Source organism: Musa acuminata, chromosome BXJ1-3 (genome assembly GCF_036884655.1).
Source record: "Musa acuminata AAA Group cultivar baxijiao chromosome BXJ1-3, Cavendish_Baxijiao_AAA, whole genome shotgun sequence".
In the NCBI taxonomy this organism is placed as follows: Eukaryota; Viridiplantae; Streptophyta; class Magnoliopsida; order Zingiberales; family Musaceae; genus Musa; species Musa acuminata.
In genome coordinates this window covers 16,498,001-16,642,179 of record NC_088329.1, presented here as the reverse complement: position 1 = coordinate 16,642,179, position 144,179 = coordinate 16,498,001, and the positions used below count along the sequence as shown (strand labels likewise).

At 38.4% G+C, this 144,179-nt stretch overlaps 6 protein-coding genes and 1 pseudogene across 9 annotated transcripts; 3 read left to right on the top strand and 4 right to left on the bottom strand.

Moving 5' to 3' along the window:
- Positions 1–55,234: 55,234 nt before the first annotated feature.
- Positions 55,235–60,941, bottom strand: LOC135623646 (uncharacterized). 2 transcript variants are annotated; one of them, XM_065126844.1, is made up of 13 exons: positions 60,730–60,941; positions 59,664–59,833; positions 59,184–59,419; positions 59,051–59,108; positions 58,541–58,668; positions 58,280–58,439; positions 57,868–58,165; positions 57,695–57,764; positions 57,532–57,622; positions 57,299–57,408; positions 56,521–56,850; positions 56,240–56,437; positions 55,235–56,000 (listed from the first exon to the last, which is right to left on the bottom strand). In XM_065126844.1, the coding sequence occupies exons 2-13, from the start codon at positions 59,776–59,778 to the stop codon at positions 55,635–55,637; spliced, it is 2,160 nt and encodes a 719-aa protein (XP_064982916.1). In that variant the 5' UTR covers positions 59,779–59,833; positions 60,730–60,941; the 3' UTR covers positions 55,235–55,634. The 2 variants fall into 2 exon arrangements, with proteins under 2 accessions (XP_064982916.1, XP_064982922.1); XM_065126850.1 differs by lacking the exon at positions 60,730–60,941 and having other exon boundaries at positions 59,273–59,419; positions 59,664–59,803.
- An 8,262-nt stretch (positions 60,942–69,203) lies between these two features.
- Positions 69,204–72,065, bottom strand: LOC135638539 (uncharacterized; annotated as a pseudogene).
- A 986-nt stretch (positions 72,066–73,051) lies between these two features.
- Positions 73,052–77,085, top strand: LOC135623642 (endoglucanase 24-like). The gene is made up of 6 exons (XM_065126834.1): positions 73,052–73,565; positions 73,799–74,082; positions 74,750–75,187; positions 75,545–75,692; positions 76,032–76,198; positions 76,424–77,085. Exons 1-6 carry the CDS (start codon positions 73,361–73,363, stop codon positions 76,751–76,753), a joined length of 1,572 nt encoding a protein of 523 aa, XP_064982906.1. The 5' UTR covers positions 73,052–73,360; the 3' UTR covers positions 76,754–77,085.
- A 2,181-nt stretch (positions 77,086–79,266) lies between these two features.
- On the top strand, positions 79,267–84,832 carry LOC103973559 (probable serine/threonine-protein kinase PBL19). Its single transcript, XM_009388167.3, has 4 exons — positions 79,267–80,164; positions 81,873–82,133; positions 83,172–83,294; positions 84,153–84,832. Exons 1-4 carry the CDS (start codon positions 79,790–79,792, stop codon positions 84,585–84,587), a joined length of 1,194 nt encoding a protein of 397 aa, XP_009386442.2. The 5' UTR covers positions 79,267–79,789; the 3' UTR covers positions 84,588–84,832.
- A 30,763-nt stretch (positions 84,833–115,595) lies between these two features.
- Positions 115,596–120,227, top strand: LOC103973564 (pentatricopeptide repeat-containing protein At1g02060, chloroplastic). Its single transcript, XM_009388172.3, has 2 exons — positions 115,596–118,013; positions 118,659–120,227. Exon 1 carries the CDS (start codon positions 115,634–115,636, stop codon positions 117,749–117,751), a length of 2,118 nt encoding a protein of 705 aa, XP_009386447.2. The 5' UTR covers positions 115,596–115,633; the 3' UTR covers positions 117,752–118,013; positions 118,659–120,227.
- On the bottom strand, positions 118,390–120,026 carry LOC135623631 (PTI1-like tyrosine-protein kinase At3g15890). Its single transcript, XM_065126818.1, has 4 exons — positions 119,893–120,026; positions 119,658–119,811; positions 119,330–119,592; positions 118,390–119,255 (listed from the first exon to the last, which is right to left on the bottom strand). The coding sequence occupies exons 1-4, from the start codon at positions 119,949–119,951 to the stop codon at positions 118,634–118,636; spliced, it is 1,098 nt and encodes a 365-aa protein (XP_064982890.1). The 5' UTR covers positions 119,952–120,026; the 3' UTR covers positions 118,390–118,633.
- Positions 120,228–121,494: 1,267 nt separating the features above from the next.
- LOC103973562 (uncharacterized) lies at positions 121,495–130,606 on the bottom strand. 3 transcript variants are annotated; one of them, XM_065126793.1, is made up of 4 exons: positions 130,164–130,606; positions 125,677–125,744; positions 125,367–125,536; positions 121,495–122,061 (listed from the first exon to the last, which is right to left on the bottom strand). In XM_065126793.1, the coding sequence occupies exons 1-4, from the start codon at positions 130,591–130,593 to the stop codon at positions 121,998–122,000; spliced, it is 732 nt and encodes a 243-aa protein (XP_064982865.1). In that variant the 5' UTR covers positions 130,594–130,606; the 3' UTR covers positions 121,495–121,997. The 3 variants fall into 3 exon arrangements, with proteins under 3 accessions (XP_064982865.1, XP_009386445.2, XP_064982861.1); XM_009388170.3 differs by lacking the exon at positions 125,677–125,744 and adding an exon at positions 124,583–124,643; XM_065126789.1 differs by lacking the exon at positions 125,677–125,744 and having other exon boundaries at positions 121,495–121,911; positions 121,997–122,061.
- Between the last annotated feature and the right edge of the window lie 13,573 nt (positions 130,607–144,179).

Sequence of the window (144,179 nt, the reverse complement as noted above, 5' to 3'; positions counted from 1 at the left end):
TTGGATCCAAGAACTATTTCAGGATATTTTATTGGTTATCCAGAAAAATCCAAGGGATACAGATTTTATTGCCCTAATCATAGTATGAGAATAGTAGAATCTGGTAATGCAAAATTCCTAGAAAATGGCGAAATCAGTGGGAGTGAAAAATCTCGAAGGATTAATTTTGATATTAAGGAGATTCAGGTTAATTCTCCTATATCATCTCCTGTCCGAGAGATTGTTGTTCCTCAAATCAATGAGAGTATTGATGGGGGTGAACAATAAAATAACATCCAAGAACTCTCACATGATGTTGATGTCGCCGCTGATGATCTTGTAGAACAATCACAATTGGCAGATTTGAGAAGATCTCAAAGGAAAAGGAAACATGCCATTTTTTATGATTATGTTGTATATCTACAAGAATCAGATTATGATATAGGAATAAAAAGAGACCCCTTATCGTTTTCACAAGCCATAGAAAGTAACGATTCTGAAAAATGGTATGATGCAATGAAAGAATAGTTAAAATCAATGGTACAGAATGATGTCTGGGATCTCGTTGAATTTCCCAATGATTGTAAAAGAATCGATTGTAAATGGGTCTTTAAGACAACGCGACTCAACAGGCAATATCGAACGATATAAAGCCAGACTTGTGGCCAAAGGTTTTTCTCAGAAGGAAGGCATCGACTATAATGAGACTTTTTCTCTTGTTTCTAAAAAGGACTCATTGAGAATCGTTATGGCATTAGTAGCTCATTATGATCTTGAGTTGCATCAGATGGATGTGAAAACAGCATTTCTGAATGAGGATCTAGATGAGGAAATCTATATGGAACAACCCGAAGGATTCATAGAAAAGGGAAAAGAAAGTTGGGCTTGTAAACTTAAGAAATTCATTTATGGCCTTAAACAAGCTTCCAGACAATGGTATATAAAGTTTCATAATACCATTACTTCCTTCGGATTTAAGGAAAACACTATTGATCAGTGTATATACCTGAAGGTAAGTGGGAGCAAGTTTATTATATTGGTCTTATATGTGCATGATATTTTACTTGCCAGTAGTGATCTTGGTTTATTGCACGAAACCAAGATATTTCTCAACAAGAACTTTAAGATGGTTGATATGAATGAGGCATCCTATGTTATTGGCATTGAGATATTCAGAGATAGATCTCAAGGATTATTAGGATTGTCTCAGAGAGGATATATTGATCGTATCTTGGAGAGATTTAATATGCAGCTTTGCTCAACTAATGATGTACCTATTACTAAAGGTGAAAAATTCAGTCAAAACCAGTGCCCAAGAAATGACTTAGAAAAGAATCAAATGAAGAATATTCCTTATGGATGCGCAGTTGGAAGTCTACTATATGCTCAAACCTATACAAGGCCAGATATCAGTTTTGCAGTTGCAATGCTGGGAAGATATCAAAGCAACCCAGGAATGGAACATTGGAAAGCTGCAAAGTAATGAGATATCTACAAGGGACAAAAGATTATATGCTCACATACAGGAGATCTGATCAGCTTGAAGTAACTGGATATTCAGATGCTGATTTTGCAAATTGCCTCGACAGTAGGAAGTCCACTTCAGGATTTGTATTTATGTTAGCTGGTGGGGCAATTTCTTGGAAAAGTGTAAAGCAATCGCTTATTGCATCATCAACAATGGAAGCTGAATTTGTGGCATGCTTTGAGGCCACAAATCAAGCTTTATGGCTGCGAAATTTTATCTCAGGACTTGGCGTGGTCGACTCAATTGCCAAGCCGCTGAAGATATTTTGTGATAACACCGCAGCAGTTTTCTTCTCTAAGAATGGCAAGTACTCAAGTGGTTCCAAGCACATTGAGTTAAAGTACTTGGTGGTTAGAGAAAGAGTCCAGAAACAGCAAGTGTCAATTGAGAACTTGAGCACCACTATGATGATTGTTGATCCATTGACAAAAGCCTTACAGTGCAAAATATTCAAAGAACATGTTCTTAGAATGGGGCTTGTGAGCAAGTCATAAAAGATATGGTGATGCATGTTTATGTGGATGCTATTATTGACATTTTACTTAATTAAAGTTATCTGTTTCTGCTATCCTGTTTACATTTATGTTTATGCATATTATGGTTGAATGTAATAACAGGATTGTCTTGACAAGACAAATTACAGGGGTCATTATGGACTATGTTAGGAAAGACTAACAATGTTGTGATACATAGAAGGGAGTATGACATTGATGAAATACAACCGCTATGACTCGCATTGATAGTTGGACTTAATATAGTATTATTGTGTTTATTGGATTTATTGGCTTATTTTTTAAAACATGGCCATGTATAAAATGCTTTTCAAAATTTCTTGGAATCTAATTAGGTAAAATTGTTTTCAAACAAATTTTGTTTTGTTTGTTTTGATTTTGTATCTCTTTTATATCTTATCAATTAATGGGCCAAGTGGGAGAATGTTAGAATATGTGGCCCTTTTATAATTGAATAAGATATATAATAGAATAACTAATTGGGTTTCGTTGCGATATTTTAGTCAATATAGACTAAGTCCACTACGGAACGATTCCTCGGAGATATTCTTGATGGGAGGAAATCTTCTGAGATCTCATCGTAGACCCTCTGCTCTCGCCTATAAAAGGACAGGATCTCTAGGGGTTGAGGGTGTGTTAATGTGTTAGAGCGTCATAACGTTGACACGTATAGACGCACCTCTCCGTTGAGGGATTCAGTTATTCTCCTCGACTCTCTCCCCAAAACCTTCTCCCCAAATCCATCAATCTGTGTGATCCTGTGAAAGGATAGGAAGAGAGGAGAAAGGGTCTACTCTTCGCACTCCCTGCAGATTCCGTAGCGCGATCGGATTAAAGACGGAGCCCTGCAGCAATCTTGGATCACGGTGCTGAGCAGATCAAACAAGATCTTTGAACGGATGGCATCAAAAGGTACGCATCGTATAATTAGATTTATGTATTGATTTCAATCCTGGCATGTAGGTTAATTCCGCATTATTGGCTTAGCATAATTATAGATTTTTATGCTTACAGCTTGCGCTTTTGATCGATTTTAATATTTCGTCACTTCTTGTTCTCTGTTGCATATTATTATTATTTTCTTTGGTTTTCACCTATTCTTTCATTTTGAGGATGTCTTCTAAGATTTTGGCATGCTTTTTTGCTAGATTAATGAGTTTCTTCCTATTCGTGGGTTCGGTTTCACGAGTTCTTCCTATTTCGTGGGTGTGGTATTTTATTGCTCATGTCTTGTTGATTTTCTATTGGATTTTGTTATCTATTCTAGAATTTCTAGCTTATTATCAATCGCTTGTTCTTGGTTTTTTAGTGCGTTTCTGCTTGATTCTTATGCCTCTTCATCAATGTTGACCATTGACGTCTATGCTTTATTATTGGTGTGGGACTCTTACTGATTGATTGATTGCTACAAAAAATAATAATGGTGGATAAAAAAAAACAGGGACCAATGTCCTAAGTATTACATCTCTTAAAAGTCCTAAATACTAAGTGTTCGAATCATCGATGAATTTGTCTTCGTAGCCAAAGATAAGAGAACATAAGAAATGGTGGCTCTGAAGATGATAAATCTACCTAAATGGGGAAAAAATGAATGACGAAAAAGTGAGATCAATTGTCTCGTGTCATTTCACCATTCATCGATCATGGAGCTAAAGGATGTGATCCATTGCGATTGTAGCCATGATATTATTTTGCTCTATCATGGAATATGTCAAACATGACCTCGTATATCACATAGAATTCAAGAGGGAACTTGATTTATGAGAGCAGAGTCAGGTCAAGCTTCTTACATGTTAGCCCTTGCAAGATGTCAAGTATCTTCGTTACCATGAGATGATTCATACAGGCAAAGACAAAAAAACATCCTATTGAATGAACTTGAAAATTAAAGATGTATGATTTTGAAATGTGTCATAAATTTGGATCCTCATCCTACACTAGGGGGTGGGGAGCTTTTGGTACCAAGCGCAAGAAGTTCTATTGGGATTAAATAATTATTCTATCACTATTGATATATAGTCCATTTGTTGCGTCATGACACAGCTCGTCTGCCGACGTAATTATTCAAGGGAAGCTTGAAGTTGGATCAACTATAGAAAATTATTAAAATTATTGAGACACCTAATAAAATTATTTGGCTTGAATTTCCTTGTCCGCTGGTCTCCTTAGTTATGTCAAGCAACCACATAATAACCGAGAGATGTTTTCATTGACAGTCATACTTGGATATCCCACTTTCCTAGAAATTAGTTTTGAAAATTTGAGATAATTTTTAACCTATGACCCCAAGCAAAGAATAACTACCAATGTTGCTCTTAGACATCCATGGTTCAGAGTCATGACATCTCATCTAATATGTAATCACAACTAGAACATATGCCTAAGATTAGAATTTCAATTGGACTTAAGATCTTACCTATCATATGGGAACCAAGATTTATATTGGAGTCCAATTTATATTTTTATTCACATTTGGTCATTTAGCTTTCTGCTTTTTTTTATATCATTCTTTGCTTCACCTTTTCTTTCAATTTGTTATATAGGGTAGGGAAGGTAGATTCGCGATACAAAATGGCTTAGCACTAGTGGCACATGGTTTTGGTAAACTAATTATTTTAAATATTACAATTTCATCCAATATGGTATGGTACATCTTGTATATACCGATTCGCCCACTAATTGACATATTATCATGGACTTAATTGGTTTGTCTAAATCGTGCGATACCTTTGCCTGTTTGTCTGCAAAGGATTAACCTCCCTGAAATCTTTTACGGTCTCTTAAAAACCTATAAAAGAGAAAATAGGTTAGAGAAGGTATTTAACTCGAAATATACAAATAACTATTTCAACAAACACTTGATAGACAATGCAAATTACAAACATAGACTTCATAAGCTCTAAACGGTCACACTACAAAGGGTCTAAGGTGGTTCACTATAGACCAAAATTCTCACAAGTGCTCACATGACACAACCTTCATTTATAAGCTTAAAACAACCACTAAAGCCAATCAAAATAAGACTATCAAGTCTACTTTTAGTCCTATGTACAAAGCATAAACAAAATCGAAAGACGTAAAGATACATAAATATTACATCGAACACCTTATTTAAAGTTTTATCTATGATAATATGGACCACCCTTATCAAGTGAAATATACCTGATAAGAGTTACTATTCAAAACATGACTATTACTAACATGTTTATCACGATTGTATCACATGAACGGCGGGTTACTTTGGTCCAATAATAAATTTGATTATTGGATCCCAATTTAGGCCTAATTAACTCTTCGAATCCTTTCTCTCACCTCTTTCGTTCACTCGTGCACACAACTTGCCTTGCTTTTTCTCACTCTCTTTGTTGTTTCAATTGAAGGGATTAAAGTGGTCAAACGATCATTTGGTGGAAGATTATTTTAATTAAAGATATTTATTATATTTTTATATTTTAGTTAGATTTTTGACATGTTTATGCATTTATTAGTGTCTTTGTATGAGTAATTATGATTTATTATTATATATTTCTTGATATTAGAGATAATTATTCATAATTATAACTACTTAATGCTAATTAGTGTCATCCTTTATAATTTAGGACCAATTAAAATCGTAATCTTACTTTGAGGGCAAATTAGGGTCAATTAGGATGGTTCTGCGTCATTATATATAATATAGTGTCAATTAAGGCTAATATCTTAGTTTTAGAGGTAATTTGGGGGTAATTAAACTTAATCATAACATGCTAAGTAATGATTATGTAATTCTCTATAGTAGAGTTATTTTTTTAATTATAGTTAGTTAATGGTGATTAATATTATTCTTTCTAATTTAGGGTCAATTAAGGTCATTTTCTTACTTTTATGATCAATTTAGAGGTAATTAGGTCTAATTACACCACGTTAAGGTTAATTAGTGTCATTTTATATAATTTAGGATCAATTAGGGTTATTACTATTAGGATCGTAATGGCACTATAAGGAGAGGGGAGGGGTTGAATTAGTGTTATAGTAAATTTTAACTGATTTTAAAGTTCGATTAATAAATCTATGTCGGAAATATGATTAACTAAAAATATAAATAAGGGCTACGAGTAAAGTAAATGAGTAAGCAACAATAAATAAAAAACAAGAGTGGTTCAGTCTTCCCGATCTATTTTCACTCTCGATTTTTCTTCCCTCGAGGCCATCAATTTTCACTACTGATCTTTTTTCTAACGGACGAAGATCAACTACTCTTATTATAGCTTTTCTCATTTTAACAGGGTTAGGAGAGAACTTTCACACTCATTCTTTCATAAGATCTCTCACCTCCTATAATTTAGAATTACCTCTAAACTCAAGAAGGAGGAAAAGACTCGAACAATGCTCAAAAAGAGAGTTATAACTCTTTACCAACTTAGAATTTGATGCTTTATTAACCAAGCCTTGATGGGGTATTTATAAGCCTCAAAAGACTTAAAAAAATGGAGCCAAAAAATTTAAATTCTTAAACTTTCGGAGTGTTATTTTGGCCTTCTAATGGTCCAAATTTAGCCCGGGTCTAAGCCCATTGGCTTTCTCGACAAGTTGGCATAGTTTTGACCCAATACCAACACAATTTGACCTAAAAAGATCTCGATTAAGACTTTAACAATCCAACCACATATCCGACACAATTACGAAGCTTTCAGCATGTTGTATGTCATTCCGATATATCGTCTGATCTTTCGGCATTTCGTCCTTTCCTTCGGCATATCGCTCGATATATTAGCATGTCAACTTTCTCATGATATTCAGTCTTTTGGTGTAATACTCGATCCTTCCGACACAATGCCTAAACTTATAACACGAAGTGCAATCTTTGGCACGTCGATCAATCCTCTCACTCGACGTCCAATTTCCAACATGATACTTTTCTCAATATAATGTTTGGTTCTCTTGCTTTGATAATTTGTCTCTTGATAGTTCGAGTCTATGATCGAAGTATTTCTTGTGTCACTTATCTCAAAAGTATATTAGTCTATAAACTCATCAATTGATTTCATCATCAAAATATGAGATTTATCAATTATCTCCCTCTTTGGGTTGATTTATGAGAAATTTAATTTAATTTCAACATATTTATAGCCAATTTAATGTGTTTCTCAAATAATGTGTCTATCTTAGTTTTAGGGATAATTAGGGCCATTAGGTAACATATATTGTTGATTTTATCATTGTGTGTTGATTTTCTATTAGACTTCAATTTTCTTTTACTTTGTTGATCTATTTTGGAGTTTGTAGGTTTTTTCAATCACTTGTTCTTTAGTGTTGTTTTGCTCAATTATTATGTCTCTTCTTCGAAGTGGAGGTATCATATGCACCTTCTCCTCGAGGTTATCATTGAGGAATGCAGTTTTTATGTCCATCAGTCAGATCTCATAATCATAGTGTGTTGCAATAGCCAATTGTATTCGGCTGGATTTTAACATGGCTACGGGTGAGAAGGTTTCGCCATAGTCAACACCTTGCCTTTTATATCCCTTAATCACTAGTCTTGCTTTATAGGTCTCTACATTTCCATCTACTCCGATCTTCTTCTTGAAGATCCACTTACAACTGATGGGTACAATACTCTCAGGTGTATCAATTAGGTTCTAAACCTTGTTTGAGTACATAGAATCTATCTCAGAATTCATGGCTTCTCATCACTTCCCGAAGTCTATACTCGTAATAGCCTCCTCGTAGGTCTGAGGATCAATATCCTCAACATCCTCTCCTCTAATATGTCTCACATATCTCTCAGAAGGATGAGATACTTTGCCGGGCCTACGTAAAGTCGGAACTTGTGTGCTAGGTACTTGAATAGACTCGGGCTGTGGAGTGGTGCTTGAGCTACGTTATCCAACCTCGCTCAACTCTATCACACTCCCATTGTCTTCGCCAAGAATGTGTTTCTTCTCTAGGAACACCGCTCTCTTGACTACAAAGACCTTTTGGTCCTCGAGATGATAGAAATAATACTCAAAAATTTTCTTGTGGTATCCTATAAACTTGCACTACTCTGTCCTTGGTTCCAACTTATCGGGGTTGTGTCTTTTAACGTGGGCAGGGCAGCCTCAAATTTTAACAACCTTAAGATTGGGCTTCTTCTTTTTTCATATCTTATATAGTGTAGATATTATCGACTTAGTTTGAACTTTGTTTAGAAGGTAAGTTGTGGTCTCTCGGGCGTATCCTTATCCCTAGAATGAGATGTGTAGGTCGACGAAGCTCATCATTGACCGCACTATGTCTAACAGTGCACGATTTCTCCTTTCAGATATACCATTGAGATAAGGTGTATAAGGAGGTGTCCATTGGGATTGAATCTCATGGTCCTTGAGGAACTGGGTGAACTCTGCACTCAAGTACTCACCTCCTCGATATGATCGAAGAGTCTTGATACTATTTCCAGTCTGGTTCTCCACTTTATTTTTATACTCTCTGAATTTTTCAAATGCCTCGAACTTGTACTTTATCAAATGCACATGTCCATACCTTGAGAAATCATTAGTAAAAGTAAGAAAGTAGAAGTAACCAGCTATGACATGAGTTGACATGGGTCCACATACATCACTATGTATGAGTTCTAACAACTTAGTGGCTCTCTCTCTAGTTCTACTAAAATGAGAGTTGGTTAGTTTTTCACGACGGCAAGTCTCGCAAGTTGTATATGACACATAGTCAAATGGATCTAGATATCCATCCTTTAGCAACTTTTTAATCATTCCCTTATGAATGTGACCTAGCCTATAATACCATAGGTATGCATTGTTCACCTCATCTCGTTTCCTCTTGGACGCACTTACATTCATGATACGTGGAGCAGTGTCTAGCATAAACAAACCATTATGCAATATTCCTCTCGTGATGATCTCATCATCTAATAATACTGAACAACCATTGTTCTCAAAAACTAATTTATATCCACTAACTATCAGACATAAAATGAAAATAATATTTTTAATAATAGAAAGAATAAAATAACATGTATTCAATGCAATAATAGCTCGACCAGGCAGATGTAGGGTGACCTCGCCAATAGCTACTGTAGCAACTTTTGCTCCATTGCCCATCTTGAGATCCGTCTCGCCTCTCGCCAATCTTTTAGGTCTTGTCAGAATATGTAACAAATTACAAATATGATAAGCAATTCTGATATCTAATACTCATGTGTTATCATAAGAGTCTAACAAATGAAGACTGATCATGAATGTACCTGAAGCTTCTCAAAGCTTTTGTTTTGCCCTTTTTGCAGTTAGGATCAAGAACGGCACTAAGAGGGGGGGTGAATTAGTGCAGCGGAAAAATTTTATGATTTCAAAAAAAATTTTGTTTCGATTAAAACTGATTCGAACGAAAATGGTTTCAATTCAATCCATTTTGGAGATATTATGAACTTGAAAGTTTTCGTAAAATTGCAAGAGATGATTAAGGAGATTTGTAGTAATGTAAATTGCTCAAATGAAAAGCAAACCAGGATTTAGAGTGGTTTGGTCAACGTGACCTACATCCACTTTCGGATTCCTCTTCCAATGAGGTCTCCGGCGTTCACTAAAGGCCTTCCTTCAATAGGTGAAGACCATCCACGCTCCCACTATGCCTCCTCATGTGATTACAACTCAATTATAGGCCGCAGGCTTGATAATAAATGAGAAATAAAATAGAGGCTCGTAGACCCCAATAATAATAATAATCATATCACACGGTCCATGATCATCCGTCCATATATCATACATCACATGTACACATCATCATTATATAGGACTAATAGATAATAATAATAATAATAATAATAATAATCAATTAAAATTTTTAATTAATTAATATTTTTTGAGATTAGGGACATGTAGGAAATTTTTTGAATTATGAGGGGGTATTTTCATAATTTAGATAAAAGGACAGAATTTGAAATTTCTAAAATTTCGAGAGGTAAAACTATCATTTGGCCAAAAAAGCCCAACCCCTTCTCTTCTCCCAACTACATTGTTGTCACCGCCACCCTACCGGTGATGACCATTGCAGGGGGCGGGCATGCCCTTGCCCGCCGGCGGTAGTATGGTGATTGCAACCTTTGTGGCTATCACCTAGGTTGGCAAGCGGTAGTATGGCGTTGTCATGTGCGTAGGCGGTGCCTCGCACGTAGGCGGTTGCTAGTGGGACGGTCGCACCCCATTACGGTCGCCACCTTTCGCGCACAGGCAATTTTTGCCTTGTGCATAGTCGACTACCGCGTGCAAGGCGATCAGCCCGCAGGTAGCTTGCTTGCGGGCTAGTGCTGCCTCTGCCTGCTTGTAGGTGCCCTACTCGCAAGCGTCGCCGTTGTTGCGGGCAAGCCGTCGGCCGCCGCCACATAGTTGGTGGCCAAGGCTGCAAGTAGTCCTTTTTGTCGCTCTACGAGGGCAACAACGGTTGCTGCCCATTCTCGCCTTTGTGTCAACGATCTTGACGTCAAATATTTTTTCAAAACATAACACACGTAGTTCAAAATCAATCTTTCGCATGAACAATTTGGCTCTAATACCATTGTTGGAAAATCTGGGGCGACATCATATGCGCAGCAAAAGAACTGAAAAATAAAATCCTAGAATTCCCGCAAAAAATAAGGTTTCATCGTCGTGCAAAAGTTGGTGCGTAAAAACCCGCGAAACCGAAGAACTACGCATAAGAGAATTACCTAAGGAGATCGTATATCCCTAAAAACCTGCAGTTCTGTGGGAGAGGATAAAGGAGGTCAATTGTCCTCCTCTCTAGCGACGAACTACATGACAAGGTGACACAGACTTAGTTGGTTTTGCCTAAGTCGTGTGGCACCCTTGCGTGTCCGTCTGTAAAGGTCGCCTCCCCTGTAACACCCCTCATTTCCGAATGTTCGTATAAATTTTTGGTGATAATGTAAGCATCTATTTTAATTGACAAAAGAAATAGAGTATGAATCAGAGGTAACTTATTTTTAAGATTTGGGAGATCTGTTCAAAAAAAAAAAAAGAAAAAGAAAGAATCTGAGGACCTATATGTAAACCCCAAGGACCTAATCGTGAATATGATAAAAACAAGGACTAAACTGCAAAATGCACCAAATGACAAATTCCACCGCTTAAGCTTTCTCTGCCTTCGTTGTTAAGGAAGCAGAGGAGGCAGCTCGTGGGTGATCAGGGAAAGAAAGAAAGAAAGAAGAAGAAGAAGAAGAAGAAGAAGAAGAAGAGAAAGAAAATTGGGGCTTTTAGGGTTCTTGCTTTAATCTTGTCATTTCGGGTCAAAATTTCCAAAGGCAAGTGTTCTAACCCCATCCTACAGAAGTATTAGACTCTGTTTTTATGTTGATTCAAAATAAATTGGAAGATTTCTGTTTTGAAACTGATATGACTCGTTTTGGACCTAAAACCATGCATTCTGAAATATTTTCGGTAAACTGACCCCTATACACTGCTTCGGCTGTAAGTTTTAGTATAAGATGTGAATTCAGGCAGGAACTATTTTGTTTGTAATTAGACTCTTATGTCTTTCTTTTGACACCGATTTTGTAGATTTTGGACACCGAATACTTACCCAAACATTTTTTTTCAAATGAGCCTATAGACGCTGTAAAACAGAGTTCAAGATTTCTGACCTATCGCTACTAAAATGCCTATAACTCCTTGTTGAAAATTCTGAATTGTACCAAACTGATTTTATTTGAAACTAGACTTGAAAATCTTTCTTTTGACATATGGTTTGAAAATTTTGGAATTCAATTGCCTACCCTATTATCTGTTGAATCCGACCCTATAAATTCTGCAAAAGAGTGATTGTGATTTTGACCTTGTGTTACCAAATCAGAGGTAACTCTGTGTTGGGAGCCCTGTTTCATATGAAATCTGTTCCATCCGAATATAGATTGATATATGGTTTGACCATAGTCTTCTTATGGGTATTGGAGCATAATTGTTATTCTGAAATATTTGTTTGATGTGCCACTGGAATTCTGTCCGAAATCGAGCTTTGGTCGATTTCGCGTATTCTGTTCCATTTCCTTTGGATACTTGAATTCGTCTAATCTTCTTATTAGAATTGAGCTGATTATGATTGCTTGGAATCCCTGTACACTCTTGCTTTCATTTCTTTCCTAAAACGAATACTTTTGTGAGAGATTTGTTCCTTGCATCACATTGCTTTTGAAAAGGCACATGTACGTTTGGTTGTTCCGCGTGTGCTTCCGTTATATGCTACTTATTGTTGAAACTGCCTTCTTGTACTCTGGTGTGTGGGATTGTCTGGACCTTTGCCAGAAATGGTAAAGGGTATGCGCTGATTTGCCCGCTTTGTGGGGTCCCGCTTTGTGGGATATTCTGGTATGCGCTTATTTGCCCGCTTTGTGGGGTCCCGCTTTGTGGGATATTGCTTAGAGCCTGCGATGCTCTGCCGGCCCCCTTTGACTTCACCTAGACGTGGGTGGATGGAGCTCCCAGACGTGGGAGACTTTTGTCAGGTGGTCATTCAGAAATGGATGAATCACATTCTGACTGAGATCCCACTACACCCTCTATATGTTTGATATGACATCCAGAGTTTTGGTGAGTTATTTCTGTTCGTGCTCTGGATAGTTATGATATGATTGCAACGTCAAGGACGACGTTTGAGCTTCTGTACGACATATGAGTTTGATATGCTCTGAAATGCTTCATTCACTGTTGATTTTGCTTCGTAATGTTCCATATGTCGTTGATGTGATTTGGAACATTTTAAATGCCATTGATAAGCTCCGATATGTTTCCTTTGTTTCTGATATGCTCCAATTACTCTATGCCCCATCTGTCAGGAACCAAATATGTATGATTAAAAAGGACAATTATGATTCTGCTCCTAATGATATTATGTATACGAAATCGTATATTCTGCTTTGTGTTTGAAAACTGCATCTCTTTGGAAATTGTACTATTTTGATATGGATATGTTAGTCACTTGCTGAGCTCTTTATGCTCACCCCATTTGTTGATAAATTTTTCAGAATAGCGTATCGCTTGCTTAAATGTTAAGAATGGGCTGAGGCAGTGGAAAGTTTAGAAGACGTTGGCCAGAACTTTTGTTAGCATATATGTAGTTGTGTATAAGCTACCTTGCATCTAATGAAATGTGACTATGAATCTAAACCTGTGGATTTTGTGTAAGTTAAAGGCTCCCTCATGTATAGGGTTTGGAATGTTAAATTAAATTCGTGTAATGATATGAACTTATGGTAAATCGATGATTGTGGTGACTGCATAGATTTCCCCACTTGTGGATTTATATTGTGGTTTTTATTTTGATGAGTTGAGTTCAGATTGTATAAATTATCGAGTGATGTGTGCTATGTTTATGAATTGCACAGGGTTATGAATTGGTAGATTATAGAAGTGAAATTTTTGATCTGAATGTTTTCTTAGTGACCTCAAATGTGTGTTTGGATCCTGGGTTAGTTGTGACAAAAAAAAAAAAAAATTTTAAATATCATGGATATTTTTAGGGGTGTGACAGAGGTGGTATCAGAGCCTGATTTGAGAATCACTAAGAATATTATCTTTATTTGAGGTTTATTGACTGTCATTAGAGATTGATCAAAGAAAATGTTCTTTTGATGTTTTAGGAAGCGAGGATGACGAGATCATCTGGTTCTCCTGTTGCATCTACTGCTGATCAATTGAGTGGTATTATGCGGACTTTGGAGACTATGGCACAAGTGATGCAACAACAACAACAACCTATCCAACAAGGAAATAGTGATGGGACAGAGACATCAAACCAGACGGGGTTGGGAATTGGACAGTTTAAGAAGCTTAGTCCTCCCAGTTTCAGTGGTGAGTCTGATCCAATGGTGGCGGAACGATGGATGATGCAGATAGAGAAAATATTTGATGCCTTAAGTTACTCTGATGAACGAAAGGTTTTTCTTGCCACCTTTATGCTGGAAGGAGAAGCTGAACACTGGTGGAGAATGATTAAGAGGATGTCTGAAATCAAACATGAGCCAATGACATGGAAGTTATTCCAAGAAAAGTTTTACGACAAATATTTTCCAGATTGCATGAGAGAGCAAAAATAATTGGAGTTCTTGAATCTTATCCAGGGAAGTATGACGGTTACAAAGTATGAATCTAAATTTACTGAGCTCTCCAGGTTTGCCACACATATGACTGATGATGAATCTAGAAAGGCAAGAAGGTTTGAAAGGGGATTACGGCCGGCAATAAGAAGCCGAATGTCAGCTTTAAAATTACAAACATATGCTGATACGGTAGAAAGAGCTTTGAAAATTGAAAGAGACATGGAGGAAATTCAAGAAATCATTGGCAAGAACCAAAGGGACAAATTTACTAGCAAAAGCAGGAGAGAAAATGAATACGAAGATAGTAACAAGAGGTTTAAGACATCTGGATTTGAGAAAAGGAAACCATGGGGGAGGACTCAGTTATGTGAAAAATGCGGATTAAATCATGAGACAAGTCGGTGTTTTCGGGTGACTGGAGCATGTTTTAATTGTGGAAAGCTAGGTCATCAAATAAAAGATTGCCCACTGAATAGGAAAAGAGAGCCATTGTCTCCTAGACCCTCAGCCCATGCTAGAGTATACGCTATCACTGAACAAGATTCTAGAGCTTCTAAATCAGTGGTGGAAGGTATTCTTCATGTTTCTAAAAGAAATGCAAAAGTTTTGTTTGATCCCGGCTCCAACTTATCGTTTGTTTCAAAATACTTTGCTTGTCACTTGGATATTCCACCTAAACCCTTGGATTATATGTTATATGTAACAACTGCTGTTGGAGATTCATTGGCAACAAACTTGGTCTACCCATCTTGTTTGATCTCTATTGGAGACCACGAATTCCTTGCTGATTTGATTCTCCTAGAGATCCAGGGCTTTGATATTATACTCGGCATGGATTGGTTATCTTCTCATCACGCTAGTATTGATTGTTACAAAAAAATAATTACTTTCTGCATACCAGATCAGCCTATATTTTTCTTTGAGGGCATTAAGCATGATTTGCCTCCTTGCTTAATATCCGCACTTCAAGCTTATCATCTTATGCAGAAAGGTTGTTTTTGTTATGTGGTGTGTGTAAAGGAGCATTCAAATCAGGAAACCCACCTAGATGAAATTTCAGTGGTCAAAGAATTCCCTGATGTATTTCCAGACGACTTGCCTGGTTTACCTCTAGATAGAGATGGTGAATTTGCTATTGATCTAGTCCCCAGTACCACCCCAATATCTAAGCCTCCCTACAGAATGGCACCACTTGAGCTAGAAGAATTAAAGAAGCAAATACAAGAATTATTAGATAAGGGTTTCATACGACCCAGTGTGTCCCCATGGGGTGCTCCGGTACTATTAGTGAAGAAGAAGGATGGAACATTGAGGCTTTGTATTGATTATAGACAGTTGAATCAGGTGACCATCAAAAACAGGTATCCCATACCTAGAATTGATGATTTGTTTGATCAATTGCAGGGTGCACAAGTATTCTCTAAGATTGACCTGAGGTCAGGTTACTATCAGTTGAAGATCAAGGAGGAGGATATTTCAAAAACAGCTTTCAGAACTCGATATGGTCATTATGAATTCTTGGTGATGCCGTTTGGTTTGACAAATGCCCCTGCAGCTTTTATGGAACTAATGAATAGGATATTTCAACCGCTCTTGGATATCTGTGTAATTGTATTTATTGATGACATATTGGTGTATTCAAAGAGTAACCAGGAGCATGAGGAACACTTGAGAGATGTGTTGTCCATACTAAGAGAAAAGAAGTTGTATGCGAAGTTCAGCAAATGTGAATTTTGGTTGAATGAAGTTGCTTTCTTAGGCCATGTGATTTCAGGGAAGGGTATATCTGTTGATCCAAGGAAAATAGAAGCTGTAGTTGAATGGGAAGTACCAACAAATGTAAGTTAGAAGTTTCTTGGGCATGGCAGGTTATTACAGGAGATTTGTGGAGGGATTTTCTCGAATTGCTCAACCTCTCACCAAACTCACTAAGAAGAATATGAAATTTGTATGGGGCGATGATTGTGAGCAAAGCTTTCAAGAGTTAAAAAGAAGATTGACTAGTGCCCCTATTCTCACTATTCCAAGTGATAGTGAGGGATTTGTAGTTTATACTGATGCTTCAAGAAAGGGCCTAGGATGTGTTTTGATGCAGGAAGGGAGAGTAATTGCTTATGCTTCTAGGCAACTTAAAGGTTATGAATTGAATTATCCAACTCATGATTTGGAATTAGCAGCAATCATTTTTGCTCTAAAGATTTGGAGACATTATTTGTATGGTCGACAGTTTGAAATCTTCACTGATCACAAGAGTTTAAAATATATTTTCACTCAGAAAGAGTTAAACATGAGGCAGCGAAGATGGATAGAACTTCTGAAGGATTATGATTGTGCCATCCGTTATCACCCGGGCAAGGCCAATGTTGTAGCTGATGCACTTAGTAGAAAATCTACAAGTTTTATGGCTAGTCTGGTCTTGAAGCAATGGAAGCTAATAGAAGAAAATTTTGATTTGAAAGCTTTGAGGAAAGAGCAAGACTCGATGATTTTGATGGCCTCCATTCAAGTGCAGTCTGATCTTATGCAACAAATTAAGGAGGGACAATTACGAGATCCACACTTAATCTACTTGAGGAGTGAAGTAGAAAAGGAATTGAAGCCACAATTTCAAGTTTCAAGGGATGGCCTATTGAGATTTGGGGAGAGAGTATGTGTACCAAATGAACTAGATATCAAGAATCAAATCCTAAATGAAAGTCATACTTCAAAGTACGCCCTACACCCTGGGAGCACTAAGATGTATAGAGATCTTCAAAGTTATTATTGGTGGGAAGGCATGAAGAAGGAAATTGCAATGTATGTTTCAAAATGTTTGACGTGTCAACAAATCAAAGTAGAACACCAAAGACCTGGAGGGTTGCTGCAACCTTTAGTTATACCTGAATGGAAATGGGAATGTATTACTATGGATTTTGTTTCAGGACTACCCAGAACCTCGAGGAAGCATGATGCTATTTGGGTTATCATTGATAGGTTAACAAAATCTGCACATTTCCTTCCGATTAATATGACTTATTCGCTTGATAGACTTGCAGATTTATATGTTAATGAAATAGTAAGACTTCATGGTATTCCAAAGGAGATCATCTCTGATAGAGACTCCAGATTTCTCTCTAGATTCTGGAGAAGATTACAGGAATCTATGGGCACTAAAGTTAAGTTTAGTACTGCATATCATCCTCAGACTGATGGTCAGTCAGAAAGAACAATTCAAACACTTGAGGATTTGCTTAGAGCCTATGTTATGGATTGGAAAGGTGAATGGGATAAGGATATTTCACTTGTTGAGTTCACATATAACAATAGTTATCATTCAAGTATTCAGATGGCTCCTTATGAAGCTTTATATGGGCGAAAGTGCATAACACCTATATGTTGGGAGGAAGTTGGGGACAGAAAGTTGTTAGCACCGGACAAGGTACAAGAAACTACCGAGAAAATTCAAGTTATAAGTAAAAGGTTAAAAGCTGCTCAGAGTCGTCAAAAGAGTTATGCCGATAATAGGAGACGAGATATTGAGTTTGAAATCGGAGATTTTGTATTCTTAAAAGTCTCCCCTTCCAAAGGCATTATAAGGTTTGGGAAGAAAGGAAAGTTAAGCCCAAGATTTATTGGACCTTTTGATGTTCTTGAGAGGGTTGGTTCTGTCGCTTACAGGATTGCCTTACCACCAGCATTGAGCCATGTCCATGATATATTTCATGTCTCGATGATTTGAAAGTATATGTATGACCCTTCTCACATCATTAAGTATGAGCTGGTGGAGTTCGATAAAGATTTATCCTATGTGGAAGAGCCTATTCAGATTATTGATAAGAAAGAAAAAGTCCTAAGGAATCGGGTCATCCCACTGGTTCAAGTAAATTGGAGACATCATTCTGGAGAAGAGACAACTTGGGAGCTAGAAGAGGAAATGAAAAAGGTGTATCCTCGTCTTTTCATCGAATAGAGGTACGATAAATTTAGAGGACTAAATTTTTCTTTTAAGGGGGGGAGAGTGTAACACCCCTCATTTCCGAATGTTCGTATAAATTTTTGGTGATAATGTAAGCATCTATTTTAATTGACAAAAGAAATAGAGTATGAATCAGAGGTAACTTATTTTTAAGATTTGGGAGATCTGTTCAAAAAAAAAAAAAAGAAAAAGAAAGAATCTGAGAACCTATATGTAAACCCTAAGGACCTAATCGTGAATATGATAAAAACAAGGACTAAACTGCAAAATGCACCAAATGACAAATTCCACCGCTTAAGCTTTCTCTGCCTTCGTTGTTAAGGAAGCAGAGGAGGCAGCTCGTGGGTGATCAGGGAAAGAAAGAAAGAAAGAAGAAAAAGAAGAAGAAGAAGAAGAAGAAGAAGAAGAGAAAGAAAATTGGGGCTTTTAGGGTTCTTGCTTTAATCTTGTCATTTCGGGTCAAAATTTCCAAAGGCAAGTGTTCTAACCCCATCCTACAGAAGTATTAGACTCTGTTTTTATGTTGATTCAAAATAAATTGGAAGATTTCTGTTTTGAAACTGATATGACTCGTTTTGGACCTAAAACCATGCATTCTGAAATATTTTCGGTAAACTGACCCCTATACACTGCTTCGGCTGTAAGTTTTAGTATAAGATGTGAATTCAGGCAGGAACTATTTTGTTTGTAATTAGACTCTTATGTCTTTCTTTTGACACCGATTTTGTAGATTTTGGACACCGAATACTTACCCAAACATTTTTTTTCAAATGAGCCTATAGACGCTGTAAAACAGAGTTCAAGATTTCTGACCTATCGCTACTAAAATGCCTATAACTCCCTGTTGAAAATTCTGAATTGTACCAAACTGATTTTATTTGAAACTAGACTTAAAAATCTTTCTTTTGACATATGGTTTGAAAATTTTGGAATTCAATTGCCTACCCTATTATCTGTTGAATCCGACCCTATAAATTCTGCAAAAGAGTGATTGTGATTTTGACCTTGTGTTACCAAATCAGAGGTAACTCTGTGTTGGGAGCCCTGTTTCATATGAAATCTGTTCCATCCGAATATAGATTGATATATGGTTTGACCATATTCTTCTTATGGGTATTGGAGCATAATTGTTATTCTGAAATATTTGTTTGATGTGCCACTGGAATTCTGTCCGAAATCGAGCTTTGGTCGATTTCGCGTATTCTGTTCCATTTCCTTTGGATACTTGAATTCATCTAATCTTCGTATTAGAATTGAGCTGATTATGATTGCTTGGAATCCCTGTACACTCTTGCTTTCATTTCTTTCCTAAAATGAATACTTTTGTGAGAGATTTGTTCCTTGCATCACATTGCTTTTGAAAAGGCACATGTACGTTTGGTTGTTCCGCGTGTGCTTCCGTTATATGCTACTTATTGTTGAAACTGCCTTCTTGTACTCTGGTGTGTGGGATTGTCTGGACCTTTGCCAGAAATGGTAAAGGGTATGCGCTGATTTGCCCGCTTTGTGGGGTCCCGCTTTGTGGGATATTCTGGTATGCGCTTATTTGCCCGCTTTGTGGGGTCCCGCTTTGTGGGATATTGCTTAGAGCCTGCGATGCTCTGCCGGCCCCCTTTGACTTCACCTAGACGTGGGTGGATGGAGCTCCCAGACGTGGGAGACTTTTGTCAGGTGGTCATTCAGAAATGGATGAATCACATTCTGACTGAGATCCCACTACACCCTCTATATGTTTGATATGACATCCAGAGTTTTGGTGAGTTATTTCTGTTCGTGCTCTGGATAGTTATGATATGATTGCAACGTCAAGGACGACGTTTGAGCTTCTGTACGACATATGAGTTTGATATGCTCTGAAATGCTTCATTCACTGTTGATTTTGCTTCGTAATGTTCCATATGTCGTTGATGTGATTTGGAACATTTTAAATGCCATTGATAAGCTCTGATATGTTTCCTTTGTTTCTGATATGCTCCAATTACTCTATGCCCCATCTGTCAGGAACCAAATATGTATGATTAAAAAGGACAATTATGATTCTGCTCCTAATGATATTATGTATACGAAATCGTATATTCTGCTTTGTGTTTGAAAACTGCATCTCTTTGGAAATTGTACTATTTTGATATGGATATGTTAGTCACTTGCTGAGCTCTTTATGCTCACCCCATTTGTTGATAAATTTTTCAGGATAGCGTATCGCTTGCTTAAATGTTAAGAATGGGCTGAGGCAGTGGAAAGTTTAGAAGACGTTGGCCAGAACTTTTGTTAGCATATATGTAGTTGTGTATAAGCTACCTTGCATCTAATGAAATGTGACTATGAATCTAAACCTGTGGATTTTGTGTAAGTTAAAGGATCCCTCATGTATAGGGTTTGGAATGTTAAATTAAATTCGTGTAATGATATGAACTTATGGTAAATCGATGATTGTGGTGACTGCATAGATTTCCCCACTTGTGGATTTATATTGTGGTTTTTATTTTGATGAGTTGAGTTCAGATTGTATAAATTATCGAGTGATGTGTGCTATGTTTATGAATTGCACAGGGTTATGAATTGGTAGATTATAGAAGTGAAATTTTTGATCTGAATGTTTTCTTAGTGACCTCAAATGTGTGTTTGGATCCTGGGTTAGTTGTGACAAAAAAAAAAAAAAAATTTAAATATCATGGATATTTTTAGGGGTGTGACATCCCCGAAGCCTCCTATGTCCCTTAAGACCCACAAAAGAGAGAATGGGTTAGAGAAAATGCCTTATTCAGGATCCACAAGCAAACATTTCCGAAAACACTTCATAGACAATGCAAATTACAAACAGACTTTACAAGTTCTGAATAGTTGCACAACAAAGGGTAAAATGATCCACTGTAGATCGAAAATCTCTCACACGTGTCCACATGACATAACCTTTATTTACAAGCCTAAAGCAGCCACCAACCTAACTAAAATGGTACTATTAAGCCTTCGGTCGTCCCTCTACATGTTGTACAAAGCATGAACATACCAAAAGACACGGACATACATAAGCATTACATCAAATATCCTGTTTAGAAGTTTGTCCGTGACATTCTCCCCCACTTTTTCCTTTGACGTCCTCGTCGAAGCCTTTGTCGACACTGCAACTCCTCGCCTTTGCTGAGTCTTTAATCTTCTGCTCCGACTGCAATGCGCCTCTTGGCTCCCAACTGCTCTCCGCTGTTGTTTTTTTAGTAGTCGAACCTTGGATCCGCCATGCTGCTTCAACTCGCCAATGACTCTGACTCTAGTGTGGGGTTGGCTGAGTTGTGTTCATCCATGTTGGTTCCTGCGGATCCTCCAGATGAAGGAAAAGACCATCCTTACTATGCACCAGTCTCTCAAATGCTCATGCTGCTTGAACTGGGTGGATGCTTGTTGGAGCTTTAACGAGCATCGTATCGCAAACTTCTGAAGTTTTTGGGTCCTTCCTCCACAAAATTTGTCTATTGACTCTTCTTTCACTTAGTTGTCACTTCGAAGTAGGTTCGGATCACTTCCGCTTTCGATTGGCAGTTCGTTAGGAAATAAAGCGGACAATCTGATCTCAGTAACACTGATCACCGTTGGTGAGGATTTAACAACTATTGTCTTTCATTATCTTTGAAGGGTCTTTGAACATGTGTAGAGCTCCTATGCTGGATAGATAAGAGAATTAGGGTACTCGGTTTCACCCATTCTCTTAAGAGTTGAGAAGGCAAAGGTTACTTAACTTCGCCCGCCTCCTCGAGGTTGTACTCCATGCATCGAGCTGGTTACTGGCCTTCGCCTGCTCTTTGCTCATACTTCTGAAGCACTTAAAGTGTTTGCACTCCTTGCATTGAGTTAGCTACTGTGATTCACCTTCTCAATGCCATCGAACTTCTGGAATGCAAGAAGTTTTCACCCCAACTTGGAGTAATTCTCTAATAGATTTGGTCGCCTCTGGGATTGTACCGTCTTCTCCAACAACCCTATCGCCTACTCCCCTGAGTAGCAAAGGTACAACACCGCATACTGCCTGATTCGTTCCTTGGTCGTGCACTCTTGCATGACCCGCCTCTGCGGTACCATGACGCTGCCATCCCCATGGCCCTACTATCCGTCGCATCGTATCTGCATCTCTTTTCTTCACGATCAGTAGATATGTCTCTGTGGCACTCCTCTAAGTCCACCTCCATTCTAACTGATGCTTAATTTTGGGTAGCTAAGTCCCTTTGGACTCGTCATCGCTTCCTCGCCCCTTTCGACCCCCTGCTTCAACACCTCTATGTTATCCAAGCAGCTCCCTTTGGTCGATGAAAAGACTGACTGCAACTCTCATGTATGGCCTCTGCCATCGCATTATAGGATTTGCACCGATTTTATTCTCCTTAGCTTCCTTGGTAGCAACGTTCGCTTACTCGACCTTATCCTCTGACTTGTCGGGCTCCCTTAAGCGAATATAGGCTCTGGAGCAGTCCAACTCTCCAGCTGCTTCGATCATACCTCTGTATGATCAAATCCCTCCCATGGGACTCACTAGTACTTGCATTCAAACTTTTCCCTTGGTGGAACACAGCCCTCATATGCTGATGACCAAGGCTTTCATCCGATGCAAAATTCGATACACGTACGGAAGACCCACCTCTACAGTACCATGGCCTTCACTCCTTGAATCCATAGCCCTTCTTACCGTCGTGTTGTTCACCGAAGTGGAGTTTCCAGTAGCTCCCGATCATACCTCCGTATGATCTAGTCCCTCACGGGACTATGTTGTGTGTATCGCATTGCCACGAACTGTTCCACCACGATCCGCTGCACCCTGTCACCTCCTAGTGACATCTCCATTGCATTCTGATCCTTGTGGGATGAACTCGAATTGTGATCCCTCCACGTGTGGCCTCTGCCAATACATCGCAGGGTCTCTTCCACCTTCGATTTTGTTCGCTCCTTTGGCAATCGACCTTCATCCACCCACTCTTGGGTCACACCTAAATGAAGCACCACTCTGGGACAGTCCGTCGCCTAGTAGCTCCCGAAGTCCCCCGACTTCGCTGCAATTAGTGCACAATTGTTTGGATCCTGGGCCTCTGTCCCTACCAGCATAATTTCCGCTGCGCACGCTTCCTTCATGGCAACTTGAATGGCAACACTGTGGCATATTCTTCAAGAGTACCCGCATCCGCGTCCTCTTGCCCCGTACCAAGGCCATCTAAACCCAACTTCGCCTCCGCAAATTGAGTCGCCTTAATTCCTCCATCAAATGCTTTTCCGAGATAAGGTGCATGTGCCCAAAAGCTCCCTTCGTCTTTGGCACCATGCAAGATGAGTCTGCTCCGTCAGAATGAAGGACCCATGGAACAACATGATCCTGCTCTTGCCTCTGCAAGAGTTCATGTCCTTGACCTCTGTCCAAGGAAAGCATTGTGCCTCCGCTCCATGTTTCATCTTCTATGCTGGCTCCCTTCATGCGGCTTGGGTACTTTGCCAAGTTACACCTAAGTTGCTCCGCTCCTCGTTTTTGCATTGAGTTGATGGTGGCCCTCGCGCCCACCATTCCACGGGTCAGCCCTCCCTTGAGTCTGATCTCTATATCGACTCCAAGTGTGCCTTCATTTGTGTTGCTTTGGGTCGCTGCCCCTCTTGATCTCGCAATGCATCCACCAATGCATTCTCTCGAGCGAGATCATGCGATGACTCCTCGTCGCCTGCTCAGCCCATTGAGCTTCGTGTAGTTGTTGTTTTTTGAGGTACTCCTCAACATGTGAGGTCCGTCCCACATGATTCTCCCTCTAGAGAGCAGGGACTTATCCCTCCTGGATAACTATCCCATTGGAGCAACATCTCTCTTCGTTTCGGAGACCACCATCCCCTTGGACTATTTCGATCCGCTGAACAAACTGTGCATTGTTCTGCCTCTTGCAAATGCACTTGCTAGATTGTGACTCCACGTCAATACAGCCCTCGCTGCACCACTCAAGGCCTAGCAACATGCTGAACTCGTTGCACACTTCAGTCTCCTACGGACGTATCCTTCACATGCCGAAGAGAAAGTTTCAATGCTTCATGGCGCCGTGTTTCAGTCGCCTTGGGATGGCCACGAACATTCCATCGTCCGCATACAAGCCCATGCATGAGTACCAAATTCTTCGAGCTAGCAATTCCCCTCACCTCTATGAGCTTTGCATAACTCTTTCGGTCGTTGAGCAACTCATTCCACCTTACATGGTCTCATCCTTTACCAAGCGCCTCGCTTGCCTTGAGTACCATCAAGTATAGTTGTCAACGTTGAGTCGTAGCTTAAACTCAGCCATCCCAACCTTTGTGCGCTCCGCATTCTTCCAAGCTTGCCTATTCTCGTGGTGCCTCTTGTGCGAAAGGTTGGCTATTCCTCTGAATGCCAATGTCAGATGCTCATTCCTCCGAGTGACTCCTTTTCCCTACATCTCCATGTCTGTTTTCCCCCAAACAGTCGCGCGTGTGCTGACTGCCCTCGACGCAGCCCCGCTAGGTCCCCCACGTTTGCATGCTAAGTGTTTCTATGAGTCCTTGTCCCGCTCTGATACCATCTGACACGGACTTAGCTGGTTTTGCCTAAGTCGTGCGACACACTTGCGTGTCCGTCCGCAAAGGTCAGCCTCCCCGAAGCCTCCTATGTCCTTTAGGACCCACAAAAGAGAGAACGGGTTAGAGAAAATGCCTCATTCGGGATCCACAAGCAAACATTTCTGAAAACACTTCATAGACAATGTAAATTACAAACAGACTTTACAAGCTCTGAATAGTTGCACAATAAAGGGTAAAATGGTCCACTACAGATCGAAAATCTCTCATACGTGTCCACATAACACAACCTTTATTTACAAGCCTAAAGCGACTACCAACCTAACTAAAATGGGACTATTAAGCCTTCGGTCGTCCCTCTACATGTTGTACAAAGCATGAACATACCAAAAGACACGGACATACATAAGCATTACATCAAACATCCTATTTAGAAGTTTGTCCGTGACAAAGGGCTGCGAAGATGCTTCTCAAATCATTGTCCAAAACTCTTCCTCGCGCGCACCATGCAATCAAGAAGGGGCTGCTGTTGAATCTTAGATTTTGATGATGAAACCAATTGATAAGTGTTTATGTTTTACTCTGCGTTTTTTAGTGACGCAGGATGCTAGCTTGCAATCTCAAGAAGCAAAAAGTTGCTATCTCAACAAAAGCAAGAAATGCTATCTTGCTTACTCAAGCAAAAGTGTTATCTTGCCTATCTCAAGAAGCGAAACATGCTAACTTGAACATCTAGCAAAATTGACAAATTTGCATATTTCAAGAAACAAGAGTTGCCTTCTTGAACATCTCAAAACTGCTAGCTTGCATGTTCTAAAATATTATAAAATTTGCTAGCTTATATGTTGTAGAACTTACTATCTTATTACCTTGCATATCTATGATGATAGTAAAATTATTTGATGATAAAACTAGAGATTATGTTTATCATACAATGAGTTGAACTTGTATTTCCAAACATTTGATAGTTGGTACTTCTTTTTGTTGATGACAAAGGGGGAGAAGTATGATAATGTTATGCATGATGACGTATTGCAAATATTCACGATGAATATTTGCAAGGACTTGAATTCAGCTTGAATCCCAAGAGTTCTATCAATATGGCATATTGATAGGGGGAGTTTGTTTAAACTCCGGGATTTAAGATTAACTCCGTCATCGATTGGTTGTCATCATCAAAAAGGGGGAGATTGTTGAATCTCGGATTTTGGTGATGAAACCAATTGATAAGCATTTATGTTTTAATCTACATTTTTGAGTGATGCAGGATGCTTCGATCAGGGAGAGACAATTAAAGCAGGAAGAATCATGTTGGGTCGGAGAAACATGTCAGAAGATTGGACGTCGGGCCGAGGATTGGTCGACGTGTCAATAGAAGGCTTTAGGCCATGGATTCGGGCATCGGGCCAAGAAGAGTGGATATTGCGCCAAGGATATCGGAGCCGCGGAGTCAACTGGCCGATTGGGCAATAGGCCGCAAGAGAGGACGATGCGCTGAAGAATCAGACGAAGCATCGAGGGACCAATGACATGACGGACAACATGATTAATGCTTAATATTAATTGTCTAGATCAAAGTGTGTTTTTACATGTGCAGGATTAACTATGATAGCAAGGCATGAAGCAAAATTAAGTCTTAGAGTCAAGGACGCGATTTCGTTGGGAGTTCGAGAGTTCGTCGGAAGTTCTGGCAGAACCAGTCGAGAAGTCTCGGAGCTTACCAGAGAAGCTCGTCGGAACTCGCTAAGAAGATCATCGTGAAGTCCAGGAGCTTGCCGGGAGTCCGTCGGATCATTGCCGAGAGTTCGTCGGAAGTTAGCCGGAAGATTGTCGGAACCTCGCCGGAAGATTATCGGAAGCTCGCCGGAAGAACCAAGACTTAGGACTTGTCTAGCTCAGATTATGTCTTAGATTTCGTAGTTAGCACGTAATTGGGTTTGGGTTTGGATTTGGGCCAACCCAATTAGGGGCCAACTAGGCCCATATAAGGACTGTGTTGGACCCAATAAGAGGCCCAAATAGTGCCTCAAGAAGTCTCACCGTCGTGGCATAGTCTTCGAGACTGTGTCAGGCGGTGTATCGCCAGTCTGGGTGGTTGTACCGCCCCTAGCAGGGTGTCAGGCGGTGGTACCGCCAAGCACTGCCCCCCAGGCGATGGTACCGCCCAGGATAGTGTCAGTGTCAGACTGACACTGGGCGGTGGTACCGCCCAGTGCAGGCGGTAGTACCGCCCGTGCCCGGGGAACCCGGGATGGGAAAGTTTTAGGCTCCAAGTTTGAATCAACTTGAAGCCTATAAATACCCCTCTCATCCCTGGTTAAAGCACACAAGCACAAAGAGTCTAAAAGCAAAGAAACGCTGCTGTAATCTCTTTGGAAATTCCCTCCTTCAAGTCTAAATGTTAGAATTTTGTTTAAGAGAGGAGAGTGAGTGCTTGTAAAGGTTGTCTCCTAAACCCATAAAAAGGAGATGAGGGGTGTAAAAGGTGATTGGCCTTCGCCTATTGAAGGAAGGTCTCTAGTGGACGTTGGTGACCTCGTCGGAGGAGGAAGCCGAAAGTGGATGTAGGTCACGTTGACCGAACCACTCTAAAACTGTTGTGTTCTTTGGTTTGCATTTTATTCTTGCCATTTATATACTACAAACTACTTTACCTAATTACTACGCTTTCATACGCTTCCAAGTTATTAAGCTTCCGAAATCGATTTTCGTCGAAATTAGTTTTTATCGTACGAAAGTTTTTAAACCAAAGTTATTTTACCATTGCACTAATTCACCCCCCCCCCCCTTCTTAGTGCCGACTCTTGATCCTAACAATTGCCTCTTTTTGCTGTCCACACGCCCCAAATAGGGGATGTAGTTTGAGGAGGAGAGAGAGAGAGAGAGACGAGAATAGGAGGAGCCAACTAAAATGAACATTTAACCTATGGGTGTTTAGTTCCCTCTTATTTATAAATATCCCCTATCAACTTAACCTTAATTAATTCTGCCATATTTGGTATTGGATCTTCATCAAACTACCCAAGCCTCTTAGATTAGTGGATCTCTATCTAATAATCTCTCAATGGCTCTTATTGGATCTCATCCATAGGATCCAATAATTCAGGGGCTTATTGGATATCCAATAAGATAAGGGGTTCGATGGATATCTTATATTCGAACCTCTACTCGTTGCAACACATATCATATGTATGTGACCCTCTAAGCCCAATATCGAGTTGGTCGTGAGTCATAACTATCAGAACTTCTTCTGACTCAGTGAATTATTATCTTCATAATAATTTACTCGACTCATCGACTACGGACGTACTAGGCTACTACGCCGTAGTCCCCAGACGATACAAGAGAGTTCAATCTTTTAGACTTATCTATCCTTAATTTTCGTGTATCTATAGTCCCTCATCCATCTAATACTCTAGAGATCGTATACCGGTTATGGTACTGTTAGGCCCAAACAGTTTCTACTCGAGTCTAGCTCTAATCGGATTCTCCTAGAGAACTCTCTCAATCCGAATGATCCTGCCTAGGGATTTGTTTGAGCAAGAATACATGGGATATTCCTCTTATGACACCGAGAGTAGATAATCCTCTATCGACACTCAATAATCCTCGTAAGGTTGGCTACCATTTCCGATGACCAGTCGTGCTAGATATGGAACATCCAGACCTATAAGTCTGATATCAAAGAGTGGAGTACTTATACAGGACATCCTTGGTGTCTCAAGTCTAAGGACCAGATACACCATTGGGACAACGGAATCGTTGTCTGACAATAAAGCATCATCAACCATCCAACATTCCATGAGCGGATCAATTAGTGAACTCATTCTCTAATGAGCACCTACAATGTATCCCTAGTGTCCCCACACGAGTAGCTATGAGACCAGCTGCATTCATCATATGAACGAGTATATAGCACACCAGTCTGTCCGGTTATCTCGATGTCTCTCTCAAGTGACCTATGACCAGGATTATTTAAGATATATGTGTAAAGGTAAATCGGTCTCACTTTCATGATCTCATCACGATCCGATTCCCATTACACAGATCTATGGACATCATAATATATTCATACAACATGCAATATAAAGTGATAAAATATCAAATAAGAACAATAAGCAAAAAGACTACGTGTTAAGTCACACATGTCATCACTCACGTGATTGGCTTACAGGGCATCTATGACTAGCAGATGTAAGAGATAATCTAGAAATGCATGCTGATGCAATTAGTAGATTGCACGGTGAACCACGATGTGGGAGACAACCAACCTTTGTCAATTATGAATATGATGGTGGAGGTAATATGGATGTTAACCAAGTTACTCTAATTAGTCAAGATGTTAATCCTAGGAGACAAATTAGGAGAGGATGTTTTCAAGGGAAGAATAATCTAGATGCCTATTTGGAGTGGGAATGAAAAGTAGAGTTGATCTTTAAATGTCACAATTACTCCGAAGAGAAAAAGGTAAAATTAGCCACCGTTGAATTTTGTGATTATGCTATTGTTTGGTGAGATCAATTGTGTAAAGACAAGCATAGAAATGATGAAAGGCCCATGGACACTTAGTTAGAGATGAAACAAATCATGAGAAGATTTGTCCCTAGCCATTACTATAAGGATTTGCATCAATAACTGCAAACTTTAATACAAGGTTCCATGAGTGTTGAGGAATATCACAAGGAGATGGAGATAGCCATGATAAGAGCTAATGTGGAGGAAGACCGTGAGGCCACCATGGCTCGATTCCTGAGTGGATTAAACAAGAACATTGCTGATCTTGTGGAGTTACAACATTATGTGAAGATTGAGGACATGGTGAATGTGGCCATAAAGATTGAGAGGCAACTCAAAAGAAAAAAGCACAATGTATGATTCAAAACCTTATTCGAGTTCTTCTTCTTCTTGGAAATTGAATTGGAGTTAAAAGGATGATAAACCCGTTGTTAAGCCTAAAATTGATGAAACTAAAGGTAGAAATGAATTAGACAACAAGGGTAAAGGTAAGAATCAACCTGATCAAACTAAAGGCATTAAGTGTTTTAAGTGCCTTGGGCATAGACATATGGCACATGAATATCTTAATAAGAGAGTTATGATAACGAGGAATGGGATTATAAACCTGAAAGTATGAGCGAGGATGATAATGACATTGTTAGGATCAAGAGCGGCACTAAGAGGGGGGAGTGAATTAGTGCAGCGAAAAATTCTTCGATTTCGTAAAATATTCGTCTCGATTCAAATTGTTTCGAAAGGATGTCGAACTTAAAACTTTTGTAAGAATGTAAGAAGAAGCTTAAGGAGGTTTGCAGTAAAGTAAATTGCACTAAAGGAAAAACAAACCAGAATTTAGAGTGGTTCGGTCAATGAGACTTACATCTACTTCGGATTCGTCCTCCGTCGAGGTCACTAGCGTCCACTAAAGGCATTCCATCAATAGGCGAAGACCAACCACCTTTTACAGCTCTTTCTCCTTTTGTCGGGTTTAGGAGACAACCCTTACAAGTCTCACTCCTCTTTCTTGGATGGTTACAAGGCTAAGAGAGGAAGAAGGAGAACTCTTCTCACTTTTACAACACTTTTCATACCCGAAACACTTGGAATTTTTCACACATATAATAGCACATTGTTATCCTTTCATGCAGAAAAGGGTGGGATATTTATAGGCCATAATGGCTTCAAAAATGGAGCCAAAAATTATCTCATCCCGGATTTCTGAGGTACTGGTGGTACCACCATCATTACTGAGCGGTACTACCGCCTATAGTCTGACACCGGGCAGTACAATCGCTCAGTCTAGGTAGTACTACCGCCTGACCGAGCTTTGGTGGTACCACCACATGATAGGGGCGGTACCACCGCTGGCAGCATTAACTGTCGACGATACCACCGTTGGAAGCATTAATTGTCGGTTGTACCACCGCCTAGTTTGGATGGTACCATCGCCCAAAACTCCTGGGAGACCGAGTCGTAGGCGGTGCCACCGCCGGCCATGATTACAGATGCTGAATGGGCTATCCAATCCTGCCCAATTCAGCCCTGTTAAGGGCCTAGTTGGCCCCTAATTGAGTTAGTGGGATCACCTCTCAATCCTAACTCAATTTATTGTTCTAACTACGATTAAGGCAAGCAATTAGTCTGGTATATCGATTTTTCTTTCGGCGATCCTCCAGCGAACTTCTCAGCGAGTCTTCCGACGTGCTTCCGGTGAACTTCCAATGAACTCTCGATGAGCTTTTGGCGATCTCCCGACGAACTCTCGGCAATCTTCCAACGAGCTTTCGACGAGTCTTCCGACGAACTCTCGGCCATCTTCCGACGAGCTCTTGGCGAGTCTTCTAGTTTATCGTCCGAATCTTTGACTCCAACCCATCATCTGCTTTACGCCTTACCGCTATCGTAGTTAATCCTGCACACTTATCTCAACACATGGATTAGATTAAATAATTTATAATTGATTTCATCATCAAAATCCGAGATTCAATAGACATTCCATCTGTAGAGGATGCTAGTGATGTAGAGTATGCTAAAGATGAAAATTTAGTTGTTCAACGCACACTTAGCACTTAGTTTGCAAAATAAAAATGATAAACATGGTGAACAACATGAAAATCTATTTCATTCTCGTTGTTTGATTGCTAACAAGTTGTATAATGTGATTGTTAATAGTGGAAGTTGTACAAACGTGATAAGTATCTTGCTCGTGGAGAAACTGAAATTACCTACTATCAAACAATCCAAAACTGTACAAGTTACATTGATTGAATGATAGTGGTGTTGTAAAGGTAAATCAACAAGTGTTAGTTTCTTTTTCAATTGATAGATATAAGGATGAAGTTTGGTATGATGTTGTACCTATGTATGCTGGTCACATGTTGCGGAGACCATGACAATATGATCGAAGGGTAATACATGATGGGTTCAATGTTGAATCTCAAATTTTGATGATGAAACCAATTGATAGTGTTTATCTGATCTGTGCTTTAAGTGATGCAGGAAGCTTCGATCAGGGAGAGATAATTAAAAGCGGGAAGAATCATGTTGGGCCGGAGTGGAACATGTCAAAAGATTGGACGTCGAGCCGGAGGACCGATCGACGTATCGGTAGAAGGCTTCGGGCCATGGGTTCACGTATCGGGCCAAGAAGAGCAAAAATTACGCTAAGGAAATCGGAGTTCCAGAGGTCAATTGGCCGATTGGGCAATAGGCCGCAAAAGAGGACGATGCGCCGAAGAATCGGACGAAGCGTCGATAAACCAATGACATGCTGAATAACATTTGATTCAAGCTTTATAATAATTGTCGATTGAAGTAGGTTTTAAGTGTGCATGATTAACTACGATAGTGATCAAGGCATAAAGCAAAATGAAGTCCCAGAGTCAAGAACGAGACTTCGTTGGGAGTTCGAGAGTTCGTCGGAAGTCCGGACGTTCGTCGGAAGTTTTGTCGGAATTGACCAAGAAGTTTGGGAGCTTGCCAAAGAAGCTCGTCGAAACTCGCTAAGAAGATTGTCGTGAAGTTCAGGAGCTTGCCGGGAATCCGCTGGAACATTGTCGAGAGATCGTCGGAAGTTCGTCGGAAGATTGTCGGAAGCTCGCCGGAAGAAACCTAGACATGTCAGACTTATTTAGCTTAGTGTATGCCTTAAAATTCGTAGTTAGCACATAATTGGGTTGGAATTTGACTAACTCAATTACGGGCCAATTGGGCCCAAGTTTGGGTTGTGTTGGGCCAAGTGAAAAGGCTCAAACAATGACCCAACAAGTGAAATCGTCATAGCATAGTCTCCGAAACTGTGTTAGGCGGTGGTACCACCCAGACAGTCTCCGAGAGACTTTCAGGCAGTGGTATCACTAGACTGTGCTGTGGTACCACCCAATGGTAGGGTGTCAAGCAGTGGTACCGCTAGATTGGGCGGTGGTACCGCCTAGTGTCAGTGTTGCAGGCGATGGTACTGCCAGTACCCCGAAAATCAAGGATGAGATACTTTAGTCTTCAAGTTTGAATCCACTTGAGGCCTATAAATACACCTCTCATCCCTGGTTAATATACACAAGAATTGATTGTAAAAAGAAACAAAAACACTATTGTAATCTTGTGAGAACTCTTCTCAAGCTCTAAGTGTTAGTCTTGTTTAAGAGAGGAGTGAAAGGGGTTATAAAGGTTCTCTCCTGAACCTGTCAAAAGGATAATCGAGTTGTAAGAGTAGTTGATCTTCGCCCATTGAAGGAAGATCGTTAGTGGATGCTGGTGCCCTCGATGGAAGGGGAATCAGTGGAGTGGATGTAGGTCACGATGATCGAGCCACTATAAATCGGTTTTCATTTTTGTTTTGTTATTTACCTTTATTGCAATATACTTTACATTGCAAACTGATTTCTTACTCTTACTATGCTCTCACATGCTTTCAAGTTAACATCTTCTGAGATCGGTTTTAAACGAAACGAAATTTTGAACCGGCGTGATTTTTATCCGCTACACTAATTCACTCACCCCCCCTTTTAGTGTAGACTCGTTCCTAACATTCAAGAGCCGTTATTTTTTTATCATGGATGGACAAAAATATCAACGTGGACTTTTACTTCCAAAGATAATTTTTGAAGACCAAATGCACATAAAATAATAATATGAGGAGCTTGAGTCTTCATTAACCAAAACTTTGGGTTAATGAAGACTCAAGCTCTCATACGCTGTTTTGGTTAATGAAGGACTCAAGCTCTCATACGCTTTCAAGTTAACATCTTCCGAAATCGGTTTTAAACGAAACAAAATTTTGAACCGATATGATTTTTATCCGCTACACTAATTCCCCCCCCCCCCCCCCCCCCACCTTTTAGTGCCGACTCGTTCCTAACATTCAAGAGTCATTATTTTTTTATCATGGATGGACAGAAATATCAACGTGCACTTTTACCTCTAAAGATAATTTTTGAAGACCAAATGTATATAAAACAATAATATGAGGAGCTTGAGCAAGAAAAAAAAAGATGAGTTAAGTGGTAAAAATGAGAGTGTTGGGAAACATAAGGGGAGAGAAAACTAGGAAGGCTTGAGTGAAAGAAAAATGAGTATTTATGTCAAAATGAATGATATGAAGAAAGCCTTAACCATGAGGTAGCCCTTACTTGTACAAGGACATTTTAATTGCTTCTAACGAAATTGACATGAGTTTGTTTAGTGTTATTGTTGATCTTTTGTAGGAAAATGAGGATCTCTTTTCCGAAGAAGTCTATAATGGTTTGTCACCAATTAGAGGAATTGAGCATCAAATTGATTTCATTCCGGGTGCAAGCATACTAAATAGGCTAGCATATAGATGCCACCCCGAAGAGACCAAGGAAAATCCAAAAGCAAGTGAGCTTATGGAAAAGGAGTATGTGCGAGAAAGCATGAGTCAATGTGTAGTTCTTGTTTTGTTGGTGCCTAAAAAGGATCGATCTTGAAGAATATCTGTTAATTGCAGAGCTATCAACAAAATCATGATGAAGTTTAGACATCCTATTCCTCGGCTAGATGATATGTTGGATGAATTGTATGTTTCTTGTGTATTTTCAAAATTTGATTTGAAATCTGTATATCATCAAATAAGAATGTCTAAGGGCGATGAATGGAAAACTGCTTTCAAAACTAAACATGAGTTTGTTTGGTGTTATTGTTGATCTTTTGTAGGAAAATGAGGATCTCTTTTCCGAAGAAGTCTATAATGGTTTGTCACCAATTAGAGGAATTGAGCATCAAATTGATTTCATTCCGGGTGCAAGCATACTAAATAGGCTAGCATATAGATGCCACCCCGAAGAGACCAAGGAAAATCCAAAAGCAAGTGAGCTTATGGAAAAGGAGTATGTGCGAGAAAGCATGAGTCAATGTGTAGTTCTTGTTTTGTTGGTGCCTAAAAAGGATCGATCTTGAAGAATATCTGTTAATTGCAGAGCTATCAACAAAATCATGATGAAGTTTAGACATCCTATTCCTCGGCTAGATGATATGTTGGATGAATTGTATGGTTCTTATGTATTTTCAAATTTTGATTTGAAATCTATATATCATCAAATAAGAATGTCTAAGGGTGATGAATGGAAAACTGCTTTCAAAACTAAACATGAGTTTGTTTAGTGTTATTGTTGATCTTTTGAAGGAAAATGAGAATCTCTTTTCCGAAGAAGTCTATAATGGTTTGTCACCAATTAGAGGAATTGAGCATCAAATTGATTTCATTCTGGGTGCAAGCATACTAAATAGGCTAGCATATAGATGCCACCCCGAAGAGACTAAGGAAAATCCAAAAGCAAGTGAGCTTATGGAAAAGGGGTATGTGCGAGAAAGCATGAGTCAATGTGTAGTTCTTGTTTTGTTGGTGCCTAAAAAGGATCGATCTTAAAGAATATCTGTTAATTGCAGAGCTATCAACAAAATCATGATGAAGTTTAGACATCCTATTCCTCAACTAGATGATATGTTGGATGAATTGTATGGTTCTTGTGTATTTTGAAATTTTGATTTGAAATTTGTATATCATCAAATAAGAATGTCTAAGGGTGATGAATGGAAAACTGCTTTCAAAACTAAACATGAGTTTATTTAGTGTTATTGTTGATCTTTTGTAGGAAAATGAGGATCTCTTTTCCGAAGAAGTCTGTAATGGTTTGTCACCAATTAGAGGAATCGAGCATCAAATTGATTTCATTCCGGGTGCAAGCATACTAAATAGGCCAGCATATAGATGTCACCTCGAAGAGACCAAGGAAAATCCAAAAGCTAGTGAGCTTATGGAAAAGGGGTATGTGCGAGAAAGCATGAGTCAATGTGTAGTTCTTGTTTTGTTGGTGCCTAAAAAGGATCGATCTTGAAGAATATCTGTTAATTGCAGAGCTATCAACAAAATCATGATGAAGTTTAGACATCCTATTCCTCAGCTAGATGATATGTTGGATGAATTATATGGTTCTTGTGTATTTTCAAAAATTGATTTGAAATCTGTATATCATCAAATAAGAATATCTAAGGGTGATGAATGGAAAACTGCTTTCAAAACTAAACATGGTTTATATGAATGGTTGATGATGCCTTTTGGCTTAACTAACGCACCTAGCACTTTCATGAGATTGATGAATCATGTTTTGCGTGCTAACATTAAAAAGTTTTGATGATATACTTGTATAGCAAAAGTTTAGAAGAGCATGTAACACATTTAAAATTTATTTTTGATTTGCTTAGAAAAGAAAAGTTATATACTAATCTAAAGAAATGTATTTTTGTACTAATGAAATTATTTTTCTTTGATATGTTATTAATTATAAAGGAATACATGTTTATCAAGAAAAAGTGAAAGTAATTAAGGAGTGGGCAAACCCACTAGTGTTAATGATGTTAGAAGTTTTCATGGTTTTACTAGCTTTTGTAGAAGATTCATTAAAAGATTTTTCTACAATTGCTGCACCATTAACTGAATGTATAAAAAAGAATGTGGGATTTGGGTGGGGTAAAGAACAAATGATGGTTTTAATTTACTTAAAGACAAACTCAGTTCAACACTTTTACTTGCTTTACCTAACTTTGCTAAAACTTTTGAGATATCTCAAAGGATAAAGAATTCATTATACATGCCAATCATGAGTCCTTGAAATATCTCAAAGGATAGGGAAAGTTATGTTGCAGGCATGCAAAATGGGTGTAGTTTATTGAATCATTTTTATACATCATCAAGTGCAAACAAGGTAAGGAAAATATGGTTGTCGATGCTCTTTCTAGAAGGTATACTCTAATTTCTAAACTTGATGTAAAATTATTAGGTTTTGAGTATATTAAAGATTTATACAATTCTGACCATGATTTTGCTAATGTTTATAGGGCATGTGAGAAAAGAGGTGTTTACAAGTTCTTCAAGCATGATGGTTTTCTTTTCAAAGAAAACAGGTTGTGTTCCTTAGTGTTCAATGAGAGAATTACTTGTGCAAGAGGAACGTATTTTGGGGTTAGAAAAACTTTAGATGGGTTAAGTGATTATTTCTTTTGGCCACACATGAAAAGAGATATTGAGAGATTGTATGAGAAATGCATTATTTGTAAATATGCTAAATCTGTATTATAGTAATGCCTCATGGGCGGTATACTCCTCTTCCTATACCTAGTGATCTTTAGATTGATATATCTATGAATTTTGTCTTGGGTTTACCTAGGTCAAAATGAGGGAGAGATTGTATTTTTATTGTTGTTGATAGGTTTAGCAAGATGGTACAATTCATTCCTTGTCACAAAACAGATGATGCAACACATGTTGCAAGGTTGTTCTTCAAAAAAATTATGAGATTACATGGCATTCCAAGGACAATTGTGAGTAATAGAGATGTAAAGTTCCTTAGTCACTTTTGGAAAATATTTTGGAGCAAGTTGGGTATAACGTTATTGTATTCAACCGCTTGTCATCCACAAACAGATTTATAAACAGAGGTGATAAATCGAACTTTATCAAAACTTTTGAGGGTCATAATTCAAAAGAATTTAAAAAATTAGGAGGAATGTTTGCCACATGTGGAGTTTGCTTATAACAGAAGTGTGCATGTTACAATAAACCATTCTCCATTTGAAGTTGTTAGGATCAGGGGTCGGGGTCAACACTAAGAGGGAGGGTGAATTAGTGCAGCGATAAAAATCACGTCTTCAAAGCCTTCATTGCGATAAAACCGTTTCTGACGAAAAACTGATTTCGTATGTTGAAAACCAAACTCGGAAACTTAACTTGAAAGCGTGTTCGTAAAAGTATCGAAGGCAGTTTATAGTAAGGTAAATAGCAAGAATAAAACGCAAACCAGATTTTAGAGTGGTTCGGTCGTCATGACCTAGATCTACTTCGCTGATTCCTCTTCCGTCGAGGCCATCGACATCCACTAACGATCTTCCTTTGATAGGCGAAGATCAAACTCCTTACACCCCTCTTCTCCTTTTACCGGGTTTAGGAGACAACCCTTACAAGCACTTACACTCCTCTTACAGAATTCTAACACTTAGAACTTGAGGAGGATTCTCACAAGAGATTTCTACAGCGTTTCTTTACTTTTAAACTCTTTGTGCTTCTGTGCTTTAACCAGGGATGAGAAGGGTATTTATAGGCTTCAAGTTGATTCAAATTTGGACCTAAAACTTTCCCATCCCAAGTTCCCCAGGCATGGGCGGTACCACCACACAGTATTAGTCTGACTGACACTACCTTGGGCGGTACCACCGCCCAGGTCTGGCAGTACAATCGCCTAGGGGGCAGTGCTAGGCGGTACCACCGCCCAGACTGGCGGTACCATCGTCTGACATAGTCTCGAAGACTGTGCCACGATGGTGAGACTTCTTAGGGCACTATTTGGGCCTCTTATTGGGCCCAACATAGTTCTTACATGGGCCTAGCTGGCCCCTAATTGGGTTGGCCCAAATCCAAGCCCAATTACGTGCTAACTATGAAATCCTAAGACATTTGCTAAGCTAAACAAGTCCCTATGTCTATTCTTCTAGCGAACTTCCGACGATCTCTCGGCAATGTTCCGGCGGACTCCCGTCATGCTCCTGGACTTCACGGCGATCTTCTTGGCGAGTTCCAACGAGCTTCTCTAGCAAGCTCCGAGACTTCTTGACTGGTTACGACAGAACTTCCGACGAATGTCCGGACTTCTAACGAACTCTCGAACTCCCAAGGAAATCGCGTCCATGACTCCGGGACTTTATTTTGCTTCATGCCTTGCTATCGTAGTTAATCCTGCACATGTAAAACATACTTCGATCTAGACAATTAATACTAAGCATTAATCAAGTTGTCTGGCATGTCATTGGTCCCTCGACGCTTCGTCCGATTCTTCGGTGCATCGTCCTCTCTTGCGGCGTATTAACCAATCGGCCAGTTGACTCCGCAACTCCGATATCCTTGGTGCAATATCCGCTCTTCTTGACCTGATGCCCGAATCCACGCCCCGAAGCCTTCTATCGATACGTCGACCGTTCCTCTAGCCCGACGTCCAATCTTCTAACATGTTTTCCTCCGGCACAATATGATTTTTCCTGCTTTAATTGTCTCATCCTGATCGAAGCATCCTACGTCGCTCAAAACGCGGATTAAAACATAAACACATATCAATTGGTTTCATCAGCAAAATACGAGATTCAACAATCTCCCCCTTTTTGATGATGACAACCAATCGATGACAGAGTTAACCTTAACTCCCGGAGTTTAAACAAACTCCCCCTATCAATATATCGTATTGATTGAAACTCTTGGATTCAAAAATCCAAGCGATATGTCATGATCAAATCATGCATGACATCAACATACTTCCCCCCTTTGTCATCAACAAAAAGGAGAAGTTCCAACTATCATGTGTTTTAGATATAAATTCAAATCATTGCATGAAAAACATAATATCTGTTAGGATCGGAGCGGCACTAAGAGGGGGGGGGGGTAAATTAGTGCAGATTAAAACTTGTAAATTTGAAAACGATTTCGTAAATGCGTAGAGATTTTAATTCGTCAATGACTCGGAGGAAGTAGATCGAGTAAAGTGAGAAGATGAAAACCGAAAGCTTGCTGCTATGTAAATAACGGTTTCAGAAAAGTAAATACTCACACATTCAAGGAACACACCAATTTAAAGTGGTTCGGTCAAAATGACCTACATCCACTTGCGAAGCCTACTTTAATGAGGCTCCCAACTTCCACTAGCAAATCACTTTGAAGGGGAAAGACAAATACCCCTCTTACAACCTTTTACAAGTAGTTCACACTCTTACAGATTTTTCAAAGAGAAAGAGGGAGGTGAACATTTAAGCTATTGAAAACAAGACTTGCTAAATACTTTGCTAAGGTTTTTTCTTAATCTCTAACTTTTCAAAGGTTGTTTTCTCTGCTGAGAATTGAGGGGTATTTATAGGCCCCAAGAGGATTCAAATTTGGGCTCCAAATTTGAATTACTTTTGGGTTCCCGATGCTGCCGGTGCCACCGCCTGTCAGTGTCTGACACTGATAGTGTACTAGCCGTGCCAACGCCCAGTCCGATGGTGCCACCGTCGGACCTCTCGAGTGCTAGGCGGTGCCACCGCCCAATCCGGCGGTTCCACCGCCTGACCTTACAGATCACTGGTTGGACTTCAGATCTGGCCCAAACCAAGTCATATTCGGGCTCATTTGGCCCCTAACCAGGATATAGGATTATTTCTTAATCCTAACTCTAATTACATGTAAACTACGAAGTTAAGACATAGTCCTAAGCAGATCTTTATAACCGGTAATGTCGAGTTTCCTTCCGGCGAGCTTTCCGGTGATCTTCCGACGGACTTCCGATACACCCTCGGATTTCTTTCGACGGACTCCCAGCGGGCTCCCTATCTTGTGGCGAGTTCAGCGAGTAGCCAAGCCTTCTCAATGATCTCCGCGAGCCTCCGATGATCTCTTCGGTGGACTTCCGAAAACTCCGACAAGTCCTCGATTTCCTCTCGGTTGGTTCCAGCAGCATCTCTAACGAATCTTCGGACTCTCGAACATCCATCGAACTTGACTCCGGTAGACTTGCTTTATGTCTTCAAGCTATCGTAGTTAATCCTGCACACTTAACTCAATAATATGGATTAGATCAATTAACCCATCAATTGATTTCATCATCAAAATCCGAAATTCAACAATCTCCCCCTTTTTGATGATGACAATCAATTGATGACGGAGTTAAACATAACTCCCCCTATCTGCATGCCATATAATGAGAAGATAAAAACTCTTGAATTCAATTTCTTTGAATTCAAGCCTAAACCAATAAGTTCTATCCGTTGAACGTATTATTATTTTCTATAAGTATGAGCAAATACGAAACTTCATATTTCTCATAATTTCAAGTTATGAAAATTATTTTCAAGTCGAATGATAAAAGACAATTATCATTTCGACAAGAGATATAAACTTTCAACATAAATCTCATGATATAAATGTAAGGCATGATTTCATATGATCATGAGATGAAACGACAACCAATCTAAAAACTTTCTTATTGCGATATTCTCAAAAAGTTTTGCGATGCATATAAGACATTTGCATTACACAACATATTCGCTTTTGCAATTCATATAAGTCATGCTATCACATTTGCGATGCATATAAGACATTTGCATTACACAAGCTTTTACAATTCATATAAGTCATGCTATCACATTTGCGATGCATATAAGACATTTACATTACACGAGCTTTTGCAATTCATATTTTGTACAAGTTATCAATCTTTTGCACATTCTTCTCCCCCTTTGTCATCAACAAAAAGGAGATGAGGTTTTAAGCATAAAACTCGTGATCATTGAAGCCATTCATAAAATTATCTCATAAGAAAAAAATCTTGAGAAGGAGATGGCAAAATTGACAAAGCTTCAACTTGGCATTAATATTGATCATTCAAGGAAGACATCAAATCATCCAAAATAACATGAAGGAGCCATCAAAATATTGACAAAATTTCGGAAAGAAACATCCAATATCGTATACTAGGATAATGTCAAATGCATGTCAAGGTAGCATAGAGGTTTACAATAAAAAGAAAGAAGTCAAATCCACGAAAACCAAAAAGAGGATGAAGAATTTTTGAAAAATATATACAATCAAGCTTATTCACAAGGACAATTCAACATGCCTAATTCCCTTCTAATAAAGTCAAATTGATCTTTATTTAAGGCTTTTTGTGAAAATATCGGCTAATTGATGCTTTGTATCAATAAATTCTAGAATGACATTATTATTATTGATATGATCTCGTATAAAGTGATGCCTAATGTCAATATGCTTAGTTCTAGAGTGTTGAATTGGATTTTTGGTTAGACAAATAGCACTTGTATTATCACATTTTATGGGAATGTTCTTCAAGTAAATTTCATAGTCTTCCAATGTATTCTTCATCCAAACAACTTGTGCACAACATACACTTGCAGCTATGTATTCGACTTCCGTCGTAGATAGTGCAACCGAATTTTGTTTCTTGGAAGCCCAAGAAATAAGTGCATGTCCTAAAAATTGACATGTTTCGGATGTGCTTTTTCTATCTATCCTACATCCGCCAAAATCGGTATGTGCATAAGCTATTAAATCGAAGTTATCGGATTTCGGATACCACAATCCTAAATTGGGAGTTCCTTTGAGATATCTAAAAATTCTTTTAACAATTTTAAGATGAGATAATTTAGGATTAGATTGAAACCTAGTGCAAAGTCCTACACTAAACATGATATACGGTCTAGTTGCGATGAGGTAAAGTAGACTTCCTATCATTCCCCTATACATTTTTTTATCCAAGTTTTCACCATTTTCATCCATATCTAACTTAGTGGAAGTACTCATAGGAGTGTTTATCGTTTTTGAACCATCCATGTTAAATCGTTTTAACAATTCTAATGTATATTTAGATTGATTAAGAAATATACCATTACTAAGTGTTTAATTTGCAATCCTAAAAAGAAGGTTAATTCTCCCATTAGGCTCATTTCAAATTCATGACTCATACATTTGGCAAATGATTCACATAGTGATTCATCCGAAGAACCAAAAATAATATCGTCAACATAAATTTGAACAATAAGAAAATTATTTTCAAAATGTTTGATAAACAATGTAGTATCAACCTTGCCTTTTGTAAAATTATTTAAAATAAGAAAGGAACTAAGCCTTTCATACCAAGCTCTAGGAGCTTGTTTTAAGCCATAGAGAGCCTTAGTCAATCTAAATACATGATTAGGAAGAGAATTTTCAAATCCGAGAGGTTGTTCAACATACACTCCTTTGGAAATAACACCATTCAAGAAAGTACTTTTGACATCCATTTGAAATAGTTTAAAATCATTACTACTAGCATAGGCAAGGAGCATCCTAATGGCTTCTAATCTAGCCACAGGAGCGAAGGTCTCTTCGTAGTTGATACCTTCTTCTTGGTTGAAACCTTTGGCCACTAGTCTAGCCTTGTTTCTAACCATGATACTGTATTCATCTTGCTTGTTTCTAAAGACCCATTTAGTACCTATGACTAAATGGTCATTAGGTCTAGGAACAAGCTTCCATACCTCATTCCTCTCAAATTGGTTCAATTTCCCTTGCATTGCAATAACCCATGAATCATCTTTAAATGTTTCGTCAATGCATTTAGGTTCAATTTGAGAAAGGAAGGCGGCGTTAGCACAAAAATTCTTGAAGGAAGAATAAGTTTGAACCCCTTTTGATGTATCTCCTATAATTAGCTCTTTTGGATGAGCATCTACATACTTCCATTCCTTGGGTAAGAAAATTTCGGAAGAAGATACATCCAAGTTGCTATTTTGAGGAGGGGGTTCATTTAAATTCAAATTATCAAAACCAAGATCATCATCAAAATCATTTTTCTTTAACTCGGAAATTTCATTAAAAACTACATGAATAGACTCTTCTATAACTAATGTTCTTTTGTTAAAAACACGAAAAGCCTTAGAAACGGAAGAGTAACCAAGAAAGATGCCTTCATCGGATTTAGCATCAAAATTTCCTAAGGCATCCTTTTCATTCAAAATAAAGCATTTGCAACCGAAAACTTTAAAATAAGAAACATTTGGTTTTTTGTTGTTCCATAATTCATAGGGAGTTTTTGATAGAGATGGTCTTATTATAACCCTATTCATGACATAGCAAGCCGTATTAACGGCTTCGGCCCAAAAATACTTAGGTAGATTATGTTCATTTAATATGGTTCTTGCCATTTCTTGTAAATTTCTATTTTTTCTTTCAACTACCCCATTTTGTTGATGATTTCTCGGAGTGGAAAAGTTGTGATTATATCCATTTGATTCACAAAAACTTTGGAAGTCACGGTTTTGAAATTCGCCACTGTAATCACTCCGAATTGATGAAATCATGAAGCCTTTTTCGTTTTGAGTAAGTTTATAAAATTTAGAGAAACATTTGAAACAATCACTTTTGTGAGCCAAGAAATATGTCCAAGTGTATCTACTATAGTCATCTACAATTACGAAGGCATATTTGCTTCCTCCTAGACTCGTTGTGTCAATTGGTCCAAATAAGTCTAAATGGATCAATTGCAATGGTCTAGTGGTGCTAATTTGATTTTTTGGTTTGAAACTAGTTTTTATTTGTTTTCCTAGTTGACAAGTATCACACACTTTGTCATTAACAAACTTCATATTGGGAATCCCTCGTACTAACTCTCTAGATGAAATCTTAGATATTAGTTTCATACTTGCATAGCCTAATCTCCTATACCAAAGCCAATCATCATCATTTAAAATGGAAAAGCACATTTCATTATTAAGTTCATCAAGGTTGATGGTGTAGACATTATTTTATTTTAAGGCAATCATTGATATGTTATTGTTTGATTTTTCAATAATGCACACATTTGATTCTTACCTTTATCGCATAATTGACTAATGCTTAAGAGATTATGTTTCAATCCATCAACTAGCAACACATCATCAATTGAAAAACTTGATTTGTTACCTATGGTTCCCTTGCTAATGATTTTACCTTTGTTGTTGTCTCCAAATGTGACATACCCTTCTTCTTTGCTAGTGAGCATAGAGAAATGAGATGGATCTCCGGTCATGTGCTTTGAGCATTCACTATCAAGATACCATCTCTTGCTCCTAGCTTGTGAGTTTGTCTACAAAAGAGGATAGTTTTTAGGTACCCATTTGATTTTGGGTGCCTCAAAAATTGATCTACTAAGTTTGTTATTCATCATTGAATTATTTATAGTTCCTTTAGGAGCTCATATCAACTTATGTGGACTAATTTTCTTAAATGGACATTTGTAAACAACATGTTCGGATTTACAACAAAAGTTACATTTCAAATGAGGTGAAACATGTAATGTGGGTCCTTTAATAAAGGTGGTAGAATTTTGGTGAGATCCTCTCACAAAACTAATTTCACTTATATTTGCGACGTGACCCTTGTTTGCAAGGATCATGTCCAAGCCTTTGCTAGCAACCTTAAACTTATTTAAGGTCTCTTTAAGTAGCAAATTCTCATTTTTTTTTACTTCTAAGTGTTCACACTTAAAGAATGGAGGAGTTTGAAGATTATCAAGCTTATTTTGTAGTAAGGCATGCTCTTTCTATAATAGATTGAACTTCTTACTAATAGTTCTACACTTATCAAATAATTCGTGAAAAGCGATAGAAAGTTCGTCGAAAGATAAATCTTCATTAATTAAATCACATACCTCTCCTCCTAAAGCCATTAGCGCGAAGTTTGCCTCCTCTTTGTTGCTAGCTTCTTCATTCTCGGAATCACTTGAGTCGTCCCAAGTCGCTTTCAAAGCTTTCTTCTTCTTCTTGGCTTAGGGGCATTCATTTTTTAAGTGCCCTGGCTTCTTGCATTCGTAGCATATTACTTGGTCCTTTCTATGTTCAAGTTTGTTTTTGGTGTCATTTTTAAATTTGTTCTTTCTTATAATTTTTTAAAATTTTTGAGTTAAAAGTGCAATGTATCGTCACTGTCCTCATCATTTGATGTTCCTTTCAAGTGGTCTTCTTGTGTTCTAAGTGTCATATCCTTCCTGTTCTTTGGAAGGGGGTTCTCGAGCTCTTCATGAGCATGGCACGACATTTCGTAGGTCATAAGAGATCTAATAAGTTCTTCGAGAGGAAATGTTTTAAGGTCCTTGGCCTCTTAAATTGTCGTGACTTTTGGATCCCAACTCTTTAGAAAGGATCTTAAAATTTTAGTTACTAGTTCAAAGTTAGAAAAACCTTTACCAAGAGCTTTGAGTCCATTGATGACATCCGTGAAACGGGTGTACATGTCTCCGATGGACTCACTTGGTTTCATCCGATAAAGTTCATAAGAATGCACAAGAGTGTTGATTTTGGACTCTTTCACTTGGCTAGTGCCTTCATGAGTGACCTCAAGAGTTCTCCAAATATCAAAAGTCGAATCGCAAATCGAAATGCGATTAAATTCATTTTTGTCAAATGCATAAAACAAGGCATTCATAGCCTTTGCATTTAAAGCAAAAACCTTCTTCTCTGATTCATCCCATTCGTTCATCGGAAGAGAAGATTTTTGAAATCCATTTTCAACAATATTCCAAAGCTCAAAATCCATGAAAATAAGGAAGATCCTCATACGAGTCTTCCAATACGTGTAATCCGACCCATTAAACATAGGCGGATGTGTAATAGAGTGGCCCTCTTGCATGCCGGAGTAAGCCATCTCTCTTGGGTATTAAACCAAATATGAGAGTGAGTCTTGCTCTAATACCAATTGTTAGGATCGGAGCGGCACTAAGAGGGGGGGATGAATTAGTGCAGCGGATTAAAACTTGTAAATTTGAAAACGATTTCGTAAATGCGTAGAGATTTCAATTCGTCAATGACTTAGAGAAAGTAGATCGAGTAAAGTGAGAAGATGAAAACCGAAAGCTTGCTGCTATGTAAATAACAGTTTCAGAAAAGTAAATACTTACACATTCAAGGAACACACCAATTTAAAGTGGTTCGGTCAAAATGACTTATATCCACTTGCGAAGCCTTCTTCAATGAGGCTCCCAACTTCCACTAGCAAATCACTTTGAAGGGGAAGGACAAATACCCCTCTTACAACCTTTTATAAGTGGTTCACACTATTACAGATTTTTCAAAGAGAAAGAGAGAGGTAAACACTTAAGCTATTGAAAACAAGACTTGCTAAATACTTTGCTAAGGCTTTTTCTCAATCTCTAACTTCTCAAAGGTTGTTTTCTCTACTGAGAATTGAGGGGTATTTATAGGCCCCAAGAAGATTCAAATTTGGGCTCCAAATTTGAATTACTTTTGGGTTCCCGATGCAACAGGCGGTGGCACCGCCCAGTCCGACGGTACCACCTCCCGATCCTTCGAGTTCTGAGTAGTGCCACCGCCCAGTCTGATGGTTCTATCGCCCGACCTTACAGATCACTAGTTGGGCTTCAAATCTAGCCCATTTGGCCCCTAACCAAGATATAGGATTATTTCTTAATCCTAACCCTAATTACATGCAAACTACAAAGTTAAGACATAGTCCTAAGAAGATCTTTATAACCGGCAACGTCGAGTTTCCTTCCGGCGAGCTTTCTGACGATCTTCCGGCGGACTTCCGATACACCCTCGGATTTCTTCCGGCGGACTCCCAGCGAGCTCCTGATCTTGTGGCGAGTTCAACGAGTAGCTGAGCCTTCTCGATGATCTCCGCGAACCTCCGACGATCTCTTCGGCGGACTTTCGAAAACTCTGACAAGTCCCCGATTTCCTCTCGGCTAGTTCCGGCAACATCTCCAACGAATCTTCGAACTCTCAAACACCCATCGAACTGGACTCCGGTAGACTTGCTTTATGTCTTCAAGCTATCGTAGTTAATCCTACACACTTAACTCAATAATATGGATTAGATCAATTAACCCATCAATTGATTTCATCATCAAAATCCGAGATTCAACAATATCAAGTTTTATCATCATGCAATTTTAAGCTAGAAAATTTAGCAAGTATTACATCATGTTTAGAACATTCAAGCTATCAAGTTTTAGATATGTAAGTTTTACAACATTCAAGCTAGCAAATTTAAAGATATGCAAATTGACATATTTGCTTTTCTTTTCGATGTGCATTCTTAGTGATGTTCAAGATAGTAATTTCTTTTCTTTTGAGAAGTGCAATTTTTGCTTTCTTCTTGAATTGTGTGAGCTAGCAAATTTGCTTGCTAGCATGTTTTGCTCCCCCTTTGTCATTGTCAAAAAGAATGGAAGATCCTTTACATCAATTTTCAAATTACAACAAAGGTAAGTATCAATCTTATTTGTGCATCATTATATTTTTAAATTAAAACATGAACATTTTCAAAAACCTTACATTTCATTTTTCATGCACAATATCGAATAAATCAATCATTATTATGAGCATATCATACATATTAAGTATTTATCAACATTTTGATCATGTTGTCATACATTCATCATTTAAAGCATTCATGATGCACATCATATGCATCACATATATCATCACAATAAAAAGCATAAGTATTGCATGCATCATTCCAAATCATAAATGTTTCAAATAATGACGGTATTAATTTGTCAAGTTATATCCTACCATGCATGATCATAACTTTTCCCTCTTTTATCATTTGTATGTATCAAAATAAATTCATGAATATTTCATGCATTCATATCATCACATAAAGAATATCAAGAAGAAATAATTGGGTGATGAGATAAATATTTCATGAATACAAGGAATTGTACATAAAAATCATATCATGGGAGATAAAATATCAAAGATCGTGAAGATAAATCATGAATATCAAAAGACATATTATGTTCTTTTTTAATACCTCAAATAGCGAAAAGAAAGAATCATAGTAGACAATCTTGATTAATAAAAAGAATTTTCAAGTTAAAATTCTAAAAATTCAAGAAAAAGCATGATTCATTTTAATAAATCTCCTCTTAAATAAATAATGAAAAGAATTCTTAGAAGATCATGAGATAGATATAATTCATTCAGTATTGTAGGAGATTAAAATATTAATTCATGCATATAAAATCTCTCAATTCATTATGAATCATAAAAATTATAATATAAAAAAATGATTCGTATGGATAAATCTCAATAAGAAGATCTTGTTTTATAAATGATTTCAAGTTATAAATTATGAGAAATCAAGATCATGATTTTGATAAAACCCATTAAATTCAAATCATTTTCATAATTCATGAGATTTATAAAAGCATAATATATATGTTTTCATTAATCTCCTTTTTGGAAAAATCGATAAAGTTAGAAAATTAAAATTTTCAAGGTGAAACCTTTCCTCTTCTTAGTTGTTTCATGTGATTTATTTCATTCAAGCATGTCTTTTTTCATTTATGCCAATTGAAAATATATATCATCATTTAAAAATGAAGGTGCAAGATTTATTACGACAAAGATCAATAAGCGACTTTCATTATGGTAAAAATTGATAATCCATAAATCGCAAGATTCATCATGCATAATTTCGAAAGAAAAACTCATTGAGCATGATCATTATGCATTACTTCAAATCAAAAATGATTTTATTTATTTTTAAAATATTCATCATAAGAGGACATACAAGCCATAGAAATCATTAAACATAAAGCATATTCATCAATCATAGTTTCATTGAGCATAAGGCATTTTCAACCAAAATCATTTTGTTATTAAATATGTAATTTTTTATTATCATTTTCGAAATTATTAGCATGATCCTAATTTTTATATTTTCATTATATTTTTAAATATGTAATTTAAAAAAAAAATCTAAACAAAAAAAATGCATCATGAAAGCATCATGTATAATTTCGAAATAAATTAAGGGAGTTTCAATTATCTCATCGTTGAAAGCCGTTAAGGCATAGCTTGCCACCTCACCTTTGTTGATTTTCTCCTCATCTTCGTCGGAGGAGCTCGATTCATCTTTTGGAACTTCTTCTTGCGTTTAAAGCAAGTAGCTGCGTTCTTTTTGTTCTTCAATTTTTGTTTCATGAACATTTTAAATTTATTAGTGAGGAGTTCAAGTTCACCATCACTTGAGCTTATGCTCAAGTGGTCTTCGATTGTTCTTAGTCTGAAATCCTTCCTGTCCTTTGGAAGGTTGTTCTTGAGTTTTTTACGTGCATTGCACGTCATTTCATAAGTCATCAAGGACCCTATTAGTTCTTCAATAGGAAAGGTATTCAAATTTTTTGATTCTTGAATTACCATTACTTTTGAACCCCAAGTTTTATTAAGAGAACATAAAATTTTGTTTACAAGTTCAAAATCCGAAAAACATTTGTCAAGAGCTTTTAAACTATTGACGACATTCGTAAAATGGGTGTACATGTCTTCAATAGTCTCTCTTGGTTCTATACAAAACATCTCAAAATCGTGCATCAAAAAATTTACTTTAGAATCTTTTACACTACTTGTGCCTTTGTGTGTGATTTCGAGAATATGCCAAATATCAAATGTCATTTTGTACAAAGAAACCCGATTAAACTTCATTTTATCTAAGGCGCAAAATAGAGCATTCATAGCTCTAGCATTTAAAGAAAAAGTCTTCTTCTCCAAATCATTCCAATCTTTCATTGGAAGATAAGACCTTTTAAAACCAAATTCGACTATGTCATAAATCGAGATTCAATGAAAGCAAGAAAACTCTCATTCGAGTTTTCCAATAAGTGTAATCCGTCCCATTGAAAAATGGAGGACGAATGAGAGAGTGACCCTCTTGAAAGCCGAAAATTGTCATTTCTATTTGGGTGTTAAACCAAATTAGAAAATTATGGCACTGATACCAATTGTTAGGATCAGGGGTTGGGGTCGGCACTAAGAGGGAGGGATGAATCAGTGGAGCGGTAAAAATCACATCTTCAAAAACTTTGTTGCGATAAAACCATATCCGACGAAAAATCGATTTCGTACGTTGAAAACCAAACTCGGAAACTTAACTTGAAAGCGTGTTCGTAAAAGTATTGAAGGCAGTTTGCAGTAAGGTAAATAGCAAGAATAAAACGCAAACCAGATTTTAGAGTGGTTCGGTCATCGTGACCTACATCCACTTCGCCGATTCCTCTTCCGTCGAGGCCATCGACATCCACTAACGATCTTCCTTTGATAGGCGAAGATCAAACTCCTTCTTACACCCCTCTTCTCCTTTTACCGGGTTTAGGAGACAACCCTTACATGCACTCACACTCCTCTTACAGAATTCTAACACTTAGAACTTGAGGAGGATTCTCACAAGAGATTTCTACAGTGTATCTTTACTTTTAAACTCTCTGTGCTTCTGTGCTTTAACCAGGGATGAGAGGGGTATTTATATGCTTCAAGTTGATTCAAACTTGGAGCCTAAAACTTTCCCATCCCGAGTTCCTCGAGCACGGACGGTACCACCGCCCAGTGTCAATTTGACTGACACTGCCCTGGGCGGTACCACCACTTGGGGGGCAGTGTTGGGCGATACCATCGCCCAAACTGGCGATACCACTTCTTGACATAGTCTCGAAGACTGTGCCATAATGGTGAGACTTCTTGGGGCACTGTTTGGGCCTCTTATTGGGCCCAACACATTTCTTACATGGGCCTAGCTAGCCCTAATTGGGTTGGCCCAAATCCAAGCTCAATTACGTGCTAACTACGAAATCCTAAGACATTTGCTAAGCTAAACAAGTCCATATGTCTATTCTTCCGGCGAGCTTCCGGCGATCTTCCGATGATCTTCCGACGAGCTTCTCTAGCAAACTCCAAGACTTCTCGGCTGGTTCCGACACAACTTCTGACGAACGTCCGGACTTCCGACGAACTCTCATACTCCAAGGAAATCGTGTCCTTGACTCCGGGACTTCATTTTGCTTCATGCCTTGCTATCGTAGTTACTCTTGCACATGTAAAACATACTTCGATCTAGACAATTAATACTAAGCATTAATCAAGTTGTCCAGCATGTCATTGGTCCCTCGACTCTTCGTTTGATTCTTCGGTGCATCGTCCTCTCTTGCGGCCTATTGCCCAATCGGCTAGTTGACTTCGTAACTCCGATATCCTTGGCGCAATATCCGCTCTTCTTGGCCCGATGCCCGAATCCACAGCCTGAAGCCTTCTGTCGATATGTCGATCGTTCCTCCGGCCTAACGTTCAATCTTCTGACATGTTTTCCTCTGACACAACGTAATTTTTCCTGCTTTAATTGTCTCATCCTACATCACTTAAAACGCAGATTAAAACATAAACACATATCAATTGGTTTCATCATCAAAATATGAGATTCAACAGAAGTTATGTACGAGTTCAATCCATTAACTCCTATGGATTTGCTGCATTTACCTATGGAAAAGGTTCATTTGGATGATAAGCAAAAAGTTAATTTTGTGAAAGCATCGCATGAAAGAGTTCGGCATAAATTGAAAAGAAAACTCTACAATATGAGAAACAACACGACTTTTAATCTCAATCAAACTAATTACAAATCTAAAAATTTGATATTGTAATGATATATAATACCTATAGTGTTGTCAATACCACCTATAGTGTGTTGTCAATGCATAAATAAAAACATTGTAAACGAACCAAAGGAAAGCGATGTAACAGTAAAAATTGATTAAAAATAAATAAAAAATTTGACAAAAAAAATATCGAGAGGTATTTTTAAATTAAAAATATTATTTAAAAAAATAAATAAATAAGGGTACCTTTTAAGAAATATACTAAATAAATATTTTAAATTTTTATTAAGGTCCTTTGAAGATTCAAAATAGGTGTTGAAGGAAACTAATAATGTGTACCGATTCACTGATTTTGCTAGGTAAAATAAAAATTACTCGAGTGGCCAAAACCTCTTCTTGCAAGTAAAAAAATAACCCCAAAGCAATATTTCTAGCCAGAAAATTCGATATTGACTAACTCCAAAGTAAACGTCAATCTTCAAGCTGCTGGTTATTCTAGCAAATTTTAGATTTGTTTGATGACATTAGACACAGATTTAGGTTGCTTTAGGTAACCTAAATCATACGGTCCTCCCATTCCACCAGCCATTGGAGTAGTAGCAGGGAGTGTCGTAAGTTGATGATGTTGAAATCCATAGCGTTGTAAAGATTTTTCTTACGACAATTATAAGACCTCCACCAACAGTTTTAATGCAGCAAAATCGAATTAAACATTAAAAAAATTATTGTGTTAATATGATGAGGGCACACCTCACCTCCTCTTATCAGAAATTGTTGTGTTGTGTTGTTTTGCAAAACAATATAATTAATAGCTGAAAACAAACTCTCTGAATCTTCTTCGACCATACAAAAGTCTCACCAATTAAACAAAAAAACAAATTAATAGGCACCTACCCATATGTCAGAAATGCTTGTAGAGACAAACAGGAATGGAGCACAGATAGATGTTACGTCTATTCTATTCGATGAACGTGATATTCTTCTACTCGTTCCATCTTTTAAGTGCTTGATGGTAAGAGTGATCCTATATTTTCCTTGCTGTTAAAAGCTTCTTCCGACACCTCAATGGAGACTATATTATTTCTGTTGTTGTTGTTGTTGTTGTTGTTGTTGTTGTTGTTGTTAAAAGCTTCTTCCGACACCTCAATGGAGAAAGGAATTAGAGAGGCACAAGTCTTTTTTTTTTGTTTTGCAGATTAATCATGTGTACCACCACTTCATCAGCCCCGAGCACAGATTAATCTAATCATATAGTAAGATGATTCACACAGCTAGAGCCTATCGTCACATGCAAAAAAGCTAAAAATATATTTGGCCAGGAAAAAAATATCATAATTTAAATTTGAGGTTTTCGAAAACTTTCTGCATATCTATCAGCATCACAATCACTTTTCGTATTTAAAATTATTTATCACAATCACCAAAGACCACAACTATATAATTCGTTGTACTAAATTCAAATGTTTTTTTTTATTATTATTTATTTTTTCAACTTCCAGTCTGATGTAAATGTTTGTCCCCTTACAGTCAGTCAGTCAGTCAGTCAGCACACCCAAGTACACAACATGTTGACACAGTATATAACAATCATAAGTAGTAAATGGGTGATAGGCCTCTCTCTAAGTAACATAACCTGCAAAGTAAGAAGATTCTGCACAAACATGTGATGATGATCAAATGGAAGACGAAGGCGTGCATGTACTGCCGCCACTCACTATTACGGTTGATTCAGCTGCATTTATCCAGATGGCATCCGGTTAGATAAACACAATATACAGTTATTAGTTCTCTATTGAAAGAGGCTCCTTTCATACAAGGTCTGAGGAGCCTCGTTATAATTGAAAGAGGCTCCTACCATACAGGCCAAACTTTCTTTGTTAGATCCTGTGACACTTTATAATTGGATAAGATATATATAATATAATTAATTAGATTTTGATAAAAATATATTGGTCAATAAAAAAAAAGTTTACTTAAAATATAATTTTTTAGGAGATAAGAGAGAAACTCTCCTAATGATTTATCCTAGACCTTCTACTCTCGTCTATAAATAGACAGGACCTCTAGGGATTGACACAGGGAGTAAAAAGAATAGAGGTTATCTCAGTTGAGGGATTATAGTCTTTCCCCAACTCTTCTCCCTAAATCATCAAAGGAGAAAGATCTAGTTCTTCTTGCAGATTGATAGTGATCTTGGATTAAAGACGGTGTCTTACAGATCAAACAAATATCTCTTTTCGGATAACATCAAAAGGTACGCATCGTTAAATCATATCTAAATATTTGATTTCAATCTTAACATAAAAGATTATTTTTATATTTAATTCAACATATTATAGTTTTTATGCTTACAGCTATATCATCCGGATAAAAGATACAATCAAAATAAGCTGGTGGACAGTAAGTAAATGCACAACAGCAGGAAATTAAAAGGTTCATGGGTAAAGGTAGAGTATGCTTATCATTTGTATAAAAAGATAAGCATGACTCCATTTGTATAAAAGGACATACATGATGAGCAGAACGACAGAAATTGAGTGTTAATCTACACATAAAATTCCAGTTGTAAAGCATATATTATCTGAAAACAGTATCAATCCTACTGACCAATTGTTAGTTTATGCTCAAGTAACAAGAAAGAGAGAGAGAGAGAGAGAGAGAGAGAGAGAGAGAGAGAGAGAGAGAAAAGGACTCGCTCTCAGGAAACAATTTTAACATGTTAAGCAATGTAGCTTGAAAATTCAGATATAACTTGTATTGACGTATGGATTGTGGGGAATCATTTAAAGAGAAGCTTTTAGAGTAACAAGGAACGACTGTGTCAAAATAGAAAAATTATATTATTGCAGGGATCATTTAATTGTCCATCAAACCTGCAACTGCTTGCTGCTATTTTATTATAGTCCTAAAACCTATTGTAGCTGCTGGATATCAACATGATGAGTCTGCAATGCATTAAAAATAACCACGTTTTTAGAAGCCAGTCTGCTAAGGAGGGATCCACACACTACTAAGATATATATACATATATATGCATTTAGGATAAAAGTAGAAATATATATATATATATATATAATAAAAAAATAAAAAGGATTGTTCTTTACCAGTAGCTCGCTCAGACTCTTCTTCTCCTGCTAGTCCTTCTATTGCCTGGGTAAAAAGATTGCTTAGGAATTATGTTATCTCTACTCCATCCAGGAGCTGTAATCCACAGATCCATCACCAGCTATGCCAAGGATAACTAAAATGATGATGTTTACATATATATATATATATATATATAAGATAACTCATATCGATCAATCAGAGGAAAACGAAAGAATAGATCGAAAGCAGTAAAGAGTGTACTTCCTCGAGGGATCGAAGACAGTAAAGAGTGTACCTCCTCGAGGGATCGGAAATGCTAAGAGGAGGAGAAGCAGCGAGCAAACCTTACATAAACACTTTGATTTGTTGGGTGCTCCATATATAATATTATATAATATAGTGTAAAATGTCAAACAAAAATATTTTTTTTATAATATTATATATTATATATTATATATATTTTTTAAATATATTTTAACAATACATTTTTTATATATTATATACAACAATATGTTCAATGTGAGGAATTAAGTATGATAGGCCATAAAACAAAAATATCAATATTATTCTGATTGGGCACTTTAGCACGTAGTTAGTCAGTTAGAGATGGCATGCAGCTGTAAGTCAAAATCATATTCAATTGGCAACGTTGACAAAAGAAACTCAAAAACCATCTTTACATCTGCTAGCGATGGCTTTTCACATCAGAATTAGTTGCAACATACTGAATCAACACAGAGAATAATCATATATTACCATGAGAGGCCTCCTTTTTCTCCTCCCATCTTTTAGACTAAACTAAATTATGATGTGCTACACACATTGCTTTTGCACAAAAAGAATGCTACTATAGTAACACATGACCATGTTGTCTTCCCATTTAAACCATCATGCTTGATCCAGCATATGATGAGCAGTCTTCATAAATGGGTTTCTCATCCTATTTGATCATTTTAGTCTTCGCTAGCTAGCGACTCCCATCATCGCAAAGAAGCTTCATGATTGGATCTACTCAATGCATATCTCCGAATTGTTGGTGTTGATGAGGCTTCACTTTGGAAGATGATGGGGAACCATTAGCAAGAAGATGGTGTTGTTGCTGAAAGATAGGTCGGTGACTGGATCCACCTTGTATTTGCAAACAGGAAGGAGACAAAGTCGATGAAGCTTGAACCCTTTGGGACATGGGACCAGATGAATCACGGAGTTGCTCGTTCTGCAACACTGAAACGCCTACAGGAACCCTGTAGTTTGCAAGATGGGCTTGCCATATCTGTTGCTGCTGGCGCTGTTGCTGCAGCTGTATATTGCCTATAGTGTTGTCCATATTAAGTCCATAGAATGGGTTGCCTCCGTAATGTGCTACTTGTAGTTGTGCCTGTAAACAAACATCAAAAGTTCAACATGAATCAAGAGAGAGATGCACATGCTACAAGCTCTATGTCATCATTGCAAAAGTTGGGTCCTGATTTGTTTCCTAACAAAAATATAAGATGACATTACAAATGACGGTAATGAACTAAGCTAAACGCCTGATGAACGAGACTAAGATGTCTTTCACCAATTGTTATACTGCCAAAGTGATCACAATAATTATGCCAAAGTATTTGTCAGTACCTGTTGAGTAGCTGCAGGTGGTGCTACCTTCTCTGGGTAAGGTGGGCCATATGGTACACGAGGGAAAGGATATGGCATGAGAGAATGGTGTGGAACCTGAGCATGCAAAAAAGGAGAAACAAGCTTCCCAGGATGTTGCATTCCATTTGGAGAAGTACTAGCAACACCACCAGCTGATAAGGAGAGGAAGTCACAGGTCTGAACAAAATGCAACAATTCATTAGGAACATCAAGGGAAGTTGAGAGAGAGAGAGAGAGAGAGAGAAATTACGAAAAATTACCCGCTTTTGCTTGACTTCTAATGAGACTGAAGACAGGTGAGCTGGCATAAATGTTTTGCTACATCGAATTTCATTTCTTCCTCCATGTGTATTTCTCTCAACTATAGAACCATTGGTAGCAGCAGATGTCACACTGTTGGATCCACTTCGTAACCCAGATATATCATTGTTTAATGTTGCATGCAAATTTGACTCATTCCTGGACTTTGGTTCCTCGGACGACAGTGACACTGTCCGTTGATTCCCCTTATTTTGATAGCATTTGATAAGATTGCATATGAATACATGAGTAGCACAGTTTTTTGTATCCGACTTCACATCGATCAGAACCTGGACAGATAAAACCAACCAATTATGTATGAAAACACAGGACTAACGAATAGGCCATAAAATGGCAGTGAAGCTAAATACTAGTAGTAAAATCTGCAGACCAATTTCAGTTTATGATATCTGCACAGATGAAATAAAAGACAAGTTGTGTTGACGTTTGTAACATAAATGACAATGCTTTAGAACTTGAGCACTCGGAAATATATCATGATACATGGAAATGACTACTCTTTAACATTTTAGTAAGAATAACAAATAGACTTCCAAACAATCTTGAAGACTACAAACCTATAAAACAATAGCAAACTGAACTTGGTGCCAACAAGAAAAACTACAATGTCACATAAACCTACACGATTCATGGAGTCCAAACACATAGCATATTGACACTTAAGTCAATAATTGTAAATTACTATGGAAATATAAAATTAAGGCCTTGAAACACCACCTTCTTAGTTGGATGGTCAATTCCATTTGAAGCAAGTCTAGCAGTAATAGTGCTAAGTTCAGGACACTCTGCACAATCGCTTGAGGCCTGGGCATGTGGTGGAATAGCCCCTGACAGTTACAGTAGGAAGTTACTCAATGATTCGATTTAATCATAAATCTTGGCATCCAACATGAAGCATTAGAAACTATTTTTGCTTGCAGAATGTTTCTTTTTTGACATATAATTGCTACCTTCCACATAGACAAGTTTTGCACAACTTTGACTCCCATGCTCTGCTTGTTGAACTTCATGTCCCAGCGAAGCCGATCCAGCATCTCCGTTCTAAAATCAGTAAAGATAATTAGTTCATATCAGGAAAAGAAAAATCATCTAAAGTTGAGGGAGAAGTATTACCTGTAGTGACATATCTAATTTGCATGGTGGAAGGGCTGTTATATCATCATATTGAGTCGGTTGCAGTGCCCTATCACAGAAAGAAAAGAATGGGGCAAACTTAATATTTAGCATATTTGGTTAGCAATCAAATATTATGAAATAACACATAAAATGAAATACACAGAACCTACCTGATTCCATTACAACTGTGAGGCAAGATTCCTGAAGGGCTTGAAGAATTCATAAGATTTCTGAAAGGAGTATTCCCTGGGTGTTCATTCTCGGACAAGGGAGCTATGTGACCACCAGGTTCAGGAGTTCTAGTACAATTGGAATCATAAGTTGGCTTTCCACAAACTGTGATAGGTTGTCTGGAAGGAGCATGTCCATCCTTTATTGTCTCTTTAAATGGCTTTTCCATAAAAGAGAGAGTCCTTACTTCACAGACAGTGCTTTGTTGCAAAACATTTTTATCCTCCTCTTTTATATCTGTTAAATCACATAATGTGCTCAAGTTCCAAACAACAAAAATCAAACCAAAATGGAAACATACATAGCACTCAACTCATAACTCAGCTGACCACAAAAGTTCTGAAAGCTCACCTTCTAAACATTGGCCTGAGGTTGCATCGATATCCTGACAATCATCTGACACTCTACTCCATTCCTGTAGTGGAATTTGCTTGCATAGAGGTGGCATTCTAGATAATGTACATAAAGCATCAACGGCTATCTCTTCATCCTTGGTAAGTGAGTCAAACAGCTACATAAAACAGAAAACAATAATATTTACCTTGGACCTGTAGGCATAAAACAAACTAAAATAAATCAAATAAAAATAAACAAATTATCTAAGGATCTAACCATGCTTTGTTTGCACCTCCTTCCGCCATCCCCATGCAGCACCTGGAGACCATTAGAAGTACAATGATGTTTCTTCTTTGTAACTGTTGCTTCATTAGGTGATGTCTGACTGCCGCGTTTGTTGATAGCTGAAGCAGAAAAGATTACAGAATCATCAAACCCTACTACATATAACTTTGATAAGTTAACCATATTGAAAAACCAAAAACTTGATTTGCAGCTTGTTGTCCTCATATTGTTTAGTGCCACAATTAAAAAGGTGGAAATTACATGAAACAGTATAAATACTTTATGATCCTTAGAAACTGAATAAAAAATATAAGTCAACCTCTGAAATATTTTATATTCACAAAACTCCAAAGAAAATGTAGTTTCCTAACAAATTTAGGGTAATGCATGTTCAGTATCATGAAATTAACGTGCATACGGAAAAAAAAAAAAAAAAGCACAATTCAATTAAGCTTTAATAAATATTTGTAAAAAAATCAATACACAGTGAGTTTCACATACCTGATCTCAATTTCCTTGGCACAGATGCAGGATCGACAATATCGCTATCCTCAGCTACCTTTTAAAGATTAAGAATCAGCCACATAAACACATATCAAAATCAGTGTACAAACTATGGGCAAAATGATCAAACCTTTTCATGGAGCCCAACTGTCTTCCTACTAGTTAGACTAGCGGTGGTGATACTACCAAGCATTGCACGAATAGGATTAGCCTCCTCACCTTCCGATCTGCTGCAGCCCACTTCACCAGACGAATCATTGTTGTTCAATCTCCACCTTGAAATCCTGACCTTGTCCTTCCACCTAGCCATCGACGCATTCGTGTCTACTCCATCTCCACTGTTAAAGTGGACATTATCATTTGAAACTGAAAAAGATCAAAACGAAATAGGAGTTTTAGTGAATTGACCACAAAAAACACCCAAGAACGTGAAAAGAAGGGAGCAGAGCCTGCGAGAGGAAAAACAGCAAACAGGTTGGTACACATTATCCGACAGAGGAGGAGGTTGTTAACAAGTAAAAAGAGCAGTATGGTACCCACGAAAGTAAATTCGAATAGGAATAAGGGGCAATAAGGGGAACATAAGGAAGGGAGAATAGAGCACAAATACCGGTTGGCGAGGAGAAGCCGATTGGCTGTCGCTTAGCGGGCGAGAGACGACTCGCCCTGCTTGTTCCACGCATCAAATCTCGCGATCGCTGCCTGTCTCTATCTGATCCCACCATGGACTCAGCGATCACACGGCCAAATCTTCTCCGCAGGCACCTTCTCCTCTCACCGCTGTGGGATAAACAAAGCCAACGCCTCGATTAGATGAGGTGATCAGAAAAGAAATGATTTTTAACATTCTTATGTGGGTTTTATGTCATATCCACTCTAGATTTAGAGAAGGAGAGATGCCCGGTGGGCGTATAAGGGAAAGTATCGAGTGAAAGGACGTATGAGGCATCTTTTTTCCTATTTTGAGTCGAAAAGCGAGGGTTTTTTTTTTTTTTTTTCTCGTTTGGGAGTCTTCAGTCGGAAGAAGCCGAAAATTCTCTTTTTATCACCTCAGCTGCAGATGGATACCAGAGTTCGAATATGGCAGGAGAACACTGACACCGGAAATGAGTAACATAGTAGTACGAGCGAAAAATTTGTAGAAGAAAAAGAAGAGAACAAAGACGAAGGAGATGAAGAGAAAAGCAAAGGGAGAAGGAAATAAAAAGCAAAAAAAGAAAGTTTCGTCCTCTGAGCCGAGAAGAATCGGGTTCCAAACAAAAGCATAGAATAAAAGGGGAAAGGAGGGATTTTTTTTATTTTTCTTTTCTTCGGACATTCATGGGATCATTCAAAAAAGATGAGGCCAGAAACAAGAATTTGAATGGAAAAAAAACCAAAAAATTAATCCGCGGAACTCCGTCCCAAGTTTCGATCTTTATCCTTTTCTGCCATCTCAAAACCCCCTGTAGGAAGCGAAGTCCGCTCATCCGTACAACAACAAAGTCGGAAAAGGAAGGAAATCGGAGACCTCGAACCCAAAACCCATCCACTCTACCCTCCAGATTGCAGAAACCATACCAAACTCCAAATGCGCCAAGACTCCTCCTTTATATCTTCCACAGAGAGTTACTCGAACATATAGAGGATAACAAACGCGAGAAAACAGAGAGAAGGCAGGAGGATGGAATACCCACCCTTGAATCCAGCGGCCGACTTCAAGCAACGAAGATTCCCATTCGATTTCTAGAATCTCCTCTGCTCAATCAGATCCCACTAAGGTAGCAGCGAGTGCGGAGCGATCCAAATAGACGGAAAGATCGAAACCTTCTCCCTCCCCCAAACAGCGGCCATATGCTTCTCGAAACGGCCCCTCTTGCTCTCTCGCACGGTCGCACCCCTCTACTTTATCCCCGTTCTGTCTCTTCCCCCCTCACCTGCGCTTTAATACGAGCACGTACGACATCTTCCTCGATCCGACGGCTGACATCCGCCCATCGGATCCCCATCCGACCGCCGACAGCAAAATCCCACCTGTCCCTCCACGTCAGACTCTTTCCCTCTGCGATCCGACAAGATCCGCTGATTCCACCATACAGCGGACACGAATTTTGTCCATACTCTCCCTCCATACGGGACCCACGGTTCTCCCTGTTGGCAGAAACGGGCGCGCGTGTCTGGGGGAGGACAGGCGAGTAGGAAAGGAAGGGATTGGCCAAGGTTTTGGTTATGCCGCTTTGGGATTCGTGAAACGGCTGTGAGCGCTGCAAGAGACATTGCAGCGTCATTAATTGTGGATTAAGTGCCTAATGGCAACCCAAAAGTCGTTCTCTAATTCGCTCCCGATATCTGTAATGATATGTGGAGGGGATCCTAATGAACCTTAATCTTTGTTATCAAAGAATAATCCCCAACAAAGATTGCATATGCAATCACATTAAAATTGCATATATCCCTCCAACACTTTTGAACTCCTTTGGCTCAGTCACCTGCAAATTCCATCAAACCTCAAAAGAACTTTCTTGAATCTACTGCTTATTATACTGTCTTTTTCCTTAGAAAAATAATATCTCGACCCATCGGATTTGAACCCGAAGGAAAAAAGTCTCTTTATTTATAGAATAAAATATTATAACTTTGTTCTGCCTTCTTTGTCAGGATTTAGTGATGAAAATAGACTCTTCTTTTTTTTTATAGAATAAAATATTATACTGATGTTTATATTTATTAAATTTTATATCGATAAGAGCCTTCTTCTTTAATTTATTCGGTAAATCTCCGACTTAACGTGACATTGCAAGTGGGCGGGTAAAATTATAAATCGACATATGATGCATGTATTATTGCTAATTTAGATTTAAGTATTTTTTACTAATAGTTCAGAAGTTAATATCCATTTGGAGCATCCTGTGTCATGCCTCATTCGGAGCATACTATGTCATGCCCTCGTATGGTCCTATAAAAAAAATAGAATGAGAGGAGGAAGAGTGCCTGTTTCTCCTTGTAGATCGATGTCACTTTGATATTCGGATACGAGGATTGTGATTTTGCAAATCACACAAAGATCTTTTTTCGATAACATCGGAAGATATACATCGTAAATTCGAACTAATATTATTTGATTTCAATCCTGAGATGAAAGTTTTTTCGAATTAAAAATAGTATATCATAGATTTTAGGTCATTGATGAAATATGGATCAACTAATAAGATCATGGTTTTGATAATATTTAAAAAATATTAGTTTTATTGAATCTCATATTTTGATGATGAAACCAATTGATAATTTTTTATGATTTAATCTACGTTTTGAGTGACGTATGATGCTTCGATCAAGGAGAGACAATTAAATTAGGAAGAATCATGTTGGGTCGGAGGAAAATATGTCGGATGATTAAACGTCAGACCAGAGGATCGGTCGATATATTGACAGAAAGCTTCGGGCCATGGATTCAGACATCGGGCCAAGAAGAGCGGATATTGAGCCAAAGATATTGGAGTTGCGGAGTCAACTGGCCGATTGGGCAATAGGCCGTAAGAGAGGACGATGCATTGAAGAATCAGACGAAGCGTCGATGGACCAATGACATGCCGAAAAACATTATTCAAGCTTAGTAATAATTGTCTAGATCGAAGTGTGTTTTTATAAGTGTAAAATTAACTACGATAGCAAGGCATAAAACAAAATAAAGTCTTGGAGTCAAGAATAGGATTTTGTTGGGAGTTCGAGTGTTCGTCGGAAGTTCTGTAGGAACCAGTCAAGAAGTCCAAGAGCTTACCAAAGAAGCTCGTCGGAACTCGCCAAGAAGATCGTCGTGAAGTCCAAGAGCTTATTGGGAGTCCGTTGGAATATTGCCGAGAGATCGTCAAAAGTTCGTCAGAAGTTCGCCGGAAGAAACTAGACTTACGGACTTGTTTAGCTTAAGTATGTCTTAGATTTTGTAGTTAGCACGTAATTGGGATTGGAATTGGGCCAACCCAATTATGGGCTAGTTGGGCCCATTAAAGACTATATTGGGCCGAATGAAAGGCCTAAACAGTGACCCAAGAAGTGGCACCGTCGTGGCACAGTCTTCGAGACTGTGTCAGGCGGTGGTACCGCCTAGTGGCCCAGTGCCAAGCGGTGGTACTATCAAACTGGGTGATGGTACCGCCCAACATAGTGTCAATGTTAGACTGACACTAGCGGTGGTACCGTCTGAACCTAGGAAACCCGGGATGAGATAATTTTAGGCTCTAAGTTTGAATCAACTTGAGGTCTATAAATACCCCTCTCAACCGTGGTTAATAAATACAAGCACAAAGAGTTTTAAAGTGAGAAAATATTATAAAAATCACTTGAAAAATCTCTCCTCTAGCTTAAACTTAGAATTCTATTTAGAGAGGAGTGTGTGTGCTTGTAAAGGTTGTCTTCTGAACCTGTGAAAAGAAGAAGAGGGGTGGAAAAAGTTGGTCTTCGCCTATTAAAGGAAGACCGATAGTGGATGCTGGTGGCCTTGACGGAAGAGGAATCAGTGGAGTGGATGTAGATCACGATGACCGAACCACTATATAATTGACGTATTCTCTAGTTTGCATTTCTATTGTTGCCATTTACTTTACTACAAACCATTTTACTTGCTTATTGCCTTCAATACATTTACGAACACGTATTTCAAGTTAAATTTCCGAAATCGATTTTTATCGTGTGAAAGAATTTTTCGAAATCGACGTATTTTACCACTACACTAATTCACCCCCCCCCCCCTAGTACCGACTTGTTCCTAACAGTTGGTATCAAAGCCTCGTTATTTCTTATTTGGTTTAACACCTGAGAGAAATGACTCTTTTCGACTTTCAAGATGGACTTTCTCTCATTCGTCCTCCCTTATTCAATGGGACGGACTACACATATTGGAAAACTTGAATGAGAGTTTTCTTACTTTATTTGGATTTAAATTTATAGAGTATTGTGGAAAACGGTTTTTGAATATCTTCTCTTCTAATGAACCATTGGAATGATTTAGAGAAGATGATTTTTTCTTTAAATGCTAGAGCTATGAATGCTCTATTTTGCGTCTTAGACAAAACTAAGTTTAATCGAGTTTCTACTTATGAAACGACTTTTGACATTTAGCATACTCTTGAAATCACATGTGAAGGCACTAGTAAAGTTAAAGATTCGAAAATCAACTTTTTGATACATAATTTTGAGTTGTTTCGTATGGAACCAAGAGAGACTATCGGAGACATATACACCCGTTTTACGGATGTCGTCAATAGTCCAAAAGGACTTGGTAAAAGCTTTTCGAATTTTGAACTCGTTAACAAGATTTTACGATCACTTTCTAAAAATTAAGATTCGAAAGTCACGGCAATACAAGAATCAAAAAATTTAAACTATTTTTCGATTGAAGATTTGACCTATGAATTAACGTGCAATACATGTGAAGAACTCAACCACCTTCCAAAGAACAGGAAGGATTTAGGACTTAGAACAATTGAAGACTACTCGAGCATAAGCTCAAGTGATGGTGAACTTGAACTCCTCATGAAATTTAAAAAGTTTATGAAATAAAAATTAAAAAATAAAAAGAACGTAACTACTTGCTATGAACACAAGAAGAAGGAAGCACTTTGGGATGAATCGAGCTCCTCCAAAGACGAGGAGAAAATCAACAAAGGCGATGTGGCTAACTACGCCTTAACGGCTTTCGATGATGAGATAATCAAAATGCCCATTGTTTACTTTAAAATTACATAATGCTTTTCATAAGTTGTTCTTAAATTAGTTAAAAAAATTATATATATTTTAATTGTATGCTTAATGAAAATATAAAAATAAAATTGGATCATGCTTACCTTTCTAGTGATTTTAAAAATAATCATATTTTATGATAAACAAACAAAATGATTTTGATTAAAAATATCTTATCATGATGAATGTTTTGAAAATAAATATTTATATCATACTTGATGATTTTTATGCAAGTAATGATTTGAAATTATATGTTTTGGAATTATGTGTTATACTTTTTGATCTTGATGATTTTTGATCTTTCCTTTTTAAACGTTGATGCATGGTTTTGACATAAGAATAAATATTTGGGCATGCTAATATAAAATCAATCACACAAATTGAAACTAAAAAGGTTTAGATATCTTTAAAAATAATTCAATATTTTGTTCAACAAAACCATGCTTGATGTCTTAATGAAAATATAATAATGATTCATGCTTAACAAGTTTATATTTCGAACTTATGCATAATAATTTTTACGATCTATTAAAAGTTCTTTTTTGGTGTTAATGAATGATACATGGATTTGGAATCAATTAATTTATGCCATTTTGAATCTCTTGTAAGTAATTTTGAGATTTTGATGATTTAAATTTGAATGAGTTTTATCAAAATCATGATCTTGATTTCTTGGAATTGCATGAGATTTTTTTTAATCAAGATCTCTTCTTTTGTACTCCTATAATTTTTTTTGGTATTTTATTTAAGAGGAGATTTAATATATGAATCATGTCTTTTGGTATTTACATCATTTTATCTCTCATGATATGATTTATTTTTGTATAACTCCTTGTATTCATCTCCCAATTAATTTTTCTTGATGAGATGAAATGAATGTGATGAAATAAAAATATGCATGAAATATGGGATGTAATGTAAATTGACATTTAGATACCATCATGATTTAAAATGCTATGATTTGTTGCCAAAATGATGTATCATGAATGCTTCAATATCATGTATGATATGCCCATAGTGATGATTGATTTATTTTTAGTATCATGCATGAAGTAAGAATGGTAAAGTTTTAAAATTGTGCATGTTGTAAGTTGAAAATATAATGATGTACAAATAAGATTGATACTTTACCTTTGTCATGCTTTGAAAATTATTATAAAGAAAAAAGAGATACAAAATTATATTCTTCCCTTCTTTTTGACAATAACAAAGGGGGAGATAGCTAGCTTGCTAGCTAGCTTGCACAAGTCAAGAATATGCAAAAACTTGCTTGCTTACACATATAAAGAGAAGCAAAAATTATAAATGTACATATCGTAAAAAGAGGTAAAACTTTTTAGTTTGTTCAAATGCAAGAAATGCTATCTTGCAATCTCAAGAGAAGCAAAAGTGATATCTTGCCTATCTCAAGAAGCAAAACTTGCAACTTAGCACATTGCAAAAGGAAGCAAGAATTGCTAGTTTGCACACTTCAACAAGAATGCTATCTTGCATTTGTTTTTGAAAACTTGCTAGCTTGCATGCACTTAAATGACTTGAACTTGTTTGTCTAAAACACTTGATAATTGAACTTCTCGTTTTTGTTGATGACAAAGGGAGAGAAGTATGTTGATGTTATGCATGATTTTATCATGATATGTTTGCTTGGATTTTTGAATCCAAGAGTTATATGCCATATTGATAGAGAGATTTTGTATAAACTCCAAGAATTAAGTTTAACTCTGTCATCAATAGGTTGTCATCATCAAAAAGTGAGAGATTATTGAATCTTAGATTTTGATGATGAAACCAATTGATAATTGTTTATGATTTGATCTACGTTTTTAGTGACGTAGAATGCTTCGATCAGGTAGAGACAATTAAAGCAGGAAGAATCATGTTGGGCCGGAGGAAAACATGTCAGATGATTGGATGTCGGGCCGGAGGATCGATCAACATATCGACAGAAGGCTTCGGGCCATGGATTCGGGCATCGAGCCAAGAAGAGCGGATATTAAGCCAAGGATATCGGAGTTGCGGAGTCAACTGGCCGATTGGGCAATAGGCCGCAAGAGAGGATGATGCACTGAAGAATCGGACGAAGCGTCGATGGACCAATGACATGTCGGACAACATGATTCTATTGAATCTCATATTTTGATGATGAAACCAATTGATAAGTGTTTATGATTTGATTTGCGTTTTTAGTGACGCGGGATGCTTCGATCAGGATGAGACAATTAAAGCAAGAAGAATCATGTTGGGCTGGTGGAACATATCAAAAGATTAGACATCGAGCCGGAAGATCGGTCGACGTATCGACATAAGGCTTCGGGCTATGGATTCGAACATCGGGCCAATAAGAGCAGATATTACGCCAAGGATATCGGAGTTGCAGAGTCAATTGGCCGATTGGGCAATAGGCCGCAAGAGAGGACGATGCGCCAAAGAATTGGATGAAGCATCGATGGACCAATGACATGCCGGACAACATGATTCAAACTTAGTAATAATTGTCTAGATGGAAGTGTGTTTTTACATGTGCAGGATTAACTACGATAGCAAGGCATAAAACAAAATAAAGTCTCGGAGTCAAGAACGTGATTTCGTTGGGAGTTCGAGAGTTCGTCGGAAGTCCGGATGTTCGTCGGAAGTTATATAAGAACCAACCGAGAAGTCTCGGAGCTTGCCAGAGAAGCTCATCAGAACTCGTCAAGAAGATTGTCATGAAGTCTAGGAGGTTGCTGAGAGTCCGCTAGAACATTGTCGAGAGATCGTCAGAAGTTTGTCGAAAGCTTGCCGGAAGAAACTAGACTTAAAGACTTGTTTAGCTCAATAAATATCTTAGATTTCGTAGTTAGCACGTAATTGAGATTAGAATTGGGCCAACCCAATTATGGGCCAGTTGGGCCCATGTAAGGACTGTGTTGGGCCCAATGAAAGGCCCAAACAGTGACCCAAGAAGTGGCACTATCGTGGCACAGTCTTTGAGACTGTGTTAGGCGGTGGTACCGCCCGAACCTAGGAAACCCGGGATGAGATATTTTTAGGCTCCAAGTTTGAATCAACTTGAGGCCTATAAATACCCCTCTCATCCCTGGTTAATAAACACAAGCACAGAGAGTTTTAAAGTGAGAAAACGCTGTAGAAATCACTTGAGAAATCCCTCTTCTAGCTTAAATTTAAAATTTTGTTTAAAGAGGAGTATGTGTGCTTGTAAAGGTTGTCTCCTAAACTTGTGAAAAGGAGAAGAGGGGTGTAAAAGTTGGTTGGTCTTCGCCTATTGAAGGAAGACCGATAGTGGATACCGGTGGCCTCGACAGAAGAGGAATCGACGAAGTGGATGTAGGTCACGATGACCGAACCACTATAAAATTTACGTGTTATCTGGTTTGCATTTCTATTGTTGCCATTTACTTTACTACAAACCATTTTACTTGTTTACTGTGATCAATACATTTACGAATATGTGTTTCAAAGTGAAGTTTCTGAAATCGATTTTTATTGTACGAAAGAATTTTTTCGAAACCGACGTATTTTACTACCGTACTAATTCACCCCCTTACCAACTCGTTCATAAGTTTCAGTCATGTTAATCATATGCATCATAGTATCAATCTCGATCTCAAATAACGATTAAGTTTAATAATTGATTAATAATTATGAAAAAAATTATTACACAACATTAAATTAAAATATCTTAAATTCCTTAAATCGGAAGATGGAGGGTACGGACCCACTAAACCCCAAGACGGGCACAAATCTGAGCTGAACCGAACTAATTTGAGTTAAATCAGCTTGGGTTCAAGTCGAATTAGTTGATTTGACCAAACCAACTTGAATCGGAATCGACTTAAACTGGTGCAGAATCTATCTAAAGCTGACATGAATCAAGCCGAATCGATCTTGAATCAAGCTGAAACGTAGGTGAAGCGACCCAAACCAAATTGGTATCACCAAAACTGGGCCAAACAAGTCCGATTTCGAATCAAGCTAATAAAAGGTTTGAATAAGAAAATAAGTTTTTTTTTAATTACGATATTTAAATGGAGGAAATATATAGACTGAATGCTGAGATATATTCCTTGAGAGGGTATTAAAAATTATTGAAGTTAATACCATTTATGATTTTTTTTCAAAAAAAAATTTAGGGAAAAAAATTAAGTACACGATTCTACAAAAGGAATTATTTTGGAAAACTCATGTGCCTTACACTTAATCTATAAGCAATACTTCAAATGTTCTCGTAAGGAATGAAGAAACCATAATGTTGCTATTTACTAAACGTCTCTTCAGATTCAGATATTTGCAAAAAAGACCACTCACATTTCTTTCAACGAAAAAAGACGATATAGAATTCAAAGATGAAAGGCATAAAGATGTTTACTTCCGTCTTTTAAGCTTGTCACATTTGGCTGTGAGGTGTGGGATTCCAAGCGATTATTAATGTCGGGGATGATGAAACGAATAGTTGCTTCCACTTGGTTCTTCATGTGCAACACACAAGAAAATAATGGTTGTTGATGAATCCACAAAGTTCAACAAGATACCACGACGAACAAACTGAAGACAAAAAGATGACACCAAATTCTGTAATATCTCTAGCACAATGCCATCCATGTAAAATGGAGCTTATCCAATGAAAATTGTCAAACAGAATGACAAGGGATGACAATTCTCACAAGTTTCAAGCTGTTCATGGCACATACACGTCGAACATTAAGCTTAACTGAGCAGGAATCGGTAAGAGATCATTTACGATGGCATCGGTATGTATATGCAAGTAACAGATGCATCAACAAATAACTGTCTCTTACTTCTTCCCAAAAAGAGTGGGACCCAACTGATTCAATCTAACATTCAAAGATCAGAAGATAGGACGAGGGACTGCATGAATTGATTAAATCTAAAGTTTCCAAGTATAATCGCTTCATAGTCGCCAAAGCAAAATAAATGATATATCATATTATAGAATAATTCATCATTGTAAGACAGGTTTGGTTGTGAAACACACAAGGTAAAAGCGGAAGCTATATGCCCGGACCGTTTGAGCGACATCCACTTGCACTGCACATTCATGGCCAACAATTGTGCCTCTTTCTTATCCAACAAAACTCTTAACCTCACGTTATCCTCGATGAGCGTCTTAACTTCAGCTTCTTTTTTAACCTTCTCGCTCTCAAGATGAGTAGTCTCAGCAATCAACCCTACACAACGGACAAAATTGAACTCAATTGTAAAATTATTTTCTGCATAACAATTTCCACAAAAAAAACTTGATAAACAGCTATATGTAGTGTGCTAGTTCCAGATAGCTATGAAGCCCTTGGCATATAACTTTGGAGATAATCTTATATATTTGTATACATGACAAAAACCAGTTGGCTTGACAAATAGAATGATGTTACCTGTCGAGAAGCTTTTCAAGAGTTTGAACCCGTCGCTCTGATCATAGGAGTGATTCTCTGACAATGATAAGGCTGCTAACAAAGGACCTCAATGATTCAAAGTCCTGCTTCACACGACGAAGCTCCTGCTCATTCTCAGCAGCTCGTTGTCGTTGTCTTGAGGTCCCTTCAACCATATCTTCAACCTTCTGCTAGATTTCATTCAAAAGAGTGTTTGTGCCAAGTGCAAACTTTTCCATTTCTTCAACCTTTACTGTCATGCTCTGGATTTGGAGTGTCTTTCTTTTGCTTTCTTCTAGACCTAACTTTTCTTTTTTCTTTCTAGGCAGCAGCTTCAGTTTCTGCCTTGATAGCCCTCTTAACGAGAGATTCCATTACATCTGTTACAATGCGAATCGTCTTAAAAATTTCATCAAAATATGCTCCATCATTTGCATCAAAAGATCCGAGATTAAAATTACTTTCCAGGTGTTACTTCCCTTGTTAACTTTCAAGAGAAGAAGGATCGATTAAATCAGACCATTCAGCCAATGGTCTGCTATGCTTGTCAACAAGTCCTAACCCCTCTTGATGCTTAATACCACATGACACACAAGCCAAATGTGTAACTGCCATAATTCTCACTTTCGATTTCAGGCAGACTAGCATTGTTGCAGTGGTTTTTGACTCCACGCCAGAGGTATGCTAACTCCTTGGAGTCATCTTCTGTACATTTCATCTCAACCTTCACTTCCATAAGCTTATCTTCCAATTTTTCAACTTGAGATTGGTGGTCCTCAAACTCATGCTTCCAGGTGGTGGTTTTCTTAAGGAGTTGAGACTTTAGTGTACCTTGCTCATTCTCGTCATCCAGAAACTCTCTCTACTCTAACCATAAAGAAGAGCCTTTAACTAAACAAGAAAAACAAAAATCTTGTAACACAAACTAATAATGAAAGAAAAAAAAAAAAAGTTGATTTGTCATGCTGCCTTTATACCTCTAGTTTATCATGATTAATGAACTAATTTTCTTACTGAAGATACATCATCTATTCAGTAAAGAAAACTCTTTAATTGATAACAAATAATAATCACATAAAAAAACAAATATATATGCTCCAGAAAGCAAGCCAAATTGGAAGGTCAAATCTCCAAAATAAAAGGAGCACAGAAGCAATATTTCACTTAGGAGGCGGTTCATAATTGGAAGTCCTCAAAAACTCCAGGGTACATATTACACCAAGAGAGCTAGTGAAAGTTAAGTATAATTGGATTGAAATCTTTAAATACAATGTTTACAACATTCACGCAAGAACAATCATGAACGCAGGGACACATTTAAAAAAAAAAAAATGATGTGTCCTTGATAAACAAGTACAAAAATTATACAGAAACAGGCAATTCAAATGCAATTTAAGTACGAAGACATCCAAACACCAGAGGCGAAAAGGTCAAGAGGTAAAGACATTTCCTTCTCTTAGTTTCCAATAGAACAAGAAAAAAGAAAAAAAAAACCAAAAGAACCAAATTTTCGCTAAAAATCATAGAATCGAACCACAGAGATGCCTCTTGCCGAACCAAAAACATGCATGTAAAGGGAAAATGGCGGTTCTTAAAAACCCTAATTCCGAACCCGAAACGATGTACCACGGCATAGATGGATCGACGGGTAAGAAATAAAGAATCTGTTCGGAATTTGAGATCAAAATCGTAAATTACCAGGTTGCAACGGTGAAAGATTGCAGCCCCTGCTCCCTTCTATTGGACCCGTATTAGCTTCGCTTTCCCTAAATTCTCTTCTTCGGCGGGGCTTTCCAATGGGCTCAGTTCCGCGACGAAGGCCGAGGAAGTCACCTGAATACCTTTAGCAAATAGTAATTGGAATAAAAACGAAGAATCAGTAGTTTCACATCTATATCCTTTGATAGCATCGAAATACAATATCTGCCCCTTCAAATATTATATTTTACATATATATATATATATATATATATATATATATATATATATATATATATATATATATATATATATATATATATATTCCTCAAGATCTTTAAACCACCCCCATAAGCTAAAGCTATTTACTACTAATAGCGATCGTTATTAAGTTAACTTTTATCAATTATTTGATTTCTCATATTTTTAAGCGATATATTAGTATCAATTTAAGTGTTAATATTATTCTGCTTACAGACCAATTAACGGAAATAAAATATTATTTACAATCCAAAATTTTTTGGGTTTTGCATATTAATCTCATCATTTATTTGTATCAACGGATTAGTCTCTAAAATCTAAACTTTCTGTAATTTAGTCAACAATCCTTGATTGACTGTCCACCAGACGATGACATCTCACCATCCACATAAGATATCTAATATGAGCTGGTTGTTCCGTCACATCCTGCGTTCGTAACTCTTTTGTCATTTGTGACCCAAGGATAGGATCGCTTAGAAAATTAAGGTGTTGGTAATTTCGTGAGCCCATTAGGGGAGAGGATATATGTCGAAATAGGTTCATACCTCTTTAAACTTACCGGTTGGTCTACCCTCCTTTCGATTGTCGCGGTTCCCGAGGGCCCCAACTTGTCACGAACCGCCGTCCGAGTAAGCCGGGCGTGTGGGACCGGATATTTGCCGGTAGCGCGACAACTGGCGGCAGGGGATACGGGTTTGCGGCGGCGCCACAGAACCGGACGGGGATTCCCCACCTCCCGCCACCAGGAAATCGGGATTCCCCTTTCATACAAACACCATCAGCGTTTTTGTCGGTCGAATGGCCAACACGTAAGATCTTTAAGTGGGACCCGAGGTTAAATAGTTGCACCCCCCCAGGCAGCCAATTCCAGTTCTCGTCTGTTGGCCCACTCCCTTGTCATCGACCGACAAGAGGAGTTTTCGGGTCCAAATGCCGTGAGAGAGAGAGAGAGAGAGAGTGAGAGAGTGTGTGTGTGTGTCTGTGAGTGTGCGTGTGTGAGTGTCTGAAGTGGACTCCCGTCTCTCTTGCACAGACTCGAACGCCCTTTCCCAGATCCTCCTCTCGATCTCTAGATCTGAACACACTACAAACCTTGGCCCCCTCACCGAATCGAAATCTCTGGAACCCTAAACACCCCCTCTCCGTGACCTACTTGTTGCATTTCTCCGCACTGCCCGCGACATCTGAGGCCTAGATTTCACCAGGTGAAGAGTCGGTACCACCGGTTAAGGCAGGGGATTGGAGAATGGGGGCGTCTAAGTACACCAAGGGGTGCACAGGATGGCTGATCGTGGCGGTGGTGGCGGTGCTTGTCGTCGCCGCAGTCGTGCTCACGATCAAGCAGACGCACCACCGAAAGGCGCTTCCAGTTCCCGGGCCGCCAGGGGCCATCGATCACAAGTATGCTAGTGCGCTCGCCGTGGCTTTGCAATTCTTCCAATTGCAAAAATGTATGCTCTCTCCATCTCAAATGTAGGCTCAATATTAGTATCTTTTTTTGGTGTTATAGATCTCCAGATCTCAAAATTAGCCTTTTTCTTTTGTTTACTTAATTATGTAAAATTGTGCATTTTTACAGAAAGGTCGAATTGGAAATGCTTTAAAGATCAAATTTATCTTAGGTTTTTTTTTTTTTCCTCGTGGACTTTGTATATCCTTGTTTATGTTAGTTGATTGCCTGCAGCGGGTAAGTTGGTTAATAACAAGTTCTCTTGGAGAGGAGATTCGGCTTTGGATGATGGAAAAGAGGCAGGATTGGACTTATCAAAGGGAATGTATGATTCAGGGGATCACATGAAGTTTGGTTTTCCCATGGCTTATACGGCAACGGTGTTGTCATGGTCAATTCTTGAATACGGGGATCAAATGTCTGCTGTGAAACTGCTGGAGTCAGCTTTAGATGCTCTCAAGTGGATCACTGATTATTTTATCAATGCCCATCCGTCTGACAATGTGCTATATGTGCAGGTAATGAGAACTCCCACACCCTGTTATTACTTGTTTTCCATTTTCAATTGTGGCACCCAATCTGAAGGTTTGCTTTGTGCTTCTCTTGGAACATTTCTCATTGTTGTGTTTGTGCTTCAAGATGTTTTCTGTTGTTTTAGAGATGTAGAAGATTAACTAGATTAAGAGGATTCAGTATAAGAAGGAAGTACGGTGCACTATGAACTTTTTACCATGCCTTCATTGTGGCTTTGCTAGTAAAGTAACACAGTTGCAAATGACGTGTTCTGACTTCAGATTGTAATTTGATCAATCAACTGATGCTGTTCTTCTATTTGGCTACTAGATTTTCTGATTTCTTATATGCAGACTAGGTAATGTTTGATAATTACGTGCAAACAAAAAAAAGGAATTTAAAAATTTTCATAGAATATTCTGGTTTTCATTTAGTATCTGATTGTTGATATGTGATCACAAGAAGTTCAATGGAAACCTAGTTAATGAGTAGGAACAAGATCCATACCCTTGATGGCATTATATCACCTGTATCTAATGTAAATGTGTGCAAAATCCAGATCTCTGCTGTTAATTCCCATCTTCTTTTCCTTGCAATTGAAAGTTCCAGTGTTTTTTCCTTTGTTTAGCACTATAATACATGCGGCAATGGAAATTTGTCTCTGGCTGATAGGTGGGAGATCCTGATATAGACCACAAATGTTGGGAAAGGCCAGAAACAATGATAGAGAAGAGGCCTCTTACACAGGTTAACAAAAGTATCCCTGGAACGGATGTGGCTGCCGAAACAGCTGCAGCTATGGCTGCAGCTTCCCTGGTTTTCAAAACTAGAAATGTCACCTATTCAGATTTGCTCCTTCAGCATGCCGAGAAGTTATTTACTTTTGCTGATAGCTATAGAGGTTCCTACAGTGTCAGCTTTCCCCAAGTCCAGAAGTACTACAACTCTACTGGCTATGGTGATGAACTCTTGTGGGCAGCTAGCTGGCTTTATCATGCCACTGGAGATCAAACATATCTAAGTTATGTTACAGTGCAAAATGGGAATGCCTTTGCCGACTGGGGTAGACCAACATGGTTCAGCTGGGATGACAAACGTGCTGGAACTCAGGTTAATATCTGCATATGTGTTGAGACAAATCCTACTTGCTACTGGTTTAAGTATTAACAGATTTATTTTTCCCATCATCATGGAAGTCCTTTTCATGCAGTCTAGCAGATTAGTCCCTATTTTTACTCTGCTTAGTGAAGTGTCTTTTTTATATCCTAAAATTGATGTATTGTAAAAAAATTCTGTGGTTTCCGTTGTTATGATGTGATTTTGACCACTATGTATAACACTCTTGTAAACAATAGAATTTTGGAAAGATATTCATTTTGCTTTTGTTGTTATCATACTGGGAGTAGCTATTTAGAGAGGACCTAGTGATTATCACATTATTAAAATTATTTGCAACTTTTCATGCAGGTTCTTTTGTCCAGAGTAAATTTCTTTGGTTCATCCCAATCCTCAAATGCAGAGATGAAGGGTCTGCGATTGTACAGAAAAACAGCCGAAGCTGTCATGTGTGGCTTGTTACCAGATTCCCCAACGGCCACTTCCAGTAGAACAGATGGTATAAATCAACATTATTGTTCAGAAATTGTGGTTAACTGCTATAAATTTGCTTTCCCATTCAATTTGACTTTGCTGGTTCAGTTTTATCTCCATCCTAAATAAATCATTTTCCTTCTGCATCTTGCATAATGGATCATTACCTTTATTGAGATGTGCTCTATATATTGAGATCTTAAATAAAGCAGTCACTGTGCACCTTCTGGATACAAATATTTTGTGCTTCCTGTTGATGATTAAGGTTGATTTTGAAGTCATGAACAAAAAATATCAAAAGATTGGAATAATATGGATAGAGTGAAATGTTACGTAATGCAGATTTATGATTATGATACTGCAGGTGGATTGGTATGGATAGATGAGTGGAATGCTCTTCAGCATCCTGTTGCTGCTTCATTCTTGGCTGTAGTTTACAGTGACTACATGCTCACTTCCCGAACACCAGAAATCCGGTGCAGTGGAAAATCTTTTACTCCTACCGATCTCCGCAACTTTGCTACATCCCAGGTAATTTTGCAGATTCCATTTTCTCATTCGTAAATGCACAAGCTTGGTGGCTAGTGATTATGACTTGGAATTATGATTTTCATAGTGGCTCCTTTATGTGTCGGTTGCTAATAGAGAGAAAATCCACATCCCATTTTTTGGGTCACAATGATGCTGTAAGCTCATCACAGACTCTTATTACATCAGGCAAATCGATCATCCTCGACTGTTGACTTTTGTTTTCAGGCTGATTATATCTTGGGCAACAACCCAATGAAGCTAAGTTATCTAGTAGGATATGGAAGCAGCTATCCTCAACAGGTTCACCACAGGGGGGCATCGATTCCTGCCAACCTCGACACTGGCTGTAAAGGCTTCAAGTGGCTCACGTCGATTGCGCCAAATCCAAATGTTGCCACAGGAGGACTTGTGGGTGGGCCATTTAAGAACGATTCATTCATCGATAGCCGTAACAACTCCATGCAGACCGAGCCTAGCACTTACAATAGTGCAGTGCTTGTTGGATTGCTATCTGGCCTCGTCACCACCTCTTCTGTGGCCACATCCTTCACCTAAATACGCAGCACGAGGCCTCTTCACATCATCAACATGTTACAGTCATGTGTGTAACTCACTCAGGTCACCAATGCAGTATCATTGCAATGTATCACAGTGACAGTCAGTCAACACTTGGGGAATTTTGTTGTGGTCTTCTTCTGCTTGCTTCATTTTCTGGATTTTCTGTATCCTTGTGGGACACTGCCACTGCAGCAATTCTAGGTGTACAAATTCTTGATTGTTTCGTGAGATATGTGTCTGTGCAGTTGGCCATTAAGAACATGTAATGAAGATGATGTTCGCTCAGTGACTTGCCGGTTTAATTCAAGTTGGTTTTGCATTCTGCATCACGATCTGAGAGGAGAAAGTTATGAGCATATTAAATTATGAAGTCTGCATCACAATCTAGAAGGATGTGGATATGTGAGCTCATAAATTAGTCACAAAGCTGATCTGTGGAGCTCATGAGTGAGGTCAACTTGATGGAAGATCTGATACCTCAAGACAAAGGCTGCGAGGAAAATAAAACCAATGTTTGAAATGAGACTGGAAAGGTTGTTAATTCTCATAGCGGACCGGGAACAGGGCATCGAGTGAAAGACACTAATGATCGAAAAAGGTGTTGGATACCCTGCCTGAAGGATCACAGAAGAATATTATAATCATTCATGGACTTGAAGAAAAGCTCGAGCGAAGACCATTGTTTATTGCTTGGCCTACCAAAGGTCTCCATCAAAGTAGAATTGCACCAATTAGAATCGACTCCTTTGTCTTTTGAAACAAAATAATCCTTGTTATATATTCTTATCCTTCCAAGCATAGAGAGACCACCGTTTTGTGATATCATAATTTAGTCTTAAAAGTATCATAATTTAGTATTGAGTCGATGACAGATGTGATGATGATCAACATACAAGATATATATATATATATATATATATATATATATATATATATCTTTCTCTCTCTATAATAAATATTAAAACAAGTAGATCACTTGGTTCAATAATGATGTTACTGACTGATACATCAGTTTTCAATCCTTTCGCAACAAACAAGATGGATTAATTATGGAGATCAATTTGCATAATGTTGTTATCCATCAGTTGAACCTAATCACCTACAGAATGCTCCAAGAGTACACCTTGAAATTTTCATTAATCGAAAGAAAACAATGTTTAATTGTATTTTTTTTGCCTATTTCTCCAATGAGATCGAGTAGTGAATTCTACATAGAAAAACAAAGTAAGTTGGAATATTAAGATTTTATTATTATTATTATTATTATTATTATAAATATTCTTCAAACTTGATCTTTTTTTTTATAGTCTAAATAAATGCATGGATATCAATTATCGGTCCAAGTTTGGCAAGCAAATCCGCAACCTAAAAGTTTATGCATGGCAACAAAAAGTCCTGTTGGTGGACTGACTGACCAACCACCGAGCAAGTCAAAGTCAAAGTACTGTTGCTTTAATGTCTTTAATTAATGTACTCATTAGTCGATTGACTAGTGTGGAAAGGAGGAGGCAGTCAAGTCACATCCTCGTGTAAGATTAGCTAATGCAGTGGCGTTCGTAATTTTGAGTTGTATGGATCTATGTTGGAAAATATAATTCATAGAAAAAGATAATAATAGTAGAGACGTCACAAAACTTTCAATTCTTACTTAATTCATTAATATTTTACAATCTCATAAATCCTAAAATTCTCAATAAGATTAAAGTTGCATGTTGTCCTTCCTCCACATGCACAGGAAAGGGCTGTTGCTTATCCAACACAAGCAAGTGAATTATCGTGGTAAGGTAGGCTAATTAATAATGCTCATAAATGACAGTCTGTCTCTTTGCTCAAAAGTCAAAAAGTTGTTGGTGACGGTAACACACCCCCACCCGACCTCTCTCTCTCTCTCTCTCTCTCTCTTTGAATGTTAGAAACCACCGAGATGGGATTCACACGCATAAAAGACTTTCGAACAAAGGATCTATCTATCTTTATACAATTTTTTTACAATAAGATTATTTATTTGTTAAAATCAGAAATTCAAAGTCTTAGACAAATATTTCCTTTTGATCAAAATTCCAGTTATACAAACATGTCTTACACCAAATACATACATGTATTTTTCATTCCAAGTCATGATGAGACTTACTTTTTATATTTATATTAAAAAAAACATGATTTAATTTTCATATTAAAAATTATTATCGTTTAATATCTTAGTCGGTTAATTAGTTGATACCTTCAAAATTATTTTTTTATATCATCTTTTTAAAAAAGTATTTAAATTTTGTTCGATGGATTTTTGACACATCTTTTTCTGTTCGATCCCTCTTTTAGGTTTCAATAATTATACTAATAGAAATCATGAGAGACTGTAACACTTTTCCCTCGGTGGCCTCTCCACACCCAACGAACTCATGAAGCCACTACCTTAATGTCTTCTTCCGCCATGCAAATTCACACCTCATCTAATAAATGCCACCGCCCACTGTCAAACTTCGTCTCTCTCAAATCACCCAATCCCCCCCACACCACGTTTAATTGCACTACATCAGCCCTGCCTGCAATCTCGACTCTTTCATGACCAAATCAAACATCAGAGGATCACCAAAGTTGTCATCTACTTTTTCTTTTTCTCTGCACTGAGCTGCTCTTCTCTCCCTCACCGCAATGACCACCGGAAACTGGTCAAACAAAGCACTCAACACCGAAGAAGAGAGAGAAAAAAACACCTGTCGAAAGAGATGGAATAGGGAGTCGTAATTACTGTCTGTAAGCACTTTCAGGCTACCATTCTTATATATCCGTCAGACGGACAAGGGAGAGGTGGCAGCACACGCAACGCGAACCGCAGGTCGTGGCCTCCCTTCTCACGTACAACTCGCCTGAAACTAGCTGGTATTTGTCGTGGACTGCTCCCGATCTGTCTTCTTCTCGTGTGTTGCCGATCCTACTTCTTTTGATCCGCCTGTACGCGCACGTATGGCTTTGTCGTCGTCATCGCTACTTGGTTGGAAGCCCAAGCAGCAATCTTGAACTGAGCTCCAAGATATGGCATGTTTTGGCTGGTTTCGGAAGAAGGCGAAGGGCGCGCAGGAGAGGAACAGCGGTCCGGCCGTGACTGCCTTGAGCAGCAGCAGCGCGAGCCGGTCGGATGGGTCGGCCGCCGGGAAGCAGAACCCAAGCAGGTCCACGGGGCCTTCGGCTTCCCAGAGGAGCATCCCAGCGTTGTACGAGGAGAGGGCTCACAACCTGCGCGTCTTCGAGTACGACGAGCTGAGGGCGGCTACCGATAACTTCAGCAGGATGAACAAGATTGGGGAAGGTGGGTTTGGGGGCGTCTACAAGGGCTACATCATACCTCCCGATGGAGAAGAGGGCCGGACGCTGGTGGCGATCAAGAAGCTGAACCAGAGAGGACTGCAGGTATACGTAATATATGTCTGTGACGAATGCTAGCAACGATACTTGTGTTCTAATGCAGCTTCGAATTGCATAGATTGGTATACCAGGAAATCCATTTAAGAGAATAGCAGTCAAAATCAATAGTATATGTATGATGTTACTGAGAGCTGCAATGCGATATTAGATATCGAATTGCACGGCAAAACTTGACACCTTGTCTGGAGGGGGCCGAGATTGAAAGGCAAAAGCAGGGGAAAAGAGAAAGATGGAATTTCTCTAACCTAATATTTTCTCTCTCGGATAGTAGATGGATTTTAAGTGAAGAGGAGAGTTTTCTGCTGTCCTTCTTTCTCATCATTATCCAAGCAGTAGTAAGGGTATTTGGTCTGCATATTTCTCTTCTTATATCCAAGTAAATTGCAGCATCAGATCTATTGGCTCTTTAACATGATTCCCAGTACACGATGGAATCTGCACTGCTACATGACATCCTACAGATTACAAGCCCATGTGTTTCGCTTAGTTTTTAAAGGAAGCATTTAAATTACTTGTCTGATGTTCTGTTAATAATTCTATTAGGGCATCTGTCTCAGTTTCTTCATTTATTCTAGCTTTGGCAATGCCATTTGAATCATATAGTTGCAGATCCCAGCTAAGATAGCTGGCTTTGCTGACTTTGTCAAAATAGTCGAGCAACAATTGGTTGATATCGGATCATAATAAGTTTTACAACTTAGGCACTGGATCCTATTAGATTCATGGCACGTTGCATAAAATAAAGAACAAGCTTTTCATGACTGTGAATTTGGAGGTCGTATGATTGTTGACATACGGTTGTATGAATTCCCAGCTTCACACACTGATACTGAACTCCTGGAATTGATGATGCATGGAATTGGCAAGTAATAGGACAAAACCAATCAGTTAGGCTGGTTATACAGGCTTTGATGTTTGTTTTAACTAATAGTTAATGGACCATACTAAACCAATCTATAGATTGTATACAATTTAAACTGTGATCTTGATTTTTCTTTTTTCTTTTTGTTTTCTAATTATTGACTTTGAGCATAGAACATTACACCTGAAATCACCTTCAATTTCTTCCCCAAAACCTTCTATACTTTTTCTTATTCTTAAACATGTTGCATTGTAGCAGAGTTTCCATTGTCATTTAATTAATATTAATTACTTTGTATAAGAACTCATCGTTAACTGCGAAGAATAAAAAAAGATGAGATGAAACACATACTGAAAGATATCTCATTGATTTCCTTATATAAGCTTATAAGAAGAGATTTGAAGCTTACAAGAAGAGATTTGAAAGAACCAAAGATAAACAAATCAACTCATCCATCTGAAAGTCCTAGGATAATGATAGATTATACCATCCTGTCATTATTTACAAAAGATAAAGCAATCTAATTATCATGTGCCCTATGTGTGGCATCTGTCATATAATACATTATGCCTGTTTGTAATCTCTCTTTGAAGATTTAAGGGAGAGAGTTACACTGCTGATTATCAATATTTGTTGATACATGTTGGATCATTAACATTGCATCTATTAAACTTGGGAAATGCCATTATTGTCATCTATCTAATCCTGATTTGCAATAAATCTTGTCTATTAGTTATCTTTTTTTCTTACAATTTTCAAACATCGACATATTTTTAGATGTCTTTGCTTCCTTGAATGATCAACCATTGTTAACATTTTTTTGCCACTTAGGGTCACAAGCAATGGTTAGTAGAAGTACAATTTCTTGGAGTTGTTGAGCACCAAAATCTTGTGAAACTTCTTGGATATTGTGCCAAAGATGGTGAAAGAGGGATTGAGAGATTATTGGTGTATGAATTTATGCCTAACAAGAGTTTGGAAGATCATCTATTTAACAGGGCTTATCCTGCGCTTCCCTGGAATTTGAGACTCCACATAGCTTTGGGTGTGGCACAAGGATTGGCATATTTGCATGAGGGGTTAGATGTGCAGGTTTTTCCTAACCCTTTTAGAATATTTGCTACTTTCATCCCTTGTTTCCTGCTCTCATCCTGATATACAAATGTATCCAATTTTGTTGCTATTTTAAACAGCAATTAGCTTTGAGAATAACATAAACTACAGCTTATGGTTGTGATCCATACCTTTTATTTCAAACCTTTTGTTTTCTTTTCAGCTAGTCCTAGCAAATGATTGTATAGTTTGTTGGTTTGATTTTGATTCGAATGTAATGTATTAGGTAATTTGTTTTTTCATATCCGAGTCCTTGGATGAACAACCACTGCCCTGATCAATAAGACGTGCCAACAAGTGATGGTTCCACTTTCAGTTTATTCTTTGGTCTGAAATTTGGTGTCCTGTAAGTTTTTGACTTCTGAAAACACATAAATATGTTGCAATCCGTATCAGATATAGATTCAACTGGGATAGTTTAACCAGCTAGATTTCATTCTTTATGCATCTCCATTCTACTTAGTAACCCCAAGGGAAAGAAAAGTATATCTGGATTTCAATATCTGATGACACCTTTTTGGTTAGGGATAGTAATGGTGACAATTACTTTGTATATTTTGCAATTGAAATCAGATTTTATCATTTAAAAAAAAAATCAAAGTGAATGATTGATTCATTCAATAATAAAATAATTGCAGGAAATTCTTTGATAACACGGATTCCTATTTCTCAATGATATTTCATGATCGAGACAATCAGTTAAATCTCATAAAGCCATTTCATAGTTCATTGATATATCTCCTTTTAGGAAAAGAAAGTATCAAGAAAGTATGCCTAAATTCATGGTTAACTTAGTAAATTACATTTAAAATTCTAATACATAAGGTATGACATGATATAGTTACTTTCTTGAGGTAATTAGTAAAGACAATGAAAATTGTTATTGTTGCTGTGCTCAAACTTCTTCTCTGCATTCTTATTACCGCTTGCCTAATTCATTTTGCGTTTGCTTTTCGAGAAATGTAATTATGGATTACTGATTTCGAGCTTCTAGTTATATTCCACCTATTTTGGCAGGTTATATATCGCGATTTTAAAGCATCAAATGTGTTATTGGACAAGGAGTTCAATCCAAAACTGTCGGACTTTGGCTTAGCAAGAGAAGGACCTACAGCTGGGCACACTCATGTTACGACAGCGGTATGCCTACATTGCATACACTACTCAATTATCTGCCTTACTACTCCAATTACATAGAACTTCAGACATATTGTTAGAACATAGCTTATTCTAGATTTTACTGTGTTATAGTTATTAAGACCTTAGTAATTCATCTGACAACTAGCTGTTTAGGTCTAAACATGAGCCTCAACTGCCACAGTCTCTAGTTTTCAGTCTTTGGCATGGACTCTATGTGGCTGGCATGGCTGTTTATGCCAATATAATTGCTATGATATGTTCTTTCCAATCTATCTTTTTTTCCTTTTTATTATGAAACAATTAGGACATAGCTTATTCCAGATATAGTGTCATAATCACCATCTGCGTTCAGTCTCTTGGTCAGGCTCTACTTGGCCGGCGCACAATTGCTATGATACATTGCATAATGCACACTCTTATAACATTTTTTGTTTTGTTATAACACATGCCTTTATTACAACAGAGTAGAATTCATGCTTTTCTCATCAAAGTGAATTGCTTAGATCAATACAAATGCTATGATATATTCTCGTCGATCTATCTGTCGTTTTCTTTTTAGTATATAATAGTTATTGGCATAGTTTATTCTAGATTTTACAGCATCACAATTACCAAGATCTGAGTAATTCATCCGAAAACTAGATTCTTGTGGTATAAACGTTGACCTCCATGGATACTGACTGACACAATTTCTGATTTCCGCCTTTTGACACTGGCTCTAGTTGGCCGGTGCAACTGCTTACGTCAATTCAATTGCTATGATATATTACATAATGCATATTCTCGATAACAATTTTGCTTTGTTAAAAGTGGTATCCGAGTAGAATTCATGCTTTTGTTATTTAATGGAGTTGACAGGTAGTAGGAACATATGGGTATGCAGCTCCAGACTACATAGAGACGGGGCATCTCACAATTAAGAGTGATGTTTGGAGTTTTGGGGTGGTTCTCTATGAAATCCTTACAGGCAGGCATTCGTTGGATAGAAATCGACCAACAAATGAACAGAAACTTTTGGATTGGGTGAGGCAATTCCCTGTAGAAGCCAGGAAGTTTACCATGATCATGGATCCGAGATTGAGAAGCGAGTATTCTCTCGAAGCTGCACGCAAAATAGCTAAGCTGGCCAACAGTTGCCTCGTCAAGAATCCTAAGGAGCGTCCATCAATGAGCCAAGTCGTCGAGTGCTTGAAACAAGCCATGCAAATGGATCCAGTAAAAGAGCATACTTCTGGAAACAAGTCAAACAGGAAGAAAACTGATGCAGTATCTTTATCTTCAAGGAGCCATTGATATGGTCTTGAAGAGTTGTAGAAAGTTAAAACAAATATGATGCCTTGTTCCGCAAGAGAAATATTTTCTGAATTTGTTTGCTATTGTGTTCTCCCATTCTTTCTCCTTTTTGGATATGTAACCAAAGAGAGGAGATAGAATCCAGAGTTTTGGTGATGAAAAAAGACAGGTGAATAAGTTTGACATTGCAAGCAGTGTTGATGTATGACACCACCAATTGAGTGAATAGAATGACCATTCTGTCCTTTCCTCCTCTTTTTGATCAGTTCTGCATAATCTCTGTCATTACAGCTTCCTTTCTGCATAATTTCTCGCAAGATGGTTTGTAGTAGTAACTCATGAAGCTAAAAGTGGTTACATAGTGGGTATGATTTTTTTGCCTTGGAGTCCAGAGGAGGGTATTGATTGAAACAAGTATCCAATTCTTAATAGCTAATGACTTCAAAAAATATAGCTACTGAATATGTTAGCCGGCTGTGTGTTTTAGGTTTTGGATTCCGAACAAGGCTTCTGCCAAATCTAAAAGCATCATTTGAGTGCCATCATGTGACTCGACAACCAAACCTATAAATTAATCAATCTATCGAATCAATGTTCGGTTTTCTGACTTAACATTCCAATCTCTCGGTTCTCTCCCTTGGTTTGGTTAGAGTACCGGTATTACTTATCTTAAGACAAGGGTTAGTAGATTAAATTCATCAATTTATTTTTCTCATCAAAATATAATAAGATTCAATGATCTTTATTTATTTATTTTTTTTTTATGATGACAAACAATCGATGAAGAGATCTAAAAACTTTCCTGTCTAACTAGAGCCTACACTAAGATATTAGTGACTAACAAGGGCTTGGCATATGACGACAGGGTTCAATCTACTCTAAAATGCCTATCATACCATATAAATCGAGGTTTGTGATCATTCATTAGGATTACTCCACCCTTATTAGTAATTTACTTGAGTATTGGAGGGATCGAGTCAAGAAACTCAACCGATCTTAGTATTTATCAAGGTCCATCGCAGAGTACATGTTCGAGTACACCTTCGCCCTTAAAAGGAGCATCTAAGCCAATCCATAGGCTACCTCAAACCTCTTGCACACATTGGCTTGAACCGAGTCAAATTGATTTGGACATCGTTTATATTATTTTTATCATTTTGGTGCTAAAAGAAGGGCTCATGTCGCAAGAGTATCAGCCCATTGACCCGCTCAATGGGCGCTCTAGCGAGGGTGCTTCGCTCCTAACTCACAATGTAGCCAACATGGCCAGAGACACTCTTATATAATGACAATATAATCGGTACGACTTAAAGCGCTCTTCTACGACAACAATGCGACCGAGACTACCCAAGATGCTCCTCTACCATGATAAAATGACTAACATGTCCCGAGATGCTCCTCTGCCACAATTGCTATTCATAGGTGCCCTGTAGGCCAATCACGTGAGTGTTGATACATGTGACTTGACACGTAGTCTTTTTACTTATTATTATTATTTGGCATTTTATCACTTTATATTGCTTATTGCATGAATATATTATGATGTCCATGAATCTGTACAATAAGAATCGGATCATGATGAGATTACGATAATGAGACTGATTCGTCTTTAAACACATATCCTAAATAATCCTAGTCATAGGTTACTCGAGAGGGATATCGAGATAATTGGACAGACTAGTATACTGTATACTCATACATATGATGGAGGTGGCTGGTCTCATAGCTGCTCGTGTGGGGACATTAGGGATATAGTGCAGGTGCTCATTGGAGAATGAGTTCACTAATTGATTCACTCACGGAATGCTAGATGGTTAATCATACCTTATTATCAGATAGCAATTTTGTTATCCCAATGATGTACTTGGTCCTTAGACTTGACATACTAAGAATGTCCTGTATGAGTACTCCATCTTTAATACCGGACTTATAGGTTTGAAAGTTTCAGATCTAGTACAGCCGGTCATCGGGAGTGGCAGCTAACTTTACAAGGACTATTGAGTGTCGATAGAGGATCATCCACTCTCGGTGTCATGAGAGGAATATCCCATGTATTCTTGCTCAAACAAATCCCTTGTTAGGATCGTTCGGATTGAGAGAGAAAGAGTTCTTCGGGAGAATCTGATTAGAGGAGACTCGAGTAGAAACCATATGGGTCTAACAGTACCATACCAGGTATACGGTCTCTAGGATATTAGATGAATGAGGGGCTATAGGTTCACGGTAATTGAGGATAGACAGGTCCAATGGATTGGATTTCCCTATATCGTCTGGGGACTACAACGTAGTGGCCTAGTACGTCCGCAGTCTATGAGTCGAGTAAATTATTATGGAGATATTAATTCACTAAGCCAAAAGGAGTTCTAACAGGTATGACTCACGACTAGCTCGATATTGGGCCTAGAGGGTCATACACATATGGTACGCATTGCGATAAATAGAGGTTCAGATATGAGATATTTGTCGGAGCCCCTATCTTATTGGATATCCAATAAGCTCTTGAATTATTGGATCTTATGGATGAGGTCCAATAAGAGATTATTAGATAGAGATCTACTAATATAAGATGAGTTAATTGGATGTGTTGAATCTCGAATTTTGATGATGAAATCAATTGATGAGTTAATTGATCTAATCTATATTATTGAGTTAAGTGTGTAGGATTAACTATGATAGCTTGAAGACATAAAGCAAGTCTACCGGAGTCAAGTTCGATGGGTGTTCGAGAATCCGTCGAGAGTCCGAAGGATCGGGCGGTGGTACCACCCAGACTAGGCGGTGGCATCGCCCAGAACCCGAAGGATCGGGTGGTGGTACTGCTGGACTGGGCGGTGGCATCGTCCAGCACCGGAAAGATCGGGCGGTGGCACCGCCAGCTCCGGGAATCTAAGAGGAATTCAAAATTTGGAGCCCAAATTTGAATCCTCTTGTGGTCTATAAATACCCCTCAATTCTCAGTAGAGAATACAACCTTTGAGAAGTTAGAGATTGAGATAAAGCCTTAGCAATGTTTTTAGCAAGTCTTGTTTTCAATAGCTTAAGTGTTCACCTCCCTCTTTCTCTTTGAAAAATCTGTAAGAGTGTGAACCACTTGTAAAAAGGTTGTAAGAGAGGTATTTGGTCCTTCCCCTTCAAAGTGATTTGCTAGTAGAAGTTGGGAGCCTCATCGAAGAAGGATTCGCAAGTGGATGTAGGTCATTTGATCGAACCATTTTAAATTACGGTGTTCCTTGAATGTGTGAGTGTTTAACTTTCTGAAACATTTATTTACTTAGCAGCAAACTTTTGGTTTTCATCTCCTTCCTTTACTCGAGCTATTTTTACTAAGTCATCATTCGTCGAATCGAAATCTCTACACATTTATGAAATCGATTTCAAACTTACAAGTTTCAATCCACTGCACTAATTCACCCCCCCCTCTTAGTGCCACTCCGATCCTAACAATTGGTATCATAGTTAGGCTCACTCTCATATTTGGTTTAATACCCAAGAGAGATGACTTACTCTAGCATGCATGAGGGTCATTCCATTACATGTCCGCCTATGTTTAATGGGTCGGATTACATGTATTGGAAAACTCGAATGAGGATCTTCCTCATTTCCATGGATTTCGAGCTTTGGACTATTGTCGAAAATGGATTTCAAAAATCTTCTCTTCAGATGAGCGAATGGAATGAATCAGAGACGAAGGTTTTTGCTTTAAACGCAAAGGCTATGAATGCCTTGTTTTGTGCATTGGACAAGAATAAATTTAATCACATTTCAATTTGTGATTCGACTTTTGATATTTGGAGAACTCTTGGGGTCACTCATGAAGGCACTAGCCGAGTAAAAGAATCCAAAATCAACATCTTGTGCACTCTTACAAACTTTTTCGAATGAAACCAAGTGAGTCCATCGGAGACATGTACACCCGTTTTAGGGATGTCATCAATGGACTCAAAGCTCTTGGTAAAAGTTTTTCTAACTTTGAACTAGTAATTAAAATTTTAAGATCCATTCCAAAGAGTTGGGATCCAAAAGTTACGACCATTCAAGAGGCCAAGGACCTTAAAATATTTCCTCTTGAAGAACTTATTGGGTCTCTAATGACCTACGAAATGACGTGTCATGCTCATGAAGAGCTTGAGAACCCCCTTCCAAAGAACAGGAAGGATATGACACTTACATCACAAGAAGACCACTTGAAAGGAACATCAAGTGATGAGGACAGTGACGATGACATTGCACTTTTAACTCAAAAATTTAAAAAAATTATAAGAAAGAATAAATTTAAAAATAATACTAAAAATAAACTTGAACATAAAAAGGACCAAGTAATATGCTACGAATGCAAGAAACCAGGGCACTTCAAAAATGAATGCCCCCAAGCCAAGAAGAAGCAACCGAAGAAGAAGAAAGCTTTACAAGCGACTTGGGACGATTCAAGTTATTCCAAAAGTGAAGAAGCTAGCAACAAAGAGGAGGCAAACTTCATGCTAATGGCTTTAGGAGAAGAGGTATGTGATTTAATTAATGAAGATTTATCTTTCGATGAACTTTCTATCGCTTTTGATGAATTATTTGATGAGTGTCGAACTATTAATAAAAAGTTTAATCTATTAAAGAAAGAGCATGTCTTACTACAAAATAAGCTTGATAGTCTTCAAACTCCTCCATGCTCTAAGTGTGAACACTTAGAAGTAATACAAAATAAAAATTTGCTACTTAAAGAAACCTTAAACAAGTTTAAGGTCGGTAGCAAGGGATTGGACATGATCCTTGAAAACAAGGGTCACGTCGTAAATAGAAGTAGAATTGGTTTTGTGAGAGGATCTCACCAAAATCCTATCACTTTCATTAAAGGACCCATATTACATGTTTCATCTCGTTTGAAATATAACTTTTGTTGTAAATTCGGATATGTTGCTTACAAATGTCCATTTAGGAAAATTAGTCCACATAAGTTGATATGGGTTCCTAAAGGAACTATAAATAGTTCAATGATGAATAACAAAATTGGTAGATCAATTTTTGAGGCACCCAAAATCAAATGGGTACCTAAAAACCATCCTCTTTTATAGACAAACCCACAAGCTAGGAGCAAGAGATGGTGTCTTGATAGTGGATGCTCAAGATACATGACTGGAGATCCATCTCATTTCTCTATGCTCACTAGCAAAGAAGAAGGGTATGTCACCTTCGGAGACAACAACAAAGGCAAAATCATTGGCAAGGGAACCATAGGTAACAAATTAAAATTTTCAATTGATGATGTATTGCTAATTGATGAATTAAAACATAATCTCTTAAGTATTAGTCAATTGTGCGATAAAGGTTACATCATTAGATTTGAATCTAATGTGTGCATTATTGAAAAACCAAATAATAACATGTCAATGATTACTTTAAAATAAAATAATGTCTACACCATCAACCTTGACGAACTGAGTAATGAAATGTGCTTCTCCGCTTTAAATGATGATGCTTGGCTTTGACATAGGAGATTAGGCCATGCAAATATGAAACTAATAGCTAAGATCTCATCTAGAGAGTTAGTACGAGGGATTCCCAATATGAAGTTTGTTAAGAACAGAGTATGTGATGCGTGTCAACTAGGTAAACAAATAAAAACTAGTTTCAAACCAAAAAATCAAATTAGTATCACTAGACCATTACAATTGATCTATTTGGACTTATTTGGACTAATTGACACAACGAGTCTAGGAGGAAGCAAATATGCCTTCGTAATTGTCGATGACTATAGTAGATATACTTGGACCTATTTCTTGGCTCACAAAAGTGATTGTTTTAAATGTTTCTCTAAATTTTGTAAACTTACTCAAAACGAAAAAGGTTTCATGATTTCATCAATTCAGAGTGATCACGATGGCGAATTTCAAAACCGTGACTTCTAAAGTTTTTGTGAATCTAATGGATATAACCACAACTTCTCCACTCCGAGAAATCCTCAACAAAATAGGATAGTTGAAAGAAAAATAGAAATATACAAGAAATGGCAAGAACCATGTTGAATGAACATAGTCTACCTAAGTATTTTTGGGCCGAAGCCATTAATACGGCTTGCTGCGTCATGAATAGGGTTCTAATAAGACCAGCTCTATCGAAAACTCCTTATGAATTATGGAATAACAAAAAACCAAATGTTTCTTATTTTAAAGTTTTCGGTTGCAAATGCTTTATTTTGAATGAAAAAGATGTCTTAGGAAAATTTGATGCCAAATCCGGTGAAGGTATCTTTCTTGGTTACTCTTCTGTTTCTAAGGCTTTTCATGTTTTTAACAAAAGAACCTTAGTTATAGAAGAGTCTATTCATGTAGTTTTTAATGAAATTTCAAAGTTAAATAAAATAATTTTGATGATGATCTCGGTTTTGATAATTTGAATTTAAATGAACCCCCTTCTCAAAATAGCAACTTGGATGCATCTTCTTCCAAAATTTCCTTACCCAAGGAATGGAAGTATGTAGATACTCATCTAAAGGAGCAAATTATAGGAAATATATCAAAAGGGGTTCAAACTCATTCTTCCTTCAAGAATTTTTGTGCTAACACCGCCTTCCTTTCTCAAATTGAACCTAAATGCATTGACAAAGCCTTGAAAAATGATTCATGGGTTTTTGCAATGTAAGAGGAATAGAACCAATTTGAGAGGAATGAGGTATGGAAGTTTGTTCCTAGACCTAGTGACCATTTAGTCATTAGTACTAAATGGGTCTTTAGAAACAAGCAAGATGAATGCGGTATCATGGTTAGAAACAAGGCTAGACTAGTGACCAAAGTTTTCAACCAAGAAGAAGGTATCGACTATGAAGAGGCCTTCGCTCCTGTGGCAAGATTAGAAGCTATTAGGATGCTCCTTGCCTATACTAGTAGTAATAATTTTAAACTATTTCAAATGAATGTTTAAAGTACTTTCTTGAATGGTTTTATTTTTGAAGAAGTGTATGTTGAACAACCTCCTAGATTTGAAAATTCTCTTCTTCCTAATCATGTATTCAAATTGACTAAGGCTCTCTATGGCTTGAAACAAGCTCCTAAAGCTTGGTATGAAAGGCTTAGTTCCTTTCTTATTTTAAATAATTTTACCAAAAGCAAGGTTGATACTACATTATTTATCAAACACCTTGAAAATAATTTTTTTATTGTGCAAATTTATGTCGACGATATTATTTTTGGTTCTTCGGATGAATCACTATGTGAATCATTTGCCATGTGTATGAGTCATGAATTTGAAATGAGCTTAATGGGTGAATTAACCTTCTTTTTAGGATTGTAAATTAAACAACTTAGTGATGGTATATTTCTTAATCAATCTAAATATACATTAGAATTGTTAAAATGATTTAACATGGATGGTTCAAAAGTGATAAACACTCCTATGAGTACTTCCACTAAGTTAGATATAGATGAAAATGGTGAAAAATTTGATAAAAAAATATATAGGGGAATGATAGGTAGTCTACTTTACCTCACTGCGACTAGACCGGATATCATATTTATTGTAGGACTTTGCACTAGGTTTCAATCTAATCCTAAATTATCTCATCTTAAAAGTGTTAAAAGAATTTTTAGATATCTTAAAGGAACTCCCAATTTAGGATTGTGGTATCCGAAATTTGATAAATTCGATTTAATAGCTTATGCAGATGTCGATTTTAGCAGATGCAGGATAGATAGAAAAAACACATCCGGAACATGCCAATTTTTAGGGCATGCACTTGTTTCTTGGACTTCCAAGAAACAAAATTCGATTGCACTATCTACGGTTGAAGCCGAATACATAGCTGCAAGTGCATGCTATGCACAAGTTGTTTGGATGAAGAATACATTGGAAGACTATGGAATTTACTTGAAGAGCATTCCTATAAAATGTGATAATACAAGTGCCATTTGTCTTACCAAAAATCCAATTCAACACTCTAGAACTAAGCATATCGACATTAGGCATCATTTTATATGCGTTCATGTCCTTAACAATAATGTTATTCTAGAGTTTATTGATATAAAGCATCAATTAGTAGACATTTTTACAAAAGCCTTAAATGAAGATCAATTTGACTTTATTAGAAGGGAACTAGACATGTTAAATTGTCCTTGTGAATGAGCTTGATTGTATGTATTTTTCAAAATTTTTCATCCTCTTTCCGATTTTCGTGGATTTGACTTCTTCTTTGTTTTTCGATTCCAAATGACATCTTTAAAAGCAATCCAAGACCCTATCCTATCTTGAACCAAACACCTCTGGAAAAAAAAAAATAGAGGGAAAGAAAATTTTTTTTTGGCATGCTAGCGGTGGCACCGCCAGAACCGATGGTAGCACTGCTTGGGCGCACGGTCCCCAAGTAGTGGCACCGCTTAGATTGGCGGTGGCACCGCCCGAGAATCCTCATATAAGTAAATGAGTTAGGGTCGGCGGTGGAACTGCCCCCAACCCGTGAGAACCCTCCCTAGAACCCTCTAAACCTCTCTCACCCTCATTCTAACCTCTAGAAGCCTAAGAGAGGGATTCTTGTTGGATCAAACTCTCTACCTCCTAAGGAAATCTCCATAAGGTAAAATCTGAAATCTTTCTTTTTTCCTCTCATTATTTGGCCTACCCTTTACAGTTTTTTCTTGATCTATCATCTTGATTAGATATGGCTCCTAAGAGATCATCAAGAACCAAAGGGAAGAGGATAGAAGGAGATTCCTATGACCAAAACCTTTTTAGATCTAATGAAATAACTCTTAGGTTTCTTAATTTCGAAACAAGAACAATACATAAGGGTAAACATGTTGATCTAGATGAACTTGGAAACCTAGAACCCATTAGATGGTTTGCATATTTAGATGTCTTACCTATCCTACAAATCAATAAACCAATTTATCCTAGGTTAGTTAAGTTATTTTACTCAAACTTATGTGTGGACAATGATAGCTTAACTACCTACCTCTTAGGAACATAAATTCAAATCTTTGATAGCACTATATGCAAATTAATTGGAATTACCGAAAAGGATAGGAGCTGTTATTTTAGAAATAAATGAGATATTAATGCAATAGGAGCAACCTACTCCGAAGCCTTAGAAACTATTTTTGCAAATCTAAACCTAGGCATAATTTCCAAAAGTTGCGAGCACTTATTGCCCTTTAACTCTAAATTTCTTCATTATATCATGACTAGCATACTACTTCCCAAACAATTTCATCATGATGAAATTAGTCAAATAGAGCTAAGCACTATGTATTGGATAATGACCGGCCAACATAATTATTTTGGATACTTAATCTGGCAACATATGTAGGACATAATAGCTAAAGACAGAATGTTACCATATGAGGGGTTAGTCACTCGATTAATACTTGCCCATAATATTTGTGTCTCACCCGATAAAGAATTAATTCAGGTTGATCGATTTACCACTATCAACAGAAACCTGCTCAAAAGACTTATGTGCACTTTTAGCAATGGTATTTGGGTTAGGCAACATAGAAGGACTGATCCAGTTCCCCCACCAGTAGAACACCCCGAAACACCAATTTTTAGGGGAAATGAATCTCCTCCTCCTAGTCCCTTTGGTGCAGCACCTTCAGAATCAGCTCCTGCTTCATCTTCTGAAGATCTCGTTATGGCATAATTACATCAGATCAAATCACAACAAGAGCAACTCAAATCACAGCAAGAGCAAATTCAATTACAACAAGATGAAATTTTGAGGGAACTATTGAATCTCAGATTTTGATGATAAAATCAATTGATGGGTTAATTGATCTAATCCATATTATTGAGTTAAGTGTGCAGGATTAACTACGATAACCAAAAAATATAAAGCAAGAATACCAGAGTCAAGTTCGATGGACGTTTAAGAGACCGAAGAATCGTCGGAGATGCTGCCGGAACCAACCGAGAAGAAATCGGGAACCTGTCGGAATTTTTGGAAGTTTGCCGAAGAGATCGTCGGAGGTTCGCGGAGATCACCGAGAAGGCTCGGCTACTCGTTAAAGTCATCACAAGATCGGGAGCTTGCTGGGAGTCCGTCGGAAGAAGTTCGTCGGAAAGCTCGCCGGAACAAGACTCGACGTTCGCGGTTGAAAACTTGCTTAGGATGTTTTTAGTTATGTAGTTCACATGTAATTAGGATTAGGATTAAGAGATAATCCTATATCCTGGTTAGGGGCCAACTGGGCCCAAAATTAGACTTGGTTTGGGCTAAATTTAAAACCCGACTACAGTAAACCGAAGGGTCTAGCGGTGGCACCGCCAGACTGGGCAGTTGCACCACCCAGCACCCGAGAGCCAGGCGGTGGCACCACCTGGCTTGGCGGTGGCATCACCCAACACCCGAGAGCCAAGCGGTGGCATCGCTTGGCTGTGCGGTGGCACCGCCAGTCCACTATCAGTGTCAGACACTAACAGGCGGTGGCACCGCCAGCATCGGGAACCAAAGAGAATTCAAATTTTGGAGCCCAAATTTGAATCCTCTTGAGGCCTATAAATACCCCTTAAATCTCACCTGAGATAACAACTTTTTGAGAAGCAATTGATTGAGAGAAAGGTCTTAGAAAAGTCGTAGCAAGTCTTGTTTTCAATTTGCTAGAGTGTTCACCTCCTTCTTTCTTACTGAAAATTTGTAAGAGTGTGAACCGCTTGTAAAGAGTTGTAAGAGGGGTATTTGCCCTTCCCCTTCAAGAGATTTGCTAGTGGAAGGTGGGAGCCTCATCGAAGAGGGCCTCGCAAGTGGATGTAGGTCATTTGACCGAACCACTTTAAAATCGGCGTGATCTCTGGTTTGCATTTCATTATTGCTATTTACATTACTGCAAACCTTCTTACGTGCTATATTTCCTCATGACCTTTGTTGCACAACTTTATGAATACGCTTTCAAGTTAAGCACTTTCGAATTCGATTTTTATCGTACGAAAGATTTGTCAAAACCGACGTTTTAATACGCTGCACTAATTCACCCCCCCTCTTAGTGCCGCTCCGATCCTAACAATTGGTATCAGAGCAAGGCTCACTCTCATATTTGGTTTGATACCCAAGAGAGATGGCTTACTCCGGCATACATGAGGGTCATTCTATCACACGTCCACCCATGTTTAATGGGTCGGATTATACTTATTGGAAGACTCGTATGAGGATCTTCCTCATTTCCATGGATTTCGAGCTTTGGACTATTGTCGAAAACGGATTTAAAAAATCTTCTCTTCCGTTGAGCGAATGGAATGAATCAGAGAAGAAGGTTTTTACTTTAAATGCAAAGGCTATGAATGCCTTGTTTTGTGCACTAGACAAAAATGAATTTAATCGTGTTTCAATTTGTGATTCGGCTTTTGATATTTGGAGAACTCTTGAGGTCACTCATGAAGGCACTAGCCGAGTGAAAGAGTCCAAAATCAACATCCTTGTGCACTCTTACGAACTCTTCCGAATGAAACCAAGTGAGTCCATCGGAGACATGTACACCCAGTTCACGAATGTCATCAATGGACTCAAAGCTCTTGGTAAAGATTTTACTAACTTTGAACTAGTAACTAAAAACTTAAGATCCCTCCCTAAAAGTTGGGATCCAAAAGTTATGGCCATTCAAGATGCCAAAGACCTTAAAACATTCCCTCTTGAAGAACTTATTGGGTCTCTAATAACCTACGAAATGACATGTTAAGCTCATGACGAGCTCGAGAACCCCCTTCCAAAGAACAGGAAGGATATGACACTCACATCACAAGAAGATCATTTGAAAGGAACATCAAGTGATGAGGACAGTGACAATGACATTGCACTTTTGACTCAAAAATTTAAAAAATATTTAAGAAAGAACAAATTAAAAAATAATACAAAAAATAAATTTGAACACAAGAAGAACCAAGTGATTTGCTATGAGTGCAAAAAACCGGGATACTACAAGAACGATTGTCCTCAAGCCAAAAAGAGAACATCAAAGAAGATGGCGCTCAAGGCAACATGGGATGATTCAAGTGCGTCCGAAGAAGAGGAGTCCAACACCGAGCAAGTTACTCATTACGCCCTAATGGCCATCGAAGAAGAGGTAACAGAGTTAATTGATGCAGATTTACCTTATCATGAATTATTAAATACCTTCCATGAGTTATTTGATGAATGTAAGATAATTAGTAGAAAATACAAATTGCTAAAAAAGGAGCATGATAGTCTCACTTGTGATGTCGATAAATTAAAGACTGAATATCATGATAGTTTAGCTCCTTGTATAAAATGCCATGATTTAGAAACTCTCCAAAAGGAGAACTTGCTACTTAAGGACACCTTGAAGAAATTCGAGGTTGGTAGTAAGTCTTTGAACATGATCCTTACAAATAAGGGTCACGTTCCTAAAAGAAGTGGAATCGGATTTGTGAGAAGTCCTCACCAAAATCCAACCACCTTCATTAAAGGCCCTGTCTTACATGTTCGGCACCAAAGTAATTGCAACTTTTGTTGCAAATATGGACATAAAACTTATAAATATCCATTCAAGAAAATTAGTCCGAACAAACTAATTTGGGTTCCTAAAGGAACCATGATCAATTCTATGCAATATGATGAACAAGTTAAATCAGTTTTTAAGGCACCCAAAAGGAAATGGGTACCTAAAAATAATCCCTTCCTGTAGAAACATACACCATCACAAGCTAGGAGCAAGAGATGGTATCTAGATAGTGGATGCTCAAGACATATGACTGGAGATCCATCTCATTTCTCTATGCTCACTAGCAAAGAAGAAGGGTACGTCACCTTCGGAGATAACAACCAAGGCAAAATCATTGGCAAGGGAACCATAGGTAACAAATTAAAGTTTTCTATTGATGATGTCTTACTAGTTGATGGATTAAAACATAATCTCTTGAGTGTTAGTCAATTATGCGATAAAGGTTATATCGTTAGATTTGAATCAAATGTGTGTATTATTGAAAAACCAAACCATAACATAACTATGATTGCATTAAAACAAAATAATGTCTACACCATCAACCTTGATGAACTAAGTAATGAAATTTGCTTCTCCACTTTAAATGATGATGCTTGGCTTTGGCATAGGAGACTAGGCCATGCAAGCATGAAATTAATATCTAAGATCTCATCTAGAGAATTAGTGCGAGGAATTCCAAATATAAAGTTTATTAAGGACAAAGTATGCGATGCATGTCAACTAGGTAAACAAATAAAAACTAGTTTCAAACCAAAAACTCAAATTAGCACCACTAGACCATTACAATTGATTCATTTGGATTTATTTGGACCAATTGACATGACAAGTCTAGGAGAAAGCAAATATGTGTTTGTAATTGTGGATGACTATACTAGATACACTTGGACCTATTTCTTGACCATTACAATTGTTTCAAGTGTTTCTCTAAATTTTGTAAACTCACTCAAAATGAAAAAGGTTTCATGATTTCATCAATTTGGAGTGATCACGGTGGCAAATTTCAAAACTGTGACTTTCAAAATTTTTGTGAAGTTAATGGATACAATCACAACTTCTCCACTCCGAGGAATCCCCAACAAAATGGAGTAGTTGAAAGAAAAAATAGAAACTTACAAGAAATGACAAGAACGATGTTAAATGAACATAGTCTACCCAAGTATTTTTGGGCCGAAGCCGTAAATACGGCTTGCTACATCATGAATAGGGTCCTAATAAGACCATCCCTATCAAAAACTCCCTATGAATTATGGAACAACAAAAAACCAAATATTTCCTATTTTAAAGTTTTTGGTTGTAAATGCTTTATTTTGAATGAAAGGGATGCCTTAAAAAAATTTGATGCTAAATCCGATGAAGGCATCTTTCTTACTCTTCCGTTTCTAAGGCTTTTCAGGTTTTTAACAAAAGAACCTTAGTAATAGAAGAATCTATTCATGCAGTTTTTAATGAAGTTTCTGATTTAAAGAAAAATGATTTTGATGATGATCTTGGTTTTGATAATTTGAACTTAAATGAACCCCCTCCTCAAAATAGCAACTTGGATGCACCTTCTTCAGAAATTTCCTTACCCAAGGAATGGAAGTATATAGATGCTCATCCAAAGGAGCTAATTATAGGAGAAACATCAAAAGGGGTTCAAACTCGTTCCTCTTTCAAGAATTTTTGTGCTAACACCGCCTTCTCAAATCGAACCTAAATGCATTGACGAGGCCTTAAAATATAATTTTTGGGTTATTGCAATGCAAGAGGAATTAAATCAATTTGAGAGGAATAAGGTATGAAAGCTTGTTCCTAGACCCAGTGACCATTTAGTCATTGGTACTAAATGAGTCTTTAGAAATAAGCAAGACGAAAATGGTATCGTGGTTAGAAACAAGGCTAGATTAGTGGCCAAAGGTTTCAACCAAGAAGAATGTATCGACTACGAAGAAACCTTCGCTCCTGTGGCAAGATTAGAAGCCATTAGAATGCTCCTTGCCTATGCTAGTAGTAATAATTTTAAACTGTTTCAAATGGATGTCAAAAGTGCCTTCTTGAATGGTTTTATTTCCGAAGAAGTATATGTCGAACAACCTCCTGGATTTGAAAATTCTCTTCTTCCTAATCATGTATTCAAATTGACTAAGGCTCTCTATGGCTTGAAACAAGCTCCTAGAGCTTGGTATGAAAGGTTTAGTTCCTTTCTTATTTTAAATAATTTTACAAAAGGCAAGGTTGATACTACATTGTTTATCAAATATTTTAAAAATAATTTTCTTATTGTGCAAATTTATGTTGACGATATTATTTTTGGCTCTTCGGATGAATCACTATGTGAATCATTTGCCAAATGTATGAGTCATGAATTTGAAATGAGTTTAATGGGTGAATTAACTTTCTTTTTAGGATTACAAATCAAACAACTTAGTGATGGTATATTTCTTAACCAATCTAAATATACATTAGAATTATTAAAATAATTTAACATTGATAATTCAAAAGCAATAAACACCCCTATGAGTACTGCTACTAAGTTAGATATGGATGAAAATAGTGAAAATTTCGATCAAAAAATATATAGGGGAATGATAGGTAGTCTACTCTACCTCACTGCGACTAGACCAGATATTATGTTTAGTGTAGGACTTTGCGCTAGGTTTCAATCTAATCCTAAATTATCTCATCTTAAGAGTGTTAAAAGAATATTTAGGTATCTTAAAGGAACTCCAAATCTAGGATTGTGGTATCCAAAATCTGAAAAATTCGATTTAATAGCTTATGCAGATGCCGATTTTGGCGGATGTAGGATAGATAGAAAAGTACATCCGGAACATGCTAATTTTTAGGACATGCACTTATTTCTTGGACTTTTAAGAAACAAAATTCAATTGCACTATCTACGGCGGAAGCCGAATACATTGCTGCAAGTGCATGCTGTGCACAAGTTGTTTGGATGAAAAATACATTAGAAGACTATGGAATTCACTTTAAAAACGTTCCCGTAAAATGTGATAATACTAGTGCCATATGTCTTACTAAAAATCAAATTCAGCACTCTAGAACTAAGCACATCGACGTTAGGCATCATTTCATACGCGATCATGTCCTTAACAATAATGTTGTTCTAGAATTCATTGTCACAAAGCATCAATTAGCAGATATATTTACAAAAGCTTTGAATGAAGACCAATTTGAATTCATTAGAAGGGAATTAGGTATGTTAAATTGTCCCTAAGAATAAACTTGTTTGAATGGATTTTCCGTAAAGTTTTTCATCCTCTCTCCGTTCCTTGGTGAATTTGATCCTTCTCTTTCGATTCTAAATGACACGTTAAATTACCTCATCCTATCTTGAGTCAAACACCACTCCCATTTGATCAAGATTAATGATTTTATGATATTTTGTGAATCTCGAAATTGATTTTGATGGCTTGATTATGAGTTTCAAGTTGACGATTTGAATTTGAATGAGTTTGTATTCGAATTATGATCTTGACTTATTGGAGTTACTACTACAAATTTTTTTTAATCACAATCTCTTCTTTGTACACCTACAATTTTTGTTATTTATAGAAAGAAGAGATTTGATAAAATGGATGAATGATGAATTTTTGTATGATCAATGCTGAATTCCTGATGTTATAATCACAAATTATGTGCTTCAAGTCTCATTCCCTTTTTGTTGATGACAAAGGGGGAGAAGTGATAACTAAGTGATGACTTATACCATTTCAATAGCATGACTTAATGAAAATGTCTTATGCGCATCGATAACATGACTTATATGAATTACAAGAGCTTATATAATACAAATATCTTATATACCTTGCAAAATCCTTGAGAATATCGCAAGATTGATTGATTATATTGAAAGCATGCCTTACATCTATATCATCATGTTGAAAATCTTTATCTCCTGTCATAGTGAAAATCGTCCCTTATCATTTGACTTGAAAATGATTTTCATCGAAGTTTCATATTTACTATTGCTTAATGAGAATAACGATAAGTTCTATGGTTAGAACTTATCGGTTTATACTTGAATTCAATGGGATGGAATTCAAGTGTTTTTATCTTCTCATAATATGGCATATAGATAAGGGGAGTTACGTTTACCTCCGTCATCAATTGATTGTCATCATAAAAAAAGGGGAGATTGTTGAATCTCATATTTTGATGATAAAATCAATTGATGGGTTAATTGATCTAATCCATATTATTGAGTTAAGTGTGCAGGATTAACTACGATAACCAGAAAACATAAAGCAAGAATACCGGAGTCAAGTTCGATGGACGTTTAAGAGTCCGAAAAATCGTCGGAGATGCTGCCGGAACCAACCGAGAAGAAATCGGGAACCTGTCGGAATTTTTGGAACTTCGCCGAAGAGATCGTCGGAGGTTCACGGAAATCAACGAGAAGGCTCGGCTACTCGTTAAAGTCATCACAAGATCGGGAGCTTGCTGGGAGTCCGTCGGAAGAAGTTCGTCGGAAAGCTCGGCGGAACAAGACTCGATGTTCGCGGTTGAAAACTTGCCTAGGATGTGTTTAGTTATGTAGTTCACATGTAATTAGGATTAGGATTAAGAGATAATCCTATATCCTGGTTGGGGGCCAACTGGGCCGAAAATTAGACTTGGTTTGGGCTAAATTTAAAGCCCGACCAGTGAACCGAAGGGTCTAGCGGTGGCACCGCCAGACTGGGCGGTCGCAACCGCCCAACACCCGAGAGCCAGGCGGTGGCACCGCTTGGCTAGGCGGTGGCACCGCCAGTCCACTATCAGTGTCAGACACTGATAGGCGGTGGCACTGGCAGCATCAGGAACCAAAGAGAATTCAAATTTTGGAGCCCAAATTTGAATCCTCTTGAGGCCTATAAATACCCCTCAAATCTCAACTGAGATAACAACTTTTTCAGAAGCAATTGATTGAGAGAAAGGTCTTAGAAAAGTCGTAGCAAGTCTTGTTTTCAATTTGCTAGAATGTTCACCTCCTTCTTTCTTACTGAAAATTTGTAAGAGTGTGAACCGCTTGTAAAGAGTTATAAGAGAGGTATTTGCCCTTCCCCTTCAAGAGATTTGCTAGTGGAAGGTGGGAGCCTCATCGAAGAGGGCCTCGCAAGTGGATGTAGGTCATTTGACCGAACCACTTTAAAATCGGCGTGATCTCTGGTTTGCATTTCATTATTGCTATTTACATTACTGCAAACCTTCTTACGTGCTTTATTTCCTCGTTACCTTTGCTGCACAACTTTACGAATACACTTTCAAATTAAGCACTTCCGAGTTCGATTTTTATCGTACAAAAGATTTGTCAAAACCGACGTTTTAATCCGCTGCACTAATTCACCCCCCCCCCTCTTAGTGCCGCTCCGATCCTAACACTTTGTTTTATGCTTTGGATAAAAACGAGTTCAATCAAGTGTCCATTTGTGAAACGACTTTTGATATTTGGCATACACTCGAAGTACCTCACGAAAGCACTAGTAAAGTAAAAGAGTCAAAAATTAATCTTTAAGTTGTTGAATCTCAAATTTTGATGATGAAACTAATTGATTGTGTTTAGATGTTTAACTACATTTTGAGTGATGCAGGTCTACTCGATCAGGATTAGACAGTTGACGCAGGAGGAATTGACGTTGCGCCGGAGGAGATCACGTCAGGATATTGGATGGTAGAAGGCTTCGGACGTCGGGCATCGAGCCAAGGAGAGCGGGATTACACCAAGGATAACGGGGTTATGGAGGTCAACCGCCGATTGGGCAACAAGCCGCAAGAGAGGACGATGCTTTGAAGAATCGGACGAAGCGCCAACCAATGACGTGCCGAGCAACATAATATCAATTCGCGTTGTAATAATTGTCTAGATCAGAGTAGAGTTTTGGCTTGTGTGTGCAGGATTAACTATGATAACGATGAAGACATAAAGCAAAACAAAGTGTCGAAGTCAAGCACGAAGGATTTGTTGCAAGTTCGAGAGTTCGACGGAAGCCCGAAGGTTCATCGGGAATGCTGCCGGAACTAGCCGAGAATGAGTAAGGGAGCTTGCCGAAGGGTTTTTCGGAAGCTCGTCGGAAAGTTCGTTGGAAGTTCGCTGAGCTCACCGAGAAAGATCGGAGCTTGCCGAAGAAGCTCGTTGGAACTCGCCAAGATCAAATCGTGAAGTCTAGGAGCTTGCCGGGAGTCCGCAGAATGGTTTCCGAGAGTTTATCGGAAGACCGTCGAAAGTTTGCCGAAAGCTCGCCGGAAGAAGTCTTGACTTGCAAACTTTGTAATAGCTTAGGAAATGTCTTTAAATTTGTAGTTAACGCATTAATTAGGATTAGGATTAAAAGATAATCCTATATCCTGGTTAGGGGCCAATTGGGCCCAAAATTAGACTTGGTTTGGGCTAAATTTAAAGCCCAACTAGTGAACCGAAGGGTCTGGCGGTGGCACCGCCCAGCACTCGAGAGCCAAGCAGTGGCACCGCTTGGCTGGGCGGTGGCACCGCCAGTCCACTGTCAATGTCAGACATTGACAGGCGGTGGCACCGCCAGCATCGGGAACCAAAGAGAATTCAAATTTTGGAGCCCAAATTTGAATCCTCTTGAGGCCTATAAACACCCCTCAAATCTCAGTTGAAAAAACAACTTTTGAGAAGCAATTGATTGAGAGAAAGATCTTAGAAAAGTCTTAGCAAGTCTTGTTTTCAATTTGCTAGAGTGTTAACCTCCTTCTTTCTTGCTGAAAATTTATAAGAGTGTGAACCACTTGTAAAAAGTTGTAAGAGGGGTATTTGCCCTTCTCCTTCAAGAGATTTGCTAGTGGAAGGTAGGAGCCTCATTGAAGAGGGCCTCGCAAGTGGATGTAGGTCATTTGACCGAACCACTTTAAAATCGACGTGATCTCTGGTTTGCATTTCATTATTGCTATTTACATTACTACAAACCTTCTTACGTGCTTTATTTCCTCATTACCTTTGCTACATACCTTTACGAACACGCGTTCAAGTTAAGCACTTCCGAGTTCGATTTTTATCATACGAAAGATTTGTCAAAACCGACATTTTAATCCGCTACACTAATTCACCCCCCCCCCCCCCTCTTAGTGCCGCTCCGATCCTAACATTAGTCCATACTTATGAGTTATTTTGAATGAAACCGAGTGAGACCATTAGAGACATGTACACTTGATTTACGGATGTCGTCAATGGTCTAAATGGACTTGGTAAAAGTTTTTCGGATTTTGAACTTATTAATAAAATCTTAAGATCTCTTCTGAAGAGTTGGGATCCTAAAGTAACGGCCATTCAAAAGGTCAAGGATTTAAATAACTTTCCTTTCGAAGAACTAATCGGGTCATTAATGACCTATGAGATGACTTGCAATGCTCATGAAGAGCTTGAGAACAACCTTCCAAAGAACAAGAAGGATATGACACTAAGAACTCAAAAAGACCACTTGAAAGAAAATTCAAGTGATGAGGACTCTGATGATGACTTGGCACTCTTGATAAGGAAGTTTAAAAAATTCATAAAAAGGAATAAATTTAGAAATGGCCCTAAAAATAAATTTGACTCCAAGAAAGAACAAGTCATATGCTACGAATGCAAGAAGCCGGGATATTTCAAAAGTGAATGTCCCCAAGCAAAGAAGAAACAACCAAAGAAGAAGAAGACTCTTAAAGCAATGTGGGATGACTCAAGTGCATTGGAAGAAGAGGAGTAAACCAACACCGAGCAAGTTGCTCACTATGCGCTAATAGCTATTGGAGACGAGTTAAGCAATTCATTAGATGTAAGTTTATCTTTTGATGAATTACTATGCGCTTTTCATGATTTATTTGATGAATGTAAATTAGTTAGTAAAAAATATGAATTGCTAAAAAAGGAACATACTTCTCTTGTTAGTGATTTTGATAGACTAAAAATTAAGCATAATGATAGTTTATCTCCTTGCACCAAATGCGATAAATTAGAAATGCTTAGAAAAGAAAACTTGCTACTCAAAGAAACCTTAGAAAAATTTGAGGTTGGTAGCAAGTCTTTGATTATGATCATTGTTAATAAGGGTCACGTTCATAAAAGAAGAGATGGAATCAGCTTTGTGAGTAACACTTATAAAAATCCAACCATATTTGTTAAAGACCCTACCTTACATGTTTCAACCCAAAACAAATGTAACTTTTTTTACAAATTTGGACATATTGCATACAAATGTTCATTTAAGAGATATAGTCTACATAAATTAGTTTGAGTTCATAAAGGAATCTCAAATGACTCAATACAACATGATAAGTTTTGTAGATCGATTTTTTAGGCACCCAAGGTCAAATGGGTACCTAAAAATCATCAATTTTTGTAGAAATGTTTACCATTACAAGCTAGGAGCAAGAGATGGTACCTTGATAGTGGATGCTCAAGGCACATAACTGGAGATCCATCTCAATTCTCTAAGCTCACTAGCATAAACGAAGGATATGTCACATTCGGAGATAACAACTAGAGTAAAATCATTGGCAAAGGAACCATAGGTAACAAATCCAAATTCTTTATTGAAGATGTATTATTGGTTGATGGCTTAAAGCATAACCTTTTGAGCGTTAGTCAATTATGTGATAAAGGATACATCATTAGATTTGAATCCAATGCTTGCATTATTGAAAAACCACACAAAAACTCATCTATGATTGCCCTAAAACAAAATAATGTATACACCATCGACGTTGATGATCTTTGTAATGAAATATGTTTTTCGGTTTTGAATGACGATGCTCGGGTTTGGCATAAGAGATTAGGTCATGCTAGTATGAAACTAATCTCCCAAATCTTATCCAAAGCACTTATAAGAGGAATTCCTTACATTAAGTTCGTTAAAGATAAGTTGTGTGATGCATGTCAACTAGAAAAAAAAAATAAAAAGTAGTATCAAACCAAAGAACCAAATAAGCACCTCCAGACCATTGTAATTGTCCATATGGATTTATTCAGACTAATTGCTACATCAAGCATAGGAGGTAGCAAATATGCCTTTATCATCGTGGATGATTATAGTAAATATACTTGGACTTACTTTTTCACATACAAAAGTGATTACTTTAGGCATTTTTCTAAGTTTTGTAAACTTGTTCAAAATGAAAAGGGTTTTATGATTTCATCAATTCGAAGTGATCACGGTGGTGAATTTCAAAACCGTGACTTCCAAGAATTTTATGAATCTAATGGATATAACTATAATTTCTCTACTCCAAGAAATCCTCAACAAAATGGAGTAGTAGAAAGAAAAATAGAAACCTACAAGAAATGATAAAAATAATGTTGAATGAACATAGCCTACCCAAATATTTTTGGACCATGTTAATACGACATGCTATGTCATGAATAAGGTTCTAGTAAGACCATTACTTTCCAAAACTTCTTATGAATTGTGAAATAATAAAAAACCCAACGTTTCATATTTTAAAGTTTTCGGTTGTAAATGTTTTATCTTGAATAAAAAAGATGTCTTAGGAAAGTTTGATGCAAAATCCGATGAAGGAATTTTTCTTGGCTATTCTTCTATTTCTAAAGCATTTCGTATTTTCAACAAAAGAACTTTGGTTATAGGAGAGTCTATTCATGTTGTTTTTAATGAAGTTTCTGAAGTTAAGAAAAATAATTTTGATGATAATGTTAATTTTGATGCTTTGAATTTAAATAAAACCCCTTCTCCATCTAGCAACTTGGATGCATCTTCTTTCGAAACATCCTTACCCAAGGAATGAAAGTATATAGATGCTCATCCTAAGGAGCTAATCATAGGAGACACATCAAAAGGGGTTCAAACTCGTTCTTCTTTTAAGGTTTTTTGTACCAACGTCGCTTTTCTCTCCCAAATTGAACCTAAATGCATTAATGAGACCTTGAAAGATGATTCATGGGTTATCACAATACAAGAAGAGTTGAATCAATTTGAGAGAAATGAGGTGTGGAAGCTTATTCTAAGACCAAATGACCATTTAGTTATTGGTACTAAATGTTGAGAAAATCTTTGGGGGCGACATCACATGCGTAGCAGAAGAACAAGAAAACAAAATCCCCGATTCCCAAAGAAATGTTCATCGTCGTGCGAAGATTGGTGTACAAAATCCGCGAAACTGAAAAACCATGTATAGAATAGATTGTGTTACCTAGGGAGATCGTATATACCTGTTTCCTTACAGATCCTTAGGAGAGGGTGAAGGAGGTCAAGCGTTCTCCTCTCTAGCAGTGATCCACACAACAAGGCTGCGACGACGCTCCTCAAAACTCCAGGCCTGCTTTGAGGTGGAGAGGGGAATGAGAATAGGAGAGGCAAGCAAAGGCTCTAGTCTATGAGGCTCTGAATCCTTCCTATTTATAGAGGTCCCCTGTCAAACCCTAATAGATCATCGCCTATTGGGTATTGGATCTGCATCCAATAAACCAAGCCTTTTAGATTAGTGGATCTCTATCCAATAATTTCTCATAGGCTCTTATTGGATCTCATCCATGGGATCCAATAATTCAGGGGCTTATTGGATATCCAATAAGACAAGGGCTTTGTCGGATATCTCATATTCGAACCTCTACTCATCACAATGCCTACCATATATGTGTGACCCTCTAGGCCCAATATCGAGCTGGCCGTGAGTCATACCTATCAGAACTCCTTCTAACTCAGTGAATTATTATCTATGTAATAATTCACTTGACTCATCGACTACGGACGTACTAGGCCACTACGCCGTAGTCACCAGACGATATAGAGGAATCCAATCCATTGGACCTGTCTGTGCTCAGTTACCGTGTACCTATATTCCCTCATCCATCTAATATCCTAGAGACCGTATATCGAGCATGGTGTTGTCAGACCCATATGGTTTCTACTCGAGTCTCGCTCTAATCGGATTCTCTCGGAGAACTCTTTCTCTCTCAACCCAAATGACCTTGGCCAGGGATTTGTCTGAGCAAGAACACATAAAATATTCCTCTCATGATACCGAGAGTGGATGATCCTCTATTGACACTCAATAGCCCTCGTAAGGTCGACTACCACTCCCAATGACCAGCTGTACTGGATCTGGGATAGCCAAACTTATAAGTTTGGTATCAAAGAGTGGAGCACTCATACAGGACATCCTTGGTGTCTCAAGTCTAAGGACCAAATATACCATTAGGACTACGGAATCGTTGTCTGATAATAAGGCATCATCAACCATCCAGCATTTCGTAAGCGGATCAATCTGTAAACTCATTCTCCATTGAGCACCTGTACTGTATCCCTAGTGTCCCTACATGAGCAACTATGAGACCAACTGCATCCATCATATGGACGGGTATACAGAACACCAGTCTGTCCGGTTATCACGATGTCCCTCTCGAGTAACCTATGACCGGGATTATTTAGGATATGTGTTTAAAGGTGAATCGATCTCATTTTCATGATCTCATCATGATCCGATTCCCATTGCACAAATCCAAGGACATCACAATATATATATGCATATATGCAATAGTTATAAAGTGATATATGCCAAAATATAATAAGCAAAAAAGATTATGTATTATGTCACACATGTCATCACTCACGTGATTGGCTTGCTGGGCATGTATGACTAGCAATCTCCCACTTGACCTAAAGCCAATCACTTATGTGTTTGGTCCCCATCAGACCCCTATGATGCTCAAAGACAATTTGAGATAATAACTTTGTTAGTGAATCTGTAATGTTATCTTTGGATGAAACTCTTTCCACTGCTACATCTCTTCTGGTTACGATCTCTCTGATAAGGTGGAACCTTCTCAGAACATGCTTAGATTTCTGATGAGACATAGATTCCTTTGCTTGAGCAATCACCCCGTTGTTATCGCAATATAAGGAGATCGACTCCTCGCTACCCAGCACGACTCCCAAATCTGTGATGAACTTCTTCAACCAGACTCCCTCCTTTGCTGCATCTGATGCAGCAATGTACTCCGCCTCTGTGGTCGAGTCAGCAGTAGTATCTTGCTTGGAACTCTTCTAGTACATTGCTCCTCCATTCAAGGTGTACACGTACCCCGAATTCGACTTGCTATCATCGACATTAGACTGAAAACTTGAGTCTGTGTAGCCTTCAACCTTAAGGCTATTACCTCCATATACTAATAAAAGATCCTTAGTCATTCTCAAGTACTTAAGGTTACACTTTACTGCTTTCTAGTGCTCCAAGCTAGGATCCGCTTGATACCTGCTCGTGACACTCAAAGCATGCGCTATATCAGGCCTAGTACATAGCATGACATACATGATAGACCCTATTGATGAGGCATAAGGTATCATATCCATGTTCGCCCTTTCTTCTGGAGTCTTTGGGGACATACTCGTAGAAAGCGATATCCCATGTCTCATCGGTATGAGACCTCTCTTGGAATTTTCCATGCTAAACCTTTTGACAATGGTTTCTATGTACCTGGACTAGGACAAGCCAAGCATCCTCTTGGATCTATCTCTATAGATTCTAATCCCCAAGATATAGGATGCTTCCCCTAAGTTCTTCATGGAGAAGTGTCTAGATAACCAAGCATTTACTATGGATAGCATTCCTACGTTATTCCCAATGATCAGGATGTCATCCACATATAACACCAAAAAGGTGATAGCGCTCCCACTTACCTTCCTGTACACACAAGGCTCATCTTCGTTCTTAACGAAGTCATAAGATCTAATTGCCTCATCAAATCTTACGTTTCAATTTCGGGAAGCTTGCTTTAGTCCATAAATGGATCTAAGAAACCTACACACCTCCTCCTCAAGGTTCCCAATGAGAAATGTGGTTTTCACATCCATCTACCAGATCTCATAATCATAGTGTACTACAACAGCCAATAGAATTCTAATGGATTTTAGCATTGCTATGGGTAAAAAGGTTTCATCGTAGTCAACATATTGCCTTTGACGATACCCCTTAGCCACTAGCCTTGCTTTATAGGTCTCAACCTTTCCATCTACTCCGATCTTTTTCTTAAAGATCCACTTGCAACAGATGGGTACAATACCTTCGGGCGCATCAACTAGGTTCCAAACCTTGTTGGAGTACATAGAATCCATCTCAGAATTCATGGCTTCTTGTCACTTCCCGGAGTCTATACTCATAATAGCCTCCTCATAGGTCTGAGGATCAACATCCTCAACATCCTCTCCTCTAATATGTCCCACATATCTCTCAGGAGTATGGGATACTCTATCAGACCTACGTAAAGTTGAAACTTGTGTATTAGGTACCTGAATAGACTCGGGCTGTAGAGTGGTGCTTGAGCTTGGTTCTCCAACCCACTCAACTCTATCATTCTCCTACTATCTCCGCCAAGAATGTGTTCCTTCTCAAGGAACACTGCTCTCTTAGCTACAAATACCTTTTGGTCCTCGAGATGATAGAAATAATACCCACAAGTTTCCTTGGGGTATCCCACAAATTTACATTTCTCTGTCCTTGATTCTAACTTATCGGGGTTATGTCTTTTAACATGGACAGGACAGCCCCAAATCTTAACAACCTTAAGATCATGCTTCTTTCCTTTCCATATCTCATATGGTGTAGACACTACCGACTTAGTTGGAACTCTGTTCAGAAGGTAAGCTGCGGTTTCTAGGGCATATCCCTAGAATGAGATGGGTAGGTCAACGAAACTTATAATGGACTGCACCATGTCTAATAGCGTACGATTTCTCCTTTAAGAGATACCATTGAGCTGAGGTGTATAAGGAGGTGTCCATTGGGATAATATCCCATGGTCCTTGAGGAACTGAGTAAACTCTGTACTTAAGTAACTCACCTCCTCGATCTGATCGAAGAGTTTTGATACTCTTTCTGGTCTGGTTCTCCACCTCATTCATATACTCTCTGAATTTCTCAAAGGCTTCAGACTTATACTTCATTAAGTACACATATCCATACCTTGAGAAATCATCAATAAAGGTAATGAAGTAGGAGTAACCACCAATGGCATGAGTTGATATGGGTCCACATACATCACTATGTATGAGTTCCAACAACTCAATGGCTCTCTCTCCAGTTCCACTAAATGGAGAGTTGGTTAGTTTTCCACGAAGGCAAGGCTCACAAGTTGCATATGACACATAGTCGAATAGATCCAGATATCCATCATTTAGTAACTTTTGAATCCTTCTTTCATGGATGTGACCTAGCCTACAATGTCACAAGTATGCACTGTTCATCTCATCTCATTTCCTCTTGGACACATTTACATTCATGATATGTACTTGAAGCTTCATCAAACTTTTGTTTCGCCCTTTCTGCAAGGTACTCTTTGCAATTCCTCTTCCAGTGCCCATTTTTATCACAATGGAAGCACTGACCTTTGTCCTTTGCTGGGTCTTTCTTAGCAACCTTTGCTTTACCTGGTTTGCCCTTGCCCTTTCCCTTCTTAAGGGACCTTTCTACTTTCCTTTTCTTTTTGGTCTCACCAGTATAGAGAACTGGCTTCTCTTTCTTAATAGTACTCTCTACCTCTCTCAACATATTGAGGAGCTCTATCAGAGTCACCTCAAGCTTATTCATATTAAAATTCATTATGAACTATGAAAAGGAATCTTGTAGGGACTGAAGAACAATATCCACACACAAGTTATCCTCTAAGACCATTCCTAGACCTGTGAGTTTCTCTATCCACTCAATCATCTTTAGGACATGGTTCTGAACTGGTGTCCCCTCAGTCATCCTAGCGCGGAAGAGGCTCTTGGATATCTCATATCGTTGAGTCCTTCCCTGTTCCTCAAACAATTTATGGACATGTAGGAGAATGGATCTGGCATCCATCTTTTCATGTTATCACTATAACTCAGGAGTCATAGAGCCCAACATATAGCACTGAGCAAGAATGGAGTCATCAATGTACTTCACGTAGCGAGCGATCTCATCATCGCTTGCCCCTTCTTCGAGCGTAGGCATCACTATATCAAGGACGTACATGATTTTCTCCGTCGTGAGAATAATTATCAAGTTACGGAGCCAATCCGTATAATTTGGACTAGTGAGGCGGTTGACATCAAGTATGCCACGTAAGGGATTTGAATGTGATATTTTCTGAAAATAAAGATGTAGCAGAAATGAATAACATGCAGATTCTGCAAAAAATAAACTATCAAGATATGAACTTCTATCTTAATATGCTCCCACTATTTTACTAATGAGTCACGCGACATCCTCAGCACGTAAAAAGAAAGTCTCCGGTAGACTTCTAGTGGGGATCAGGATCCGATCAGCGTCTTAGTGTAACCTCGAGGGACTCGACCAATCACATTGAGCCTAAAAGGTAAGCAACTCTTGCCGATCACAACTCCTTGTGATTCCTGTCCTATTCGGCCTCCGAATCACCATGGTCTCGAGAGACTCGACCAACCATGATGCTCGGTTAAGTCAACACCTTCGTTACAAGATGAGTCTAATTTGATGATATACCCTCGAGGGACTCGACTAAGCATACCATATCCTCAGGTCACCGGTGACATCTCTATGTCATAAGCAAGATAGCGAATTGCAATATAAGTGAGTCTCGAGGGACTCAACCAACTCAACCTACACCGGAAATTGGTTCCTACTTATAATGATGGAAGGCCACATGGGTCAATCTAATTGCCTCACGTTTACCGACTTAATATTATCGAGAGAGATGTTTCTATGATTTGGTCCCCTAATATGACATGTCACACATATACATATTTAATATATATCTACATCGCATGCAAATATATATACATATCTAGTATGTGTATAAGCAATCACACCAGATGATCATGGACCACAACCTAATGTGATTAGGCTTGAGCCAGTAGGCCTAATCACTCACATCAAGATCTATGTGTGCAACGGTACATCTCCATGCCCTGTGATCGTCCATCTCGTCTTTGTCGGTTTCGTCGAAATCTCGATGCATCTTCATGTAACGCGATCGTCCGTCTCATGGGTCCCGCTATCGCATCCACGCTCCCGTTGCGCCTCCTCATGTGATTACAACTTAATCATAGGCACGCTGGCCCGACAATAAACGAGAAATATAATGGAGGCTCGCAGACCCCAATAATAATAATCACAAGTACACACATCACATGGTCTATGATCATCCGTCCACACATCATACATCACATGTATAAATAATCATCATCATGTAGGACTACTAGATAATAATAAAAAATAATAATCAACTAAACTTTTTAATTAATTAGTATTTTATGAAATCAGGGACATATAAGGAATTTCTTAATTCCTAAGGGTATTTTCATAATTTAGACAAAAGATAGAAATTGAAATTTCTCAAATTCCTAGGGGCAAAACTATCTTTTACCTAGAAAACCCTAATGCCCTCATCCTCCCATACTGCTGCTGTTGCCGTCGCCTCCGGCACCCTGCTGGCGGCGGGATGAGCGGTAGAGGGCGGGGTCGCTGCCCTCGCTTGCAGGTGGCACGCCCACTGGCGGCGCTGTCCCTACAGCTGGGCGCCCCCGCGGGCAGGCGCCGTCCCCTCCGCGGGCGCTTCTGCCCGCGAGGCAGCGCCTGCAAGCGATGCTGCCTCGCCGGGCGGCCGCCCCTGCTGGGTTTTTGCCCGCGGGAGCAGCGGCCACAAGCGCCGCTGCCCTTGCGGCTGTTGTTGCAGGCTGCCTGCTTGCACGCAAATGGCAGTGCTGTCATCTACGACGGCAGTGAGGGCAGCAACAGTTGCTGCCCTTTTCTGGTTTTGTGTCAACGATTTTGACGTCAAAAGCTTCTCCAAAACACAACACACGTAGTTTAAAACCAATCTATCGCACGAACAACCTGGCTCTAATACCATTGTTGGAAAAATCTTTGGGGGCGACATCACATGCGCAGCGGAAGAACAAGAAAACAAAATCCCTGATTACCAAAGAGATATTCGTCATTATGCGATGATTGGTGCGCAAAATCCGCGAAACTGAAAAATCACGTTTAGAATAAATTGTGATACATAGGGAGATCGTATATCCCTATTTCCTTGCAGATCCTTAGGAGAGGGTGAAAGAGGTCAAGCGTCCTCCTCTCTAGCAGCAATCCACACAGTAGGGCTGCGACAAAGCTCCTCAAAACTCCAGGCCTGCTCTGAGGTGGAGAGGCGAAGGACAATAGGAGAGGCAAGCAAAGGCACTAGCCTATGAGGCTCTGAATCCCTCTTATTTATAGAGGTCCCCTGTCAAACCCTAATGGATCTTCGCCTATTGGGTATTGGATCTGCATCCAATAACCCAAGCCTTTTAGATTAGTGGATCTCTATCCAATAATCTCTCATGGGCTCTTATTGGATCTCGTCCATGAGATCTAATAATTCAAGGGCTTATTGGATATCTAATAAGACAAGGGCTCCGTCAGATATCTCATATCCGAACCTCTACTCATCGCAATGCCTATCATATGTGTGTGACCCTCTAGGCCCAATATCGAGTTGGCCGTGAGTCATACCTGTCAGAACTCCTTCTAACTCAGTGAATTATTATCTCTATAATAATTCACTTGACTTATCGACTACGGATGTACTAGGCCACTACGCCGTAGTCCCTAGATGATACAGGGGAATCCAATCCATTAGACCTATCTGTCCTCAGTTACCGTGTACCTATAGTCTCTCATCCATCTAATATCCCAGAGACCGTATATCGAGCATGGTGTTGTCAGACCCATACGGTTTCTACTCAAGTCTCGCTCTAATCGGATTCTCCCGGAGAACTCTTTCTCTCTCAACCCGAATGACCCTGGCCAGGAATTTGTCTAAGCAAGAACACATGGGATATTCCTCTCATGACGCCGAGAGTGGATGATCCTCTATTGACACTCAATAGCCCTCGTAAGGTCAACTACCACTCCCAATGACCAGCTATACTAGATCTAGGATAGCCAAACTTATAAGTCTAGTATCAAAGAGTGGAGCACTCATACAGGACATCCTTGGTGTCTCAAGTCTAAGGACCAGATATACCACTAGGACTACGGAATCGTTGTCTGACAATAAGGCATCAACAACCATCCAGCATTCCGTAAGTGGATCAATCAGTGAGCTTATTTTCCAATGAGCACCTGTACTGTATCCCAAGTGTCCCTACACGAGCTATGAGACCAACTGTATCCATCATATGGACGGGTATACAACACACCAGTCTGTCTGGTTATCACGATGTCCCTCTCGAGTAACCTATGACCGAGATTATTTAGGATATGTATTTAAAGGTGAATCGATATCATTTTCGTGATCTCATCACGATCCGATTCCCATTGCACAAATCCAAGGACATCACAATATATATATATATATATATATATATATATATATATATATATATATATATATATATATATATATATATATATATATATATATATATATATATGCAATAGTTATAAAGTGATATATACCAAAATATAATAAGAAAAAAAGATTTTGTATCAAGTCACACATGCCATCACTCATGTGATTGGCTTGTTGGGCACCTATGATTAGCACTAAATGGGTCTTTAGAAACAAGCAAGATGAATTTGGTATTGTGGTTAGTAATAATTTTAAGTTATTTCAAATGAATTTTAAAAGTACTTATAGTTTTATTTATGAAGAAGTGCTTCAAGATCCGGGGAGACTGCAACCGGAAGCACCATGCGATGCTTCGTCTCGGACGCGCCCGTGCCCTCCGCTGCGCCTCCATTGCCTTCTCCACCTCCTCCTCCATCGAATCCAGACCTTCACACCTCAGCTCAGACCCTAACATCGACCTCGCCCACGCCATCGCTAACCTCGTCAACGCCCACCACGCCGGCCATTGGCCCCCGTCCCTCGACGCTGCCCTCTCCGCCCTCGCCCGCTCCCATGCCTCCGACCTCACCCCCTCCGCCCTCCTCCGCTCCCTCTCCCTCCTCCGCCGCCCCTCCGCCGCCGGTCCCCTCCTCCTCTGGTCCCGCCACCACCTTCCCCTCGACCCCCGCGCCGCCGCCAAGGCCCTCCACCTCCTCCTCCGCTCCCGCGCTCTCCGCCCCGCCCTCGACCTCCTCCTATCCCTCCCCCCATCCTCCTTCCCTGATCACTCCTTCAACGCCCTCGTCCGCCGCCTCGCCGCCGCCGGCCATCTCCGCTCCGCCGTCCGGCTCTTCCGCCTTATCCCCTTCCCCTCTGTCTTCTCTTACAATTCCCTCCTCGCTCCCCTCCTCCGCCGTGGCCGCACCCGCGCCGCCTCTGCCCTCTTTGACGAGATGCTCGCCACCGCAGTCCGGCCCGATGTCTGCACCTTCAACACCCTCATCCGAGGCTTCTGTCTCAATTCCATGGTCGACGAGGCCTTCCGCCTCTTCAATGAGATGCCGCGGCACGGCTGCGCCCCAGACGTCGTCACCTACAACACACTTGTCGACGGCCTTTGCCGCGCAGGCAAGGTCCGCATCGCCCACAGTCTCCTTAACGGAATGCGGACAAAAAGCTCCGATCTTGCACCGAATGTTGTTTCCTACACCACTCTGATCCGCGGCTACTGCAGCAAACTCCTCCCGGATGAGGCCGTGGAGCTCTTCCACCAGATGGTGGCGCTCGGCCTCAAACCTAATAAGATCACATACAATACCCTCATCCAAGGGCTTTGCGACGCACGGAGGATGGATTTGGTCAAGGGGATCATGGAACCAGGAGATGATGGTGGCAAAGAGTTGACTTTTAGGCCGGATACTTGCACGTTTAACACCCTGATAGCTGCGCATTGCAACCTGGGCAGCATCAGCGATGCACTTAACGTGTTTGAAAGAATGGCGGAGATGAGAGTGAAACGTGATTCTGCAACTTACAGTACCATGATAAAGGGCCTGTGTGAAAAAGGCGAGTTTGTACGAGCTGAGGAGCTCGTTGATGAGCTGTTGGAGAAGGAGGTGTTCAGGAAGCAAGGCATTCCCCTGCTGGCAGCTTATAACCCAATATTCGACTACTTGTGTCAGAATGGGAAGACAGAGAAGGCAAGGATGTTGCTTCAACAGTTGTTGGATAAGCAAGCCAAAGTAGATGTGGCAGCATTTAAGACAGTGATCTTGGGCCACTGCAAGGAGGAGCGATTGAGAGAAGGGTATGAGCTGCTGGTGTCGATGGGTAAAAGAGACCTTGTGCCAGATGCTGCAACTTTTCAAACACTGATCGAGGGATTCATGCAGCAGGAGAAGATAGGCTTTGCTTGGGAGGCTTTTAGGAAAATGTTGAACACTTGGCATCGGCCTAGCACAGGTACATTCCATTCAGTACTCGCGGGATTGGCAAAGAAAAGTCGGTATGCTAAAGAAGCTGGTGAATTGGTCACCTTGATGGTGGAAAGGAAGATTCGCCCTAATATCGATCTTTCGACGAATGTTGTCAGCAGTTTGTTTGGAGATAACCTAAATGACACTGCTCTCAAGATTGTTGGATTGCTTTACCATAATGGTTATCGCGTGAAGATGGAGGAGTTGATTCCATCTCTGTGTGAGAACCAGAAATTCCTGGAGGCTAAAGAGATGTTGCTTTTTAGTTTGGATAAGTGTGAGAATGTTAATGATGATGTTTATGGTTTGGTGATTGGTGGGCTTTGTTTAAGTGGAAGGGCTTCGGAGGCATTTAGGGTGTTGTACGAAATGAATGAAAGAGCCAGTGCACATGTTTCTTCAAGTTGTTTATATGCTCTAAAACTTGCACTTGAAGAAAGTGGAAGATGGAAAGAAGCAGAGTTTGTTTCCAGGCAAATGAATCGTGCGAACAAAAGAATCGGAAGTTGATCTGACTAATGTGAATTAGATTGAGTTCCCAGTAGTGCTTGGGGGTTCTGCAACTGCAACAGCTTGGACTAGAATTACGTACTGGGATCTGTCCGGTATCTCCTCCTTTCTGATGAGCGAGCTTGTTATTCTTTCGTAGCTCTGATACCACTTGGACTGAAGGCAGTACCCTCGATGCACTCCCGAATCAATGCAATGCAATGCAATGTGATGCGATGCGATGCACTCTTGAGTATTCTGGCACTAAATGCATGAGACGCAGGTATGGAGACAAATTAGCATGAGAAATTAAGGTTCTCTATTTCTTGTAACTACCTCAACTAGATCGTCACTTGTGTCTTTCCTTGTTTACATCCTCCTCGTAATTTCAATACCTCAAGAACTCAATTTATCCACAAAATCTAGCAATTTCATTAATCATTTGCAATGAGAATTGTCAGTGATTGATTCAAAATGTACATTCTTTGATTCTTTGGGGTGATCTCTATGATTTTCTCATATTTTTGGTTGTGCAGATGTGTACTTGATCGAAAATGCAAATTGGAAGGAGATAAATAAATTCTATTTTCTCATAAAGCACCTCACTCCAATCACAGAATACATAGTTAGACTTCAATTTTTGAAAGAAATGGATCGATCCATTTATTTAGCTCAAGAAATGCATGTCAAATATCATGATTTCTGATATGAAGGTGATTAATATGAGGAAGTCATAGGATAAGATATGTTGCTTATAGTACATGTGGAATGAAATGATAGTATGAACATAGAAAGTTTATGAATTGGGATATATATATATATATATATATATATATATATATATATATATATATAAGTTTACGTCCCACACGTTGACAATGATAATGAGAACAGAGCGTTGCTCTACCTCACTATTGTGGTTTTCCAGCTCTGCCTCTCAGGCTGAGAAGGTTCGCTTATTCCGGCATCCTCCTCCTCGTCCCCTTCCTCGCCGATTGCCTTCTCCACCGCTACATCCTTCGTCCTCTTCCACAACCCCCGGCCTTTGAGGAGCTCCACCGCTTCCTTCATGGTGGGCCGGTTGTCGGGGTTGAGGTCGGTGCACCGCAAGGCGACCGCCACCGCGTTCCGCAGCTCCGCCGGCTCGAACCTTTCCCCGAGGCGTGGGTCCGCGATGCGCTCCCACGCGCCCTTCTCCACCAGCGGCGCCGCCCACTGCACTATGTCGCGCTTGACGCCGCCGGGTAGCTTCTCGATGGGCTTCCTGGCGCTCACGATCTCCAGCAGCAGAACGCCGAAGCTGTACACGTCGCAGCTCTCGGCGACTTTCCCCCACATGGCGTACTCAGGTGCGAGGTAGCCCAGCGTCCCCTTCACCCTCGTCGTCAGGTGGCTCACTCCCTCCGGGATCAGCTTCGCGAACCCGAAGTCGGCCACTTTGGCGCAGAAGTCGGCGTCGAGCAGCACGTTGCTGGTCTTCACGTCTCGGTGTATGATGTGAGGGCTCGCCTCATGGTGCAAGTACCTGAAACAGGTCGGGAGGGCATTGAATCAAACACCTGGCAACGATGGTAACATCATGAACCCGACTCAACTCACGCGAGTCCTTCCGCTGCTCCGATGGCGATCTGCATCCTGCGAGGCCAGTCGAGGAGCAGATCGGCGGAGCGACGGCCATGGAGATGGCTGAGCAGGCTGTGGTTGGGCATGTAATCGTAAACGATCAGCCTCTCCTCGCCACCTGCGTAGAAACCTCTCAGGCTCAGTAGATTCTTGTGCCTTACCCTCCCCAGCACCTCCACTTCGACGGCGAACTCCATCTCCGCCTTGGCCGTCATGGCCTTGAGCCGCTTCACAGCGATCTACACGACAGCAACAAGTCACTTCATGACAGAGAGACTCTTATGTATGATGAGTAGTGACTTGCCTCCACTCCTTTGTCAGTTCTACCCCAGTAGACAGTCCCAAAGCCGCCTTCTCCGAGCTTGTTGTCCTCATGGAAGTTCCTCGTTGCATGGACGAGCTGTTTCAGGGTGTAGATTTCCCAAGGATAGCCGCCGCCACCATGGCCCTTGTGTGATCTGAACAAATACTAGTTGTGATCACAACTCTAGAAGAAGTTGAAACAGTAGTATGCATGCAGGAGCAGGACCATACGATACCTTCGTGCAGCCTCACGCCCCTCGAGGGAGAAGCAGCAGCAGATGCATCTCTGAAGCATCCCTATCCGAGTAGTGAAAGAGAGAAAGGTCAATGGTGCTTGGAACTCGAGGAAGTAGACGGAGTAGAACAAAGAGCTAAAACTGGTGGGTAGCTGTCCTTGTTCTTGGGTGTCATTGAACACTTCACCCACTCAATTGTTTGCACCTCTGGATCATATAATTTAACTCAGGTACTGCAGCATATGCTTTGATTGTTTAATGGATTTGTGGAGGTTGGTTGTCACAACCACAATCACTGAAAACTTATGGAATGAGTCGACTATAGTTGATGCTGATATGGCTGGCTTATTGTGATCCAACACTGACAAGGTAGAAGAACAAGACTAACAACACCAGAAAAAAGAATTCTTGATTGCTGCTGTGTTTAGGTTTTCAGACATTGGAAAGGTCAGAGGTCATTTTTTATATCATGATATCTCAACTAAATGGAATGAGAACTATAAAGATGATGTATTAGTTTTGTGGCGTAAGAATCATTTGTAGCACAGATTCCATCAGTCATTTCCTTGCTTCGCTTGTCGCTTTTGGGATGCTTAAATCTTTAGAAAACAATGCATGACATGAGAAAAATTTTCAGTGTCAACGCCATGCCAAAAGTTTGCAGTGAAAGAGAGGAATTCTGAGAAAGATTTGATCATTCTGATAGAGTTGTGTATATATAATATGGCTTAATAGATTATATTTAGGCAGAAATAATTCTACTCAAACATCAACCTTTGCCTCGAGAGACCGACCGTCCCTCCTGAGTTCTCTGTATATTTCAACAATACCTAGCAAATTAGTTGCATTATCTACCAAAAATAAAGACGAGTTTGAGGCCGAAAGCATATCATTGATGTGGAACTATGAATCCACATATCAGTCAGATCCCTATTATATTATATTATATTATATTATATTAGGATGACAACTAAACACGGACAGGATGTCTATATTGATAGGACAGTCTATTAGATAGAATGACTCACATTATTATTCCCAACATTAACCATTGTCTCCATTCAACGACGATCATCCCGACACACTAAACCCCCCCCCCCCCCCCCCCCCCCCCCCTCAGGTGCATCCTTGAAATGGGTTGAGATATTTTAATTTTATTACTTTCCGAATGATCCAAATCCTTCTCTTTGGCATATCCCAACAAAGTTTTGTAGGGTTGTCTTACATTCTCAACACCTCTATCTATTACATTCTCTTTGGCATATCCCAACAATGTTGCACAACCAAAATAAAATTTAACAATACAGATGTCCAATCTTGAGAACCTTAAATTGTGAAAGTGTGAGAAAATTTTATTTGGGGCTACATATTTTAGATAAATGACTTGAGCCTGAAACACAGTTAGATTGATTTACTACTCTGTGGACAATGTGTTTGAACAGGCAGATCTGATCATAACAAGACATACATGTCCAACACAGAATGTTATCTGAGCATATAGGACATGCAATTTACTTGTAATACGTTCTCTGACCATGGAGGACTTAGTTAACCTAATATGCTTTGAATATTGATAGATGCACAGCAAATGTATCAGAGGACTATCCAACCAAGTACTCGATGCATTTGATATTTACCACGAGATATAACGAGTGCACCAGCTGATATGAATACTGCTAATATTGGCCCCTATAACAGCTATTAGCAATGGCCAAACAAATATGCAGCTAGCAAGCAGCCAGGCATTTGAATTTTTACAACAAAATTATTCTAGAAACAAAGTTACAGATTCAAACTGATATTGCCAACAACAGAGAGGAACCCACATCAAGAAAAACCCACTTCTTTTCTTTGTTTCTTGTTGGTCATAAGATGTGTGGGTTGGGGTCGAGATCTTACTTGGGTCGCCTGCGGTGTGGATACAATATGTTGTCAACACTTTCTTTGATGTAATTGCCGACTCTGTTCAGGTTCTTAGCGACACCTGAAGCCACCAGCCCAGCATTCTTTCTAAACCTGCATGGAGATAAACCTCTAGCATTTCTTTACTCTTAATCACATTGAGGAAAACGTAGGAACAGAATTAAAACCATATGCTTTCCTGTTTAACAATTCATCCCCTGAAGGGTGAGCTGATCGGTGTGCTCGTGGTTGTGAATGGTGTAGCATCTATAGCAATACCAAACAACAGATCAGAATGACAAAAGTTTAAGAAAAAAGAACCAAAAACACTGAAGAAGCCAAACTTCTGATGAACAAGCAATACTAATAGCTTTTCTCATGGCACAGAAATTATATGAAGTATATGAATGAAAACAATTTGTTGCACAACTATTTGGAATGCTGCATGGATCTTTTACTGTTGTCGAGATTTTTTTGATAAACATGCAAATTCACTACAAAAATAATATATGATGCATTACAAGGTTTAATCATATGCAGACTGACAATCACCAAGTTAGATTAATTGACAACTAGATATGGAATTAGACAAACAATTGAAATGAGTTCTTGCATTTCAGTAGGCATAAAACAGTCTATCATACTCATAGTATGAATCAGAACAATTGAAAACAGGATCATTAACCGGTCCGATTCACTTATTGGATCGGTTATGTTAAAAACCAGAATGAAACAGTTGAACCAACTGGTTCTCAGATGACTTGCACGAACCGGTCAAGTTCAATAAAACCCATCCAGTTTTGTAATATAGCTTATATTACTTAATTTAAAATTTTCTTAAAATTAGATTTAGAGGATATTTACGTCAATTATAAATTGGATTAAGGTGAGAAAGAAAACAACCTTTTCTCCTCTCCCTGCCCTCTCTTCCGTCAACCACCTCTCCCCTCCGCCCTCATCTCCTTCCATTACTATCCTCTCTACCCTTCTCCTGCCCCTTTTTTATGTCTTTTTGTATTTTCAATTCGTTTTTTTTTTCCTTTGATAATTTATGGTTCGCTCTTCTCATGATCACTCTTGCTCTTGTTTCTATTGGTCATCTTCCCGTTGTCATCTTTTCTCGTACTTCATTTTATTGACATAAATTTCAATTTAACTTTCATCATACATATTATGTTATATCCATATAAAAATTCTTAAGTAATTGGATTACATATTCACTTTTTAACTTTTTAAATATTTTCACATATTATTTAATTTTGATAAAGTTCTATGTTCTTAATGTTAATAGTTTTATCATATTCTATACAACTGAAGTTTTGTTTTCATTTGTATAAGATTGTTCAAGTTTTATTAGTTTTGGCATATTAGATTTTTACTATATATAATTTAGAACTATTATATATACTTAAAAAATATTTTTCAATTAAACGTATGGTCCAACCAATTGAAACCCTCGGTCCTACCGGTGACCCATGACTTGGCTTCGGATAAGTATGGTCATACTTGATACTTCATGGCATGCTCGGTTAGAAACCTCAGATCACATGAAAAATCACATTTATAGCCAAAGGAGCAACCTGCAATGATGCATCTCTCCATCCAGATTTTATCCCCTCGAGACGGACGGCCAATCTCATCCTTGTCAAAACCTTCAAAGTGCAAGTGTGTTTGCATCTCTTCACAAGATTATTTATTACTCCCAAAGCCTCCTCACAAAGCCCAGAATTAATTCTGGATGCTAATCATACACCCAAAATATCCAAAACAGTACTAGGTAATGCATATATCACAATAACTGACTCTATTCAGTTTTTGAACTCAAACTGTCATAATTTTATGACCAAATTATTAAATTACAACTATGTGACAAGAAGTCTTGAGAAACCTCTTGAATACATTTGAGTTATTGGAGTGCCTTATCAGAATGATAAGAGCCAGATACAACTTGACAATAATAACAGATAAATACTGCAGGGCCAATATTAAGAAGAAAGCAATGATAAGTCAAACCACTTCCCAAGATTATCAATATTGACTAAAGAATGCAAGGAATTCTCGGTAATGACATTTGAGAATCTGATGTGAGAAGACTCTTTGCACACACTATAAGTTGGTCCATAATGAACAAAATTTTCAGTGTCACAACTACCAAAGTCAATGCATTTTCAATGATTTTGTAATCAAATAAAGATAAAAAAACAGAATTCCATCTAACAATTTCTAAATCTGGTTCGACTTCTACACTCTGGCTCATTTTTTATGGTACCATAAGACAATGGTAATATTATTATCAATTTTGTTTCTTCTGGTCCAAATGGTGCTTTGAGGAAATTGCTGGTCCAAATTCCAATTTAAAGCATTATCTGCAAGCAAAACAAAATTACCATACTGATCTTAGATATTATCTTTATCTAACTATCTAGAAACTTGACATATTATTCAGCTCCATTTTCCCTACATCTAGCTCCTCCAAAGGAACAAATTTCTTACAAAAAACTTCTCATCCACCACTTCTATCATCATTGAAAGATTCTTGTTGTTTAAAAGACTGCCCCTTCCACATTATCCAACTTATCCACCCTAGCACTAGAAAATATTGGAATTTCAAAAATCAAGCAGAAGCAAAGTCACATGTTGCTAAACCTAACTATGTAACCAAATTAAAAGCTATGCAAGGTTATCATGAAATCTGCACTATGATCCATTGTAACAAGTGATAGACAACTTAATATTCATCTTATATTTTCAAATAAACTTCCACAAAATCTTTCTATGGTTCCGTTACCTTCCTTTTGAACATTTGCAGGAACATGACCAGAAGTTGACGCTCTTCTGTCCACTAATAGCTGCAATAAATATCATTCGGATGTTAGAGAAGTGACAATGAATCTAGTTTGTAGCAATCTTGGACACTGAAGGTTTTCAGCTATTACAAAAGTAAAGCACACATATAGTACATACATGTTTTGAACATGTATACTGAATCCCAGAACTGAGAAAAATTACATGTTTTTACACAAAAGGTTCTCCTTCCCACTTCTTGCTGCTCTTTTTCTCCATCTCAGTTAGATACAAAGGTAAAATGCAAAACTAAATATCTCAAACATGAACAATATGAAGCAAAGCATATTTCATTTTAACAGAAGACTCAACTAGATGATTTCATGCAACATCTGCTGTTTATTGACTTCTCCAATCTCCTGATTGTGACTTGAATGACATATTTTAAACATTCATGACTAATGATATTTTTATTAGAATTTGAACCAAAGTTCAACTTAAAGCTAGGGTCAAATCCAACTACCAAAACACGAATGAAATTCTCATGATACTATAGAATCATGTTAAAGGTGTAGTGGTGATTGTCTGTGCATGTAATTATCTGTAATGTTGTCTGTCTGTAAATATAATCAACCATAGCAGTCGTTGGTTGTCTATGCATATAATCAACTATCTGTTCCAGCAAGTATTCTTAGATACAAAAGTGTAATCAAAAGACACATACTTCTGAAAAGGAACACCACATTAGCCAATATGCACTTGAGAAGCTTATAGAAGCAAGAAATGACCTCAATGCCTGCACAAAATGGCAACTCTGCTTGGTTCTCTGGCTTTTCAGCATTATCATTTTTTGTATCAAGGAAAACTGAATAACCAACACAAGTGTACTTGAAATCTGACAAGCTACGGCCTTCTTTTGTAGCTTCCATTTCAGATTCACCGATGATGTAGTTAGGTACTGGTCACAAGAGTACATATTTAGTTGTCAATGAAAAAGGATCAATCTCATGTACATAATATTTCAGATTTCAAGTAAACATCACAAACTCAAGCTTTCCCAACAGATTACCATAGATGAAGCTTAATTTATATAAAAACCTGCAAAATAATTGATGAATTCTTTCTGAGTATGCCAGTAGTAGTAAGTTGTCTCAGGCCAAAGCAATCTACGTTGGCAAAAAAGACAAAAGTTAACTAATCTGTTACGATAATTAAACTTAATTAAAAGGGAGAATTCAAGTCTCTTGCATGAACATGGGTAAAAGAATTGTAACCGGGTTTGAAGAGACATGAGAGCTTACATGATACAGATAACCATGAAGAAGGAAGTTATATGGGCCATAAAAACAAGGAGTCAATAAAAAACTTGATAGGTTACAAAGTGTATTAATGTTGCCATCAAATCAAGTATTATAGCTCTCATCTAAGCCATATAAATAAGTTTGATGTTTCATGATTAAGTAATAAATGAGTGAAAAAAAATTGAGTAAAGACTTAGACGAAGAAATAAAGTTTCTCATTTGCCTCTTCCACCAAAGTTCCCCACCACTCTCTCTCTCTTTCTCCCCTTTTTCTATCAAAGTGAAATAAGAGACAAGTTCAAAATGGCCAATAGCATACAACTCCTAAGTTCTTCACCTCACAAAAGAGAACTACAAGAATTAGAACATTCAAATGAAGCTCTTGTTTCGATCTCAAGACATATGGAAGGTGGTATAGGCTACGATAAACCTCAAGATGATGCTATCTTTACAATGGGCCAAAGGAAAACCTTGAAAGACTTGAGGAAGAAGGACAATAAGTAGCTCTTCCTCATCTACCAAAGGGTAGATGAATGCAACCTTGAGACGATTGCAGCCATGAACACCTCCAAAAATTCCTCAGAGATTCTTCAAAACTCCTTCAAAGGAGTTGAGAATGTGAGAAAAATTCGATTTCAATCACTTAGAGCTGAATTTGAAACTTTGCATATGAATAAGTCCGACACTATTTTATAAGAATGTTCACCATATGAATCAACTAAAAACGAAATAGTGAGAAACTAAAAGATATTCGTGTGACTATAAAAATTAGCTCGATTATAGCATGAGAAGTTCAACTATATCATAGTCTCTATTCAAGGATCAAAAGATTGAAACCATATGACTATTGATGAGATACTGAGTTTTTTGCAAACACATAAACACTTAGTCAACAAGAGGTGACCGGATGTGGTGGAACAAGTCGGCACAAGTGATTGTGGTCATGGAAAGAGGTTGAGGATGTGGATGTGGAAGAAACCATGGCCAGGGTAAAGAACATGGTCAAGGAGGAAGAGGAAGAAACAATGAGAGAGACCATAGTCTAAAACAAGAAGAAGAATGAGGAGATACATAAGGCCAAAAGTATAATCATTCCAAGATTCAATGTTATTGTTTAAAAATTATGATCAGTAGGCTTTTGAATGTTATTAGAACAAAAACAATTGAAGCTGAGGAAAAAGTTAATTATGTTGAAAAGAAAGAAGAAGATATCCTCTTGTTACTAACATTAAAGAAGAAGTTGTCATGCAAAACAATGATACATGGAAACCGGAGATAGCAATCATTTATATGGAGATAACTGAAAAATCTATGTTCAAAGAGTTGAATGAAACTGTAAAAGGACACGTCTACTTTGAAGACTCCACTATCGGTGAGAGGCAAAGGTAAAATCTTAATCCCCCTCAAAAATAGAAGTCATCGATTTCTTTCAAATGTTTATTGTGTGATAAACATGAATAACAATATCCTTAGCCTTGGACAGCTATGAGAAAATGATTATGATATTCACATTAAAAACAAACAACTTTTTCTAAGATGTGACACAAATCATTTAATTATTCAAATGAAGAGAATAGATTATTCATCTTAACCATTAACCACAATGTGACAAGATGCTTAAGGACTTGTAGGAAAGACTTATCATGGCTATGACATTTTAGGCTTGGACATTTGAACTTCAAATATGGTTAAGTTGGATGGGCAAGAATATCTATTAAGTAAAAGTTTTAGGTATCTTAGGTCAATTACTCAATTATTTAACAAAATAAAGATATTTATAAAAATATTATTCATACAGTAAAGATAGGATGCTTAAAATGACAAGGGGAATCCAGAGTCTCATGTTACCGTCCGGTATCGTTCAGATTAAAATGTAATTTTATAAGATAGTTGTTAAACTAGCAATACTTTAAGAATCTACTTTAAGGATTTGAGTGTTGAACAGTTAAAAAGCAACATCTATAAAAAGTTTGTATTACTGAGTTGAGAATGTTAAGGTGGATGTGCGAAGTTACCAGGAAAGATAAGAAACGAATTGTTTTTATTTATGAACAATTAGATATCACTTCGATAGAAAATATAATGAGGGAAAATCATCTAAGATAGTATGAACATATGCTTAGGAAACCTACAAGTACATTAGTTAGAAAAGGTGAAATGATTACTAACAGTGGTATGAGAAAATGTAGCAGAAGACCTAAAAAGACTTTAATAGAAACTATAAATAAAGATTTAAATACTCTAAACTTAATTAGGAACTTTATGGCTATCCAAATAGTTGAGACTTTACAGCTTTGTTGTTGTACATCTGAACTTTAGAGATCTCAACATGCTATCTACTAAAAAAGCCTCCCACTATACATAATACTCAAGTCAAATAGGTAAAAGGTGTGTTTTTTCCAATTAACGAAGAAGAAGCTTCCACATAAGATAAATATTAAAGTACAGAATCCACTTCCACTAATTCATTCCGATCTTTGTGGTTCTATTAATCCAACACCCTTTGGGAAGCATCACTATTTTCAAATATAAGACAAACTTAGATTTATTTTGTTTGAAATAAAAAAGGGAAAGCCTTTAGTATGCTCAAGAAGCTCAAAACTTTTGTGGAGACTGAACACAGAAATTATATTAAAACCAGCTACTATATTAAAACCATCTGCTCCAGTTGAGGTGGTGATTTCACCTTCAAGCATTTGAAAACTTTTTTTTATGAACATAACAATTAATATTAACTAATTTTGTCATATTCTCTCAAACAAAATGATGTGACGGAAAGAAAGAATCAGACTGTTCTTAACATAGTAAGAAGCATGCTCAAAACCAAAAACATGCCCAAAGTGTTTGTGAAGAAGCGATTGCTTGTGTCGTCTATGTCATAATCTGATGCTCTATATCAAGTTTCGAGAAGAAGACTCTAAGAGGAGCATGGACGAGAAGAAAGATCTTTTTGTGAAAATCTTACAAATTATTTGATCCTAACAATTCAAATGTTGTTATAAGTAGAGATGTGGAGCTTAATTAAGAGCAAGCACCGCTTCCATTTCGTATTCAAAGAAGTAATTATTGTGGGGCTATCTGCATCTGAAGCAGAACATATAATGACATCATCATGTGTATATCACACTATATAGCTAAAAAACTTTTAGAGGAAGTAAATAATACACAACATCAAGCTATAAGGATATCTGTTGATAACAAGTCAACTATTGCAATGGCCAAGAATCTTATCTTCCATGAACAAAGTAAGCATATAGATGTTCGCTTTCATTTCATATAAGAAGTAAGCTTATTAGACTATATCACATCCAATGATCAAATTGCAAATATTTTCACCAATCTCCTCAACTCAAAGATATTTCTCAAAATGAAAACATTACTTAGAATGGATGATGAAAGTGAATAGTATAAAAGGGTGTTGAGAAAAATTAAACTTAATTAAAGGTGAGAATTCAAGTCTCTCTTGTATGAACACATGGGTAAAAGAATCCTAACCTCTAGATTTGAAGAGACATTAGAGGTTACATGATAAAGATGATCATGAAGAAAGAGGCTAAATGGGCTATGATAATAAAAAGTCAATAGAATATTTGATAGGTCAAGATACTAAAGTGTATGAGTGTAGCCATCAAATTCAGTATTGTAACTTTTATCTAAGCTATATAAGTAGGTGAAATATTTCATGATCAAGTAGATATAGTAGAAATAAAGTTAGTCAAAGAAAATGTCCAAGCGTAGAGACTTGTCAAGAAGAAGAAGAAGAAATAAAGTTTCTCACTTGCCTCTTCCACCAAATTTCCCACCACTCTTCCTCTCTATCTCTCTTTTCTTTTCCTATCATAATCAGCCATACATATATTCCCCATGAATATTCTAGTAACTTAAATGGTTTTTTATCTGAAGGGTTCACTTTCCTAATCCCTACTGGTCCATATTTATCATCAAGTGAAATGAACAATTCAATACCAACAACGGTCTTAATCATACTTTTCCTGCTTAAGATTTCCTTCTCATCACAACAAAGCCACCAAGGAATCAGCGGAGGCACATGACTGTGTTAACACAGAAGTAACACAACAAACGTTCTCCCAGTTAATGAAGTTGAATCACCCAAAATTCCACCAAAAGTCCGCCCCCTTTAGCTGCATGGAAAAGGCACCACTTTGTTCATTAAAAAGGCCACAAAGTTCTCATCTATTCCATGTTATAGTATTAGCAGACAGAAATCCACTGTGGTAACCCGCAAATCGCAGTCATTACAGGCACGGGAAAAAGCATATAAACCTTGGGGAAGCATCCGGCCGATCCCAACGCCGACCGGGATACGGGCGTCGGATTTGAGGCGCCAGGAGTAGTAGAGGCATCCCTTGCAGGACTTGCCCTTGCAGGTCGAGGCCTTGGGACTGCGCCGTGGATCCCCGTCGGCTCCCAAGGCCGGATCCCTGGAACCGCCTTCGTCAGCTGACTCTGCCATTCGTCCGCCTCGTACGCCGCAATCGATGGATCTTTCGGCCTTAGCCGTCGGCAATGCTTGATCGGACGAAAGCACCACAGCCGCTCTGATCTGGCTTTCGGGAGGAACAGTGAGATTGGCCGTGCGACGGAATCCAAATGTGGCATTTAACGTCTGGGTTGACTCGCGGTGTGAACCAACCCCGTTGAGTTCGCATCCGCGGTGACCCGAGTCTTGTGAGCCGGTATGTAACTCGTCCATGATGCATTGTAGCTGCTGTGGTTTTCTTGGGTTTATATATATATATATATATATATATATATATATCATAAACTTTTTATATACACACCATAATTAGAAAAATAAATAAAAACAAGCTTATGTTTTTTTTCTTTTCATTTATAAAAATTACAGGCAACACTCTCTTTACTTATCTTAACAAATAGTGATAACACTCAATAATGATCGTTAATTATGCTATGATAATCTTAAAGGTTTCTTTTATTCAGATATCAATGATTATTCAGATATTATTATTCTTGGATCACTGTGCATCAGTTATTATCAATATTGTTATCATCACAATAAGTTTTTAAAATTTATTGACATAATTTAGGGTTTCAACTAATAATTAACTTATGAAACTAATATATATATATATATATATATATATATATATATATATATATATATATATATATATATATATATATATATATATATAGGCGACATCATGTGACTAATCCTTAAGTCTATTTTGATCATATGAGTGTTTAACCTAACAATCTGAAAACTGACCAAATTTATTTCTATGTTGCATGACCTAATCATGACAATTAGTTGTATTGTCTCAACTCCATATGATACCCACTATGTTACAAGTAGTTTGAGGATTTCAAGGTAAAATAGTTGCATGGACAATGAAGACCTATTGTTCCAGGACAACCAACAAGCAGATCAAGGACATTACTGCATGATAGGAAATTGGAATTAGTGCTGACTTTTATTTACTTTTGATAGAGAAAGCATGTCAACTTTCACCATATTTCAACTTATTTTCTTAGTCATTGTCACTGGGGGTTTAAACAGTATGTTATCATTATCATAATAAATGAAAACAACTGGATCTATGTTTAACTCAGATAAGACACTCTACAAAGAAAGGTGAAGTAAATAAAAATTCTCTTCTTCAGATTTCTGATGCAGCTCAAGTAAAGCTTTCAAAGGCTTCCAATTTCCAAAGGTACTGATATATTGTTTCTAATTTCCAAACGTGGTGGTGTATTGTCTTAAATCATGGTGTTTTTAACTAGTAGGTAAACATAGCTTTCAAAGGCTTACATCTTTCGGAGGCTGTTCCCCTGGCATTTATTAGGCTGATATCTGATGCATAACCTATACTGAAGTCTCAATTAACACTTTTTCTATTATCCTAAGTTAATGTTTATCGCTAGTAGGTAGCAAAAACTTATTGGCACTAAAAAAAAGAGATTTCCTAAGCGAATATCACATGTTTATCTTGTGCAAGCAATTTTTTCTTGAGGTCACTGCTCTACGATATTGTTGTTTGGCATGCATGAATGTCAAGTGCTAAAAGAAAACCCCTCCCCTATTATGCTAGTATTAAGCCTCCGTAAGGACTGATAAATAAATTTTTGATTGAATGATTACTCAAAAATTTAAGCTTCTAGAAAAGAACTTAATTTACATTAAACTCTAATATCTCTTCTGGTAGGTAAGTTGAACTCGGTTTGACATATTAAATAAAATTTAAGTACATAGTGCAACGATTGAAATAAAAGATGTTGGTTGTTGAATATCGAATTTTGATGATGAAATCAATTGATCGACTAATTGATCTAATCCATATTATTGAGTTAAGTGTGCAGGATTAACTACGATAGCCTGGAAACATAAGCAAAGATACCGGAGTCAAGTTCGATGGGTGTTCGAAAGTCCGAAGATTTGTCGAAGATGCTGCCGGAACCAACCGAGAAGAAATCGGGGACTTGTCGGAGTTTTTGGAAGTCCGCTGAAAAAATCGTCGGAGGTTCGCGGAGATCACCGATAAGGCTAGGCTACTCGCTGAACTCGCCACAAGATCGGGAGCCTACTAGGAGTCCGTGAGAAGAAATCCGATGGTGTATCGAAAGTCTACCAGAAGATCGCTGGAAAGCTCGCCGGAAGGAGACTCGACGTTTGCCGATTGAAAACTTGCTTAGGACTATGTTTTCAGTTGCATAGTTTGTATGTAATTAGGGTTAGGATTAAGGGATAATCCTATATCCTGGTTAAGGGCCAATTGGGCCCGATATTACCTAGTTTGGGCCAGATTTGAAGCCCATCTAGTGACCCGTAGGACCGGGCGGTGGAACCGCCGGATTGGGCAGTGGCACCGCCCAGAACCCGAGGATCGGGTAGTGGTACTACCGGACTAGGCGGTGGCACCACCCAGCACCCGAGAGGTTCGACGGTGGCTGTTAAATCTCATATTTTGATGATGAAACCACTAGATATGTGTTTATGATTTAATCTGCATTTTGAGTGACGCAGGATGCTTCGATCAGGATGAGACAATTAAAGTAGGAAAATCATGTTGTGCCGGAGGAACATGTTAGAAGATTGGACGTCGGGCAGGTGGATCGGTCGATGTATCGATAGAAGGCTTCGGGCCATGGATTCAGGCATCGGGCCAAGAAGAGCGGGTATTGTACCAAGGATATCGGAGTTGCAGAGTCAACTGGCCGATTGGGCAATAAGCCGCAAGAGAGGACGATGCGCTGAAGAATCGGATGAAGCGTCGAGGGACCAATTACACTCCGGACAACTTGATTAATTGCTTAGGAGTAATTGTCTAGATCGAACTTTTGTTTTACATGTGCATGATTAACTACGATAGCTTGAAGACATAAAGCAAGTCTATCGGAGTCGAGTTCGATGGGTGTTCGAGAGTCCGAAGATTCGTTGGAGATGCTACCATAACCAACCGAGAAGAAATCGAGGACTTGTCGAAGTTTTCGGAAGTTCGCCGAAGAGATCGTCGGAGGTTCGCAGAGATCACCGAGAAGGCTCGGCTACTCACTGAACACGCTACAAGATCATGAACCTACTAGGAGTCCGTCGGAAGAAATCCGAGGGTGTATCGGAAGTCCGCCGGAAGGAGACTCGACGTTTGCCGGTTGAAAACTTGCTTAGGACTATGTTTTCAGTTGCGTAGTTTGCATATAATTAGGGTTAGGATTAAGGGATAATCTGTTGGGAAAATCTTTGGGGGCGACATCACATGCACAATGGAAGAACAAGAAAACAAAATCCCCGATTCCCAAAGAGATGTTCGTTGTCGTGCGAAGATTGGTGCGCAAAATCCACGAAACTGAAAAACTGCATATAGAATAGATTGTGTTACCTAGGGAGATCGTATATGTCTATTTCCTTGTAAATCATTAGGAGAGGGTGAAGGAGGTCAAGTGTCCTCTTCTCTAGCGATGATCCACATAGCAGGGCTACGACGACGCTCCTCAAAACTCCAGGCCTGCTCTGAGGTGGAGAGGGGTAGGAGAATAGGAGAGGCAAGCAAAAGCTCTAGCCTATGAGGCTTTGAATCCCCCACATTTATAGAGATCCCCTATCAAACCCTAATGGATCCTCGTCTATTGGGTATTGGATCTGCATCCAATAACCCAAGTCTTTTAGATTAGTGGATCTCTATCCAATAATCTCTCATGGGCTCTTATTGGATCTCGTCCATGGGATCCAATAATTCAGGGGCTTATTAGATATCCAATAAGATAAGGGCTCCGTCGGATATCTCATATCCGAACCTCTACTCATCGCAATGCCTACCATATGTGTGTGACCCTCTAGGCCCAATATCGAGCTGGCCGTGAGTCATACCTATCAAAACTCCTTCTAACTCAGTGAATTATTATCTCTGTAATAATTCACTTAACTCATCGACTACGGACGTACTAGGCCACTACGCCGTAGTCCCCAGACGATACAAGGGAATCCAATCCATTGGACCTATCTGTCCTCAGTTATCGTGTACCTATAGTCCCTCATCCATCTAATATCCCAGAGACCGTATATCGAGCATGGTGCTGTTAGACCCATATGGTTTCTACTCGAGTCTCGCTCTAATCGGATTCTCTTGGAGAACTCTTTCTCTCTCAACCCAAATGACCCTGGCCAAGGATTTGTATGAGCAAGAACACATGGGATATTCCTCTCATGACACCGAGAGTGGATGATCCTCTATCGAAACTCAATAGCCCTCGTAAGGTAGACTACCACTCCCAATGACCAACTGTACTAGATCTGGGACAGCCAAACCTATAAGTCTGGTATCAAAGAGTGGAGCACTCATACAAAACATCCTTGGTGTCTCAAGTCTAAGGACTAGATATACCACTAGGACTACGGAATCGCTATCTGACAATAAGGCATCATAAACCATCTAGCATTTCGTAAGCGGATCAATCAGTGAACTCATTCTCCAATGAGCACTTGTATTGTATCCCTAGTGTCCTTACACGAGCAGCTATGAGACCAGCTACATCCATTATATGGACGGGTATACAGCACACTAGTCTGTCCGGTTATCACGATGTCCCTCTCGAGTAACCTATGACCGGGATTATTTATGATATGTGTTTAAAGGTGAATCGATCTCATTTTCGTGATCTCATCACGATCCGATTCCCATTGCACAAATCCAAGGACATCACAATATATATATGCATATATGCAATAGTTATAAAGTGATATATGATAAAATATAATAAGAAAAAAAGATTTTGTATCAAGTCACATGTGCCATCACTCACGTGATTGGCTTGTTGGGCACCTATGACTAGCATAATCCTATATCCTGGTTAGGGGCCAACTGGGCCCGATATTACCTAGGTTGAGCTAGATTTGAAGCCCATATAGTGACCTGTAGGATCGAGCGGTGGCATCGCCCAAAACCCGAGGATCGAGCGATGGTATAGTTGGACTGGGCGGTAACATCGCCCAGCACCCGAGAGGTCGGGCGGTGGCACCGCCAATACACTGTCAGTGTTAGACATTGACAGGCGGTGGCTTAGCAAAGTCTTTCCCCTTGTAAAAGATTGTAAAAGGGGTATTTGTCCTTCCCCTTCAAAGTAATTTGCTAGTGGAAGTTGGGAGCCTCATTGAAGAAGGCTTTGCAAGTAGATATAGGTCATTTTGAACGAACCACTTTAAATTGGTGTGTTATGTGAGTATTTACTTTTCTGAAACCGTTATTTACATAATAGCAAGTTTCCAGTTTTCATCTTCTCACTTTACTCGAGCTACTTTCACCAAGTCATTCATTGTTGAATCGAAATCTCTATGCATTTACAAAATCGTTTTCAAACTTATAAGTTTTAATCCGCTGCACTAATTCACCCCCAACCCCCCCTCTTAGTGCCACTCCGATCCTAACAATTGGTATCAGAGCCACGGTTTTCTACTTTGGTTTAACACCCAAATAGAAATGACTCTTTTCGGTCTTCAAGAGGGTTACTTTCTCATTCGTCCTCCCTTTTTCAATGGGATGGACTACACTTATTGGAAAACTCGAATGAGAGTTTTCTTACTTTCTTTGGATTTGAATTTATGGCACATAGTCGAAAGTGGATTTGAAATGTCTTCTCTTCTAATGAACCATTGGAATGATTTGGAGAAGAAGATGTTTTCTCTAAATGCAAAGGCTATGAATGTCTTATATTGTGCACTTGATAAAATTGAATTTAATCGCGTTTCGAATTGTGATTTGACTTTTGATATTTGGAGAACTCTTGAGGTTACTCATGAAGGCACTAGCCGAGTGAAAGAGTCCAAAATCAACATTCTTGTGCATTCTTACGAACTTTTCCGGATGAAACCAAGTGAGTCTATCGGAGACATGTACACCCGTTTCACGAATGTCATTAATGGACTTAAAGCTCTTGGTAAAGATTTTTCTAACTTTGAACTAGTAACTAAAATTTTAAGATCCCTTCCAAAGAGTTGGGATCCAAAAGTTACGGTCATTTAAGAGGCCAAAGACCTTAAAACATTTCCTCTCGAAGAACTTATTGGGTCTTTAATGACCTACGAAATAACGTGCAATGCATTGAAAAACTTGAGAACCAGCTTCCAAAGGATAGGAAGGATTTGAGACATAGAACATTTGAAGACTACTCGAGCATAAGCTCAAGTGATGGTGAACTTAAACTACAAATGAAACAAAAATTAAAGAACAAAAAGAACGAAACTACTTGCTTTGAACGCAAAAAGAAAAATAAAAATTGGGATGAATCAAGCTCCTCCGAAAATGAGGAGAAAATCAAGAAAGGCAATATGGCAAACTACGCCTCAATGGCATTCAATGATGAGGTAATCAAAACCCCCTTAATTTATTTTGAAATTACTTTATCTTTTCCATGATGCATTTTATTTTATTTTATTTGAATAATCATTTTTTCATGAAAATTGCATGTTTTATGTTAATGGAATAAAATGTTAAATTCAAATCTAATGATCATATGTATGTTTTTCTTAAGAAAAAAAAATGTGTATCTTGATGATTTCCAATTTTGATTGAAACCATGCTTGATAACTTAATGAAAATATTAAGAAGTTTAATATCATGCTTAATGATGATGCATGCCTTTTGTATGGAAAACTAAGCATGAAAAGATAGATTCACCTAAAAAAAAAAATGCATGACTACAACAAATAACAAAATGATTTTGGTTGAAAATACTTTATGCTCAATGAAACCATGATTGATGAATATCCTTTATGTTTACTGATTTTTTTGCCTTGTATGTCCTTTCATGATGAATATTTTGAAAATAAATGAAATCATGCTTATCATTCTAGTATTTTTGAAAATAATCATGAAAATTATATGTTTATGATAAACAAAATGATTTTGATTAAAAATACCTTATGAAATATGATATCATGCCTAATAAATTTATTTTTTTTTTAAACTATGCATGATGATGTTGAGTTTTGGGTAATTTATAGTTTATTGATTTTGATGATTTCCATAATGATCTTTTATGATTTATGGATTATCAATTTATACCGTGATAAAAGTGGCTTTAAAAATAATGCATGTTTTGATTTGATATAAATGAAATAGGCATGCTTGACGATTGATGATTGTATACTTTAAAAATGATGATTGACGATTGACAATTGACGATTCATGATTCACGATAATAAGAGTGGCTATTACACATAAATGAAATAGTGTCATGCTTGACGATTGTATACTTAATGATGCATAAAGTAATAATGAAAATATTAAAATTTTGATACCATGATTTAATGATTTAATGCATAAGATTTTAAAGTTATACATGATGATCTTTATGGTTTATTGATCTTGATGGTTTTTATGAAGAAATTTATTTTTTGATCCTAAACGTTGATGCATATTTTTATTTGACAAAAAGGATAAAGGCATGCTTATATGAAACAACTAAATAGATAAAAGTATTTTTCTTAAAAATTCTTGGTTTGATGAATCTATTTTATCATCTTTTTATGAATATCTTGAAAATGATTTTGATTTGATGATTTGAATTTGAATGAGCTTTATCTTGATTTTTCGAGATTTATAACTTGAGATTTACTCTATAAAAATCAAGATCTTCTATCCTCTATGTTCCTTTTTAGTATCTACTATTCAAATGAATTATGATTGGTATCATTGCTATATTTCTTGTTGTCGTGCATTAAAGAGAAAATTTTCTTAAATGAATCGTGATTTTTCGGAACCACAATTCTTTTTATGATTCATAATGAATTGAGAAATTTTATATGCTTGAATTAATATCTTGTTCTCCTACAAGATTAAATAAATTTTATCTATATCATGATCTCCTAAGATCTCTCTTTGAATATTTAAAGAGGAGCATTTTCTAGATGAATCATGATTTTGATGATTGAATATTTGATATGCATGAATTGATATCTTGCTCTCCTACTATTTTTTGTGTTCACCAAAAAGAAGACTAGTTCTAATAAACCATGATATGCTATATGAATTTTATTGCATTCATGAAATAATGTCTCATCACCAATTTTTGTTTATATTCCTTCATGTGATGATATGAATGTATGAAACACTTATGATATGATTTTTTTATACAATTCTATGTATTCATGAAATATTTATCTCATCACCCAATTAATTCCTCTTGATACTCCTAATGTGATAAAATGAAATTATGCATGAAATACAAATAGGGAGAAGTTTTGATCATGCATGGTAGGATACAATTTGATAAATTAATACCATCATGATTTGAAACATTTATGATTTGAAATTATGCATGCAATTGCTTTTTATTATGATGATATATGCATATAATGTTTATCATGAATGCTATAAATGATGACTGCTTGGTATCATGATCAAAATATTGATAAATGCTATGATTTATTACCAAAATGATGTATCATATATGATACGCCCATAGTGATTAATTTATTTGTATAATGCATGAAGTAAGGATACAAATGTAAAGTTTTGAAGTTATGAATATTTTATTTTGAAAACATAATGATGCACAAATAAGAGTGATACTTACCTTTGTCATGATTTAGAAATTGATGTAAAGGGTCTTCCCTTCTTTTTGACAATGACAAAGGGGGAGATAGCTAGCTTGCTCAAGACAAGGAAAGCAAAATTTGCAAATGTACATATCGCAAAAAGGGGCAAAACTTATTAGTTTGCTCAACTCAAAAGCAAGAAATGCTATCTTGTAATCTCAAGCAAAAGTGCTATCTTGCAAATCTCAAAGAAGTAATATGTGCCAAATTACATATTTTGAAAAGAGGCAAAATAGTCCATGTTGCACATCTTTTTGCTAACTTTTTGTGTAAAAGTTGATAACTTGCATATGTTGAATCTCGGATTTTGATGATGAAACTAATTGATTGTGTTTAGATGTTTAACTGCATTTTGAGTGATGCAGGTCTACTCGATCAGGATTAGACAGTTAACGCAGGAGGAATTGACGTTGCGCCGGAAGAGATCATGTTAGGATATTGGATGGCTAAACGCTTCGGACGTCGAGCATCGGGCTAAGGAGAGCGAAATTGCGTCAAGGATATCGGGGTTACGGAGGTCAACCGCTGATTGGGCAACAAGCCGCAAGAGAGGACGATGCACCGAAGAATCGGACGAAGCGCCAACCAATGACGTGCCGGGCAATAGAATGTCAATTCGCGTTGTAATAATTATCTAGATCGGAGTTGAGTTTTGGTTTGTGTGTGCAGGATTAACTACGATAACGATGAAGACATAAAGCGAAACAAAGTGCCGGAGTCAAGCGCAAAGGATTCGTTGGGAGTTCGAGAGTTCGACGGAAGTCCGAAGGTTCGTCGGGAATGCTGTCGGAACTAGCCGAGAATGAGTAGGGAGCTTGCTGAAGGGTTTTTCGGAAGCTCGCCGGAAGGTTCGTTGGAAGTTCATGGAGCTCACCAAGAAAGATCGGAGCTTGCCGAAGAAGCTCGTTGGAACTCGCCAAGATCAAATCGTGAAGTCTAGGAGCTTGCCGAGAGTCCGCAGAATGGTTTCCGAGAGTTTATCAGAAGACCGTCGGAAATTCGCCGGAAGCTCGCCGGAAGAAGTCTTGACTTACGGACTTTGTAATAGCTTAGAAAATGTCTTTAAATTCGTAGTTAGCACGTTAATTAGGGTTAGGATTATGTGTTAATCCTATAACCTAAGTAGGGGCCAATTGGGCCCGAGTTCGGACTAGTTTGGGCCAAGTTTGGAGCCCAACCAGTGAGCTGAATTGGCCTAGGCGGTGGCACCGCCTAGACTGGGCGATGGCACCGCCCAGCACCCGAGAGCTGGGCGGTGGCACCGCTTGGCTGGGCGGTGCCACCGCCAGTCCACTGTCAATGTCAGACACTGACAGGCGGTGGCACCGTCGGCCTCGGAAACTAAAGAGAATTTAAATTTTGGAGCCCAAATTTGAATCCTCTTGAGGCCTATAAATACCCCTCATTTCTCAGCAGAGAAGAGAACCTTTTGAGAAGCTAGAAGTTGAGAAAAGCTTTAGTAAAAGTCTTATTTTCAATAGCTTGAGTGTTCACCTCCTTTCTATTCATTGAAATATTTGTAAAAGGGTGAACCACTTGTAAGAGGTTATAAGAGGGGTGTAAGAAGGAGGTTGATCTTCGCCTAGTAAAGGAAGATCGTTAGTGGATGCCGGTGGCCTCGACGGAAGAGGAATCGGAGGAGTGGATGTAGGTCACGATTGACCGAACCACTATAAACTACCGTCTTCTCTGGTTTGCATTTACTTCCTGCTATTACCTTACTGCAAACCCCTTCAATAGCTTACTGCCTTCAAGTTAAAACGCAATCGAAATGGTTTCAAATGAAACATTGCTTTTATCGTACGAAGTTTCTGAAAATGTTTAAATCGTCGAAAGTTTATCATACTTTACCGTTGCACTAATTCACCCCCCCTCTTAGTGCCGCTCCGGTCCTAACAGCATACTATAAATTTGCATACCAAATGTGCAATCTTGCCTATCTCAAGAAGCAAAACATGCTAACTTGCACATCTAGCAAACTTGCGTATTTCAAGAAGCAAGGGATGCTTTCTTGAACATCTCAAAACTGCAAGCTTGCATGTTCTAAAATGTTGTAAAGTAGGACATGCTATTTTACTATCTTGCATATCTAAAACTTGATAGCTTGTATATTCAAATGTGATATAGCACTTGCTAAATTTTTGCTAGCCTGCATGATGTAGCATTTGCTAAATTTTCAAGCTTACAAATTACATGATGATAAAACTTGATATTATGTTTTTCATGCAATAAGTTGAATTCATCTCTCAAACACAGAAAGTGACACTTCTCCTTTTTGTTGATGATAAAGGGGGAGAAGTATGATCATGTTATGCATGATGAAGTATTACAAATATTCATGATAAATATTTACAATGACTTGAATTCAAGGTTCTATCAATATGGCATATTGATAGGGGGAGTTTATTTAAACTCTAGGAGTTAAGGTTAACTCCGTCGTCAAGTGGTTGTCATCATCAAAAAGGGAGAGATTGTTGAAACCACTTGATATGTGTTTATGATTTAATCTATGTTTTGAGTGACGCAGGATGCTTCGATCAGGATGAGACAATTAGAGCAGGAAAATCATGTTGTGCTGGAGGAACATGTTAGAAGATTGGATGTCGGGCAGGTGGATCGGTCGACGTATCGACAGAAGACGTCGAGCCATGGATTCGGGCATCAGGCCAAGAAGAGTGGGTATTGCGCCAAGGATATCGGAGTTGCGGAGTCAACTGGCCGATTGGGCAATAGGCCGCAAGAGAGGACGATGCGTCGAAGAATCGAGCAAAGCGTCGAGGGACCAATGACATGCTGGACAACTTGATTAATTACTTAGGAGTAATTGTCTAGATCGAACTTTTGTTTTACATGTGCAGGATTAACTACGATAGCTTGAAGACATAAAGCAAGTCTATCGGAGTCAAGTTCGATGGGTGTTTGAGAGTCCGAAGATTCATCGGAGATGCTGTCAGAACCAATCGAGAAGAAATCGGGGACTTGTTGGAGTTTTCGGAAGTCCGCCGAAGAGATCGTTGGAGGTTCGCGGAGATCACCGAGAAGGCTCTGCTACTCGCTGAACTCGCCACAAGATCGGGAGTCTGTCGGAAGAAATCCGAGGGTGTATCGAAAGTCCACCGGAAGATCGCCGGAAAGCTCATCGGAAGGAGACTCTACGTTTGCCGGTTGAAAACTTGCTTAGGACTATGTTTTCAGTTGCATAGTTTGCATGTAATTAGGGTTAGGATTAAGAGATAATCCTATATCCTGGTTAGGGGCCAACTGGGCTTGATATTACCTAGGTTGGGCCAGATTTAAAGCCCATCTAGTGACCCAAAGGACTGGGCGGTGGAACCGCCGGACTGGGCGGTTGCACTGCCTAGAACTCGAGGATTGGGTGGTGGTACCATTGGACTGGGCGGTAGCACCGCCCAGCACCCGAGAGGTCGGGCGGTGGCACTACCGGGCTAGGCGGTGGCACCGCCAAAACATTATCAGTGTCAGACACTGATAGGCGGTGGCATCGCTAGCATCAGGAACCCAAGAAAATTCAAAATTTGGAGTCCAAATTTGAATCCTCTTGGGGCCTATAAATACCCCTCAATTCTCAACAGAGAATACAACCTTTGAGAAGTTAGAGATTGAGATAAAGCCTTAGCAAAGTCTTTAGCAAGTCTTCTTTTCAATTGCTTGAGTGTTCACCTCCTTCTTTCTCATTGAAAATTTGTAAGAGTGTGAACCACTTGTAAAAGGTTGTAATTGGGGTATTTGTCCTTCCCCTTCAAAGTGATATGCTAGTGGAAGTTGGGAGCCTCATTGAAGAAGGCTTTGTAAGTGGATGTAGGTCATTTTGACCGAACCACTTTAAATTGGTGTATTCCTTGAATGTGTGAGTATTTACTTTTCTGAAACCGTTATTTATATAGCAGCAAGCTTCCGGTTTTCATCTTCTCACTTTACTCGAGCTACTTTCACCAAGTCATTCATTGTTGAATAGAAATCTCTACGCATTTACGAAATCATTTTCAAACTTATGAGTTTTAATCCACTGCACTAATTCACCCCCCCCCTCTTAGTGCCGCTCCGATCCTAACAGTGGCAACGTCGGACTGGGCGGTGGCACCGCCAATACACTGTTTGTGTCAGCCACTGACAGGCGGTGGCACCTGTTGGGAAATCTTGGGGGCGACATCATATGCGCAGCGGAAGAACAAGAAAACAAAATCCCCGATTCCCAAAGAGATGTTCGTCGTCGTACAAAGATTGGTGCGCAAAATCCACAAAACTTAAAACTGCGTATAAAGTAGATTGTGTTACCTAAGGAGATCGTATATCCTTATTTCCTTGCAGATCCTTAGGAGAGGGTGAAGGAGGTCAAGCGTCCTCCTCTCTAGCGGTGATCCACACAGCAGGGTTACGACGATGCTCCTCAAAACTCCAGGCCTGCTCTGAGGTGGAGAGGGAGAGGAGAATAGGAAAGGCAAGCAAAGGCTCTAGCCTATGAGGTTCTGAATCCCTCCTATTTATAGAGATCCCCTGTCAAACCCTAATGGGTCCTCCCCTAGTGGGTATTGGATCTGCATCCAATAAGACAAGTGCTCCGTCGGATATCTCATATCCGAACCTCTACTCATCGCAATGCCTACCATATGTGTGTGACCCTCTAGGCCCAATATCGAGCTGGCCGTGAGTCATACCTGTTAGAACTCCTTCTAACTCAGTGAATTATTATCTCTGTAATAATTCACTTGACTCATCGACTACGGACGTATTAGGCCACTACGTCGTAGTCCCCAGACGATACAGGGGAATCCAATCCATTGGACCTGTCTGTCCTCAGTTACCGTGTACCTATAGTCCATCATCCATCTAATATCCCAGAGATCGTATATCGAGCATGGTGCTGTCAGACCCATACGATTTCTACTCGAGTCTTGCTCTAATTGGATTCTCCCGGAGAACTCTTTCTCTCTCAACCCGAATGACTCTGGTCAGGGATTTGTCTGAGCAAGAATACATGGGATATTCCTCTCATGATGCCGAGAGTGGATGATCCTCTATCGACACTCAATAACCCTCGTAAGGTCGACTACCACTCCCAATGACCAGCTGTACTAGATCTGGGACAGCCAAACCTATAAGTCTGGTATCAAAGAGTGGAGCATGCTAGTCATAGGTGCCCAGCAAGCCAATCACGTGAGTGATGGCACGTGTGACTTGATACAAAATCTTTTTGCTTATTATATTTT

What these genes read in the sequence shown, in the direction of transcription:
- LOC135623646 (XM_065126844.1), bottom strand. Translation starts at nt 59,778, where the DNA reads ATGGTGGGATCAGATAGAGACAGGCAGCGATCGCGAGATTTGATGCGT. An exon ending in GCCAAGGAAATTGAGATCAG is followed by an intron (nt 58,669 to 59,050) that starts GTATGTGAAACT and finishes TTTCTGCTTCAG; the next exon opens with CTATCAACAAACGCGGCAGT. An exon ending in CTCAGGCCAATGTTTAGAAG is followed by an intron (nt 58,166 to 58,279) that starts GTGAGCTTTCAG and finishes GTGATTTAACAG; the next exon opens with ATATAAAAGAGGAGGATAAA.
- LOC135623642 (XM_065126834.1), top strand. Translation starts at nt 73,361, where the DNA reads ATGGGGGCGTCTAAGTACACCAAGGGGTGCACAGGATGGCTGATCGTG. An exon ending in ACAATGTGCTATATGTGCAG is followed by an intron (nt 74,083 to 74,749) that starts GTAATGAGAACT and finishes TCTGGCTGATAG; the next exon opens with GTGGGAGATCCTGATATAGA. An exon ending in ACAAACGTGCTGGAACTCAG is followed by an intron (nt 75,188 to 75,544) that starts GTTAATATCTGC and finishes CTTTTCATGCAG; the next exon opens with GTTCTTTTGTCCAGAGTAAA.
- LOC103973559 (XM_009388167.3), top strand. Translation starts at nt 79,790, where the DNA reads ATGGCATGTTTTGGCTGGTTTCGGAAGAAGGCGAAGGGCGCGCAGGAG. An exon ending in TGAACCAGAGAGGACTGCAG is followed by an intron (nt 80,165 to 81,872) that starts GTATACGTAATA and finishes TTTGCCACTTAG; the next exon opens with GGTCACAAGCAATGGTTAGT. An exon ending in ACACTCATGTTACGACAGCG is followed by an intron (nt 83,295 to 84,152) that starts GTATGCCTACAT and finishes TGGAGTTGACAG; the next exon opens with GTAGTAGGAACATATGGGTA.
- LOC103973564 (XM_009388172.3), top strand. Translation starts at nt 115,634, where the DNA reads ATGCTTCGTCTCGGACGCGCCCGTGCCCTCCGCTGCGCCTCCATTGCC.
- LOC135623631 (XM_065126818.1), bottom strand. Translation starts at nt 119,951, where the DNA reads ATGCTTCAGAGATGCATCTGCTGCTGCTTCTCCCTCGAGGGGCGTGAG. An exon ending in GGGCGTGAGGCTGCACGAAG is followed by an intron (nt 119,812 to 119,892) that starts GTATCGTATGGT and finishes GTATTTGTTCAG; the next exon opens with ATCACACAAGGGCCATGGTG. An exon ending in GGAGCAGCGGAAGGACTCGC is followed by an intron (nt 119,256 to 119,329) that starts GTGAGTTGAGTC and finishes GACCTGTTTCAG; the next exon opens with GTACTTGCACCATGAGGCGA.
- LOC103973562 (XM_065126789.1), bottom strand. Translation starts at nt 130,593, where the DNA reads ATGGACGAGTTACATACCGGCTCACAAGACTCGGGTCACCGCGGATGC. An exon ending in CATTTTGTGCAGGCATTGAG is followed by an intron (nt 122,062 to 125,366) that starts GTCATTTCTTGC and finishes GTATTGCTATAG; the next exon opens with ATGCTACACCATTCACAACC. An exon ending in TCAGGGGATGAATTGTTAAA is followed by an intron (nt 121,912 to 121,996) that starts CAGGAAAGCATA and finishes TTTATCTCCATG; the next exon opens with CAGGTTTAGAAAGAATGCTG.